This window comes from Gopherus evgoodei, chromosome 6 (assembly GCF_007399415.2).
Source record: "Gopherus evgoodei ecotype Sinaloan lineage chromosome 6, rGopEvg1_v1.p, whole genome shotgun sequence".
Lineage (NCBI taxonomy): Eukaryota > Metazoa > Chordata > Testudines > Testudinidae > Gopherus > Gopherus evgoodei.
In genome coordinates, this window is record NC_044327.1 from 97910533 (window position 1) to 98054711 (window position 144179).

Sequence of the window (144179 nt, forward strand, 5' to 3'; positions counted from 1 at the left end):
TCACGGCGAGCTGCTCCCCTCGGGCTCCGTTTGTACTTGGGACAGTACACGGCTGCGTGTGACGTGTTGTGCCCTAACCCCCCTAGTATGCCACAGGGCAATAGTGCCCCCACCCTCTACACTCCCCCGGGCTGCGCAGGCAGTGGACTGGGACCCACGGCGATGGATGGTCCCTACGTCCTGCCCTTGCCCCTCCAATCAGGGAGTGAGGCGGTGTCACGTGCTCACTCTGCAGTCCAATCAGAGGGCAGCACCGTGGGGCCCCTAATTCAAACTCTTCTTCGGCTCCGCCTTCTCCTGTGTATTGTCGGGTTTCCGTGGAGACAGCGGGGCCTACGGGGCCATGGAGCCGCGACTGGTGGGCCCCGGTCCCTACCGGGCAACCCGGCTAGTAAGTCCCCCGGCCGGGTCCCGCAGCGTCTGGTCGTGCCAAGGCATCGAGCTCGGCACAGCACCCCCCGTCCCCGGAGCTCCGCTCCGGCCTCGCGCCCCCCAGTCCTCCTGCCTCGGACCGGTCCCCAGAGCCCCTCCGAGCCCCCCAGCCTCGCGCCCCCCGTCCTCGTCCCCCCCCCCGAGCGGACCCCGGAGACTGGCCCTCCAGCCTCGCGCTCCCCGGTCTCGGTCCCGCTCCCCTTCCCCCGAGGGGCTCCCGGAGCCGCCCTTCCCCCACCCCCCAGCGGTCCGCAGTTGCGGAGACTTCCTGAGGGAGCTTCCCACCCCCAGTCCTTCGGTCTGGTCCCCGAAACCCTCTCTAATCCCCCTCCCCCGGCTGCCTCTTTCCCTCTCTAGTCTGTCTTCAGTCGCTCCGCTTCTGTCATATCTTGGCCACATCCCCACCAGTTCCAGGGCTGCTATTTGGAGTCTTCTTGGTCCCTTCCTCTACCTGGAGTCTTATTTCTGCCCCCTGCTATTCCAGCCCCCAGATGGCATCTCAGGGCTAGCTGGATCATAGCCCCTAGCTTCACCTCCTGGCACTGAGCCCCAAAATTCTGACACACACTTGTGCACTCACACCCTGCTTTGCTGCCTAGATCACAGCTCCTACCCATTCCTCTTCCACCGGGTCTGCTGGGCTGTGAGCTCTTACAGGAGAGAAAAGGAAGAGTGACACGAAGAAGGATGTTCAAGGTCTTATAAAAGCAGATGGGCAGGTGACATGTAGTGAGCTCTTCCTTATGCACAAACTTAGACACAGCCTTAGTTAAACTGGTCTATAGCAACACAACTGCAGTGTTGCAGCTATGCTGCTGTAGTGCTTCAGTGTGGACATTCACTACAGTGATCGGAGTCGCTTTAGTTAATCCACCTCCCTGAGAGGTAGTAGCTAGGTCAGTGGCGGAGTTCTTCCAACGTTGCGGAGTCTATGCTGGGGGTTAGGTCAGTTTAACTGTTACACAGGCGTGTGGGTTTTTCACACCCCTATGTGACATAGCTTGGTCAACCTAACTTTTTAGTGTAGACCTGGCCTTAGGGATAGTGTACACTACAGCAACTGGAGGAGCACAGAGTCTGTCACTGGAGTAGCTCACCTCACTCAGGACATAGTAGCTAGGGTGATAGAAGAATGTCTGTGTTGCGGGGTTTAGGCGGGCATAGCTGTGGTGCTCAGGACTTTTGATGACCCGAGTGTCATAGCTACGTCACTCAAAGTTTTAAGTGTAGACCAGGCCTAAAAAATGCGTGTGTGTGTGTGTGTTTTTTTTTGTTTGTTTTAAACTTATTTACTTAAACCGGTGCAAATTCCTCTGCTCCTATTTCAGTTTAAGGGCCGTTTATATTGATTTTAGTTTAAGCCAGACTGGAATAAGTCACTCTGAAACTGAGTGCGTTCATAGGCTTTTTTACATTAGTTTCACTACATGGGTTTTTAAACTAATTTCAAGTTAAGCTGGTGTAGCTTTCTCATGTAGTTGTACCCTAAGGTATAACTTTCAGAATGTATTAAATGAGGAGTTGATAGAGAATATTTGTTAAATAGAGCATAGAGTGAAGTATGTTCAGCAGATTGATTTATTTAACTTGCTTGGGGCATGGCATTGGAGACATAGCAGTGTAGGTATTTTTCATTCTGTCTAGTGGTTTTAGTTCTCAGGCTAACAACAAAACTTTGGCCATAGTTGTGACATGATTGATAACTCCAGTATCTGAATATTTTCAGTTTTATTTTGTATTCATTAAAACCAATGCCTGCAGAATGCTCTAACTGTATTGGTATTGATTTCACATACAACATCATTTCACTCTGAAAGATTATTTTTAGAGCTCCTGTAATTGTATCTTTCTCCCCCTCTCTTTTCCAGTGGAATGAGACCATTGAACTCTTTCGTGAAGGGATGCCATTACGGAGGCATCGTAGTCTTTTCAAAAACTATGAGTGTTGCTTCAAAGCCTCAGAGGCAGTAGACTGGTTACATGAACTGCTCAGATGTAACCAAAACTTTGGCCCAGAAGTGACACGTAATCAAACAATTCAGCTGCTTAAAAAATTTCTGAAAAATCATGTTATTGAAGATATCAAAGGAAGATGGGGCAAGGAAGACTTTGAGGACGACAGTCATTTATATAGGTAAATCGTTGTATGATGTATCCTGGGTGAATTTTTAGTTCTTGTGAAAGTAAGGGATTGATGACATTAGGGGTTTTGCAGATCCACTTTGTGCATCTGCAGATCTCTAAGTATGCTCACCAGTTATCTTTTATTACAGTTCTGCTCTTCAGTAGACCCAGAGATACTTTGTTGTTCTAATATTGGGAATGTTACTTGAAGCACACTTGTATCTGAAGTTTTATTTTTTGAGCAACATATATAAACAGTTTCTGATCATTCCCAAATAATCTGTAGTGTACAAACAAACCTGGTTTTTGCTTACTGTGACCAATATTTTTACTAAATAAATAAAAACATACACTAAAGTCCCCAACCGACTAACACTTGTGCATGTGATTAATTATACATGCTTGAGTACTTCCCCTGGTGGACTCCTGACTACACTTCTGGGAAGTTTTGGTCCTCATTTGCCATGGGCATCTGGGAAAATCAACACCAGAGATAACTCCATTGAGTTTATTCTGGGGCTCTTCCTCCTGTTTTCTTTCTACCTCTTGGCCTTCATCCCCCTAAATTCCTTGCTCTGCTCTGATGTTCAGGAGCTTCTGCAGAGGCCATTTTTCCCAGCATCTTAGGGAGAGAAGAGACAAGTGCTTTCTGAATCTGAATCCGAATCCTTCTTGCACTGTTAGATATCGCTTAGCATGTGAACAAGATTCCACCATCCCTGTTTATCCTGAACTGCTCTTTGTGTGGCCTCTTTATTAAGTCCCATAAGTTTTCCCTTTCTGAGCAGTGTTCAATGGAGGGATTCTTTAGTTGGTTCATTTATGTGTTCTTCCAGCTGCCCAATAGCATACCAGCCCTGATGGTAGTTCTGGCTTCAATCCTAAGCCATGTACCAAATATTTTTATTGTCTTTTTTTGGATAACTTTAGACATAGAGGGTTGATGAACTCTGATGATTTTCGGCATTTGTTACAAATTCATTCCATTTATTACCTTGTATTTTCCTAAGGCATTTGTTTTGAAGGCATTTAGATGTCTGTCTGTACCTTTCATGGGCTTCCAGCTTTCACATTCATGTGTTTTAAGATGGAAATAACATTGGAATTGAAGGTTTGTAGTTTGGGTGGATTTTCAATGACCAATTCTTGTTTAAATTAGAAAATGTAGCTGCAAGCTTGCTCATCATGATTTTATTTCCTTCTGGACACCCCCCCATTGACTTGGACTTTCCTGCCAAGGTGTGTGAATTAATTCACTTCTTGTATTGCTTTGCCTTCTGAAGTAATGCTTGTGTGGGAGTTTCTGGAGTTCTTATTACACTTTGTTTTTTCGTAACTGATTAGTAACTTTGTCGTCTTTGCTGTGCTGGACAGACTTGCAGTCCCTGCTTGTATGTTAGTAGAACTGTGGCTTAGAAGAGCTGCTACCGTCCCAACACTGGGGGCTTGTCTACATCAGAAAGTTGCAGCGCTGGTGAGGGAGTTACAGCGCTGCAACTTTGAAGGTGTACACATCTGCAGGGCATCACCAGCGCTGCAACTCCCTGTTTGCAGCGCTGGCCGTACTCCCGTTTTGTCTCGGGTGTAGAGGATCCAGCGCTGGTGATCCAGCGCTGGTAATCCAATGTAAACACTTACCAGCGCTTTTCTTGACCTCCGTGGAAGGAGGAAGCCTCTGGTAATCAAGCTGATCTCCTTTCCCGGTTTGCTCTCTCGTTCCCGGAACCCCGAGCAAGCAGGTAAGGAGAACCGCTTGCTCGGCGGTTCGGGGAACGAGAGAGCAAACCGGGAAAGGAGACCAGCTTTGCCGCGGTTTGCTCTCGTGTTCCCGGAGCCACCCTGCAAACCGCAGGGAAGGAGACCTGCTTGCTCGGGGCTCCGGGAACTAGAGAGCAAACCGGGAAAGGAGACCCGCTTCGCCGCGGTTTGCTCTCGCGTTCCCGGAGCCACCCTGCAAACCGCAGGGAAGGAGACCTGCTTGCTCGGGGTTCCGGGAACGAGAGAGCAAACCGCGCCGAAGCTGGTCTCCTTTCCCGGTTTGCTCTCTCGTTCCCCGAACCGCCGAGCAAGCGGTTCTCCTTACCTGCTTGCTCGGGGTTCCGGGAACGAGAGAGCAAACCGGGAAAGGAGACCAGCTTCGCCGCGGTTTGCTCTCTCGTTCCCGGAACCCCGAGCAAGCAGGTCTCCTTCCCTGCGGTTTGCAGGGTGGCTCCGGGAACTAGAGAGCAAACCGCGGCGAAGCGGGTCTCCTTTCCCGGTTTGCTCTCTAGTTCCCGGAGCCCCGAGCAAGCAGGTCTCCTTCCCTGCGGTTTGCTGGGTGGCTCCGGGAACGCGAGAGCAAACCGGGAAAGGAGACCAGCTTCGCCGCGGTTTGCTCTCCCGTTCCCCGAGCAAGCAGGTCTCCTTCCCTGCGGTTTGCAGGGGGTTCGGGAACGCGAGAGCAAACCGCGGCGAAGCTGGTCTCCTTTCCCGGTTTGCTCTCTCGTTCACGGAACCCCGAGCAAGCTGGTCTCCTTCCCTGCGGTTTGCAGGGGGGTTCGGGGAACGCGAGAGCAAACCGCGGCGAAGCTGGTCTCCTTTCCCGGTTTGCTCTCCCGTTCCCCGAACCCCCTCTTGAAGCCGCCCAACAGCGCTGCAGTGTGGCCACATCTAACACCACTTGCAGCGCTGGTTGCTGTAAGTGTGGCCACTCTGCAGCGCTGGCCCTATACAGCTGTACTAATACAGCTGTAACTACCAGCGCTGCAAAATTTTAGATGTAGACATGGCCTGGGTAAAACTCAAATAAGCCTGGAGGCTATTGTTGGGTTAAAAAGAAATGTAGGTTATTAAAAATCACCCTTTCATTGAGACCATTTTAGGAGGATGGGACACACTTTTTTTTTTTTTTTTTTTTTTTTTTAATTCCTGTCATTGAGGCTCACTTCCTTAGCTACTTGAATTAATAACCAGGGATTTATCTCTAGGAAATATCAAAGTGTCTATTTGTTGTGTGGAAGGGCTGAGATTACTCAGTGTGAACAGCTGTTCCTTGGTCCTGTTTTGAAATCATACCAAGAGATAAATAATATACCGATCCCATATTTTCATTGTTTACAAATAAAATATTTTATTGTGAAATTTGGATATAAGACTGCTTTATCTTGACCTTTAACCACATTTGAGGAGCTCCAGAGCAAACTGGAAGATCACAAAACATTTAATTTCTAAGACATATTTAATTTTGGTTGAAAAAGATGTTTATAGGAAAATAACACAGATGAAAAGATTGGAGAGGAATTTGGACAAATTGATCTAGATGTGCAGGTCTCTATATGGCAAAGGTGATATATATCTTCAATTAGTTTAGCTCAGAAATGAAATTTTTATAAATTACTGTGTAGAAGACATTTGACTCCAGTTAAGATGCATCATATTTTTGCTTCTAGGGATGTACTCTGTTTAAGGGATTGCAGGGAAAGGGGAACATACACCTCTACCCCATATAACACAAATTCGGATATAATGTGGCAAAGCAGTGCTCCAGGAGGGTGGGGCTGCCTACTGTGGCAGATCAAAGCAAGTTTGACATAACCTGGTTTCACCTATAGTGCGGTAAGATTTTTTGGGCTCCTGAAGACAGAGTTATATCAGTGTAGAGATGTACTTGCACATTTGGTGGTGGTGGTTGTGTCTAGGAATTAGGTTTGAGGAGGAAATTATTAAAGAGATTCATCTTATAGCAAAATGCCAGCTTCTGAGAGATCCCCTGATCAGTTTCCTCAATGTTCCAATAAGGTTCTACATTTTAAACAGAAATGACAAATTCATTTTTTTATTGTTTAGCAGCAAGACTTTGTATTGGAAAAATGTGACTTGTATGGAAGTAAAATAAGGACTGTTCTTGTAATGGAGAAATTGTCATGCCCAGTACATACACAGGAGAAGCATCCCCAAAAGTTAGAAATTCGGTCACCTTTTTTAGCGTACTCTGAGGAGGAGGACTTCTCAGCCACCAAGCCAGAATTGCTAGCTAGGTACTTTTGAATATTAACCTGATCCTGATTAACATATTACATCATACTTTACTTATTACTTAATGGTTTATTGTAACTTCACCTTAATAAAGTTTCAAAAAAGGAAGGGAAAATAAAGAGCAACATCATCAGCAAAATCTAGATCTTATAGTGTACTGCTGTTGAACAATATGATGATTGTCATGTATCCATTTATACTTTTTCTCATAATGAAGTTAATGGCAATACCCAACAGTAGATTTTATTCTTGCTTTTTTTTGTTGTACCAATACCCAGCAGGATTCCATCTAACTCTGGACCTCCAGAGCTTGATCACATCTCTGGAAGAAAAAGTTCTGGATGAAAACACTTTCCAGATTGTGCTCTTTCTTTCTTCCACCCACCACTCCCTCCCTCCCATGGTAATGCTATATTATCTGGTCAGCCTGAAGGACACCTACTTTCATGTCTCAATTTATCCCAGGCATTGGCAGTCCTTCCCTTTGACTTGGGAGAATCTTTATTTCAGTTTGTCTCCCTCTTCTTCCCACTTTTACTTTTCAGGCCCTGGTAGCATTGCAAGGGCATATATCTATACCCTTATTTTGACAATATTCTCATCCATGTCTTCTCTGAGTCCCAGGAGATTCACTCTCAGAACACTGTTCTTCAATATCTTTGTTTCTATGGCTTCCTGATGAATCTGCAAAGCTCTCTCCCCGACCCTGGTAGTACTGCACTGGGGAGGGGTGGTATATATTTAAATTTGGCAGAGCAGATTGGGAGCCCTGTTCCAGGTTCTTATTTCCTCTCTTGTCTTAGTAAAAGCTATTTTTCATTTGCCAGGCCATTTCATAACCTGCGTGGACATAGTCTCTAGGGCTTGCTGCGTGCTTTCACGTTGTTGGTTTGGTCAGGTCCTCTCCTTCACTGGTCCTTCTCAGACTGCCTGCCAAGCTCCACTCAATCTCGTTGTGTAATGCTGCTGCCTAGTAGTGCAGTTCATTTCAGGATCAAGGAAAAGCTGATAGAAAGATAGCAGGAGATGAAAAGGGATACTGGAGGGAGAGGAAGACAGACCAGTATCTCACATGTATCAGGCTGGAGTCCTTGCTAGTGCAGCGCTGATGGTCAAAAGTTGTCCCCACTTGGTGTCATGATGAAAATCCTTCTATTATGTGTGCAGTTGGGTGTTAGAAGTTCCTTTCTTTCCTCCCTCAAGTCTTCTTTTTTTTTTTTTTTAAGGGCCCCCAAAAGAGGCGGTTGGCAGACTTGTCCATCCTTTTCTTATTTTGTCCACCAATTAGACCTAATTTTTTAAGCACCAAGTTTGGTCTATTGATTTTCGAGTCCCCATCTCCTCTTGTTTACTAGTCATCTCTTAAGTCCTTGAGTAGTACCAGTAGATCCTCTCTGTGTTTTAATTAATTCTGTCTTTTTTGCCTCCTCCTTACATCTTTTCTTAAACAGTCTTATAAAACAGATCAGTGTGACAATTCATTAACCTTTACCTACTTTTCACCTGTTAGGCCCATAATTAAAGTAAGCCTGCTAGGTCCCAATTATTACATCATTATCAGTCAAGGGTCACCAAATGAGATTAATAGGCAGCAGAAATGTTCTGTCTAATTTTTTCCACCCATGTGCAGAATGAATTTTGTGATGTGCACCAATATGTGCAGATGTGCACCACCGCTAGAAACAAAAAACCTAGCTATAATATATATTTTAAACAGTTACCATAGGGATAATTACTCCAGCCAGGAGAGGGTAAGCATTTTAGAAGTCATTACTCAAAGAGTTAAATTGAAGTGTAAGAGAGAAATAAATTATGAAATGCATAAACCAGTCAAAAAATAAAATAACACTTTTAAAAGAATAAAATTACAGAGAATACTTTTTGGAATGCACATATATCAAGAAGTAACAACAACACAAGTATATGTTGGGTGGTGAGCATGAAAGACTGGGTGTGTGAGACAGATGTGTGTCTCCCATGGCCCTGAGGGGAGAGGTGCCTCTCCCAGCCCCAGCCCCAGTTGGAGGGAAGAGAAGCACTCTCTTCTGGCTCCTATCTCATAGAGCTGGAAGGAACCCTGAAAGGTTATTGAGTCCAGCCCCCTGCTTTCACTAGCAGGACCAAGTACTGATTTTTGCCCCAGATCCCTAAATGGCCCCGTCAGGGATTGAACTCGCAACCCTGGGTTTAGTAGGCCAATGCTCAAACCACGGAGCTATCCCTCCCTCCATTTGGAGGTTGGGGAGAGAGGCACCTCTTCTCACCCCCCAAGCCTTCCCAAACCCATATCACCTCACCCCACTGCCCCTACCCTCCACATTCTCCACGCTCACCTGTGTGTGTGCCTTCCCAGCTGGTGCACAGCTCTTGATGGCCTCGTGTGTGGCCACGAAGGCTTGCATCTTAGAGGGAACACAGCAGGTTTAAAACAAACATTAAAAAGTACTGAACTTCACACAATCAATCTGCAGAACTTGTTGTCAGGGGATGTTGTGAAGGCCAAAACTATAATTGGGATAAAAAAATTAGAAAAGTTCATGGAGGATAGGTCTATCAGTGGCTATTAGGCAAGATGGTCAGGGGGACAACCCTACGCTCTGAGTGTAACCAAGGCTCTGATGACCAGATGCTGTGACTGGATGATGGGGCATGGATCACGTGATAATTGCCTTGTTCTGTTCAATCAGCCTCTGAAGCCTTTGGCATTGGCCACTATTGGAAGACAAGACACTGGGCTAGATGGACCATTGCTCTGACCCAGTATGGCTATTCTTATGTACTGATGAACTTGGAATACTTTTCATTTTAAAGGGTGCAGTAAGATTGTGTCTCCTTCACAGCTTGTTTTTTCTTATTGCATGAAAACTCAGTTATACTGAGAAGTGTCATTTCTACATTGTATCTTATTATATACAAGATAATGGTTCAGGTTAACTAACACTGCATGTTTCAATATATAACTATATCGATTGATCCATGTGATAGTTAGAGCCCTGCGTGGATACAAAAATGTGGATCTGCATCTATCCACAAGAATCAACTTGTATCCAACCCATGATCCACAGTCTGTCTTCTATCTACATCCGCACAATACCTGCAGCAGCACACTATTTCAGTGCATTTATGGCTTAATAACTGTGCGTACTATTATTATTGTTGTATAAGATTGATGTCTAAAACAACAAACAGGCATCAGAACAAATAGCCTTTTACATTAAAAATAATAAAATATCTCAAGTCAATATTGCTTAAAATCACAAACAGAACTATAAAATAAAAGTCTTCTGCCTATTTAGATCGATTGATAAAGGCATCACCCTTAGCACTCAGTAAGCCCAGTTTCTTTGCACCAGCCACTATACTATCACAGGACTACAGTACTTAATTTTTGCCACGGCTTCCTGGGGCTGAGCCGTGGCACCTCTCAGCTTGGCACATCATTCTCCTAGAGGGGTTGTGAAGGGGCAGTGAGGAGCAATGACAGGTGCTCTGTGATTCCATGACAGTTTTCCCATGTGGGTGCAGGAGGGGGGTGCAAAGTTTAAGAGTGAAGGGAGCACAGGAGGGAGAGTGTAGGGGCGCAAGAGGGGGGTGAAGGTGATCTCTGGCTGCCCAAACACTGCTTTATTTGTGCTGTATCAGGTCAGTTGGAGAGGGAGGCAGCTGTTTCTTCAAAGTAAGTCAGTATGGCTTTCATCTCTGACCTGATATGACAATGAAGTCAGGAAAGGTTTTCTAAATGCTTGGCTGCTTAAACTGCAGCAATAGGAGCATATGTGATTTTACTGCCTACCTTGATCTATCACTTCCCATTTCTCTGTATATGGAGGGTGAGGGAATATGGGATCTGGAAGGTGGGAAAGCAGCCTCATAGTCTGAGATTTAGACAGTTGTTTCACTGCCTTTTGAGACCCTATATTTAGAACTCTGCATAGATATAAAATTTGTATTTGTGTCCGATCTGCAAAAATGGTCCACAGATATAAAGTGGATATCTGTGGATTTGCAGGGCTCTCGTTACAGTATCACTTTTAACATGTGACAGAAGTATATACAACTACTCTTGTAACAAACTAATCTCCACTCAACTCATTTCTTAAATTACATTTAATTTATCTTGTGACATTTTGTGACCTAAGCATTTGTCCCTGTTGAAAAGACTTTCTTTTGAGTGCTGAAAATTGTCCTTTCATATTCATGTCCTCTTTTCAAATATCTTAAAGCAGATTCTGTCTATAGTTGGACTTTTTAAAAACAAGATTACAAGTCTCATTGATAAATGCAATTCTGTTGATATAGTACACTTGGATTCTCCAAGGCATATGACTTGGTACATCATGACATTCTGATTAAAAAATCTTGCACTATATGGATTTAATAGTGGACACATTAGAAGGATTAAAAACTGCCTTGCTGACAAATCTCAGTGTCAATGAGGGGGCCATTTCTAGAAGGCTTTCTACTTGGTCCAACTTTAAACTTTTTTATCAGCTATCTAGATAATGGTATAAAATCTTTGCTGATAAAGTGTGCGCATGATACTGATTAGTGGGATTGTAAAGGAGGACAGATTACTATAGCAGAGTGATCTGAATCACCTGGCAAAATGGTCACAATCTAACAAAATGCATTTTTAGTACAGCTAAATGCAAGGTAATATATCTGGGAATCAAGAATGCAGGTTATACTTAAGGGGCACAAAATGCTGTATTAGAAAGTAGTGACTCATGGCTTGTCTTCACTACAGCACTAAATCGGTACTGCTGGATCGATGCAGTGGTATTGATTTAGTGGGTCTAGTGAAGACACTATAAATTGACAGGAGAGCGTCTCCTGCTGACATAGCGCAGCGTAGACACTGTGTTAAGTCAATGTAAGTTACATCGCTCAGGGGGATGGTTTTTTTGTTTTTTTTTTACACCTTTGAGTAATGTAACTTACGTCAACTTAAGCAATAGTGTAGACAAGGCCTCAGAGAAAAACTTGTAGAAAATTGCCTTAGCATGAGTTCCCAGTATTGTGTCATGGCAAAAAGAACTAATCTGATCTTTGCATGTATAGAGGGGAATATCAAGTAGAAGAAGGGAATTGATATTTTGTCTCTGTATGCAGCATTGGTAAGATTGCTGCTAGGATACTATGTCCTGTTCTGGTGACTGGGCTTCAAGAAGGATGTGGAAATGCTGGAGAGAGTTCAAAGGAGGGGCCACAAAAATGATTCTAGAGCTGGAAAACATATGATTTGAGGCTTAAGGAGTTCAGCTTATTGGGGGGGAGGGAGGAGCGGGAAATTTGAGAGGTTACCACATTGCTGTGTTTTAGGTATTTACACATGGAAAACATTTTGGTAGTGAGAGGTTTTAAATCTTGCTGACAGAGGCATAAGAAAAATTAATGTCTAGAAGCTGAACAAATTTAGTCTTGAAATAAGATGCAATTTCCTAACTATTAGGGCAATCAGACATTGGAAAACCTTACCAGTGGAAGTGGTATCATCAATTGGAGTCTTTTGGGTGGTTGTGGCGATATGTCTACACTGCAGTTAAACACTTGGGGCCTCGGGCTACAGAACTGTAAAATTGTGGTGTAGTTGTTAAGGCTGGAGCCCAAGCTCTGGGACCCTGCAAGGGTGGAGAGTCACAGAAGCTGAACTCTAGCTGTAGCCTAAAATTTTACACTGCAATTTTACAGCCCCATAGCCCAAGCCAGAGTCATCTGACATGAGCCAGCTGGGGGTGTTTAATTGTAGGCATACCCTTAGACAAGATTAGGAATCTTTTAAAAAGATAAACTCTAATGCATTTTCTAGGGGAAATTCCTCAGCCTGTGTGTGCAAGCAGTTGAGCCAGATAGTCGTGATGGTCTCCTCTGGCCTTGGAATCTGTAACTCCATGAATCCCCCAGTTCATCTCCTTCCTTCCTGAGCCGCCTCTTCATGGGGAGTACAGGAATGTTTGCATGCCCTCAGCATGCTCATAACCCTTGTAGCATTGCATTAAAGACCATGACTGTCAAGTTTTATGCTTCAGGGCTTCAACTGGCCACCTGCACTGGGCAGGAAGGAATTTTATTTCCTGCAATTGACCAGATATACTCAGAATTATTCATCAGATTTGAGGTTGGGGAGAAATTTTTCCCAGGTCAGATTGGCGGGGACCTTGGAATTTTTCGACCTTCCCCTGTAGCATGGGGCGTGGATCACCTGGCTGGGGTAGGGGTAGTCAATAGGTGGACTGAGGGCCAAATCCGGACTGCCAGATGTTTTTGAATTGACCCCAAAATCTTTTTATGTAGTACTTATTTTTCTGTGGACTCTGGACCTTGACTATACCTTGACCAAGAAATTTGGACCTTTAAAAAAAAAAATTAATTACCCTTGTGCGATGGTCATCTGGTCATATCTCAGCTAATCAATTCCATGCCATTGTGAAGGCCTCGGTGATTGTTGGCAACTTGGTTTGTCCTGTTTTCTGCTTGTAATACACAACAACTTAAGTCTTCCGAGGACTGAAATGCTTTGCTCTAACTAAAGTCTTTGGGCTCAGTATAGGGGTATTTGGGAGAAATGTGATGGCTTGTGATATGTGGTAGGTCAGCCTAGTTCACGGGTTCTCAAACTGGGGGTGTGGACCCCTCACAGGGTTGTGAGGTTATTACATGGGGGTTGCAAGATGTCAGCCTCCGCCTCAAACCCCATTTTGCTTCCAGCATTTATAATGGTGTTAAATATATGAAAAAGTGTTTTTAATTTGTATGGGGGCGGGTGTACTCAGGGGCTTGCTATGTGAAAGGGGTCTCTGGTACAAAAGTTGAGAACTACTGGCCTAGTTAAACTAATGATCCCTTCTAGCCTTAAACTCTCTGTGAAATATTGATGGCACTCTCTTGGCTCTAGTGAGTATTCAGTTCTTATCCTTAAGTGCCCAATATATTTTGTGTTTTCTACTTAATATTTGTAGAGAAAAAGTCAGCTAGGCAATTCTTAAGTGAAATCAAGAATTTTGCATGATTTCTTCTTGAATAGACATAATCTATCTTCAAATATGCTTGATATATTCTTTTGACTTGTTTAAGTCATTTATGTCTGTGGAGTTTGGATTTCAAGTACCCAACCATGCTCAATGTGCACTAAACCAACTTTAGCTTTCCATCTTTATTTTTCAGTATATTTAATATCCTGGGAGCTCCCTCTGGTGGACTTGTCTTAATACTGCTTTGCAACTATATATCTTCAGCTATAACGGTGTAGGTAGGGGTGAAAAAGTGATGGATGTAGCTATGTTCTTTTTTTAATTGAATCAACAAATACTACACAAATTTTGGGGGCAGTAATCACCTTTATAATTTTTATATAAACTGTTAAATCGATCCTTTTTATGGTGATTTTTTTAAATGATATAGTACATAAGACCATTATGGAAAGATGTAAAGGGTAATCTTCCATTTCTGTTTTATAGGAGTGGAGAAAATAAGTGAGTAAACTCTGACTAAAACTTCCAGGCACATGGTCAAATCCCCAAATTGCTCATGAAATTAAGCCATCAAAAATATGAATATATTAAGTACAGCCTAATGCAAGCGAATACTTACCTTTCTTGTAATGGCATATACCCTATGGTTTATACGTCAGTATGTCCTCACTGGTTGGCACAATCTGAGGCTTCAATGCTGTTGGGTATTATATTTCAGTGTGGTGTATAAAAGCATTGACACCTGTAGGTTTTGCAGTTTCTGGAGTCTGAGCAGTTGCATTTAAAGCTGGTTTTTTAAAAAGACCAGCACCTCAGATGTCTGGCTGGCATCTGGGAGGATTGTGACAGCCCTTACACTACTTGTGGCAGTGTGGGTGGCACTGTCCCAGTCACCACTTCAGCCATAAACAGCTCTCGGGTGTTGTCTCCCTCTTTCCCACCCCCTCCCCCACCCAGTACTCTCAGTTGAAGGCTTCACTAGCCCCAAAGGTCAGCCTTGGTTTGCTGTATCTAGGGTGCTTTCTATGAATATCGGTAACTAATCAGATTAACCATAACCATCTCAAAGCCTGCGGTGGTCCATCCATTGGCTCCACCACCCCATTGGCTCCACCACCCCAAAGGGTGACTTTGCCTAAAGCTGATGTCAATGCTATCAGGAGGAAGTGAACAAGCCCACTAGTACCTCTGAGGCCATGGCTACACTTACAGTTTTGCAGCGCTGGTAGTTACAGCTGTGTTCGTACAGCTGTGTAGGACCAGCGCTGCAGTGTGGCCACATTTGCAGCACTTGCAGCGCTGTTGGGAGTGGTGCATTGTGGGCAGCTATCCCACAGAGCACCTCGTCCCATTTTGGCGCTGTGGCTTGTGGGAAGGGGAAGGAAGTGTGCGGGTCTTTCCGCTTCCTGTTCCAACGCCCCATGGTGCTTTGCTACACATTCTGAGCATTTTGGCGGCATTGTGCGTCTGCAGCGCGACTTCTGAGATTTGTTACAAATGGAGCCTGAGCTGCTGAGGACCTTGCTGATGAATGTTGCCAGCACATCACGCATGGCAGTGGAGCTATTCCTTCAGCTGCAAAGTGACAGTGAGGAGTCAGACGATGATATTGAAACGCCTGACGCTCAAGACACTCAATTGCTTGTAGCAGTAACAGACGTGCTCAGCACCGTGGAACGGCGCCTTTGGGCTCGGGAAACCAGCACTGAGTGGTGGGATCACATCGTCCTGCAAACCTGGGATGACGAGCAGTGGCTGCAGAACTTTCGGATGAGAAAAGCCACTTTCATGGGACTGTGTGCTGAGCTCACCCCTACCCTGCGGCGCAGGGACACGAGATTGAGAGCTGCCCTGCCCGTGGAGAAGCGGGTGGCTATTGCAATCTGGAAGCTGGCAACTCCAGACAGCTACCGATCTGTGGCGAACCAGTTTGGAGTGGGAAAGTCCACCGTTGGAATGGTGCTGATGCAAGTTTGCACAGCCATTAATCGCACCCTGCTAAGAAGAACTATGACTCTGGGGAACGTGCAGGACATTGTGGATGGCTTTGCAGAAATGGGTTTCCCTAACTGTGGAGGGGCAATAGATGGGACGCATATTCCTATTCTGTCGCCACCCCACCTGGCATCAGAGTACGTTAATCGCAAGGGGTATTTCTCCGGGGTTCTGCAAGCGCTTGTGGATCACCGTGGGCATTTCACTGACATTTACTCAGGATGGCCTGGAAAGGTGCACAATGCACGCATCTTTCGGAACAGTGCCCTGTTCAGGAGGCTGATGGCCGGGACTTTTTTCCCAGACCGCAAGATCACAGTAGGGGACGTCGAAATGCCCACTGTGATCCTTGGAGACCCCGCTTACCCCTTAATGCCATGGCTCATGAAACCGTATACAGGGAAGCTTGACAGGAGCAAGAACCGGTTCAACTACAGGCTGAGCCGGTGCAGAATGACTGTGGAGTGTGCTTTTGGCCGTTTGAAAGCCTGCTGGAGGTTTCTTTATGGGAAGCTAGATTTGGGGGAAAGCAGCATCTCTGCTATTTATATCCGCGTGCTGTACCCTCCATAATATTTGTGAAGGGAAGGGTGAAAGATTCAGTGAGGAATGGACCTCCGAGGTTCGACGCCTAGAGGATGAATTTGCACAGCCAGAGAGCAGGGCTACTAGAGAGGTCCAGGAAAGGGCTTCAAGGATTAGGGATGCCTTAAGGGAGCAATTTGATGCTGAGAGCCAACAATAATGTTTGGTGCCTTTGCTGTGCTCCTTTCTACCTTGGGGTACAATATTTACCACTTCTTGCAATAATAAAACTTATTGTAAAAGCCATAAAATCCTTTATTCAAAGTACAGTACATAAAAGGCCAGGGGGGTTAGGGTGGTGGACTGTACATTCAGAGGTTTGAATATGTCCTGTTTGGATTACTGTTCAATGTCTGCTGCACTTCAGGATTACTATGCTGCAGGGTAATGGGGATGGAGTGCACAGGGTAAGAATTGTAGTTATCAGGGCTGGTAGGTGATCGTACAGGTGTTGGGGGCAGCTGGGGGTAATAAGAAACTGGCTGGTGGAGAAAGGTGTTTTGTGCAAATACTGGGGAACAAGAAAGAGAGCTTTGGGAGGGGTGGGGGTTACCATGGTACAGATCTGCCTGCATGGCTATGAGAGACTCGAAAGACTCAGTTTGGTGAGCCAGGAGGCTTATCATCTGCTTTGAGGTTTTTTTGGTAGCCAATTCCTTTCTCCTGCTTTCTGTTTGCCTCCACTCATACATTTTCTCTCTCCATTCCTGCGTCTTCCTACCTTCCCTGTTGTAGTGAATCATAACTGCTTTGATCAATTCTTCTTTTGATTTTCGCGGATTTTTTCTCAAGTTCTGCAAGCGACGTGAGGCTGGTGATCTGGCTGCATTAGTCAAGGTCACTAAAAAAAACATAGATAGAAACATGTAATACACAGAGGCTACATTGTTTATTATCGCACAGTGAAGGAGTTTTTAGACTTTCTGTAGCATCCTTCCCACATACCTAACATAACACAGACAGGCCAGGGAAGCGAAGGCATGGCGAGCAATGGGGTGAGTGTTTCTGCCCCGACTGCACCTTGGAGGGGGAATTGACTGATGGGTCACTGGGGTTTATCTGCACTGGGTACAGGAGGTAGCTGGTGTCCTGCACAGGGGACAGTAGTGAACAGGAAGGTGGCGAGCTGCTGGTGGGGGGGGAGGGCGGTCCGCGTAACTGCCGGCCTGCTGGTGAGGGGGGGGGGAAACGCATAGCTGTGCTGGCTGCCTGCTGGGAAGGGGGGGGAGAAGACAGGAGGGCACCGCGGGGCTGGCTACGTGCTGGGAAGGGGGGGGGGAGACCGGAGCGCACAGCTGTGCTGGCTGCCTGCTGGGAAGGGGGGGGGGAGACCGGAGCGCACCGCGGGGCTCGGGGGGGACCGCGAACCTGGTGCCCTGCACTCAAGTATCCCTAAATTCTCAACAGGGTTTCCTACTGCCAGATATATAACTGCTGCGTGTTACCTGGGAAGAGAGGGAGGGTCTTCTACAGCAATGTGGATTCTGCCCTGGCCCCTATGCAGCTTGCCTGTGTGCAGCCATGGTCCCCCCACCCCTCGCTGCACAGTGGATCGGACGAGTTAGCCTGACCGGGACAAGGACCACGGTGGCTCTCCCGATAAACTTGAGAAAGCAAATTGCGCACGCTCTGGCTGCAACTTTTCAAGAGATTACCGAGGCAGATTACAGAGACGTGATAGAGCAAATCAATGGGCTATTCCACGTTTAGGCATGCATGCAGGCAGCCATAACCCAAACCCTCCTCTCCCAAAACATAAAAATCTGCTTACCCCGAGCACACTCTGCAGCTTCTTCCTCACCAGCAACTTCCAGCTGCTGCGACTGGCTAGCCTCCTCCTGGCTTGAGAAGAGCTCCTGGCTGCATGCCTCCTGGGACTCCGGGGTGTCTCCCTCCACGCCAGTAGCCTCACTGTCGGCTTCCTCTACACCCTCCCCCACTTCTTCCTGCTCTGAACTCTCCATCGTGGTCCTCGGATTGGCAGTGGGGTCACACCCAAGTATGGCATCCAGCTCCTTGTAAAAACGGCAGGTGGTGGGGGCAGCTCCTGAGCGGCGATTTCCTTCACGGGCTTTGCAGTAAGCACTCCTCAGCTCTTTTATTTTGACCCTGCACTGCAACGCATCCCGTTCATGGCCCCTTCTCAGCAAGGACTGCGATATCTGCCCATAGGTATCATAATTTCTCCTTCTGGAGCGCAGCTGTGCTTGCACAGCTTCCTCACCCCAAACACTGATGAGGTCCTGCAGCTCGGAATTGTTCCATGCTGGGGCTCGTTTGGGGCGTGGAGGCATGGTCGCTGGTTGATTGAATGATTGATTGCACTCCACACCTGGCTGAGCAAACAGGAAGGGGATTTTTAAAATTCCTGGGGCATTTAAAGGTGGGGTCAGCTGAGCCCAGGGCAGTGGGTGTGCATGATTACCAGAGAGGCTTCTAAAGTATGCTGGGATACCTCCTTATACTACGGAGGTCAATAAAAGCGCTGGTGGGCATCCACACTTGCTGACGCGCTGGAATCCCTACACCTGAGGCTCGACCGGGTGTACAACCAGCGCTGCAACCAGGGAGTTGCAGCGCTGGCTGTGCTTTGCAAGTGTGGCCACATCCTAAGTTGCAGCGCTGTAACCCCCTCACCAGCGCAGCAACTCTCTAGTGTAGCCATGGCCTTTGTGTGAGAGAGGTATGATAGCCTACTTTACCCTTCTTCCAGTGGTGAAGAGTGTCACAAGCCAGCTCTACCATCTCCTCTCACTGTACAAAATGCTGGTGTCATTGTTTATTCATTGATAGAGCCAACTCCTGCCAATCTGTTTCATTTCCCCATAGCCAGTACTTCTGCCTGTTGATCACTCTTCCTGAATCTATGGCTTCAGCAGGGAGGACAGCAAGGACTGTAGAGAGCGCAGAAGTGGGCTTGCTGAAACAATGGAGATGAAATGGAAGTTGCTTGGAAGAAAGGAGGGAGAGAACTAGACAAAGAGACAGTAAGAAAAGCATCACAGACATGGTAATTTAAAACTCTAAAAATGATGCAGTCATTGAAATACCAAAATGTTACATTAGTAGTGAGGGTATTAACTATATTACTTATAAGACATACAGCTAGAGTTGTGAAATTTGTGTGAAGGAGGCTTTTGTTGTCTGTAGTGAGAGTTAGTGCCCTTCTTCGGATACTGCTAAACCAGGGGTCGGCAGCCTATGGCACATGTGCCAAAGGCAGCACACAAGCTGATTTTCAGTGGCACTCACACTGGTCACTGGTCCGGGGGACTCTGCATTTTAATTTAATTTTTAAATGAAGCTGCTTAAACATTTAAAAAACCTCATTTACTTTACACACAACAATAGTTTAGTTACATATTGTAGACTTAGAGAACTTCTAAAAAAGGTTAAAATGTATTACTGGGATGCAAAACCTTTAAATCTGAGTGAATAAATGAAGACTTGGCGCATGACTTCTGAAAGGTTGCCGACCCCTGTGCTAAACCATCCCTGCCAAGGCTTTGCCATGTCTCTGGATCATGAAGATTCTTTTGAAGAGGGATTCTGGTGATGATGGTTGTGATATTAAACCCCATGTTCTTTACAGAAGTATGGTTGTGATGTGAATATGGTATGACTAAGATACACTTTATGCAAGATGGCTTATGTAAGGTATCATTGGAAAGGTTATGATTTACTGAATGTGTTTATGCAATTTGTATGCACGTATCATTTTTGTATCTGAAGTTGGGAAAATTGACCATGTCTCTGTATTTCAAATGTGCTACATTGGATGAAGCCAAACAATGTTAGTGGCTTATTAAAGAGATGCTTTCCAGCAAGTGGGGAGAAGATATAAAAGAGGGACAACGACAACATGAAGGGTCCTTACTCTCCCTACAATAATACACCTGAAATACCTGAGGAAAAAAGACACAACGGTAAGAATTGATGGTCCCAGGCTAAGATCTTTAGCCTGTGTATGAAAACCTGGGAAAGCCAAGGCAACTTGTGCCTCAAGAATCTGCCAGCCTGTTTATCACTCAGGGTGAGAAATTGTTTCTTTCCTATCTAATGTGTTAAGCTCAGTCTGTGGCTTTTGTTTATTGACGAAGGTAATCTGCTTTATTCTTTTTGCTATCTCTTTAACCACTTAAAATTCACCTTTCGTAGTTAATAAACTTATTTCTTGTTTATAATAAAACCCAGTTACTTGGGAGGGCAAGAAGTCATGCACATCTCTCTTCACATTGAGGAAGAGGTTGGATTTTTATGAGCTTGTGCTATGCAGATTTTTCTATACAGTGCAAGATGGTATTATTTTGGGTTTATCTCCCGAAAGGGGTGTGCACATGAGTGCTGGGCGAGTCCTCTCACACAGAGCTGACTTCAGTCTGTGACTGCTGCTGTGTGTGTGTGTGTGTGTGTGTGTGTGTGTGTGTGTGGTGTGTGAGAGAGAGAATCCCTTTGAAAATCAATGAAAATGTTTGATCAGTTGGAGGAGAGGGTAGTGAATTTTGGGGAAAATTTCTCAGTCCTAGTTAAAATATCCCCCTCCTGTAGGGGGCAGGTCTAAGTTCCTTGTTAGTTGGCACTTCTGTGGGAGCTTCCCCTTGGTTGTAGGGACTGTGCATGGGCAGTCAGGCTTAATGGTTAGTCAAGTTCCAAGCCAAAGGTGAGAGACGGTCAGATGTCAAGCCAGGGGTCAAAGTGTTGGGTAGGATGTAGGAGCAGGGACCTGGAGTGAGGCAAGTACCAGGAATAGATGGGAGTCTGGGTTAAGGAGGACAAGAACCAGGAACAGCCAGAGAGGCAGGAAAGCAGGGATCAGGAATCATGTAAAGAGGCAGAGTCTATAGTAGCAGCCAGCCAGGGATTCCTTTAGTTGCTCGGACAACTTCCTTTGACTCATTCTGGTTTAAATAGAGCTTTCCAGCTAATTGGTGGTGCTGGATGTTTCTCCCAGTGAGGAACTTTGAGGGTGGGAACCTTTTGAGCTAGTGCTTCTTTGGCTCCCTTCTCTAGTTATTCAGGTGAGCTGCTGGGTGGTGCCTATGTGCTGGCCAGGGAATTCAGTCCCCACTTCCTAGGGACTCTTGAATTAGCCCTTCTGGGGGTTGTAGGCCCATATTAATTCCACCCCCTACCTCTGAGAGTACTCCCAATTCTGTCCTAAAATAATGGGATAAGCCAGTGTCAATACCAACTCCACTACCAGGATCATAAGAATGGCCATAGTGGGTCAGACCAAAGGTCCATCTAGCCCAGTATCTGATCTTCTGACAGTGGCCAATGTCAGGTGCCTCAGAGGGAATGAACAGAATAGGTAATCATCAAGTGATCCCCTGTCCCCCATTCCCAGCTTTTGGCAAACAGAGGCTAGGGACATCATTCTTGGCTAATAACCATCGATGGACCTATCCTCCATGAACTTATCTACTTCTTTTTTGAACCCTGTTATAGTCTTGTTATAGTCTTCACAACATCCTCTGGCAAGGAGTTCCACAGGTTGACTGTGTGCATTGTGTGAAGAAATATTTCCTTTTGTTTGTTTTTAAACCTGCTGCCTATTAATTTCACTTGGTGACCCCTAGTTCTTGTGCTATGAGGAGTAAATAAGACTTCCTTATTTACTTTCTCCACTCCAGTCATGATTTCATAGATCTCAATCATATCCCCCCTTAGTCATCTCTTTTCCAAGCTGAAAAGTCCCAGTCTTGTTCATCTTTTCTCATATGGCAGCTATTCGATACCCCTAATCACTTTTGTTGCTCTTTTCTTTTCTCAATTCCAATATATCTTTTTTGAGATGGGGAGGCCACATCTGCACTCAGTATTCAAGATGAGGGCGTACCATGGATGTATATTGAGGCAATATGATATTTTCTCTCTTATCTTTCTTAATGATTCTCAACATTCTGTTTGCTTTTTTGACTGCCACTGCACATTGAGTGGATGTTTTCAGGGAATTATCCACAATGACTCCAAGATCTCTCTTGGATGGTAACAGCTGATTTAGACCCCATCATTTTATATGTATAGTTGGGATTATGTTTTCCAATGTGCATTACTTCGCATTTATCAACACTGAACTTCAACTGCCTTTTTGTTGCCCACTCAACCAGTTTTGTGTAGTCCCCTACAGTTAATTGTGCATGTGCACTAGGATAGTCCTCAAAACCTTCACAAATACATTGTAAGAAAATATTCTCTCAAGGTTCGGGACCACACCTGGAATCCATCAGGCTCATCACCTCTGTCCCATTTACAATGATAGGGACAGTTAGTTTAGCTGGCGTTAGTTTATGGGCTTGGCTTTCCACCATGGGGGCATTCATGATACAGGTGTCATGGCTGCCCATGTGAAAAGCAGACTCCCACAGCTTGCCAGGTGGACTCTAGCCCATGGCCTAATGCTTGAGGTAGCCTCTCCCTGTGCAGTTCACCTGCTCCTACTGTGTGTTTTTCCTGGCAAGAGGACTTCAGGTTCATCTGAGTCTGGGCCTAGAGTGTCTGGATTTTCCAATGGGGACTAGCCTGGGGCCCTTAGAGGCTGATGCCTCAGGTCTGCAATCAGGCCTCTGATCCTTCCAGTTAGGTTCTCTTTCAACTCAAGAGCTGCCTTCTGTCTTATGTGGCCTGCATGTGACATCGATGAAGCTTCTGCCGTCAGATGGTACTCCATAAGTTAGACTGCATTGGCTATGGTGTCTGCTCAGTGTTTAAGTGCCTAATCCTGACCCCGGAGGCGGGAGTATATGGGTGAATTGTACCACCAAGATGCACTTAGCAATTTGGACTTCGGTCTAAGTCTCTGGGTTCAACGATTGCCAACAAAAGTCTCTCAATCTCTTGGCCACTGCTTGGAGCCTGGCTCCCTGCAGGTATTCTCACCAAACCCACAGTTACAAGGTCTCCACTGTGATATCAAGGTAGTCCAGTGTAGCTGCTTTCTCCTGGGTGTAGTCTTGTGCTGCTGCTGAGTTTAGCCCATGGTACATAACCTGTGCTGGCCTAGTCAGTAAGGTGCTAACAAGATGGCCCACTGCTCGGGTGGCCACTGGGCTGCCATTGCCTGTTTCTTGAATGTCCTCAGGAATATGTCCAAGTTATTGTGAGTCTCAATGGCACAGCCACACCTCCAGGGGCTGTCAGTCAGGCACTAGAAGCTACATCAGAGCCACTATCTGTTGGACCAACTGCTGCTGCCGTTGTGCCCCTAAGTCCTGGACTAGCTGTTGCTGATGGGCAGTCATCTGTTGCAGGGACTGCTTCTGCTGGACCCACTGTTGCTGGTTCTTGATCAATGTTCCAAATCCATGTCATGTCACATCTTTAGGCCTATTGTATTTGGCAGTCTCGGTCACTCAAGCCTCCCTCAGGAGTGAGAAGATAATGCCCCTGTTCTTCATCACATTGTCACCAGGTTCCTTCCCTAGAGTGCCCCCTGGACTAGGCTCCTGCACTCACCGAGGCCTCTGCTTTGCAGTGCTGGGCATTCCATTACACTAGTCTAGTCATAAGGGGCTCAGCCTCTGGCTGAGCCCTGGACAGTCTGCCGCTTCCAGGGTTGTCAATGAACACAAAAAAGAAACACAAATGAATAGTCCCACAATGTGAAGAAAGAGCACCTTACCAAACATGTTCCTGTTAAGCTGTGGTCCCATAGATTAATATAGGGAAAATAGTCCCCTCAAATAGCTGGATCAGCATCAAGCCCTCTCTTCCTCCAGGGAGGTGTTGCTGGGCAGTGGTCACCTGAAAAGCTCTTGCCTTCAGTCAACCCTTTCTCCAGGAGCTGGAGACTGGAGGTCTGCTCTCCTTTCTGGTTTGCCACCAACAATACATCTTTCCCTTTTAAGTCCCTCCAAATCTGACATTTCTTACAGAAACCCATATTAGCTCATTAACCCTGTGTTCCCAGAGTGGGATTTGTTATACCCCATCACAAAAAAGTGATCCAATAATTGTGAACTGTATTAGCTACAGCTTTCTTTCTCCTTACTCAGAAGGAGTTGGAATCTAGACTTTCTTCCTGAATGCTTCAAGTTTCTCCAGCTCTTCTACCCTCAGGAGAAAGTCCTCCTGTCATAAACAGATAGCTAAGGGTTAATGTTCTTTTACCTGTAAAGGGTTAACACAGGGAACCAAACACCTGACCAGAGGACCAATCAGGAAACAAGACTTTTTCAAATCTGGGTGGGAGGGAAGTTTTGGGTGTGAGTCCTTTGTTCTTGGTCTGTCCTTTTCTCATCTCTGAGAGTGATCTTTCTATCTCCTGGCTTTCTAATCTTCTGTTTCCAAGTTGTAAGTACAAGGATAGTAAGACAATAGGTTTATATTGTTTTCTTTTGTATTTACATGTGTCTAGTTGCTGGAATGTTTTAAATTGTATTCTTTTTGGAATAAGGCTGTTTATTCATTTTTCCTTTAAGCAATTGACCCTGTATATTGTCACCTTATTACAGAGACCATTTTATGTCCTTTTTCTTTAAAACCTGTTGGAGTTTTTCTTTAGTGGGGACTCCAGGGAATTGAGTCTGCAGCTCACCAGGGAATTGGTAGGAGGAAGAAGTCGGGGAAAATCTCTTTGTGTTAGATTTACTAAGCCTGACTTTGCATACCCTCTGGGTGAGGGGGGAGAGAGATTAGATCTCTTGGTACTTGTGTTTCCAGGACTGGAAGCAGGGAATCTCCTAGGGTCGTCCAGGGAGGGGAGCCTGGGAGGAAGTAACAAGGAAACAAGGGGAGGGGGTTATTTCCCTTTGTTGTAAGACTCAAGGCATCTGAGTCTGGGGGTCCCCCAGGGAAGGTTTTGGGGAGACGACAGTGAGCTAGGCACTGTATAATTCCTGGCTGGTGGCAGCAATTACCAGGTCCAAGCTGGTAACTAAGCTTGGAGGTTTTAATGCTAACACCCATATTTTGGACGCTAAGGTCCAGATCTGGGAAGAAATGTTATGACACCTCCACAGAGAACTAGTCTTACCTCCTAGGCTCTTCTCTCTTTTTACATGGGTTTCATGTTTTAAGATTTGATTTGATTTGATTTGATTTGATTTGATTTGATTTGATTTGATCATTATTGTAACAAACCTTTTTTAAATTCAGATTTCCGAATGTTATGTACAGCTCATTGTTTAGTTGCATGATTGTGACACAAGCGGTAAATCATACAGTTGACTTAATTTATTATTTTTCTTTAATCTTTATTTGTGTTTTGAAAGTAAAACACATCCAGACTGGATGAGCAGGCCCCTTTCCCAAGCTGCCATAAAACAAAGTGCATACAGTGTAGCAGGGATGGGCAAACTTTTTGGCCTGAGGGCCACATCTGGGATTGGAAATTGTATGGTGGGCCATGAAAGCTCATGAAATTGGGGGTTGGGGGTGCAGGCTCCAGGCAGCACTTACCTCAAACAGCTCCTGGAAGCAGCAGCAGGTCCCCTCCCCAGCTCCTATACGGAGGCGCAGCCAGGTGGCTCTGCACACTGCTCCATCTGTGGGCACAGCCCCTTCAGCTCCCATTGGCCATGGTTCCCGGTGAGTGGGAGCTGCAGAGCCCCTTGGCTGACCCTGTGGATAGAAGCCGGAGGGAGGACATGGTGCTGCTTCCTGGAGCCGCGTGGAGCCACAGCACATGCATAGCAGGGCAAGCCCTTGGCTGAAGTGGCTGGAGCAGGAGCCCTGGACCCTGCTCCCTGGCAGGAGCTCAAGGACTGGATTAAAACATCTGAAAGGCCGGATGTGGCCCCACATCATCTCCATATAGGTGCACGTAACAAAATTAATGAGGCGGGGGTGGGGCTGAGGGGTTCGGAGCGTGGGAGGGGGCTTAGGACTGGGACAGGGGGTTGAGGTGAAGGGGGTGAGGACTCTGGCTGGGGGTGCAGGCTCTGGGGTGGGGCCAAAGATGAGGGGCTCAGGGCTGAGGCAGAGAGTTGGAGTGCACAAGGGAGTGAGTGCTTTGGGTGGGGCTGCGGGCTCTAGGGTGGGGCTGGGGATGAGGGTTTGGGGTGCAGGCTGCCCTGGGGCCACAGCAGGGATAGAGGACTCACTCTCTCCCCAGTTCTCTCTCCCCGTAGCAGCACCTGGGTTGGAGGGGAGAGGTACCTCTCCCCACCGTGGCAGCTCCAAGGCTAGGGCCATGGGTTAGGCACCTCTCCGCCAGCTGTGGCTGGTCCAGGGCTGGGCTGGGTTGGGACGCCTCTTCCCTGTTCGCAGCAGGTTTGGGTTGGGGCACCTCTTCTTCTCAACCTGTGGCAGGTCTTGGCTGGGCTGGATTGGGGCCAGGTGTGGCAGATCTGTCCACAGTCCGGGCCGACGATGACGGTGTGCCGCTTCGGGCTTCCCGTCCCTCAATGGTGACTCAGAGGAGTGGGTGCAGCTGTGGTCTCCTTTCTGTCCCCTCCTCCCTCCCCGTCACTGCCAGGTAGCCGGTGGTGGCTGCCTGCCAGTGACAGAGGGTGGAGGCAGAAAGAGGAGACATTTGCCAGCCGGCTGAGAGGAGTGAATAAGTGTGGGGTAGGGGGAAGCAGGGAGAAGTCCTGGGCTGGTGGGCTTAGAGGAGCACAGGGGATGGGCCGGCGAGGAGCCAGTGCTGCGGCCGCAGGGCCACAGCACAAGTGAAGTGAAGGGCTGGGGCCGCAGCACCCCTGCTGAGCGTGGGCCTGGCGCCATTGTAAACTCGGTATCGTCCAGGCTGGGTTGGGGCACCTGTCCCCACTGTGGCAGGTCCAGGGCTGGAGGAGAGGCATCTCTCTCTGCTGCAGCTCTTGAATGTTTGCACTGTGCTTAATAGGCTGCTGTGCAGCTTAGAGGGAACTTAGGTGATCAGCAGCTGCCTCTGAGTACCTGGGTTACCCTAGCTCTGGTGTGAGCAGCCACTGCAAGGTCACACTCAAGTTACTGTGTTCTGACTGGGGCATCATTTATCTATGTGGATCATTGGGAACATAATCCATGGTTCTTTGTACTGCTGTATGATGAGCTGCTCTGATTGTTTCCCAGTGAATTGTGGGAAAACTTGTTTTTCCTTCTGGGAACACAGGGATTTGGGAAATCATTGGAGGACTGTCGGCATTCAAATGACTTGCCTTGTGTCCTTACTGCAAAGGGAGTGGGTTACCAGCTCATGTGAAATCCTTTTAGATAATAGCCCAGCGAGTCTCAAACTTTTTTACTGGTGACCCCTTCCACATAGCAAGCCTCTGAGTGTGACCCTCCCATCAGTTAAAAATACTTTTTTAATATATTTAACACCATTATAAATGCTGGAGGCAAAGCGAGGTTTGGGGTAAGAGGCTTGGGACCACCCATGTAAGAACCATGTGACCGCCTGAGGGGTCCTGAACCCCTGCTATAGCCCCAGATAGCCAGCTAGCTAGCTCATGGTGAAAGCACCACTAACCTAGAGAGAAAGTGTTTTGGTATGTGAATGAGAAGGATCTGAAGGATAACATCCAAGGAGGAGCCCAAATTATCTCTTCAGTGAAGATGTAATCTAAGAGGTCCAAATGAGTGACAACCCACCTAATTCAGTGAGAAAGCAGAATCCACTTAAACATTTCCTATCAAGATCAACGTCTCTAATGTGGAGAAGTAATCAGGCATACTAGATGTATATATGTGCACCCACATATTAAGTAGTATAGAAAGACACAGGTTGAAAATAGTAAATACACCTCTACCTTGATATAATGCTGTCCTCAGGAGCCAAAAAATCTTACCGTGTTATAGGTGAAACCATCTTATATCGAACTTGCTTTGATCCACCAGAGTCCGCAGCCCCGCCGCCCTGGAGCACTGCTTTACTGCGTTATATCGAATTTGTGTTATATTGGGTCGCGTTATATCAGGGTAGAGGTGTATAAGTGCACAATTTTTAGAAGCTTTTTTTTTTTTTTTTTTTTTGAAGTGTTATCTTTAATGTTATATAGGTTTCCTCCTTCTTCACCACTGAAACCATATCCAACAAGGCCTCCATATAGAAAAGAAGTAATTAAAATTCCAGACTGGAATGTTCCTGAAGCAGGCACTTCCCAGGAACACATCCCAGTGAAGCCTGTCATGATGGTAAGATTTCTTGTTTCCAGTTTCTAAAATATTGGATATCCTGAAAGGAAAATAAAGGGATAAAATAAACTAATCTCTTCTTTTTTGATGTATAGTGTTTGGCTGAAGAAAAATTAAAAGAAATAGATTTTTGCTATGTTGAGTTTTTGCTTAGAGGAAGCCATTGTTCTTTCATTTTTAATCATTGTTCATTGGTTGTTTTTGATTTTCTCTCTCAAATGGGTTGCTTTCTCATTTGATTATTTTTATGTTCACATTAAATTCTGTATTTGGTAAATTCTGTAAAGGATAAATTCATACATTTGAGAGTGTTCAGAGAAGAGCTACAAGAACGATTAAAGGAGCAGAAAACATGCCTTATAGTGATTGAGCTCTTTGAGTCTATCTTTTTAGCTAACAAAGAGGGGTGAGTCCATAAGCATCTACATTGGAAGCAAATAGTTAATAATGAGCTCTTCAGTCTAGCAGAGAAAGGTATAACACGATCCAATGGCTTTAAGTTGAAGCTAGACCAATTCAGACTGGAAATACGGCATACACTTTTAATGGTGAGAGTAATTAACCATTGTAACAATTCACCAGGGTTGTGGTGAATTCTCTATCACTGACCATTTTAAAATAAAGAGTGGATGTTTTTCCAAATGAGTTGCTAGGAATTATTTTCTGGAAATTCTATGTCCTGTGTTATACAGGACACAGTGGTCCCTTCTGGCTTTGGAATGTATGAATCTATATATTTGGCATTTAACTTACGTACCAATGTATTGTAAAACAACAACAAATTTGCTTCATACCAAGATAAAATGATTATTTTATTGGAATTGTATTGCATGATTGTTTCACTTGAATATTGCACATGGTCCCTACCAGTTGTTTTAACTCTCATAAATCTACAGTTTTTATGGCTTCCACATACTCACTCACAATAAATGAGTGTTTACTCCTTGGGGAATTCTGTGCCACTGTGAAATGCAGAATTTTGTATAATTCTTTGTTTTCCCCTAAGAATTTCTGGCCACCATTAGGGGCTGCTGGACTCTGCGGATCCCAGCTCGCAGTGAGTCGAGCAGCCAGACTGGCTGAGCTGGAGCCTGCACGCTCTTTGATCCTCATTCTCCCAAGAATGGGAGAGGGCCTGGGAGACCCAGCCAACTCTGGCAAAGGAAGAGGAAGGAAGGGCAAAGGAAAGGCAGCTCTGGCAAAGGAAAGACAGGGCTGTACCACACCATGTCCCCCGGCAGGACAGTAAAGAAGTTGGGGGGGAGGGGCGGGAGTAAAGGCTTTGGGGATCCTGGTGTCTGGGCCAGGGACTGTCCTGCAGCTGGGCTAGGGGGAGATGAGAGTGCAGATGTCTGGGCTCTGGGGGCCACACAGCTCCTTCCAGTACCCTCCAACTGGAACTGGGTTGTTGTAGAGGTTTCTTTAACTCTCTACTCTTGGGGAAAATCTTTGTTTCTGTTGTCAGTATTATTGACATACTTGTTGACAGGTTTCTTGAAATTACTGAAATAATTGAAACTGGAGTGATTATATTATATTGTTTTTGATAAATACAATATGCAGAATTTTCCAGAATTTTAAAATATTGTGCACAGAATTTTTAGGCGCAGAATTCCCCCACGAGTCAAATGTGCTGCAGTTATAGAGAGAGGTTGTGTTGGATTGTTTTGCTGTGTGAACTTGGAGGATCTCTTTGTTTTAATCCTTGCCTGATCCCAGCATTTCCCAAACTGCCTTCCCCACCCCACATCATAAACATGAAACCAGTTGTGCTCCTGCCTGCATCCCTGACATATGTTTAAAGGCCTGAGCATTTTAATTTATACATCTTCATATCACCAACCCTCCTCTGGGCTAAGCCTATGTGTTTTGTTAAAGCACACGCTCCCCATGCACTCTTTGGAAATAGCTGTAGATTTTGATAATATGAAAATGTCTTTCTTACGTGCTTTGATCAGTGAAATTGTTAACACTTGATATTTCAACTATTGATGATCATTTAGATGCCAACCCTTGAAATTAATGGCACAGTTCAGACCTCAGAGCTATTGTTTCAGGATTTTGTAAATGCAGTCAGAGATCTCTGCTATTTTTAACATGTTAGTTCAGCCAGAGTTAGCAGGTGTACATCTACTCAAGCTGGAAATTACTTCTCCCAGCTGCAGTGCAAACATAGCCAAAAAGCTAAGAGAGTTCAACCAATGCAGTGTGGCCGTGGCAATGCAGGCTAGCTGCCCAAGCAAAGCCTTTCTTGAGATCCTAGGTACGTACACTTCTACCCTGATATAACGCGGTCCTCGGGAGATAAAAAATCTCACTGTGTTATAGCTGAGACTGCATTATATTGAACTTGGTTTGGCCCCCCCTGTTCCTTTGTTCCCTGACCGCCCCCTCCAGGGACCCCCAACCCCCCTGTCCCCTGACTGCTCTGACCCCTATCCACACCCCCAGCCCCTTGACAGGCAGTCACCGGCAGTGGCAGCAAGTGGAGCAGCCCGGCCCCAGTCTGCTCCACCCTTCCAGCTCCCAGCTGCGGCGTTCCACTTCCTGCTGTTGGTGAGTGCGGAGAGGTTGGGGAAAGGATGCCCCTACCGCACTCACTTGTGGCTAGAAGCGGAGCGACGTGGCCCCAGCCCGCTCCGCTTTCCTTGCCCCGGCCCCAGCCGTGTTGCTGGGGGGCGGCTGGGGAAAGGTCCTGCTCTCACCTGTGGCGGGAAGCGGAGCGCCACGGCTGAGAGCTGGTAGAGTGGAGCTGGCTAGGGCGGGGGTGTTCCATTTCCCGCCACCGGTGAGTGCAGGGAGGTTGGGGAAAGGACGCCCCCCCCACACCTGTGGCAGGAAGCGAAGCGACACGGCCCCAGCCGGCTCCACTCTGCCAGCTTCCAGCCGTGGTGCTCTGCTTCCTGCCGCCGGTGAGTGTGGGGAGGTTGGGGAAAGGATGTCCCCTGTACTCACCTATGGCAGGAAGTGGAGTGCCACGGCTTGGAGTTGGCGGAGTGCAGTGGGCTGGGGCAGGGCTGCTCCGTTTCCGCCACTGCTGGTGGGTGCAGGGGGATCCGTTCTCCCAAGCCCCCTCCCCCATGCAGCACAGCTGGGACCGGGATGAGGGAAGCAGAGTGGGCTGCTCCCAGCCCCCTGCTAATCCTCTGGGCTATGCTGGAACTGTGGTGCCCCCAAAAGTGCCCTCCCACAGCTCCTGCCCCCCCAGGCTCTGGGGTGTATGTGCCCCTGACCATTCCTGAGACCATTTGCCCCTTATCGAACCCCTCAGCCCTGGCCTGGCCAGACACCCTTAACATGCAGCTCAGAGCAGCGTGTCAGAGCTTTACTGTGGTGTATGCGAACCTGCATCATATCAGGTTGCGTTATATCAGGGTAGCCATGTAATACTTAACTGTTAATGGATTTTACGAGTATTTGTTAATGTTCATAAAATGCTTGGAAGAGGAAGCATGCTACGCTGTGCAAATGCTGTACTATTTTATCATTGGAAAAATTGATAGGTAAAGGAATGTGCTCTTTCTTTTGTCATCTAGAATTCTGAAATTTGGTTCAAACGTCACAGTATAGCAATAGGAGAAGTACCAGCTTGCAGACTTGTGCACCGCCAAGAGTTAACACAGGCAAATATAGAAGAGATATGGAAATCCATGACGCTATCACAGTAAGTGTATTTGTGAGTCCTCCACCTTTAGGCTAATGTGTATACTGGGTAATAGGCTCACCTTCTCTGCTACTTCTCATAATGTCACCCATTCTTTACTGCTGTACTGCCATTAAGCCTATGCTTGCTAGACTAATTAGACTTGCTTATTATTTGACTATCAGCCTCTGATTTGTGAATAATCTCTTTTGTATTTAGCAGCTTTAACAATTCCTCTGACACTATATAGCTAATTTTCTGTATGGGTCTGTGTTGTGTAGTGTAGTGGAATCTTTTTCCTCCCTTCTCTTTCCACAATGGTAAAATTCAAACAGCTCTTCTGGGAGCATGAAATCCTAAAAATCTTTAAGTGCAGTATTTAGTTTGAGGACACAGGAAATGGAAGATCTGATCAGCTGGATGAAAACAATTCTACAAACTTCCTACATATAGAAAAAAGCTTGAAAATTTTAACAGAGTAATTAACCATTGGAACAGTTTATCACTGGCAATGTTATAATCAATATTGGATTTTTATTTTTAAAATGATATGCTCTAGTTCTAGTCCCCAAACTTTTTTTACCTTGTGCCCTCCCTTACACCTGTCTGCGCCCTCTGCCCCACAGGTGCTGAGGGTTGGGGGCCAGCTGGGGTTGGGGGCCAGGCCCTGGGTGCGGGGCCAGGAGCAAAGCTGAATGGCGCTCCCTCCTTGTCCTCCATGGGGCTGGCCTGGGCCCCAGCTATGGCCCCCAAACTTTCCTCAGCACCACTCCTAGGGGGCGTGCACCCCACAGTTTGGGAACCTCTGATCTAGTTCAAAAGGAATTATTCTGGAGATATTCTATATAGGAGTTCAGGCTAGATGATCACACTGGTCCCTTCTGACCTTGGAATCTATTAATCAATATTTTATTATTATTATAGGTAATCCAACATTAATATCCTGCACAATGTAGGGGGCTGTCTATTTTGTATGTGTATACTTTCCCTCTCCGATTAAAAAATACTGGCTGTTTGACAATGCAGGTAGAATCTAACTGATAATGTTTATCGTGTAAACTGTTAAAATGGCATGTTATTTTTATAAAATGAACTGGATCTACATCAATGAAATATGCAGAATGAAAATATTAATGATCAAATAATGTACTTGAAACTGCCCCAAGCTTCCACACCCCAAAGATGACAAAAACAAACAGAAAGGAATTGATCTGAACAAGTGAATGGTTCCCCATATCAGTTTGTTTTTTAATATATACAAAATTCAGATGATGTAAACTATTTATTTTAACAGTTTGCAAAAAGTTTTGGGCCTGAATTCTGTGGAGGAAGTATTGGATACAAAGCTTGTGAACCCAAAGCATATCGTCCACAATGTGTACAATGTCAATAAACAGGGCATCGTCATTCTGGAAGACAAAACAAGTGAGTGGGCTGGAGATTTTTATTTTTTTTAATCTTTCCTATGTTGATTATAGCTCTTCTAAGTGATTTTTTTTTCTTTTAAGGCTGTATTGTTGGCTGTCTTGGGGTCTTTTAAGACTTGTCTACACGAGAGGTTTTTTTGCTTTAACTACACCTGTACTGTTAAAGTAGAAATCCCCCCCTACTGTGGACACATTTATACTTGTAGAAAAGTGCTTATAATAGTATAGATTATTCCAATTCAGGAAGCGAAATAGACTATGTTGATATAAGGCACCTTTATATCAGTGTAACTGCATCCACACTAGGCTTATACCAGTATAAATATATTAGTTAAAAAGACAACCCTAACCAGCATCTTTATACTGGTATATCTTTCCTTGTTGACCAGGATTAAGTCAGCTTTTGAAGAGCCCTACCAGTGTGAATCAGTCTTTGTTTTTTGCCCTGATCTACCCACAGGCAGTTCAAGGTTTCAAGATGTAAGGGTACTTGAGAGTAAAAGCGGAAGATTTTCTCACTAACACATTTTCATTCATCAAGGTCAGGGCTCCCTTCACTATAGGTGTCAGAGGAGTTTATGCATTTTCCTACTGTCACATCAGTCCCCTACAGTACTTGGGCTTCCCTCTGAAGCACCTGGCAATTGGCCACTGTTGGAAGACAGGATACTGGGCTAGATGGACCTTTGGTCTGACCCAGTATGGCCGTTCTTATGTTCTTATAATGTCTCTGAAGCATCAAGATGGTATATTCTTAAATCTTCCACAATGTCCCTGTTTTCGACTGAAACCTCCAGCCAAACCTTATATTTTAAAATTACTGTTAAAAATATATATTTTGATGTACTGGGGGAAATGTCTTAATTGAAATTTAGATATGTTTGCCACTGATTCATAAACTACTTTATTGCTATGCTTCTCCATAAGATTGGAGTGGTATAACCTGGTATAAAATTTGGCCGATGGCATCTAAGATCGTGTGTGTCCCTGGGGTAACCCAGTCAACAGTATTTTCAGGTATTGGAGAACTGTAATCCCCAAGTCTTTCAGTAAATGTGGTTTAAACTTCTCTTGTATTATGCCAGACTGTTAATGTGTTAACTGTTTTAAATTCTCATCTCTTCTCCACAACCCCCCTTCTGAGCAGAAGAGCTACCTCATTGGGTACTGTCAGCAATGAAGTGTCTAGCAAATTGTAAGTATATCAACAAATTCTAATAAAAACAAAATTGAAGTAACTCCTATCTCACTTCACCAAATTCATTTTATTTAAAGAGTCAGTTATGTCCTCCGATTGATATCCTAGAAAGTAGAGATGAAAAGATATTTAGGGTCATCTGATAAATACTCATGCCAATGCAACATATGCAGCTGTTTTGCTTTTAACTATTTGGTTTTCATTTGACAAAATTTTTTTGTAGGCATGTGGCTAAATATATAGTATAAAATTTTGTTATAGCAGGTGTTTATGCATACTGAGATTCAGGAACCATGTTATTCATGGATGGCTCAGCCCTTGTAAACTAAAGCAGCAGTTGGAGTGAAAATAAATCGGGTTAAAAAAAAAAAACTGACCAAGATGGTGATAGTGATTGTTAAATGCTCAGGGAGAATAGGGAGGCTACAAAGACAGAAATCGCAATAATAATGGGGGATTTCCACTATCCCTATATTGGCTGAATATATATCACATCAGGATGGGATGCAGAGATAAAATTTCTAGACACTGTTAATGACTGCTTCTTGCAGCAGCTAGTCCTAGAACCCACAAGGGAGGAGGCAATTCTAGTTTTGGTCCTAATTGGAGCACAGCATCTGGTCCAAGAGGTGAATGCAGTAGAATTGCTCAGTAATAGTGACCATAATGCAATTAAATTCAACATACTTTTAAGGTGGAAAATACCAAAGAAATCCAGCACTCTAGCATTTAACTTCAAAAAGGGGTACTACACAAAAATGAGGAAGGTAGTTAATTGGAAATTAAAGAGAACAGTCCCAAAAGTGAAATGCCTGTAAACTGCATGGAAATTATTTAAAAACACCATAAAAGAGGCTAAAATAAAATGTATGCCCCAAATCAAAATAAATAAATAAATTCATAAACAATAAGAGGACCAAGAAGAAAAAAAGCGCCATGGCTAAACAATAGAGAAAAAGAGTGGTCAGAGACAAAAAGGCATTCTTTAAAAATTGGAAGTCAAATCCCACTAAGGAAAATAGCACAAACTCTGGCAAGTCAAGTGTAAAAGTATAATTAGGCAGGCCAAAAAGGAATTCGAAGAGCAACTAGCAAAAGACAGAAGAGTGAACAGCAAAAAATGTTTTAAGGACATCAGAAGCCGAAGCCTGCCAAACAGTTGGAGCAGCCACTGGACGATCAAGGAAGACAAGGCCATTGCAGAGAAGCTAAACGAATTCTTTGCATCAGTCTTCACTGCAAAGAATGTGAGGGGGATCCTTGCCTCACAGCCATTCTTTTTAGGTACCCTCTTATGCCGGCTGAACATCTGAGCTATATCCGTAAGATAGAAAAGCAGATAAGAAAGGATATGTGCTGTGAGATCCTCCCTTCCTCTGAGGCCTCTGCCCGTGAACATGGCTTGGAGGAGCCTTATGACCTGACCATAGAATAGGACCGAGATTGGAGAGAGCAGTTGTTGCAGGAGAGGAAAAAGGACTGAGAGGTGCATTTGTAAATGCACCAGGACACCATGGCTTTGTTCAGGTAACAAACTCAGATGTTGCAAAGCATTATTGACCTATGTGCCCAAAGATTCATGATTCAGTAGCCTTTCCAAAATCATGGTTGGTGCTCCCTACACACCCAACATAAAAGATGACAGCATGGTGTACATCCTTACTCCACACCAGCAGACAACAAGGAGAACCATAGCTATACACCAACTGTGAAAATGCCAGGATCAGCCACAATGCTTTATGCTGAAATAATTTTTATATATATGAACATAAATGTTCATTGTTTACTTGGTTTTTTTTCTTTTTTTTTACTGGGGGTTTTAAAGGTTGGTTCATCCTGTTAGCGTTGCTTAAAGGTTTGTACCTTTATATGTTTGCACTTTATTGTGTGCAGAAATCAGGCAACAAAATTAGTTTTTGTTTTTGGAAACTTACTGTATATTAGCTTATATCAAGCATTATAGATGCATTACAGAATTAGATAATGGGAGGCGATAACTGACCAGTATTTAAGCTTTGTTACAAGACAGGCTGTTTCATGAAAGTGTCACACAACTTTTCCTTGTCTGACAATTTTTTTTTTTTTTTAAGGCTTTCCTCAGATGTATAGCTGTTGACTCTTCTAATAGCCCTTGTGTCTGGCTATTTAAATTCAGCAGACAGCTGGTCCACCTTGCCCCTCCATCCTTGTGGTAGTTATCCCCCCTTCACTTCATAGCAGTATTCAACGTGCATCTATACTGCCGGTCATGTTTTCCTCACTGAGATCCAATCTAGTGAGTAAAAAATGCCACTGACTCTTCAGTCTACTAAAGGCACATTCAGTAGCCATTAGCTGAGCTGGTAGTTGACTCTTTCTCTGGTGTATCAAGGTATTCTTTGTATGGCTTCATGAGACAGGGGAGCAGGGAGTAGGCTGGGTCCCCCAGAATCACTGTTGGCATTTCAATATCACTAATGTGAATGTGCTTGCTAGGGAAGAATGTCTCTGCTTGCAGCTATTTGGAAAAGTTCTGTGTTCTTAGCTATGTGAGCATCATGTGCTTTCCCTGACAGCTCTCAGTGATATCAGTGAAGTGTCAATGGTCATCCACTTGTGTTTGTACAACCACAGAAAAGGATCCCTTTCTCTTGATCCGCTCGCTGGCAAGGTGGACCCATGCCAGTATAGAGCTGTGCTTGCCATCTTTTGCCCCATTGCAGTTCGGAACCCCATGGCTCAAATCTTATCTACCATTTCCTGCACATTTGTGAGAGTCAGTGTCCTGTGCAGCAGCATACACTTCATAGCCCTATACACTTGGATGACAACAGCCTCCAATGTGGATTTTCCACCTCCAAACTGATTGGCCAGTGACTGATAGCAGAGGTGTAGCAAGCGCCCTCCGTACCCTCCGACCAGAGGGGGCCCCGCAAGGAAGGGGGCCCCTAAAAGTGGCAAAAAAAATGTAAAATATAACTAGGTAAGTGACATTTATTGACACTATTGCTCAATCCATGTCGGTCTTACTGACAAAACCGTGAAGTCATTATGATACATCATAATGCTATTGGCTACATCAGTTAGTTGTCTGTCGGTCAGTTTCGAATTTTAGTTGGACCCATTCAAAGAATGTGTATTTGCGTTCATAATGGCGGTCAGCGGATAAATGTTATTAATTTAGTCATTTAGTTTTTTATCGTTTCCAACACAGAAGCGTGCTTTGTGATGTCTAAGAGAATGTATAAGAGCGGAGCTAGTAAACGAAAGGCAGCAAAAGTTCTTCTTCGAGTGCTGTCCCTGTGGGTGCTCCACTCTAGGTGACGGTGCGTCCCAGCGCCGTTGATCGGAGATTTTCGGTAGCAGTGCCTGGTTGGGGCGCACGCACCCAGATGGTATCTCCCATCTAGTTGGAATCTTCCTGAGTGCGTGCGCCCCACACTCTCCTCAGTTCCTTCTCAACCGTCCTCGGCTGAAGACGGGACTCGGGGCAGTGCTATCTTCTCTTCCCTGATATCTATAGGAAACTCTAACAAAGAACATAGAAATAATTATTAATTACTTCCCTTCCTTTAGTATAGTTACATAGGTTATTTTGTTTCAAAAAAAAAAACACAAAAAACCCTCAGGCTTGTCTCCCATTGAGACTCTCTTCTCTAACTCATAATACCAGGACCTTCAGGTTTCAAAAGATGTATCTCCTGTCAGGACTCTATGCCACGCTCAGATGGCCACTCTCATTGTGTGAAGTGCCTCGGGGACACCCACATCCCCACGAAGTGCCTCCATTGTGCGAGCCTCAAGTCAAGAGCTCGCCGTGATGGGGATCTGCACCTCAAGATCATCATGATGGAGAAATCCCTGCAGCCACTGTCGGAGACAGGAAAGGTAGAACCCGCTCCCACACACACCCCAGCCAGATCGGAACCGGTGGGGAGCGTTGCTTCACCCTCCCTGGAGCGGAGGCAAGAAGCTCAACAGTCTCACAGACGAGACTCTAACAAGGGTAGGGGGTCTCTGGCGAGATCCCTACCCCCTGTGCTGACAGCCCGAAAGGCAGCTGTTTCAGCCTCTCCTAATGCCTCAGGAACTGCTCTGACAGAGCTTAGAGGCAGGGACCAGACCTCCCGCGTGGGGAAGGCACCTACCGACTCGGTCCCCTCAGCGCTGCAAACGACTGCGGCACTGACTCCTCTTCGGCACCGAGGAAGGCTACGGCACCGGCACCACGTTCCTCCTTGGTATCTGCACCGGCCGCGGTGCCGGCAGCGTGTTCGGCTCCGACCCCCAGAACGGCCGCGGCACTGACAGCCTGGTCAGTTTCAGCGCTAAAAGCGGCCGCGGTGCTGCCGGCGCGCTCTGCTTCAACGACGAAAATAGCTGCGGTGCCGACACCGCGATCAGCCTCGGCACCGCGAAGAGGGTCGGCACCCAGCCATTCTTCTGACTGCGCACCAGCAGCAGACTCCCTGCAGGGCACGTCCAGGCTCAACACAGCAGGACACTCTGCCACTCTCTCCTACGAAAGAACTAGGGCAGAGAGCAAGCTTAGATCAGCCTAGAGAGCAGGAACAACAGCTTCTCACTCAAAGTGACCTTCTAGTGCCATCTGAGCCTCACTCTCCGCTCCTAGACACAGAAGACTCCTTTCTTGACCTGCCACTTTCTCCACCTGAACTGGCTTTCACCGACGGTGACCTTTAAGCTACAACAGCAAGCGGAGTTCTCCCCTCCTGCTTCTCCTCCACAGGCACCTTTACCACCTCAGGTCACGGCTCAAGCCCAGCAGCTTCAGTTTCCCTATGTTGCCCCCCCGTGGGTTCTCCTACTGCCTGGGTTCTCCTACTCTATGCCTTGGCCTCAGTGGTACCCATGGCAGAATCCTCTGACCAATCATCTTCCTTCCGTGCCTCAATCTCCTGATCCATCCACTTCCAGGGTGCCTGAGCCCCCTCCAGAGTCTGGGAGCTATGCATCATATCCTGACTTGCCTAACCCTAACTCTCCATTAGCCTCAGATGAAGCCATCCTCCCTCCACCTCCACAGTCTGTGGATGACTGCAAACAATTTCAAGAACTTTTTAGGAGAGTTGCAATCAGTCAGGACATCCACTTAGAAGAGGTTCAGGAGAAGCAGCACAAATTCCTCAAAATTCTTCAACCATCTGCGCCCTCGAAAATCGCGCTCTCTATAAATGAAGCACTCATGGAGCCAGCTGACACCCTCTGGCAAATCCCAGCTTCTCTAGTACCAACTTGTAAGAAGATCGAACGTAAATATTACGTTCCTGCAAAGGACGCAGACTTCCTATTTTCTCATCCACCACCGAACTCTCTTGTCATTGATGCAGTTACACAGCGAACTAAACAGTCACAATATCAACCGACCCCAAAAGACAAGGACCTTAGACGCCTTGATGTCCTGGGCCGCAAGGTTTATACATCCTCTACACTACAATTCAGGATTGCAAACTGTTCTGCTCTCCTCGCCAGCTATGATTTTGACAACTATAATAAGCTTCTCAAATTTGCCTCATACATCCCAGAGGACAGAAGAGCAGACTTCAAATCAATCCTGTCTGAGGGACAACTGATCTCCAGAGCGGCCCTACAAGCATCCCTAGACACAGCAGCCCGTACCACTGCAACTGCTGTGGTTATGCGCAGATTCTCATGGCTCTCTCCGTCAGGCATTCCTAAAGAACTCCAGACCAAAGTGGAGGACCGCCCCTTTGATAAGAACAAACTCTTTCCCAAAAAACTGACGAACTTCTCCACACCATGAAAGATTCAAGAGCGATACTGTGCACCCTGGGCATTCACCCATCACTTCCCAGGAGACAACTATACCAACCATACCAAAGACCACGCACACATCAGTACTATCGACCTCAATCCAGAGCATATGTCGCAACTAGGAATCGTACTAGACCTCCTAAACACAGACAAAATCAAAATCAAGCCACAACCTTCCGTCCACCAGGCAATAAACAACAGTTTTGAAGCTTTGGTTGAGGGTCTGCACTACCACCCCTTGATTCCACCGCTTACTTGTCCATTTGGCCACCGCCTCCAGTATTTCCAACATGCTTGGCAGCGGATTACACAGGACCGTTGGGTCCTCGAAATAGTTCGGACCGGTTACTCCATCCCGTTCATATCCTACTCTCCTACCCTTTCCCCTACCCCCGTCCCTCTTCAGGGACCCCTCTCACGAACAGTTACTTCGCACAGAAGTGGCACACCTTCTGCAACTAGGCGCAGTGGAACCTGTGCCGACGCAACACCAAGGGACAGGGTTCTACTCCCATTACTTTCTAACGCAGAAGAAAACCAGGGGATGGAGGCCTATACTAGACCTACGCCGACTGAACAGATTTGTGAGGACACAAAGATTCAAGATGGTCACATTGGGCAGAATAATTCCTGCATTGGATTAAGGGGACTGGTTCACAGCCCTCGACCTACAAGATGCTTACTTCCATATATCAATACATCCAGCTCACAGACGCTTCCTATGATTCACAATCGGTCACGATCACTTCCAATACAGGGTTCTCCCTTTCGGACTCTCCACAGCTCCAAGAGCTTTTTCCAAGACCCTACCCATGGTTGTGGCTCACCTCCGCAAACACGGGGTCACACTTTTCCCCTACCTGGACGATTGCCTCATAAGGGGCGACTCCTATGGAGAGACACTTCAAGCACGCTTCGCCACTTCCATTTTTCACAGCCTAGACCTCCAAATAAACATTCAAAAATCTACCCTGATACCTACGCAACAGATCGAATTCATTGGAGCTCATCTCGACTCAACCCGGAGCAGGGCCTCACTCCCATACAACAGATTCCTCGCTATCACGCAGCTCATATGTACGCTCTCTATTCGTCCCAGGACGCAAGCGAGAATCTGCTTACAACTCCTTGGTCACATGGCAGCTACCACCTTTGTGGTTCAACACGCCAAGCTACATATGCAATGCCTCCAGGGCTGGCTCAACTCCAGTTTCAAACCCAGCAGACATTCCTTAGGGATGCTGCTAACTCCTCCACCTCATGTTATAACTTCCCTACAATGGTGGACAAGTCCAGAAAAACTCTGCACAGGGGTTTCCTTCCAGCAACGATCCCCAATGCTCATGCTCACCACGGATGCTTCCCTGATTGGTTGGGGAGCGCATCTAGGGCAACACAGGGCACAAGGCCGGTGTTCTGCATCAGAGACACATCTACACATAAATCTCTTAGAGCTCAGAGCAGTAAGGAGAGCGTGCCTTCACTTTCTTCCCCTCATAAAGAACAAATACCTGCGAGTCTTAACAGACAACATAGCATGTATGTATTACATAAACAGACAAGGGGGAGCATGATCACATTCCCTCTGCATGGAATCTATTCAACTATGGAATTGGTGCATACGACATCGAATACAGATCATCGCTTCCTATCTACCAGGCTGTCACAACACAACTGCTGACGCACTCAGCAGACACTTCTCGATGGAACACGAATGGGAACTGCACCCCGCAGTACTCCAACAGCTCTTCTCCCACTGGGGCACGCCGTCCATAGATCTCTTTGCCACGACTCGAAATCGGAAATGTCCTCTGTTTCGCTCCAGAGCGGGGCTTGGGATTGCATCCTTAGGGGATGCATTCCTCATCCCATGGAACAACTATCTCCTGTACGCCTTCCCACCTATCCCTCTACTATACAGAGTTCTTCGGAAGATCGCGGACGACAAGGCTCAGGTCATCCTTATTGCCCCGGCCTGGCCAAGACAGACATGGTACCCCTACCTTCTCCGCATGTCTTCCCGTCACCCATGGGCTCTCCCCAACAGACCAGACCTCCTTTATCAGGACAACGGACAAGTCCTTCACCCCCAGCTCCAGAAGTTACACCTCACAGCCTGGTTCCTTCATGGTTCCAGACTCATGAACTAGCCTGTTCCAAGCAGGTCCAACATGTCCTCTTGCACGGTAGGAGAGACTCAACTTGTAAAACCTACCTTCAGAAGTGGAGACGTTTCGCTCTTTGGTGCTCGCATAACCATTTAGCACCCAATAATGTGACCCTCCCTAACATTCTAGAATATCTCCTGAAACGAAAACAAGACGAACTCTCGATCAGCTCCATCAAGGTGCACCTGGCGGCGCTTACCACCTTCCACGACCTATTGGATGGGTACTCACTCTTTACACACCCCACCATTAAACGCTTTCTTGCTGGTCTGCAAAATCTTTACCCTGAAATTCATCCAACAGTGGCTACATGGAATCTTCACCTCGTACTTCATGCCCTCATGAAACCTCTATTTGAGCCATTAGCTACCTCCTCTCACCTCCATATGTCCACGAAGGTGGCTTTCCTAGTTGCCATAACGTCAGCGAGGAGAGTTGGTGAAATGAGCGCCCTCATGGCCCACCCCCCACACACCATCTTCTCCAAAGATAAAGTAACTTTGAGACCACATCCTAAATTTCTTCCTAAGGTGGTGTCAACCTTCCACCTCAACCAACCTATATACTTACCTATTTCTATCCCAAACTTCACAAAACTTCACAGGAAGCAACCCTGCATACTCACGATGTGAGGAGAGCAATTGCCTTTTATTTAGAACGAACTAAACCATTTCGCAAGTCTCCACGACTCTTCGTTTCCATTGCCGAAAGGTCAAGGGGCACGGCTATCTCATAGACTCATAGACTCTAGGACTGGAAGAGACCTCGAGAGGTCATTGAGTCCAGTCCCCTGCCCTCATGGCAGGACCAAATATTGTCTAGACCATCTCTAATAGACATTTATCTAACCTACTCTTAAATATCTCCAGAGATGGAGATTCCACAACTTCCCTAGGCAATCTATTCCAGTGTTTAACTAGCCTGACAGTTAGGAACTTTTTCCTAATGTCCAACCTAAATCTCCCTTGCTGCAGTTTAAGCCCATTGCTTCTTGTTCTATCATTGGAGGCTAAGGTGAACCAGTTTTCTCCCTCCTCCTGATGACACCCTTTTAGATACCTGAAAACTGCTATCATGTCCCCTCTGTCTTCTCTTTTCCAAACTAAACAAACCCAATTCCTTCAGCCTTCGTTCATAGGTCATGTTCTCAAGACCTTTAATCATTCTTGTTGCTCTTCTCTGGACCCTCTCCAATTTCTCCACATCTTTCTTGAAATGCGGTGCCCAGAACTGGACACAATACTCCCAGCTGAGACCTGACCAGCGCAGAGTAAAGCGGAAGAATGACTTCTCGTGTCTCATTGTCTCTAAACAACGTCTATCCAAGTGGATCTCTGACTGCATCAGATCCTGCTACCGTGCGAAGAACCTTCAACCGCCCGATAACATTAGAACTCATTCCACTAGAGCCATGTCGGCATCCGTTGCCTTCTTACACAATGTTCCCATTACTGATATCTGCAAGGCGGCTACATGGTCATCTGAACACACGTTTGCAAAACATTATGCTCTCACGCAAGACACCACGGCAGATGCAATAGTAGGCCATACAGTACAATCTTCAGTACTCCCTGCCACATCTCCAAAGTCCCACCAACCTTAGTGGGTACTGCTACACATTCACCTAGAGTGGAGCACCCACAGGGACAGCACTCGAAGAAGAAGAGGAAGTTACTCACCTTGCAGTAACTGAGGTTCTTCGAGATGTGTGTCCCAGTGGGTGCTCCACTCCCTCCCTCCTCCCCTCTGCTTTGGAGTACTAGTTTGATGCTCCACGGTAGAGAAGGAACTGAAGACGGTGTGGGGCGCACACACTCAGGAAGATTCCAACTAGACCAGAGATACCATCTGGGTGCGTGCGCCCCAACCAGGCACTGCTACCGAAAATCTCCGATCAACGGCGCCAGGACGCACCATCACGTAGAGTGAAGCACCCACGGGGGAACACATCTTGAAGAACCTCAGTTACTGCAAGGTGAGTAACTTTCTCATGCCGAGAAGGAACTTAAGAAAATTCCAAAGTTGTCAACGTATTTTGCGCTGCAATCCAACATACAGGTACAGGCACATGAAACGGACAGCGCTAGCAGCGATGAATCGTATCCAGAAGTGCTTCAAGTGAGGTCGAAGGTGAAGCCAGTTGTTCTACCAAATAAACTGTGACAGATATTCGAGCTGCTGCCGGGAAAGAAGTATCTGAATCTGAACCACTGACTGATGATCCAGGAGATTGGCCGTCTATAATATCGGACAGGCAAGTGTGTGACATTGTTGCACGTGGCCCACCGCAGCAGAATGAAAGTTACGAATTTCCATTTAACGAGGAAAGACGGAGGTTCACAAGTACTCATTTCTATCGAACCATGGCAAATGGCGAGAAAATAAGACGTTCATGGTTAATGTACTCAGTTCAGAAAGATGCCATTTTTTGTTTTTGTTGTAAATTATTTGGCACTGGCGACATACCGCTACGTCATGGAACATCTGCTTGGAAAGCACTGTCAAAAAGATTTCAGCAGCATGAAACAGGCAAAGGTCATCAAGACTTTATGGTGAAATGGTTTGACCTTTGGTCAGGCATAGTAAACCGTACATCTATTGACCAACTCGAATTGCAGGCTTTTCTGAAAGAGAGAGATTTCTGGAGAAATGTTGTCAAATGCATGGTTGATGTCATTATTTTCTTGTCCGAAAGAAACTTGGCATTTTGAGGAAATAATGAAAAGCTCGGCGATCCTTCAAAAGGCAACTTTTTGGGACTGTTTGAATTGCTTGCAAAGTATGATACTGTCCTCAGCGAACTTTTACAGAGGATTAAGAAGGCAGAGAGACACGTTCAGTATCTCAGTCCGCAGATCCAAAATGAGCTGATTCAACTTGTTGCCAGTAACATTCAAGAGGCCAACATAGCGCAGCTTAAAAAAGCAAAATATTATTCAGTTATTTTGGACTGTACTCCCGACGTGTCACATGAAGAACAGATGTCTGTGGTGTTACGCTTTGTTGAATGCAACAGTGAAGATGGTGTCAATATTCGTGAAGCGTTTATTGGTTTTCTTAATGTTCATGATACAACTGGTGAGGGCCTATTGGAAGCGCTTCTTGAAAAGGCAAACAACTTAGGAATAGACATTGCTGACACGAGAAGCCAAGCTTATGATAACGGCGCAAATATGAGAGGAAAGAATAAAGGAGTTCAAGACCGCATGCTAGAAATAAATTGACCGTGCCTTGTATGTACCATGTGGAGCTCACACTTGGAATCTTGTGATCTCAGACACGGCAAAGTCATCGAAATATGCCGTTGACTTTTTTGGTCTGATTAACAGAATATACATTATCTTTTTCTTCACCTTCATGTTGGGATATACTTCAAGAACATATGCCAATATCTGTTAAAGGGTTATTGGACACTCATTGGGAGTCGAGAATTGATGCTGTGAAGCCATTGCGTTATCACCTTGAAGAATTGTGTAACGCTTTGTCATCTTTGTGAGAATATGCGCTCGAAAAGAAAGATGGCAATACAGCAACAGAAGCCGGTGCGCTTTTAGACCATGTTACTACGTGGCCTTTTGTTCTAACTGTGTACACATGGTACGATATACTATTTCACGTCAATAAAACCAGCAAATTAATTCAGTCACCAGATGTGTCAATTGATGTACTGCAGGCAGAAGTCGGTGCTACAATGAAGTTTTTGGAAGACTATCGAAATACAGGATATAACTCTGTGGTCACAAATGCACGTGAAATAGCAGAGCATATGGGTATTGAGCAAGTGTTTCCAGAAACTAGGGTGCGACGTAAGAAGAGAATGTTTGATTATGAATGTGCTGATGATTCGAGTCGTCTTTCTGCCGAAGAAAAATTCAAATCGCAGTTCTTGTTCACACTGATCAGGCCATATCTTCTGTTTCGTCGCAATTTGACCAACTCATGGAGTGGTATAAGTTGTTTGGATTTCTGTACAACGCTAACAGCCTGAAGCAGTGTCACAGAGAAAATGAACTGGAGAATCCCAGCAAAAATTTTGAAAGAAAAATGAGAGACATTGATGCCAACGAACTCATAATGGAATTGAATCGTTTTATTTACGTCATCGAGAAAGAGAGGACTTGTCACGGCAAACAATTTTTTAATGTACATATACAAGAACAGCCTTCAGGAGATATATCCAAATCTTTGCATTTGCATCAGAATTCTTCTGACCACACCAGTTACTGTTGCTGGTGCTGAAAGGAGCTTCAGCAGAATGAAACGGATCAAGAATATCCTGCGCTCAACCATGACAGATGAGAGGCTTTCTGCGCTTGCAATCGAAACAAGATTGCCAGATCTCTGGACTATGATGCATTGATTAACCAATTTGCGGAGAACAAGGCTCGAAAGAAGCACTTTGCGTAAATACAGAATACATGTACACTGTAGGCTTATGTATACATAATATGAACCCTGTATATTGTATAAAATAAATACCACATTCCAGTTTCTGCATTGTAAGGGGCCCCAGACATATGTTCGAGGGGGCCACGTTCTTTGTTGCTACGGCCCTGACTGATAGCAATCTGGCATTGCAAGCTTCCAGAACATGATCACCTTTTGCTTCTCCACTGTCAATGCAGCTCTCATTTTGGTGTCCCTGCGGTGGAGGTCTGGAGTGAGCTTAGCATGCAGATCCAGAAATGTGGACTTTGTTGCATCCCAGACCTGCCTTAGAATGTGGTTCCACTAATCAGTGCTTGTTTCTTGGGCTTAAAAGCAGTGATTCACTGTGCGGAGCTGCTCCATGAATGCCATCAGCAACCTGGCATTTTATTTGCTGTGTCCATCAGCATCCAGTTGTTGTGCTTGAACATCTCCATATTTTCCTCATTGCATACTCAGTTGTAGTAGTACTCATTTAAGTTCTGCAAATACAGGAGAATCATGTGTCCTGTATTAGCAAAGGTCATTATATCTGCACTGAGCTCTGCAGGATCCATGCTTCTTCCGGAGAGATGGCAGAAACCAAAAAGTGGTGTGTGGGAGTCGAGAAGTTTTTTTAAAAAAGGGTGTATAAATGATGGGATGGAGAAAGTGGCATAGATAGAAACTTAACCCCCAGCTGCCAGAAATTGCTGGTATCCCGCAAAATACTGTGAAAATGTCCTTCAAGACAGAGCTGGATGGCAGCACATGGGAGAGCATACTAGGATTTGCTGCATTTTACATCAGCGCAACCACTCGGGGTGAGTATTCACAAGCGCCAGTGCAAGCAGCCAAGTTGGTACTTGCACAAAGGTTGATGGCGTATGCTGATGTAACTTGTGTCAACTGAACTTTATAGTGAAGACATGGCCTTAGTTTGGTAAAGTTATAAGCAACAGAAAATGAGGGGATTATGATTAGGAGTGTACTAAATTGCAAAGAAATCACATTTTTCATGGGTTGGTCACCACATAAATAGCAAATTTTGCGAATATGTTAGTCCATGACCAACCCATGAAAAATGTGTGATTTCTTAGGAGCATTTCTCAAACTGGGGGTTGTAATTCAAAAGGGTTGCAAGCCTATCGTAAGGGAGTTGAGGTATTGCCACTCATACTACTGGGCTGCCTTCAGAGCTGGGCACCTGGCCAGCCACCGCTCTACGCTCTGCCTTCAGAGCTGGGATTTCACAGAGAAGACCAAATTTCATGGTCAGGGATGTGATATTCAAGACAACGAATTTGGTAGACCCTTAATTATAAGTGTTAGGCAAGCTGAGCTACAGGATGGCTTTATGGCTCTGTCTATAATATATACATGAGGTTTGATGACCATCTTTTTTTATTACTTTTTGAAAGCAGAATATCTTGTTTTGAAAGTGGTACTTTGTAATGAATACTATGTAGAATGCTGACAGTTTGTATGGATGACATATGTCCGAGGTTCAGATTTAGTGACAGCTGTGGTAATTACATAGTCATTGTAACCTATCAAGGATCATTTAAATGTCTGTCAATTCACTGTTTGAGAACTAAAGCTTAGAAAAGTCTTCTGCTTTGAATGTGTGTGTACTGATTGCTAAAGCGTTTCTAGCCATGGAGAGTAACAAAACATTGAATCTTAAAGCAGGGAATGTTATCTATCATAATGAAATATGTTTGCTATGTGTTTGAATATTACCCATCTAGATGTTTCAGTACCTTCATAAAAAAACTTTAAAAGCAGAATTGGTATTTTTACCTCTGATGTGGTTCCTTTTCCTAGCAAAGACTAAGAAGCCATTTTGAATCCCATATTTTTGCAGATGTCTGTCATAAGCAGTCCCTGTTTGTATTTTCAAGAAGCACTACTACAGCCAACTAAATTTAGTGAATAAAATATCAACTTTTTGTGTTCTGTTTCTTAAATCCAATAATTTTTCCCTCTCCATTTCAGTGAGTTGGCTGTAGTAGTACCTGAAAGTTCAAACAGAAACTGTATATGTCATCAGCAAAAGCCTGGGAGGGGAAACCACAGCCGAGGTACAAATATTAACTGTGCTTTAACTTTTGTGTGTGAAACTACTGAGTGTGTTTAGATAGGTAACAGCTGTTACTGAATTTATTTTGAAAATAAAAATCATATCAGTTGCAGTTAGATGATACTGATTAATGTCTTGCTCTTTACTTCAATTCCAGAATGATTTTAGTAAGCTATGTCTACACGAGCACTTTCAATGGTATAACACCCTGAGCAACATAAGTTACTCCGAAGAACACGCTGATCTGGACAGTGCTATGTCGACAGGAGAGCGTCTCCTGCCAACATAGCTACCGCTGCTTGTTGGAGGTGGTTTAGTTATGTCAACGGAAAGCTCTCTTCATGGCATAGAGCAGTTACATGAGAGATTTTACAGGGGCGCAGTTGCATTGGCCATAGTTAGTATTCCTATTAACACATAGTATTTGAAGATAAATGCTTATACTATCTGAAACCTAATTAAGTAACAACTTCAAACATTCATCTCTCATTGCATAGCATTCTAGTACTACTGCATTTCAAACAAGGAATGTAAAACTTGAGAGTAATATTTTGATTAAAAGAAATGGTTCTCAACCAGGGGTCTGAGGCCCCCTGGGGGGCCGTGAGCAGGTTTCAGGGGGTTCACCAAGCAGGGCTGATGTTAAACTCACTGGGGCCCAGTGCAGAAACCCAAAGTCCCACTGCATGGGGCTGAAGTCCGGGGCCCTGAGCCTTCCCACCTAAGACTGAAGTCGAAGCCTGAGCAACTTAGCTTCCTGGGGGCCTCAGGCAATTGACCGATTGCTACCCCCTAATGCTGGCAATGGCTTTTATATGCAGAAAACTAGTTGTGACACAGGTGGGCTGTGGAGTTTTTTATAGTGTGTTGGAAAAATCTTAAACGCCTGGTGTAGAGCAGTAAATAGCAAGGAGTGGACTCATTTTAAGGAGAGTAAGAACTGTGTGGATATTTTTATCGTGTATTATGTCTTTTCACTAGATTAGTTGCAACTACTACTTTGAATAATTAGTTTACATTTTTCCCTTTTGAAACTTTCCTTTTATTGGCTAGAAATGAAAATAGCTAACCCTGTTTGTGATTTCATTTCTTCTCTTAGGGCCCAGTTGTTCAGATTTGAAGCAACCTACATACATAGGATTTGAAAGAGATGTCTTCAAAACAATAGCAGACTACTATGGCCAGATGAAGGAACCTCTACTCACATTTCATCTTTTTGATGTTTTCGTCAGTGTGTTAGGTAAGTTGGCTTGTAATATAATAAATAGAAGAATTGTGAACAATTTTATGACTCTTCCCCCACATTGCCACAAATTATCTTAACTTTTATAAGGATTTAACAAGTCTCTCAATTTTTTTTACCTATTCCTTCTACTGTAACTATAAATAAATATTCTAATATGTAAATACATTTTGATAACCAAGACAACACAGTGCTATTGTTGCATACCTTAAGTTGTGTTATGAGGCTGATGGTCTTGGACCATGTTTTTAAAGGTATTGAGGTGTGGCTGAATGACTTAGATAGCTAAATCTTATTTTTAAAAGGGACTCAGCTCTTAAGTTCTATTATTGACTTTCTCTCTATGCACTCTGTATACATTTTATTCTTGTATGCTTTTACTAGCTAGCATTAAATTATCTGTTTAAAAAATCCTATTCAATTAAAATCTTTCCCTGTTCTTTCACATACTTTTTATTTGCATGTTACTTTCCATTGTATGTTGCATTTCACTTCACACAGCATTGACTGGGTTTTATTTCACAGCTGCAATAATCTTCACAAATAGAATACAAAAAAACCCTACTTCACCTATAGCAATGTTTATGTGAAAATGAAAAAAGTTTTGCACACTCTTTTTCAGTTAAAAGTGGCTTATGCACTTTTGAAAATAAGATTTAGGCAGTACTGAAAATTTTTACTCCAAGAGCATAAATACTAGTAGCTGGCCTTTGGTGAATCTGTTCTGTATGTAACATGGAGGAGGTTTCATTTCTGTCTTCTAAAGAGAAACCTGATCTGTAGTAAAATACAGTGATTATGTAGCATAAGAAAAATGCTGTCTTGTGGCAGAAATGTATAGTGTGGTTTTTAAAAATTGATTAAGAATATTGTTTTCTACAAATAATGGTACTGGAGCTAATCTTAAAGCTTGTTATTATTAAGGATATCTGAATAAATAGGCTTCAAACCTTATGCCTCCTGCAGAAAGCCCATGCCTGTGAGTGACCCGCACTCCAGCTAAATGCTAAAATGCTTGGGTGAGACTTGCACATGAGATCACTGTCAGATCTGCCACCAGTTCAAGCTGCATACGAAGGAGGACTGGGAGGCCAGTTTCAAGACCCTCCTGATGGAAGTGGTGCTCAGACCGGCTTCAGAGCTAAGCCGATTGGGGTTGGCACAGTACCTTGGTGTCTATACAGAGTGCTCCTCTTGCTGCATGGGACTCTTGGCACCATTCCCCATCGCCGGTGCTGAGAAAGAAACATAAAAAACAGTGGTGCAAGAGAGGGCATTCCCTGTATCTAAGAGAGGACAAGCACAGGGAGTGGCGTGCAACCTGGGTCTGGCCACTCTTCTGCCCCTGCTCTGCAGATTGCACCATCGACTCCGCCCTGTTGGCAGGCTCCGTTGAGTCTGCTGTGGGACCAGCTGTTGGCACTAGGGAACATCGTGGCACCAGCAGGAACGTGGTGCCATCCACCATGGAGGCATTCGTTGTGGTCAAGGATTTACTGGCACTTTCAGTACCAGCATTGCCGGCAGTGCAAGAGTTGGCACTAGTGGTGAGGGTGAACAGAAGGAAGCGTGCTGCCTTGAGCCCTCATTCAATACTGGAACCCTTGTTGGCAACCTGCTGCACGATTTTTTTAATGGCACGCTGCCGCCTGCTGGGATCCCGGCCCCACTCAGCCCCCCTGCCCATGGCTCTCTCCTGCGGGGGCAGGAAGCAGAAGCTTGGTTCTGTCGGCAGCCAAGCTTCCACTTCCCCCGCTCTTCCCCCAGTATGCTGCTTTCCTGCCCTCCTTCCTCTCCTTCCCTGCACTGATCGCCCTTGCGAGGGGATGGGGAGAAGTGGAGCTGCAGTGTGCTCGCTGTTCCAGAGAGGAGGCAAAGAAGAGGCAGGGATGGGGCCTTGGGGAAAGGGGAGGAATCGGGGCATATCCCCTCCAGCCCCCTGCCATGAGCTGCTCATGGCAGGGGGCTGGGAGCACTTTCACAAGCTGAGCACCCCAGCCCTCTGCCCTAACCCCTGCACCCCACACACACACCCTGACCCCTGCACCCCCATACACACACCTAGCCCTCTACCTTGACCCCTGCACCTCCCCACAACTCCAGCCCTGACTTCTGCGCCCCCCAAACATTTCACACTCCATGTCCTGATTCTTGCATCACCATCCCCACCACCACCACCCTGAGCATCAAACAGGAGCTCCTGCACACACACACCCACATTCCCACCTGCAGTCCTTGCACCAAATGGGCGCTGTCCCTGATAAGCGCTCCATACCCAAACCTCCTGCCCCAACCCTGATCCCCCTCCCTCATTCTAGCTCCTGGCCAGACCCTGCACCCAACCCCCAGACTGCTCCTTCATCCCAAACCCTGTGCTCCGTGCACTCCCACCCTCAGCTCAGTGCAGAGAGAGAGGAAGAGAATGGACTCGAACCAGGGAAAAGGTAGGTACCCTCTCTGTGTGGGCAGGGCCAGGACCCCAGATCAGCAGTGGGCTGAGCGCGGCTGGCAGCCAGGACACCCCGGCTGGCAGGAGCTGGAGGACAGAACCCTAGACTGCTGGTTTGGGGTCCCAGCTGCTCAGCCCACTGCCAGTCTGGGATTCTGGCCACAGGCCCCTTGCCAGCTGGGGTCCCAGCCGCAGGTCCCTCTCAGCCCGCTGCTGGCCTAGGTGAACGGAACGTCGGGCCGGCAGCGTAAGATCAGCATTTTAATTTAATTGTAAATGAAGCTGCTTAAACATTTTGAAAACCTTGTTTCCTTTACATACAGCAATAGTATAGTTATATATTATAGACTTAGAGGGAGACCTTCTAAAAAACATTAAAATGTATTACTGGCACACGAAACCTTAGGTTAAAGTGAATTAGTGAAGACTCGGCACACCACTTCTGAAAGGTTGCTGACCCCTGATCTAGAGAGAAACTGGCCGTGCTGATGTCGACATGGGCTTCCCTGCTTCAGCACCAATCCCTGGATACTCTGCACTGGCCCTTGGAGCTGATGCATACCGCACCTCCGTGGTTCCTGAAGATGATGACTCATCATCAGAGTCTGAGGTGGAGTTCTGCACCCAGCAGAGGGGCCATTACTAGTGCCTCACCAGACAGCCCTACGTGGTGGTGGATCACAATGTGGGGATTCCTACCAGACCAGTAGGCATTGGCCCGTGCAAATGCAATTGCCTTTTTGGAACCCTTGGGGTTTTCCACCGAAGCCTGGCCCTCCTTCTAGCTGTTCCTACTCTGTGATGTCAGAATGACTCCTCTGTCACACCGAGCAGTGCCCAACCCAGACTTCAGTACTGAGCCTGGTACTGATCCTCAGGAGCTGGAATTGCGGGTTTCAGTCTGTGCAGAAGGAAAGAAGGAGGGCCCACTGCCCTTGGGGTCTCTATTGTTGTTGTTCTGTAACAAGCAATGTACATGCTTTCAACTTGAAAAGATAACCTTTTTTTCCCTTTCAGTTGAACAGAAAATCAAGGAAAATTGCATTTGCAGAAATACATGGAAAAATCACAGTTTGCAGTTAGCCGTTACAACCACAGAGAGACAGGAGGTTCACTCATTGCAATTCCTGAAAAGTTGAACATTATCCAGAAATTATTCCTTTGTTTTTGTGGGATTTTTTTTTTATTAGGAAGAAAGATGTGGGTAAACTTGAAGATGTTGTGCAGGATAATTTTCAAACTACAGAGGAGCTAAGGTCCCAAGCTACAGTGATATTTATACATTGCTTAATTTACATTCTGCCTAATTCAGTGATTGTTTTCATAGGGATTCTTCTCTACCTAGTTGGTATTATTCAATCACCAGTGATAGAAGCATGCTGTGAGTTAACCCAGCGAGACACTTTTTGAGTTGTATGTGCACCAATGTAACAATGTGCCAAATAAGCATTTTTGTGCTTTAAAGATTTATCTTTGATGTGTTAACTTGGAATCATAATTAAAGGTGGGGGGAAGAGGGTAGCTTTGGTGTTGCATGAATACATTTGCCATTGAGCTTAGCAAAAACTATTTTCAGTAAAGTGAAATTGGGTGATCAGTACTGTAACTTATCTTGAATATTCTGGTGTCAATTTTGGGTGCTATGCTTGGACTAGAGCAATGTAATAGTAGATTTCTTTTGTTGTCTCTGTTTTATTAGCAAATAACTTTCACGTAATGCAGGGTGCAGAGTTTTCAAATGCAAATTTGAAGTGCATGTGTTCTCTTCTTTCTGAACCTTCCTTCTAAAAGAAATTCTTAAATAAGTTCAGGAGGACGATCAGAAAATCATCTTACCAGGCAATATATTTGTGGCTATTGAGTCGTCCCTTCAGTTCTTATAGCTCTCTTAATTAGGTGAATATGCAATTGTTTTTCATTTCCCTTCTTTGAACATTAGAAATATAATATAAAAAGGTCTGATTCACTGCAGAGTTAACTAGGTAAACATCACCAAGGTCTGAACATCTGGGTTATCCTAGTTTGCAAAGCCATACTTGAGTTATTGGATCCTTGTTGATACTGTGATTAAGCGTGTGTGAGGGGTAGGGGGAGAGTGGCTAAGACTTCTGGGAGCATGTCTCATGCTTCTTACTGCTGCAGTAAGATGATAAATCCACTCTAATTCTTTCTCAGTGAATTGTAGAAGATCTTGTCTATCCTTCTGGTCATATGAAGGGGGGAATTGTGGAAAGATATTGGGGGACTATCAGCAATCAAGTGATTTAGCCTGCATCTCCCTGCAAAGGTGGTGAGTTACTAGGGTGACCAGAGAGCAAATGTGAAAAATCAGGATGGGGATATTAAAAAAAAAAAAAGACCAAAAATTGGGACTGTCCCTATAAAATCGGGACATCTGGTCACCCTATGAGTTACCAGCTCATGTAAAAGTGGCACCCAAGCTCTAGCCCATAGCCCTATGCAGGCTATGGGATTGAAAGAATCAGTAAACCTGGGTGAGAGGCTTTTGCATGTGGAATAGTGTGGAATTAGGGTAACTCCCAAGTAAGAGTCCAGAATAACTCTGCAATGAACATGTAGACTATTGATTCTTTGTAAGTATCTGATTCTTTTTGTAAGTTATTAATTTGGTAGTACTACGTATACCTCTGGTGCAGCAATTTAAATTTCCAAATTGGCCCTGTGTGAAGAGCTCCTCTTAATTTGACCTCAACTGTTAGGTTAGAGCACCTTCTTTGCTTCTCTCTTTTTGTGCCACTTACACTTGGACTTTGTTTATGTTAGGTGCTTTACAAACGTACATGAGGCATGGTCTCTGCCCCAATGGTTTTTTCAGTTTAAGAATGTCTTTTAACTGCATCCCATATCTGCTAATGTTATCTTATTTGCCTTTAGTCTCAGACAACTAGCCCTCATTCATGTCCCTGTCTTATACAAGCACTGTATCACTTATTCCAGTGCACCAGAGTATAGGCCCTTTTTGTCATCTGCAGATAGATGCATAACAGGGAATATATAACCTGGAAAATTCCAGAATGGGTAGAGCTTGTCACTATATTACAGGATTCTAGATAGATTTCCCTAAACTGTTTAACAGACTCATTTCCAGGAAACATTTATGCCATTTCTGGGTTCTCTTTTATAGTATCCAAGAACTCTCTCTTTTAGGAAGAATATATTCCACTCATGATCAACTTAGTTTTCTCAGTTCAAATGGTATACCTACATGCTCTGGGTTATCAAGCTTGAGTTAAATTGTCAGAATCCAAGGATTGACTTCAGTAGGGGCAGGATTTCACCTGTAGTCTGTGTTCTCTTCTGCGAGTTCCCTAATTCTTGTTCCTAAACCTGTTAACTATCCCCATGTGGTAAAGTAGAGTGGCTTTCCTCCAGTACAGAAGGGGTTAACTCCCCCTGGTGGGAACAGCTAACCATGCCTCCTCCCCCTCCCCTTGCAGGAAGTGCAGGGACACAGGGCAGGGCAAGGCAGGAAGTATAAGAGCCGGGTCCTGAAGTTCAGTTGGGGCTGGACCAGGGAAGGAGGCAGATGTCCCTCCCAGAGAGCCAAGCCCTTGCCTGCTCCTGAAAATGGCAGCGGGGAGAAAAGGCAAACCACAGTCCCAGGAGATGGAATACACCAGGGGGAGACTGGAGGAAGTATCGAATGACTGTGAGACTGTGAACCAGGTCCCAGCAGCGACACAGCAGTGCCAGTAGTAGCTGTTAGGAAGTAGCTCAGGGAAGCAAGACTTTGGTCCAGTTGTGCTGCTGGGACATGAAGCAGCGACTGCATGTTTCTTTAATGACCCTGTGGTAGGATTGCTAGTCACTTCTAGGGACCTGGGTCTCCCTATCTCTGGCCCCATACGCAGGGCTGGTTATGTGCTAAACTTTAGGCCAGAAATGTTGGCTGTTTGCTCAGCCCTCACTTTAGGAGGCCTGGACAATAGACCCTTGTTGGTTGCTCCAGCAAGGAGGCCAGAACCCAAGACTGCTTAAGTTCTCAGCCCCACACTAGGAGCCCCACAAGGAGACTACCTCTTGATGTTCTGAACCCGCACCCAGCAGGTTGAACTGGGAATTGCACAGTTGTACAACCGCAAGCCAGGCCGGCGACTGCTTCACCCGGTAGGCATACCAATCTCCCACTGCTGCTGCCACAAGGGGTAACCTAACACAGAAGTGCAGAAAGCTTGCACCCTGATTTCAAAGGACATCATTTATTTTAGTCCCAAAATTAACTGTGGCACACAAGTGAGTTATTACCTCATTTTTATTATTTGAAAATTATTTGCATCAGAAATAAAGAATCATAAAATGGAAGTTGGAAGTTAGAAGGTTATTTATACTAAAAATAATCCACAGTATTTAAGGCTGCCTTTTTTGTGTGTGTATTAATAGCATTTGTGTTGCTATGCTTTGTGTCCATTATTTGGGCCTTGGCAGCTTGAGAAGCCAGCTTGTTCTCACCTTTAAGAATTTAGTCTGTGTGGTTGCACCAATATTTGTCACAGAATACCTGAAACTGAATCTAGTGATGCTGTCATACCTTCCTGTCTGGGATCTACCACCTCTGTGTTTTTGCTGTCTGAGTCTCAGCTTCTGACAGGCAAATATTGCCCCCTATAGTTGGAACTTGTGGGTATTGCAGGGCAGAAGGAAAGCTCTTGGGATGTGCCAGAGGCCAGGGCCTTTGTATGGACATCCTATGTTCACTTGGATGTGTAGGGTGAGGACCTTTGTGGGTCTCTAATCATTCCTTGTCAGGGAGAATGCCTAATTTCACATTACCCTGCTCTTGGCAGGGGTGTCTGATCTCCCATTTCTATATGGAAAGCAACTTTATGAGGAGTGCGGGGGAAGCTGCATGCTGTGGCAAGGTGAAATGATCCAGCCAAGGTTATTGAATTTCAAACACTCATGCATGGTATCTGTACCAATACATTAATCTTTCGTAATGAGAGAGTTCAACATACTTACTATTTTGTTTCTATCACCATTTCTTTGTTTTCATTCACTCTTACACTGCTGCTATCTAACCTTTTTGTAGCTGTTTGCTGAATTTGTCAAGCTGGGTTTATAGTATCTAACGAAAAAGTGTTGTCAATATATTACAAAAATATTTCAAGCTATACATAAGAATAGATTGTCTTCGGTAGACTCTTAATTGCTTTGTTATGTTGGCTCTTTAATCACGTTGCTATCAGATACAATTGCATGTAGATTCGCTTTCAGTCAAAAGTTTTTGTGTGGTATAATAAAGCAAGAAGTTATACAAAGGAATGTGGGTATAAGGAGATAAAGTAATATTTTATTTTATGAGGTAGCGTACGTTAAAGTAAACCTTTTTATGGATATTTCACTATCTTGTTGACAGCTTATTAAGGGTGAAAATTATTTCTTGTCACACATTATTCTGTTACAGCTATTGAGAAATGCATTGAAAGTTTGGTCAGAAAGCAGCCTGATTATTATACTAAGTGATATTTTTAGAATGAATATGAAATGCACATATATTTATCTTTCCAAAAGATTAGACTTTCTAATTTTGGTTTTTAGAACTCTAGAACTGTCTTTGAACAGGCTAGATGTCATGACCCTAGGTTTCCTCTGAGTGAGTCTCAGATACCTGCTGCCACCAGCTTTTCACTGGGAAATTTTACCTCAGGGTACCTCTCCCTCTGCTTGCTTGTAACAAGGACCATGTCCCCAGGAGTGGTGGCACCTCGATAGGTATAGTAGGTGTTCTTCATAGCTGCTGCAGAAATCCCCATTCACCGCAGCTCCATTCCAGACTGAATTAGCAAACTTGCAATTAAAACCTATGAATGAACTCTGGTACTGAACATCTCTCAGTGACAAGTGTCCTTTTCAAGCCTTGGAAAATATTATTTCATACCCCAGTTCAGGCTTCCTTTTCATAAGCAACAGAGTTTGACATTCTCCCAATCTGGTCTCACCGCTATAGTCTCAGCAGTCTGACCCTCTATCATCGCTGATGGACCAGTCTCTAGAGTTTGGAGGAGATCTTTTATTGGCAACTTCAGCAAGCCTGCACCAAACCACCTCCAGCTGGCCACTCTCCACACTTTTGCCTCAGTGGTCCCCCTCTGATTGCTGACTTTCAAATAAGCATTCCAGGGTGGCTTCTTGCAATCCAATGGGCCCTCACAGAGTCCTGAGGTTTCAAATCACTAACTCACTTCCACCCACACATTTCATCTCCCACGTAGCTCATACCTGACCATAATATAAACACAACATGTAACCTAATGTTCTCCATGCTAAGTGACAGTTTATTCAACATATCTAAAATAGTTGACGTGAGTCAGGGTTGGTCTACTCTGGGAACTTACATGATCCTAGCTATGGCTCTCGGGGATGTGAAAAATGCACACCCCAAGAGATGTAGTTATGCCAACCTCACGCCCAATGTAGGCAGCACTAGGTTGATAGAAGAAGTCTTCTGTTGACCTAGCTACTGCCTCATGGGAGGTGGATTATCAATTCCAATGGGAGAACCTCTCTTTTCTGCATAGGTAGTGGCTACACTGAAGCAGTGCAGCTGCAGCACTACAGCGGCATAACTGCAGCAGTTTATGTGTAGATATACCCTACGAATGGCTTTTCCCAAAATATTTCTTGCCAAGTTGTCTCAATAATGAATGTTTTATCCTTGCACTCCTGGTCTTTCAGGAGTTTTTTACTCTGGCTGGACTGACCTTAAATCAGTTTGTCTATAGTTTTAGAGGGTGTAATCCATGTTTCAGTGCTGACTCTTATAGCTGTTATCAATTGATTTGGGCATGCTGTTTTGGTTAGGTTTTCCAGATATTGCTCCAATCTTCACTTTTTCATTTGATGGCTGCTGTTGTTAAATTGCAAACATGCCTGAGGCTGATGGTTATGAAGAGGCAAAGTATTAGATATACTGTGACTACTCCGTTCATAGCCACAAATACCAAGAAGTAACTTTTCCCCTCTCTCACATAACCAGGCTGTGATAATGTTTACATTTTGTCATTTTCAAATTGACTGGAAGGAAGTTACGTGAATTCCTGAACTAGTTCACAAGGGGGAAATATATAAGTTCAAATTGTATTACTGCTCAACTTTGTGATGGAATTCTGCTAGGGGGTCAGAGGAGTAGGTAGGAAGATTTGGAAAATAGGTTTTAGATGTGTGAAATTTTTTAGGGAAAACTGTAACTAGGAAAGGTAATTAATTTAAATCTCTCAATTGTACAGATGTGGTCTTCTCATCTCAAAAAAGATGTACTGGCATTAGAAAAAGTTCAGAAAAGGGCAACTAAAATGATTAGGGGTTTGGAATGGGTCCCATATGAGGAGAGAGAAAGAGGCTAGGACTTTTCAGCTTGGAAAAGAGGAGACTAAGGGGGGATATGATAGAGGTATATAAAATCATGAGTAGTGTGGAGAAAGTGAATAAGGAAAAAATATTTACTTGTTCCCATAATATAAGAACTAGAGGCCACCAAATTAAATTAATGGGCAGGAGGTGTAAAACAAATAAAAGGAAGTTCTTCACACAGCGCAGAGTCAACCTGTGGAACTCCCTGCCTGAGGAGGTTGTGAAGGCTAGGACTAGAACAGGGTTTAAAAGAAAACTAGATAAATTCATGGAGGTCAAGTCCATTAATGGCTATTAGCCAGGATGGCTAAGGAGTGGTGTCCCTAGCCTCTATCTGTCAGAGAGTGGAGATGGATGGCAGGAGAGAGATCACTTGATCATTACCTGTTAGGTTCGCTCCCTCTGGGGCACCTGGCATTGGCCACTGTTGGTAGACAGGACACTGGGCTGGATGGACCTTTGGTCTGACCCAATATGGCCGTTCTTATTTAAACCAGGTCTGCTGCAGAAAAACAAAAAGGCCATGAAGCACTTCGGGTTCCTGTCTATTGCTGCCTCCAGAAAATCGGAAAAAGCTGCAACTGCTGATGAGATGATGGCAAGGATCAGCCTCAACAAAGATCTGCCATCTCTTTGTGACCACAGCTGGGACCAGAACACTGGTATGCATATTTCTAATATGAAAAACTTAGCAAGGCTTATGAAACCCTTGAAAGAGCAGAGATGAAGATTCTTGTTAATACATACAAAATATAGTACATTTTGGAGATGATAGCAAACAAAATTCAGTTCATTATTTCAACCCTGTAGATACTGATTGATGAGAGCACCATTTAGAAGTTGGAAGTTCTCCCTGTTTTCATAGAAATGGATAACCGTTGTGAATTGCAGCCTAAATACTTGGTCTCCCACAATATCAAATTTGTTTAAACTGAATAGGCTGCTGTACTTTGAGAACCTTTGATGTCTTCAGGGTGAAATGTTGACAAACATTTATGTGTAAAGATTCTAGTGATAGATAGATATAGATAGATATTTTTGTATTCAGACACTTGAGGAAAAACTCCATGGCTATGTTACTGCTGTTTGAAAGAACAATTAGGGGCCATTTAAAGATGATTATGGTTTTAATATGGAGAATCAGATACATAGAAGATGGTTTTGGCCATGAAGCTTTACTGCAGCAGAGTTCTTCAGGGAAGGGAAGGGATGGCTAGTTTCCCACTTCCCCAGATAGCAGGATTTCGGATGGGCTGCTCTAGAGGGAAGTAGTGTGTGGGGGAGGGATGGTGCCTCTAGTAATCTGCTTTCCTTCCTCCCCCTTCACAGAAATTGCATCTGGGGGGATGGTGTGTGATGGGAGATGTTTCAGACACTGCCTTTTTCAGACATAGCTTAAAGGTTAAAAGAGATTGTTGTATATACTGAGCTCAGAATTTGATTTCCTTAGTGCTCATCCATTGGAAAATGTCTGCCAGACTCTCAATATTTTTGTCACCACTCTGCTATAAAAATGTTGGTTTTTAAGTGCCATTTTGTTAGATTTTGACAAAGCCATAGTTTATACTCAGACCCTCTCTCCAGCCTTGTTTCCTGTGTTTTGTTGCTGCTAATACCAATGACAGTAGAACGCAAACAAGGAAGCTACAGTAGGCAGTGCAAGTCACGTTGCCATTTGTTCTATTAGACATAAATGGCAAAGATTCCATGTGACAGAGAACCAAGGGATAGGAAATGTGGCTTTCTTGCCTTTGAGTATATTGCAAATAAAAGCGCAAAAGAAATAATCAAGTCCCTTTCACTGTAAATGAAACCAGAGTGCATGCACCTATTTGTTTTTTAGCTATTAAGAATTTAATTAAACTATACATGATAACTTGATTAAAACCTCCTAAGTGCTATTATTTTTAGCAGTGTAATCTATCCTATGTGTGTACTCTATACAGTGTTTTAATGTAGCAGTTGGCAAGTTAGTCTGTTGCATGTGGCAGAGAAGCAGAACTCTATTTGTCGTCTGTGCTAACAATGGCAAGTAGTGACTGGAAAATAGACAAAGATGATTGCAATTAATTATTACAATTATTACAACTAATGTTGTAGCATGCACCTGTGTCTAACCAGCTGCGGTAGTTTGGGTCCAGAGCTGCATGAAAATGAGCTGGACAGCTTTCTGAAATCGAGTTAGAATTACAGAAACATTTTTCTTTGTTTTAATAAGGAAATCCAGATAACCTTGTGACTTTGCACTACATAATAATCCATGATTTATTATAATGACAGTACTAGTCTTATTTTCTCTCTGGTTTGATATCCCAATGAAATGGCTATCTTTTCAAGTCTTAACAATAACAGAGTTATTTCCAGTAGTTTAGGTCTGAAATAAAGGCTAGACTATGTAACTGCACCACTGGAATCTAACATGGTTAACAGTTTCACTTACACCACTATTTGAAGAAGTGTTGTGTATGGAAACATGCTGCTGCTGCTGTTGAAGTCTGCACTTCAACACTATTTACAGTTTTTCCTGCAAACGGGGAAAATGTATACAATGTTGTTTCCTGATTTTTATTCCAGATGTTTCAAGCGTTTTCTCATTGCATCCTCTGCTCTAGAGATGAAGTGGATTTGGATGAACTGCTTGCTGCTAAACTAGTAACGTTCCTGATGGACAATTGCCAAGAGATCTTGAATGTTCCCTCCTCCTTACAGACCCTCATAGAGGAGCATGTAGTACATCTCCGAAGAGTCCAGGTGGGGCTAATAGAAGTGTTTCTTCTGTCATCACATGTCTTATTTTTAGGAACAGAAGGGAGAAATTTCAAGTCTTATAGCTTTGCTGTCTCTCTGATATCTTAGGCATTGCATATAGCATGAATGAATTGCTGCTGTCAGCAACACGTTAAAGACATTGTATATTTATACAAACACTAAGTAGATATTGGGTAGTTAATGCAAAGCAATAGTGCAGGGGGAGACTATATACCCACTGCATGTCATGAAGTATTGCTTTTTGTGGCTGACTAATGAACATGGTTGGGGTGGGGATTTGTGACCTGACTTAAGATAAAATTTTCAAAAGCTCTTAACCTTATTTGAATTCCTAAATCCCAGTTGCATTAAAGAAAGTTTTTATCTAAAATTTAATTCAATGACAAAACACCAACCTGCACATGGGGAAGGCGGGGGGTTGTAGCAGTGGCTGAGCTGGTGATTCATGACTTCAAGAAGAATAAATGTTCTCCCTCATCTCCATGGAGATCCCAGTTCTAAAAGGATGAAAAGGAAAACATATATAGTACAAAATCGAAGAGAAATATGAACCCTAGTTTATAGATAAGCATGTAAGCTATTTTCAGTAGTACTAAGATGAACCTCTCGAGAAGGCACTCAGGCAAATTTAAATGAATCCTTAACTGCTTCTTCTGTCAGGGATTAAAATCCCTACCCACTTACCTGCAGATGAACTCTCAGAATGTATTCAGTCATACCTAGCCTACAATACTAATTGCTATCTTGACATGCATCTGAGGAAGTGGGTATTCACCCACGAAAGCTCATGCTCCAAAACGTCTGTTAGTCTATAAGGTGCACAGGATTCTTTGCTGCTTTTACAGATCCAGACTAACACGGCTACCCTCTGATAATTGCTATCTTGCTCACCTAGAGCCAGGAAGTATTTTTTCCAGTTTGGCTGGACAGAGGTCAACACAGATTCTCATCAGCAACTCCAGCAGATGATCTAAATTTGCTGGCTCACAAATTTTGAAGCTTAAGAGGAAACTTAATTATTTCCTTTTTCGCCTCCTGGGCTGGTTTTGCTACAGAATTATGGGCTTAAAATATCATATAAAAGGGAAACCTTGTGGAATTTCAAGGGATGTCTTCTCTTCTAACATGTCTGCCAGTTATATTATATTTAAAATATCTGGATGTTAGATGCCATAATCAGTGTCACCCTTGTAATCTTGTGCAGGAATTTATTTTTAATTCTTTTTTAGTCCCTTTCAGAGAGAAGGTGTTTGACTCTTTTTTTGTTAAATCTGTTAAGGGAAGTCACAATGGCTTGGCATCACTCACCTGTTTATGTTCAATAGTTCTTCATAATCCTAACTTCACTTTCCCATCAGTCCTGGTTATTGGTGTTTCCTGCAATTCAGGAAAAATTATTTTGCTATATAGAAAAATGAGATTCTTTGTCTCAAGACTTCTACCTTCCCTAATAATCATGCCCCTTGCACTAAAGGATTGCATTACCCATTCTGCCATGTTCCCAACCTCACCCTTTACCCCAGTCCTCCCCAAGTATGGATGATAGACAATATCCTCTTTGCCCTCTTCCAATTCTACATGTATAGACATGAGTCTAAATTATCCTTCATTAGCCTTTGCGAGAGAGAATTTAGTTCCCCTGATAACTCCCAGTGCAGCTTCTGAGAATATCTGTAGGAGCATGTTCAGTTAGGCAAACCTTTTGTGAGTCATTTGCCCCAAAACCATCAGGACAATTTATTCATACCGAAAGTACATAAAGGATCAGAAGGCTAGAACAATGGGGAGAAGCAAGGTCAAATCCTTACTGGGGCTGTTTTACAAACCATTAGCTGACACTGCGTTGCTCTGACTTAGCAGAACCACTCAACTGTTTGAGTTTGTTTGTGTTTTACCCAAGTCATTCACTGATTATTTGAAGTTAAAATAGGAGGAGTTTAATGTAGTCCACTCTGTGCTTTACTTATATTTTCTGACTGATTTTGTGACTAAATTTAAAATCATGACTTCCAGGTTCGAGTCCTTTTTTGTGACTGATTTAGCCAGAGATAGATTTATCTTGTAAAATCTTCACAGTAACACACCTGTGGAACTGCAGCCTTAAGTGTCGCACTTTCTTCTGCTCTGTCTTTCAAAGCTTTGGTGTCCCTGAAGAGCTATGAAGTTGGCTATTTTATAACACTGTAACATGCCAGCTGCTGTTAGATTAGTTTGGATTATGGTTTTGTTTACTGTGTTTCATAAATGAGTGGTTGAATGTTTTATTGTCAGTCTTGGACTACATGCAAATCTTCCTCCCTCCACCATACTAATACAGTTAAGTGTGTTTACTATGTCTATAGTGCCTTAGATTGTTTGATTAAGCAATTACTATGTCATCTTCTTTTTCGTTTGTATGCCTTAGGTAGGTAGCAACAACTACAAATTTATATCTAAGTTTGATAGCCAGCACATTGCCACAGCAGTAAGCTGTTGAACATCCTTCAGGCCCCTGGCAAAAGAATGGGAGACATCCATATGATTTGCTCTATCGTTTGCCTGTTGACTGCAGTTGCATACAGGTGTTTGCCTCATTTTCCATTTAAAGAGGGTTTGTCCACATCTCCCATAAGATGTCCTGATGCGATTCAATCTGCACCAGTCTTTCCGACATAAATCAAAACCTGACGGTTCCTCAACAGGATCAACGACAAGCTGTTTGTTTTGAGCTGTCAAAGTGCTCCATGTGACTCTCCATTGAGCCTCCGCATCAAAGTTGAGTGTAAGGATCTTAATACGGTTCCATAAAGGGTTGCAGAATTTTAATCTAGTCTTTGGTGGGTTTTGCAAGTCATGGTGCAGTGGGATCCTCATATTTGCATTGACATGATTAAGAAAGTGAGATGTCTGAGCAGCTCTTCTAATCTGTGGAGGCTGGATGTGCGATAGGATCAGGGGCCAGTCAACTGGAGTAGATTTGAGCATCCCCGACACTATGCACATAGCATTATTGAGTTGAGTGTCAAGGAGTTTAGTGTGAGTGCTATGAGACCACACTGGTGCACAATATTCAGCTGCAGACTATACCAAGGCAATTGTTGTGGTTCGTAAAGTCCCTGGACTGGAGCCCCAGGATGTTCCGGTCAGTTTTCTGACAAGCGCAAGACGGGACCTGACCTTATCTTGAGAAGTTGTCAAAAGGTCAAACTCTGGTCCAGTGTAATGCCAAGATACTTTGGATTAGCTTCATGGCTGACGCTCTCACCGCAGAACTGCACATCAAGTTTGGTATTATCCATTTTATTGTTCAGATGAAAAGCAGTTACCATGGTTTTTGGGGTTTTTTTTGTGCATTAGGCCTAAGTTTCCAGGGTTGGAAATAATCAGCCATTGTGCTACGATCTCGGGTTAGGGTGCAGCTGAACAGCTTGGTCACAAAACACAGGTCAGGGTTGTGATCCGATGTCCACCTCACAGACTAAAAAGATCCAGGTTGCTTTGGATCATAGAGCAGGTGGAGGTCTTCAAGGAAGGCCCATTCTGTGATCTGCTCCATGGCTGCGTCATTTAAGCAGTATCCCCAGTCATCTTGTTGGCTGTTAAAGTCACCTATATAAATGGTCAGATGAGGAAGGTAAGGTAAGATGGAATCAGGCCACATGATGTTAGGTGGCTTGTATATGTTTACTATAATGATGTCCCTGATTCTAACCATATTGGAGCTCTCTTCCATTGGTCAATAGTTCTTCTAAACTTCCACATCCTCTAATCCATTTCACACATACATTGCTAGTCCCCATGTTTTGGATGGTTGATGGCAGCGATTTTGGTGTAGCCATAGATTTTATATCTGGCAGCTTTATCTTCTTCTTTCCCGTGTGTTTCTTGGAGGGCCACAGTGTCAATGTGATGGTCTTTTGATGGTCCTTGAGAGGTAATCCACTTTTCCCCTGGATGTCCCGTCTACATTAAATTGGTATATTCGGAGGACTGGCCCAACTGTTCTTTATTGGTCCTGAAAAGGGTGATTTGGGGAAGTATAATCATTGCTACATTCACTGGGAGATTTAAAACAACATCCAGTGGCCAATTGGTGACATTGATGTGCTGGTGAATTTGCACAAAACACAGAGCACAAAAAACATCAGCACTTAACAGAAGCACCACGTGAAGGTTGTCGTCTTGCTCCCAACTATTCTGTAATAATGTTGAACTGAGTAACAAGGAAAAAGTGTAAGATTAAATTAATTAATTTGGAGTATATGCTTATCTAAATCTGCACAGCAAATTCTATTGTGGTGTTCTGCGACTGAGTTAAGATTGCAGGGTGTCCTACCTATGAAACTGTCCATGTTAAGATTCTGGGACATGTTTTGCATGGTTTCAAGGGGTTTTTTAGTGGTCATAATAGTACTCTGCCCCTCTCTGACATCTTTCAACCAAGGATCTCGGTCAACTTTTAATCTTTGCTTTACAGGGATTTTGAGAAATATAATCCACCCTTCCACACCAATAAAGTGGTGTTGAAAACAGTAGAGGACCAAACAAAGGGTTGTGGATTTCTCTGTGTGCGTGCGCGCGCGCGCACACACACACACACACACACTCTCTCTCTCTCTCTCTCTCTCTCTCTCTCTCTCTCTCTCTCTCTCTCTCTCTCTCTCTCTCTCTCTGCCCTTTTTGGCAGACTTTGCAATTTCTCCATGGAGGGTGGTCTTGTATCCGTGGGGCAGTATGGAGGGAGAGGGAGAAGCCACATAATAGCTGGTCACTCTCCTTTTGCCACCTAGCTGCTTCTTGGTGCCATCCTCACTTACCCAGATCCTATCACTGCACTCCCCCTGCCTCTCCTCCACAGTCTGTCTGTCTGTCTGTTTCCTAACACCTCTGTTGATTTACCTTCTTTCCACGGGTGCCAGGGTTCTCTCCTCCTCCTCCTCCTCCTCTGCTTAACTTATGATGAAGTGCTTTAGTGATTCTGTATTTCTACAAGCAATGGCATGGGTGAACTGAAGCATCAACTTGTTTCTTGATTTGATCAAGGTCACACTGTGGTCAGTGAACCATACAGGCCCTCCCTTTAATCAAGGCAATTTTTCCAAATTTATTCTTGAAATTAGTCCTTTCTTTCCCCCTCTTTCTCCTTCAGATAAATATGCAGACGCTGATACTGATACAACTCTTCCTGCTCCATCGTTTTGTTGCCAAATCATACAGATGAATGTGAATACCAAAGAGTAACTGGCTCTCAAGAACCACTGGCAGCTCTATTGGAAGAAATTACAATGAATAAAGAAATATCTGTCAAAGACAAGAAGAAGAAGCTGAAGCAGGTAAAGAAAATTCTCAAATCATTGCTTGTGTTTTTTTCAACCTTGTGCATGTGAAGGATTTTATAGATTTGCTTCTCATCTTTTACATCTGTATAAAGACCAGTTTCATAGTTGTTTAAATTTTTGAGGATTAAGTCACAGTGAACTAAAGGCACATTAAATTCTGACTGAGAACATCCTTATGTGGGGGAAGGAGGGGAGGAAAGGCTCTCAACCTACTTTTATGTATGCAAATTGACTTTGCACTTTGATTTTTCCTTTTACTTCTCAGAGTGTCCCTGGGTAGACATGGCTTTTAGATTAATGGAGTTAAAAGATGGAAATGTTTTTCTATGTAGTTTGATATTTTGAGGCATTTTCATAAAATAAAAGTCTGCATCAAATTATAAGCTTCCACTTCTCAAAGGAAAAGGAGGCTGGCATTAAGACTTAAACTGTAGACACTCTCTTGTAGATGGAATAATTGTAGTTTATTTTTACTTCAATTTCTCACAGTAGGGGCTTTGCAGTAAAACAAATCCTATTGGAAAAGACTACCAAATTTTAAATGCATAGTTCTAGACTGCATGGCACAGGAAAGCATATTTTTACTGACTTGTATAGTTGAGATTTGCTTTGTTTGTTTGTTTTGTAAGTAGTTGAATTAATAGTGTCAAGCTTTTGCTGTGAAGTTTTGTTTAAACTGTACTTCTTTTTTAGTTTCAGAAATCCTACCCTGAAGTGTATAAAGAACGATTTCCTACTCCTGAAAGTGAGGCAGTGCTGTTTCCGGAAAAAAATAAACAGAAACCACAACTGCTGATGTGGGCATTGAAAAAGCCTTTTCAACCATTTCAAAGAACCAGAAGTTTTCGAATGTAACATTTCCAGAGCCACTAGTGAACTGTATCTCAGTATATAATGATAGGGTAGATCTTATGCAAATGGAACCTAAACAGCATGTAACACTGGAAAAACTTTAACTACTGAGACAGTGGGAAAAGGTTGTAATGGCAAAACACTTTGAAGGGGATGTTATATTGAACCATTATCAGTATTTTTGTCACTGGCTATTTTTAATGATTTTATTTTTAAGTACAGGATGGGTAATCATTATGAATGATATGGAAAAAATTCTTTGCTTTTATACTTCTAGTTGTCATTTCAAGTCTTAGATGTATTTTTATGTGTATATTTCACTGTCTTGTTTGTCACTGGTCAACAGCATTTTTTCTGAAAAGGAGACTCTATTATCTTTGTTAATAGCTGGCATGCCGGAGGGATTAAAACATTGTACATACTTGAATGAACTTGGAACACTGGATCTTGTACTGAATTGCTGACCTCTGTCTCAGGTATTAGCCTTGATATATTTATAATGCTGATTTCAAGAGTGCCCTTTGTTTCCTCATTCATATGCTGCATTGGGGCCTGATCCAGCTCCTATTGAAGTTCCATTGACTTCATTGATGCGTTGCCAGACCTTTGAAAACTTACATCTTGCTAAATATTGCTGTACAAAATTAGTCACTAACAGGATGGAAGTTACACATTTTTATATGAAAATCAAATGCCTTATTTTCTGTGAAAAGGGAGGTATTTACGGCCAGGTCAAAAATTAAATAAGAACTATAGATTTTTATTTTTAATGAGGATGCATTTGTTCTCCATAATGAATTCTTCTGTTCTACTGTGTACATTTTGGTTGTACTTGAACTGCAGCACTTCTAACTTTTTCAGTTATTAAAACACAACTTTTTAAGGTAATTCTCTGGAGGCAGTGGGTTTCATCATAACCTTCATATCTGTAATGAGCCACAGTTCTGAAACATTTCAGAGTGAAAGAGTCTGAGTCTCCACAGTGGACTCTATTGCAAGTTTGAGGGTGGTTTAAAAACCTTGATCAATTTCCCACTTTGAAGTTACAAGGAATATAAAGTGGTTTGTTGTAATCTAGCCTTCACAACACTCTCGTTTGCTTTGCAAATGCACTAATTAATCAAATTCTTACCAGGATGTGCATTAAAAGGTTATTGGTTTAACACAGTCAAATTTTTTTTTCTGACTTTGTGTTTTTGCTTCAACAGTACATGATCCCACAAGCTCTCTTTCCTTTCTCCTTTGTCTCATGCATTAATCATTCTTGGACAGGAACTGAAACAACCACTCAGCTGACCTCCAAAGAGACAGGACGATTTTATCGTGAAAAGGCATGATTACACATGGAGGAGAAAGGCCAGGATAAGAGAAGAATGGAAGACATGTTATGATTGGCACAATCTATATGAGGGCTGAAGGCCCGATCAATCAAGGTTATTTAGAGTTGACTTTCCCTGTCCCAAGCAAAAATGTATCAGTTTTAGCTGTAGTTAATATCTCTTTTTTACTATTCAAGCATCTTGGAGTCATTTCTTCTCCTACCCCATAAATTTGGACAGATTAACATGTAACATTTTTAATTTGCCATAGTCTCTCTAAAGCTTACATGCACGTGATGAACTTGGAAGATACGACTATAGTCTTCTATAAAATTTCCATTGGTCTGTTCTTCCCTCTTCAGATACTGCGTAATCCACTAAGTATAAGGCCCAAGCCCAGGTGATTATTCCACTTATCGGGTTGAACAGAATACTTTTCAGGGATAGTAGACACACATTTTAAGTGTTTGTGGGTAACCTTGGCGGAGCAGAAATCACTCTGTATGTAATGTAGATACCTTATTCCCTTGGCAAGAGGGATAGCTCTGTGCCATTGTCCTATGAGTTTTCTTATAGAGCTGTGTATTGCTCCTGATTTTCCCCTTGGCATGAGCAGTCAGCCAATATTGTGGGCCTGTCACGTTGTTTCCATTAAAAAGAGAAAATGAGGCTACAGGCCAGGATAAGAGAAGAACGGAAGACATGTTGTGATTGGCATAGTTTTTTCAATTGAAAAGAATGTACATTAAGTCCTTTTTCCCTAAAGACAGTAAAAACAAACACCACTAAGCAGGTTCCTTGCTCGTAATTCCAAACCTGAATTTCCAACCAGTCCTGTGTCCCAAGGAACTCTGTCTCCTCTCCCTCTCAGGGCCACACTGCTCTCTCCTCTTACTGTCTGTGGATTTTCTTCTTCTGACATACACAGTTGCACCAATCAATGCCACAGCCCCTCGCACTTGAAATCAGTCCCCACAGAAACACCTCATCCACATAGCTTAAACTTCAGCTCATGCTTTGCCATGGTGGCTAGTACCGTGGCACGGTGGTTTGTTGTTTCATTTATCCCTGTACGAAAGAGCATATAATAGTTATTTCATTTATCCTGAATGCAGAGTGCTATTATTTGAGAGGTATGATGGACACAAAGAATATTCAAAGACAATTTCATCTACTTTGTAAATGTGTTATGCATCTTTATGGGCTAAGGGATTGTGTTATGGTTCCACAGGAAAGTTTTATAGGGTTTCCTGCAGGAACTAAAATCACTGGAGGCAATTAATGCAAATCTGTAAGCTGGTAGTAAGCCTGGAGAAGCCTCTCCCTTCGGTAAATTGCACATACACACACCATACTCCATTCCACCCTACCCCCTCATTTGAAAAGCATGTTGCAGCCACTTGCATGCGGGGATAGTTACAACAATGCCCTGCAAGAGCTGCTAATGTGGCCATGCCAATGTGTTGCAGCTGTCAGTGTGGACAGATTGCAGCTCTTTCCCTACTATGCTCTATAAGGCTGCATTAACTCAAAGCACTCTGTATCTGCAAGTGTAGCAATGCCCTAAATCCCTGGTCAGGGAGGAGTGGATTGTATGATTCCATCCCAAGGAGGGTGACCGCTCAAAATCTGAGATGTGAGGTACCCTCAAGGAAACCACAAATGAGTCAGAGGTTCAGTTACTGAGCCGCTTAGGACTTGTTTCAGAAACAATTTCCCAAGTAATTTTGCTTCTTAATCTCACAATAGTCTAAAGAACGAGACTTGGGCAAAGCACTGCTTCCCACCCCTTTCCCAGTTTTTACTGGCTTTTTTCTTTTTCCATCTTAAAGAAGGGAGTGTCAACAGCCTAACTGGCCATTTTTAAAAATGAAATTGTTGCTGAGATAGATTGGCAGTGGTCTTCATCTTCTAAAGATCAACTTTACCATAAAGTATAAACTCCTCCTTTTTATTACAGGTCTTTTTTCTATCTGTAACCCATGCTAACACACTCAGCTCATTCTCCCACCTAGTGAGTAGATCACAGAGATTTTTCTGCTACTGCCTCCAAGTTTATGGCACTGGTCTTTCAACTCAAGTATAGATTATGCTTTCAGACGGTTAGTTTAATCCTCACAGGCAACCCCTCCAGGGGTGTGAATGTACATGCATTTGCCAAATTAAAATATTTTGCACTGAACAGTTAAAGTGTTTTACGGTCCTTGCAATGTATGCCAGTATGTTACTATCTGTCAATTTGGATATGGGGATAGCAGGAGTGTGCAATTTCCACAATGCAAAGTGATGAGCTGAGATGAGAGTCTTAGGGAACCTGCTTTTGAATCTCATGCTCAAGAACTTGCCATTCACTTATTTCACATGAATTTTTAAAATGAACTTTTGCTTCTTTTTTGATTCTGATAAGAGAAGTGAGTTTCTATTCAAAATAAAGCTTTGTTGTGAAAATTAAATAACATAGACAAGGCCCCCCCTTAACCCTCTGTCATGGGAAAGGAGCAGGATTATGTGCTTGTATCACCCAAGGATGATGAAGTATTTTTCATTTCATTTGTAATCAAGAAGGATGTTAAATGTCTACTAGGGATAAACAAATGTTTTAAGAAGAGCAGGCTTGGATAACTTGCACCCAAGAGTCTTAAAGGAGCTGACTGTGGAGTCCTGTGCCTTGCTAATGTTAATTTTTAATACATTTTGGAATACTAAGGAAATTTCAGAAGACTAGTCGAGCACTAAAGTTATGCCAATATTCAAAATGGGTAAAGGAGGATGAGCCAGATCACTAACATCACTCCAGGGCAAAATAATTAAAAACCTGATATAGGAATGATTTAAAGGATAGGAATATAATGAATACCAGTCGAGATGGCTTTATGGAAAAGCTGATAAAGGTGTCTGTAGAGATGTAATCTACTGGGGCATTTGTAAAGCTTTTGACTTACTACTGCATGACACTGATTAAAAATTAGCTTAATACAATATCAATAAAGCACACACACAGTGATTAAGAAGTGGCCAACTCTCAAAAAGTAGTCATCAGTGGAAAAACACAGTAGGTGTTTCCAATGTTTACAGGGATCGGTACTAGCCTGGATCCTATTCAACATTTTCATCCATGATCAGGAAAGAAATATAATATCACTGCTGATACAATTTGCGAATGACACAAAGATTGGTGAAACTGTAAATGTTGAGGCTAGGGCAGGCATACAGAGCGATTGAGATTGCTAGTTAACCTGGCTCCATTCAAATACAATGCATTTTATACAGCCAGTACAAAGTTATTCACCTAGGAACAAGGAATACAGGCCATCACTACAGAATGTCGGGCTGTATTCTGGAAAGCTGTGAGGCTGAAAAGGATTTAGGGGTCATAGTGGGCCAGCAACTCAACATGAGTTGCCAGTGTGATGCTGTGGCAAAAAGGTCTAATACAATCACTGCATGTATAAACAGGAGTAGTGAGTAGGGGGAGGAAGGTGATTTTAACTCTGTATATGATATTGATGAGACTCATACTGGAATACTGCAGTAAATGGTGTCAACATTTTTAAAAGGATGTTGAAAAATTGGAGAGTGCAGGAAAGAGCCATAAAAATGGGTGAAATTTAATGGAGTGTGATATACAAGAAGTCAGACTAAAAAAAAAGGATTTAATGGTCCCTTCTGGCTTTAGACCGTGAATCTCTCACATCAGGAACATAACTCTATTCTAATTAAGTTTCACTTACAGGGGTTTAAGTCTAACATACATCATTCAAAGTTTGGCTTGCTCGCCTGTCCTGTAACAAAGCTCACAGAGCCTTTGGGACTGAGCAGGGAAATCCGCATGGGCCAGAAATACCTAGTTTATGTTCTACAGATTAAAACAATAACACCTTGGAAGTATAGGAAAAGACAGGCCATCAGCTACAGTTAACAAGGCACAGGCGCTTCCCTCCCTACTCTAATTGTGGAGTAATGGAAGCAGCTGTGCTCTTCCCAGGACTGTAGTCAGGCTAGTAGATAAGCCTTTTTGTTCTAATACAAGGAGTCTCTACTGAGAAGGCAAGGGAAGGACAGAGACACTGAACTATATTCTGCTGACTGGCTCCCAAATGCTAAGTATGTTTATTAATGTTTTCTTTGTTTTGCATTGGTTATGAACTTGATTGACACTTGGAAAGTGTGGCTTGGGGGCTAAGGATGTAGTTAGTGTTTATCTGGGGTAATGTATACTACTCTGAGTAAATTTTCTATCTAGATATCGGGTTCACTTAGACATCAAAAGTGATCTGATGACTTGTCTCTTGTACTAGTATGAGCCTTGGGTCTCCTATGCTTCCTTTCTCATTGCTATGTTTTTTTTCCTCTGTGATAAAGATACTTAGATCTAGCACATGACTCTAGAATTTTAGGATTAGTTTACAGTGAGAGAAGCTTCCTGTAATTCAGTTGCACTTCCTGACACTCTTAATTTTTGGCAGGGGACTGTCTAGCCCCTGAAAGCCCCTGTATTAGGAGGCTGGAAAGATGGATTAAAAAAGCAACACTGTGTGTGTGTGTGTATTCTCTGCCTGGTCTTTGCCTCCTGTTATCAAGATTTATTATGCAATTTTAATGTTTAAATATAATGCTCATGCTTAGAGCAAACATTATTAAAAACAGCTATCTTATGTTCTATCTTTACATTTAAATTGCGGAGGGAGGGTGAGTTGCTGGATAGTTCATTCTCTGATGAATATGTGTTTGTAGTGTGAGCTACAAAGGGATAGTAAACAGCCTTGGTGATGGATTCTATATTAAATATCTGGAATTTGAAAGGATCCTTACCCCCCCCCGGCAATACACAAGAGGGGTGGGTGGGTAGGTGTGTATGTTTTGCCTCTGTTTTAGGAGTTTGTGTTTTAATAATTCATGATTCAGGTAGAGGTCAAATCTTCCCAGTAGAGGTCAGCCTTGTGACATTATTCTATCTATATAACTGAAGGAAAAGAACAGAGACAGAGTTGTGTAGTTACTTATAGTGCACTCTGTACAGATCTTACTTTATAAAATGAAACTGAAATTCTACACTCTTTGCCATATCAGAACTGGTCTGATATTACTGCTTTACAGTTACAGTATCTTCAACCCCATCCCCCCACCCAGTAAACTCTCCTTACATGGCACAGAAATGCCTTGCTTGTTTAAACAAAAACAAACTGTATCCTCAATATCCTGCCTATCAGCATAATAAAAACATCCAGCTGCTGATTTGGTTGAACAGAACAGGGCTGTATTTCCATTGTTACAGAATTGGTTGTGAAGCTAAATTTAAAAACAAAATCAAGAGTGAATACTAAAAAATAAACTGTTTAAATAGGGTTTTTTTGTTCTTTGAAATACCATCTTCAAACATTTCTACTTTATCAAAACATAGAGCGGCAGTCCCATGTTTATAATGACACATTTAATTAACATATTTGTTTTATGTTCCTGGTTTGTGCCCTAGCATCACTCGTAAGTTCGATAACACTCAGTATTCCCAAAGTTTTAATTGTAGAGTCACTTTCAGAGACACAACATAATCATGACACTTTTATTAGACTTCCTGCAAAAACATGGGGTTTTGTTTGTGATGATGGTAGAATTCCTCCACTCCTGCACTTGGCCTGGTCGCGGGTTACCTTGGACCGCTGAATCCGGGACATAGTAGCTCGGGGCTATACCCTGCAGTTTAAGGATATCCCCGCTTCCCACCCCACTGCTTCTCCATCCCTCTTCAGGGACCCCCTCACGAGCGACTTCTGGTTCAGGAGGTCAACAAGCTCCCACAGTTGGGGGCTGTGGCTGCAATTCCATGGGACATGGAAGGCAGAGGATTCTACTCCTGTTACCACCTAATCCCAAGGTGGGGCCTCAGACTCATCCTAGACCTACCTGGCCTCAACAAGCCTCTCATATGATTTGAAGTTCTGCATGGTCTCCCTGGCTTCCATCATCCCTTCCCTGGATCCGGGACTTAAAGGATGCTTACTTCCATGTCTCCATATTCCCGGGATGCAGACAGTTCCTGCATTTCATAGTGGCTGGCGCCACTTCCAGTTCACAGTGCTAACCTTTGGCCTGTCCTCGTCCCCCAAAGTGTTCACAAAATGAGTGGCGCCAGTAACGGCCTACCTCAGACATCAGGGGATGAGGTGTCCAGATCTTTCTGTACCTCAACGACTGGCTCATCAGGGGCAGGTCTCTGGGTCAGGTGCAAAGAAGCCTTGATTTGGCATGCTCCACCTGTAATGACTTGGGCCTGTTAATAAACACAGAAAAGTCCACCTTAATGCCAGTCCAGCACGAACCAGGGCCTTCCTTCCAGAAGCATGCTGTCAGGCCATGGTGGATCTCATTGTCCACATGAAGAGACATCTGATCACCACGGCCCACACTTGCCTGCAGCTGATGAGCCACATGGCAGCGTGCACGTACATAGGCACACCTGGCTTCGTCTGCAATCTCTGCAAACATGGCTAGCAATGGTTTACATTCTCAGCAGGCACCACCTGGACCAAGTGGTCATGGTGCCAGACTGCATCCTCTCGTCCTTGAACTCATGGCTAGACCCCAAGTCAGTGCTGCAGGGGATTCCCTTTGTGTCTCCATCACTGTTGCTCATCCTGGTCTTGGATGTGTCGGATCAGGGCTGGGGAGCCCACCTAGGTGAGCTCAGCACCTAAGGTCACTGGATGAAGCATGACTTAGCTCTTCATAGCAACATCAGGGAGCTCAAGACAGTGTGCCTAGCCTGTCGGGCATTTTTGCCCAACCTAAAAGGAAAGGTGGTGCAGGACCTCACAGATAACACGGCTGCAAACGTATTACATCAACAGGGAGGGTGGTGCCAGGTCTTCGGTCCTGTGTCAGGAGGCGCTCAGCCGCTGGGACCTTTGCATGCAGAACGCCATCCACCTGGTGGCCACTCTCTTACCTGGAACCAGGAACGTCCTGGCAGATGGCCTCAGCAGGACCTTCTCGTCTCGCCACGAGTGGTTCCTCCATCCAGAGGTGATTAACCTGATTTTCTGGTGGTGGGGGACTCCTTGTTCTGTCTGGACACAAACAGGTCCACTTGGGAAGTGCCATGTGTTCTACTCCCTATACGATAGGGACAAGGGTTCCCTGTTGACTCCTTCCTGATCCCGTGGTCGGGAGCACTGATGTATGCCTTTCCATCAGTGCCGTTTATCCACAGAGTCCTGCTAAAGGTGAAGCAAGACAAAGCGTGGATCAGTCTTATTGCTCTGGTGTGCTGCAGAGTCTGTCGGTGGCTGACCCACTGCAGTTACCTCTTCGTCCGGACCTATTATTCCAGATCCATGGCAATCTGCTGCACCCGAACCTGGTGTCACTGCACCTGACTGCGTGGCTGCTCCATGACTGAGCACGGATGAGTGGGAGTGCTTCACAGTGGTCCTACTGGGCAGCAGAAAGCCTTCCACCAGGGCTACCTATGCGGCCAAGTGGAATTGCTTTGCATGTTGGACCTTGAACAAGCGTGTTCATCCTGAGGAGGCCTCGTTGCAGGACATCCTGGACTATTTACTGCATCTAAAGCTCCAGGGCTGTCACTGTTTTTAGTCAAGGTGCACCTAGCGGCCATCTCTGCGTTCCACCCTCTGCTTTAGGGCAAGTTGGTCTTCGCCCATCCCATGATGGTCCAGTTCCTGAAAGGTCTAGAGTGTCTTTACCCACACATCCAAGACCCAGTCTCCTGGTGCTGTCAGAGCTTGTGGGCAGGCACTCTCTTTGAGCCCCTAGCTTCCTGCTCCCTCCTGCTCCTTTCCTGAAGGTGTCCTTTTTGGCTGCTATAATGTCGGTAAGGTGAGTGTCTGAGATCAGGGCACTCACATTGGAGCCGCCCTATACGGTTTTCTACAAGGATATGTTCCAGCTGCACCCGCATCCAGCTTTTCTGCCCAATGTTGTTTCACATGGGCCAGGCCATTTCCTTACTAGTCCTTTCTCATGCATCAGAGGAGGAGTGCAGGTTGCATACACTGGCTTTCTACATCAATAGAGTGCGGCCATTTGTAAGTTAACACAGTTGTTTGTTTCTGCCACTGACAAGATGAAGGGCTGCCTGGTGTTAGCCCAGAAAATTTCAGCTTGGATCACAGCGTGCTTCCGCCACTGCTACAAACTGGCAAAAGTGCCCCTGCCAGACTCTGATGGCTCATTCCAGTAGGGCACAGGCATCTTCGCAGTCTTCCTAGCGCAGGTGCTAATCCAAGAGATCTGTCAGGACGCCATCTGGTCGTCCATCCATATGTTCACGTTGCGCTACCCAAGGACTCAGCAGGTGTGAGACAACGCTGGCTTTGGCAGAGCTGTACTATAAGCTGCATAATGGTGAACTCCGAGCCCAACTCCATTGATACTGCTTGCGAGTCACCTAAAATGGAATCGACATAAGCAAGCACTCGAAGAAAAAAAGGTTACCTGCCTTTCATAACTTGCTCTCTGAGATGTGTTGCTCATGTCCATTCCATTACCTGCCCTCCTGCCCTTCTGTCAGAGTTGTCAGGAAGAAGGAACTGAGAGGGCATGGGTTGGCAGTGCCTGATATACTGTGGTGTGAGTTATGAAAGGTAGGTAACTGTTTTTTCTCCCCAGATTAGGTAATTTATGCCCCCACCACCAACCTTGGTGGATGACTTTAAGCAGTTTCAAAAGCTGTTCAAGAGTTGCACAAAGTTAAGACATCCCGCTAGAGGAAGTAAAGACAAATCAGCACAAGCTGGTACAAATATCGCAACCTGCATCTATTCCACGATTGCCCTTCCCATCAACCAGGCCCTCTTGGATTCTATGGAGACAGTGTGGCAGACACCTGCTTCTATTCTGCCCACCTGCAAAAGAACAGATAGAAAATATTATGTGCCGGCCCAGGGAGAACACTATTTCTATTTGTGCACCTGCCTGCCAACTCTCTAGTTGTCAAGGCAGTAAATCATCATAACAAACATCACAATTCAGGGTTACACCCCATGACAAAGAACACAGAAGACTTGACTTGTTCGGACGCAAAGTATATTCCTCTGGCATCCTTCAGTTTCGAGTGGCCAATTATTCAGCACTACTGGCCAAATACGACTATGATAACTATGGGAAACTTGCCCAGTTCACATCTGAACTCCCAAAGGAAAAACAGACACAGTTCCAGGCCATTGTCAGTGAGGGCCAGCTCATATTCAAAACAACCTTCAGGCAGCATTGGACACAGCAGACATGACAGCCAGAATGACTGCCACAGCCATAGTAATGTGCCATGCCTCAAGGATACCAAAAGAACTCCAGACAAAAGTAGAGGACTTACCTTTTGACCGGGAACAACTCTTCTATCAGAAGACAGATGAGGTGCTTCATTCAGTGAAGGACTTTTGGGCCACACTCCACACTTTAGGGATTTACACCTGCCCCTGCAAGGAGAAGGAGATACCAACCAAATCAGAGACCTAGAGACTCCTCAAACATGCAACAACAGCGACAATATATAACCAATGCCAGCATCAACCATCACAACGCTGGCAAACACTTGAATCTCATGCGCCAACTTCTCAGTCAGCACCTCCAAAACCACAATTTTGAAAAGTTGGTCAAGGGTCTAAATGACCTTCCTCGCGAAACAGCGCTCACACCCAACCCCTCCCCAATTTTTGGCCATCTACTCTGGCCCTTTTACCACATCTAGGCCACATAACAATGGGTGTTGGAAGTTATCAAGTCGGGATACGCTATCCCCTTTACCTCCTGCCCACTTCCCCATCCCTCTTCAGGACCTTCTACTAGCACCTACTACAACAAGAAGTTGATCATCTTCTACAACTAGGTGCCATGGAACAAATACCGCTACAATTCAGAGGGAAGGGATTCTATTCCCATTACTTCCTGATGCAGAAGATCTGGGGATGAAGACCCATCCTGGATCTATGGAAGCTCAACAAGTTCATCAGATCCCAAAAGTTCAAGATGGTCAAATTCAGTACGATAATCCCAGCCTGCAACATGGGGCCTGTTTTTAAGCCTTCTATCTCAAATGCTTATTTCCATATCACCATTCATCCTGGTCACAGGAAATTTCGACGATTCATGGTAGGTCAAGAACACTTCCAATACAAAGTGCTACCATTTGGCCTATCCACAGTACCAAGAGTCTTCTCCAAAACTCTAGCGATGGTAGCAGCACATCTATGCAAACAGGGAATAATGATTTTCCCCTACCTGGACGATTGCCTTATCAAAGGCCCAACTCTACAAGACACAATTGATGCAGTCCAGTCCAGTATCACACTATTCCAGGACTGGGTCTACAAATAAACGAATTGAAATCAACCATAAACCCAGTCCAAAAACTAGACTTTATCGGGGCACACCTCGACTCCATAGAAGCCAGGCATCATTACTCCTTACCAGATTCAAAAACCTCACTAACCTCGTCTCAGAGGTACAAGTCAGTTGTCAAGTTTGGGCTTGCACTGTCCTACAATAACTAGGACACATGGCGGCCATGATGTTTGTGGTATGACATGCAAGACTACATATGGAATGCCTACCAGGTTGGTTAAGCACAGTATACATACCAAGTAAACACAATCTACAGAAATGGCTCACAGTTCCACCAAATGTCCTGAACTTATTATAATGGTGGATAAGACCACAAAATGTCTGTACGGGTATTCCTTTCCAACAGGAACCTCCGACAACATGATCGCCACAGATGCCTCACTGATGTCTGGGGTGCACACTTGTCAACACACAATACAGGGAAAATGGTCTCCGGGAGACACTCAACTGCAAATCAATTTGCTAGAGGTATGTGCAGTCTGCAAGGCCTGCAAACATTTCCCACCTCCTATACAGAACAAATCCATTCGAATTATGACTGACAATATCACCTGCATGTTCTACATCAAAAGGCACGGAGAAGCTCGCTCACATTCTCTAGGCACAGAAGCCATGAGACTTTGGAATTGGTGCATAAAACCCAACGTAAACATCTCAATGTGTTACCTGCCAGGCTGTCAGAATGCGACAGCAGACATGCTCAGCCAGTACTTCTCTCAGGATCACAAATGGGAGATGAACAGAGAGGTCCCGAGTTCAGTCTTCAAACGGTGGGGCATTTAATCATAAATGCATGATGTTCTGCTCAAGAGCAGGACTGAGACTACTGTCATATGGGGATGCCTTCCTCCTCAAATGAGAGGCACAACTCATGTATGTGTTTCCACCGACACCAGTGATATCATGTGTGATACACAAGATACGAGCAGATAGGGCCAATGTTATCCTTATAGTCCCAACATGGCCCAGACAGGCTGTCAAGGTTCCCTCCACTGACTCTGAACTCGGGGGGTACAGATGTGGGGACCTGAAAGACCCCCTAAGCTTATATTCTACGATTTTAGGTTAAAACTTCCCCAAGGCACAGATTTCTTTCCTTGTCCTCATCCTTCCTCCACCTCCAAGTGATTTACACAAAATATTCACGGAATGGTCACTTGGAATCCCTATTCCCCAAAATCCTTTCGCCCCATTTCCTGGGGAGGCTTGAGAATAATATATCAACCAATTTCCTTAGGAACGTGAACACAGACCAGACCCTTTGTCGTCAGGACACTGAAATCAATCTCCTTCTTAAAAGAAGCGCTTTATAACGAAGAAAAAGTAAAAGAATCACACCTGCAAAATTAGGATGGAAGGTAACTTTACAGGGTAATAAAAAGATTTTAAAACACACAGGATTCCCCTGGGCTCAGCTTCATAGTTACAAAAACGGGAATAAAACTACCTCTGTAGCATAGGAAAATTCACACAAGCCAAAACAAAAGATAACCTAATGCATTTTCTTGCCTACTTACATATCTGTGGTTTTAGATGGATTATTCCAGGTATATTTTTCAGGAGATGATGTACCTGCTTGGCTTCTCCCTCCATCTGCAGAGTGAACAACAAAGCAGAACAACAAACAAATACTTTCAAATCTGAATCTTCTTTCCCCATTGGTCCTTCTGGTCTGGTGCCAACTAGGTTATTTGAACTGTCTAACCCCTTACAGGTAAGGTAATTCAGTACAGTTGCCAAGGAGGGATTTTATGCTACTGCATCCATAAAGGTTGCTATCCTTCCCTCTATACTTACGACATGGCATGATATCCTTGCCTGCTACACATGGCAATATGTGCCCCACAAGCTCTCCCTTGCCGACCAGATTTGCTGTCTCAACACAATGATCACACTTTCCACCTGAACCTGGAGATACTCCATGTACAGGCGTGGCTCCTGAATGGTTCCACCATGTTGAAATAACCTACTAGGAACAAGTTAAACATGTTATTAAACAGCAGGAAACTGACTATGAGAAATACCTACCTTAAAAATGGAAGAGGTTCTCTGCCTAGTGTCAAGGAAGACACTTGACAAGTGATTCAGCAACATTACCATTAATCTTAGAATACCTATTGGAGTTGAAAAGCACTGACTTAACAATGAGCTTGTTCAGAGTCCATCTTGTGGACACTTCAGCATTTCATGAGAGATTGATGGAACTTCGACGTTCACACATCCAACTACAAAATGCTTCCTGACGGGTCTCATAAATGTTTACCCAGATGTGTGGATAACCTACATTAATATGGAACCTCAACCTGGTACTGAAATGCCTCACCAGACCACCTTTCGAACCATTAGCTATCCACTCATTACTCCATTTATCAATGAAAGTAGCCTTCCTGGTCACCTTTACCTCAGCCAGAAGGGTGAGCAAGATAGGGGTGCTCATGGCAGATCGTCCATACACAACATTCTTCAAGGACAAGGTCATGCTATGTCCACACCCTAAATTCTTACTGAAAGTAACCGCAACACTTCACATGAACCAATCGATTCACCTACCAGCATTCTACCTTAAGCTTCATGGTACTCCATCAGAAGCTACTCTACACATCCTAGACGTTAGAAGGGCACTAATGTTATACCTTGAAAGAACCAAACCTTTCAGGAAATCCCCTGGATTTTTCATCTCTACCAGGGCCAGCTCCAGGCACCAGCCCAGCAAGCAGGTGCTGGGGGCAGCCAAGGGGAAGGGGCGGCATGTCGGGCTCTTTGGCGGCAATTTGGCAGTGGGTCCCTCTTGGAGGGAAGGACCTGCAGCTGAATTGCTGCCGAAGAAGAAAGCGGTGCTGTGGAACTGCTGCTGACCATGGTTGCGGCTTTTTTTCCCACCGCTTGGGGCAGCAAAACCCTGGAGCCAGCCCTGATCTCTACTACTGAAAGCAGAGGCTATATTCATGGAGAGATTTTCCAAATGGATTCCACATGCATTCAAACGTGCTACCAAAAAGAACCACCAGAGCATAGAGCACATTCTACTAGGTCCATTTCAACCTCAGTAGTGTTCCTCAATATTAGAGATCTGTAAGGTGGCCACTTGGGCCTTCGTCTGCACATTTGCAAAGCAGTGTGCAGACACACAGAACCCCAGGGCTGATGCCATAGTAGGCCTCGCAGTACTTACCTCAATGTCTCAAACAAACCCAAGTCTCCCCAGCCCTCAGAGGGGCACTGCTCTAAAGTCACCTAAAGTGAAACACTCACAGGGACACTACTCGAAGAAGAAAAAGGTTACTACCCTTGTGCAATAACTGGAGTTCTTCGAGATGTGTCCTGTGGGTGCTCCACTACCTGCCCTCCTCCCCTTTACTTTGGAGTTTGCAGCGAGGACTCTGTGCTAGAAAGGTACTGGACGGCTCGGGTCGTGTGCGTGCTACACGGCACCAATGGCACCATGAGACGCCTACTGCACATGCATGACCTGTGTGGACACTGCTACGATAAGTCTCTGATTGGCGCTGGAACACTGCCACCTAAAGTGGAGCACCCACAGGTACACACATCTTGAAGAACTCCTGTTACTGCACAAGGTGAGTAACCTTTCCTTACTGACCTCTTTCCCACAAAGACAGGAGATGGAATATAAGGAGAAGAAAATTGATTATTGGCAGTGTGGAAAGATTGAGAGATGTGATCATTTTGGGCACTTCTAGTACTGTGTTTGGTCCTTGGATATCATGACAATAAGTATCTTAGAAATATGGAGTGAGATTCCTCCAGCCCCATATGCTGGGAAAAGAGGCTCTAAACTTTGTGGATCTTTCTGATGAAGAACCCGCCGGTCCAGAAACCGAGGACAACAGCTGCAGGCTCTTATCCAAGAACCCCTTCACAAACTCTAGCATAGTGGGGTGTGCTGGGACAGGGCTGGGGGGCAAAGCCATAGCACCTAATGATGTGAAAAATATAAGCAGTGCTCCTCCAAGGCAACCTAGGACAGGTTGCCCTTCACAACTAAATTATACTGAGGGCTGCCTTGGCCCTGGATCAAGTCACCTTAGCTGCCTCATTCTCCTTAGCTGTGAGTTCTGTGTGCAGTTTGCAAAGAGCAGCACACTATCTGGCCAATGAGGTCTTTTCCTCTTTATGATTATATGGAAGAATGTGTCATATGACTAATCTGCATTTAAGAAGCGACATGCTGGGGTTATGTTGCTAGATATTAAAAATGTCCACAAGTAGTCTCTGTTTCAATCATTTTCCTGAGAGGTGCAATCTTCTATAACAAGAACATTCCTGACTTTGCAAACCAACAGTCAACTAGGGGAATGCAGAGACATTCTCCAGTAATTAACGATGGAAAGATTTTTTTTTCTAAATTAAACCCAGACCCCACATCTTACCATATTATGCAAATTTAAAAGCATATTGGAAAGATTATGGAGGATCCCTTTTATAGTGAACTCATCTGTCCTCAAACAGTTTCTAACTGACTGTTGGGTGGGGAGGGGGGCAAGAATTGACTCCCAGACCTTTTTCAGTGCTATGGTACTTCAGATATCATTCACACAAGTAAAATCAGGACACTGTCTTTAAAATACAGCTCATAGAACATGCAATTTATTAAGGGGACAGTTCAGAACAATCTTAACCACATGCTTAAGTCTATACCTATGCAGGACAGCACTTAAGAATGGGTTTTGCCTCCTCTTAAGTGCTGGATGCATTTGAAATACGTCCAGTTTCAGCACCACTAACTCTTCATATGAGAAAATGTCCTTATGGATTATAAAGTCATGGTTTTTAAAATGTGTTTTTTCTTAAAGAAAAATTGCACTACATCTAGTTGTAAAGGGTAAAGTAATAGTACACTTACTGTCAAACAATGTTAAAAGATTTTGAAAATCAGTGCACCATCAAAGGTGTCACAGGCAGTAATGCCTATAGTTAAGGTTGTCCAAAACTTTCCATTGTAAGACTGTTGTCTGTTTGCAGTTTCTTAAAACTTTACCAAACTTTTGCTGACTAGGCTGAAATTTTCTATAGCTGAGTGTTTTTGCCCCAGACTGAAGTTACGGTTTGGTTTAGTTTGTTGGAGAATCACTCTAGTGCCCTCAGTGCTTCCCTGCTGGAGCTAAGGCAACCTGGTGAAAAGAAAGAAGCCTAATTGGAATGCAGAGGGGGGAGGAGCCAGCCCATGGGTGATACAGAGTGGGGGTGACTAGGTCAAAAAGCTGGGGGTTGGGTGGATGTAGAAACAAAAGGTGGGACTGGACCAAAGAGAGGCTTGTGTGACCAGACAGTAGATGCTGGTTTTGAGGAAACAGGATGTGACTTAGCTTTCCCTCTCTTCAGAACCTGGAGTAGAACCTATTTCCTTTGCTGTCAGCAAATAGCTGTGAAACCCACTGAAAAAAATGCCCATCTCCCTCTAGTGCAGTGGTTCTCAAAGCCAGTCCACTGCTTGTTCAGGAAAAGCCTCTGGTGGGCTGGGCCGGTTTGTTTACACTGCCATGGTTCACAGGTTCAGCCTATCACAGCTCCCGCTGGCCACGTTTGCCGCTCCAGGCCAATTGGGCTGTAGGAAGTGGTGCGGCCAAGGGATGTGCTGACTGCCCTTTCCACTTTGCCTTTTTAAAAATGTAGAAAATCAGGAGGCTGTCCTTGTCTGTTCCTACAATCCTCTGCCTCGTTCCCACACACTTCCCACTTGGCAGGTAGCCAGTGTGTGACACTGTTCACCCTGCGTGTCCCGTCTCATGTCTCTGGGGAGGTCAGGGCAGCCTGGCCTTCTGTTTCTTTTTGCTTTCCTTGAGGCAGGAGGGTGCTCTCCATGCACTTCTTACCCCTGGGCCCTCCAGAGCTCATCATTGGGCCCCTGCCATGCAAGACTAACCCGCCCCCTGACGTTCTACCTGATGGTGGCTGTGTGGTATCCAGTCAAGCCACCTTTGTACCACACCCAGAAATGTCTGTACTTTTTGTGCTTCACACCATCCACTTTCGCACCCTTGTGTCCCGCCCAAAGTGGCAGGACCTGCTGCCACCTGTGGAGGTGGAGGGAACCCTGGTAGACCAGTCTGTACTCCACTCTGATCCACAGCCTGCTGGGGATGTTAGTTGGTTGCTCCTATTGTGGAGCCATAAGCAAAGGCATGTGCCTGGTGCAGGTCATGAACTCTCCTGATGCTGTGCCTTCTTCAGTGAGAGGGATACTATGGCACACAGTCTACATAGGATGTGTCAGGTTGCAGCCCCTCTTCTGCTCCTCCAGACCCTCTTTACGAGGTTCTGGGCTGCACTTTTCTCCTGATCCTGACACACTCCATTGTTGTCACTACAAGTTTGTGGGACCTCCCTCATCAACCTGCTCCTGAACTGGCGCAGATGGCCATCCACCCATGGGCAAGATTGGGGGGCATCCCCCGAACTGTAGACATAGATAGTGGGGGGCACAATTTAAAATGTTCTGGGGAGCATATGACTGCCCCATGCATCACCTCTGATCTACAGATGTTTCAACTGGGTCACAACCCCTAGGGGTGTGTGTGTGTGTGTGTGTGTGTGTGTGTGGTGTGTGTGTGTGTGTGTGGTGTGAGCCAATGATGACAGGCAGCTCTGGGAGGGAGCGGCACCTCTCCCCCGACTCAGCGTCATTAAGTACACTGTAATTTAAGTACACTAACATCAGATATTTGAAATTAGACCTATGCCTATTAATGTTATTAGCTCCTGACCTCCCACTCCCACCAATATAGAAGTCAAACTATGCCTAGCATCCATCATTCCCAGAGAAGGAAGTTGGATGGGGTGCTCTGCAACTGTGGGGCCTATTTCCAATCCCTTGTGAAGTCATGCCTCTGAGCAGGGTTCCTCTGGGCGGCCTCCACTAACTCCCTAGGGTGCCTGTGAGGAGCAGTGAGCACTGTTGAGGTTCTCTGCTTGGTCTCCCCTCCCTGATTTTCCACTCTGTGACTCTCACTATCCCAATCCCTTTTTTTTCATTGTTGTCCCCAGTATTCAATTATTTCCATGGTCACTAGCCCCTCCTGCCTGGCTAAAGGGAGGGCCTTTAGCTACATAGGCAGGCTGGGCCCACCAGCTCCTGGTACCCCAATAGGCACATACTTTCCAGCTTCTGCAACAAATGAAGCAGACACAGCTGCAACACTCCTGACTCTCTCCTTGACCATCATCGATCTTGTGCTCTGAGGCAGAGGTCGTGTAGGAAAAAGTAGTATTGTCAGAGAATTATTTAAAGACTGTGTCATAATGCATATGCATAAGGGGGTCAAATTAAGCCCTCAGGAAAACCTTGTTTTGGGCATTTGCTAACTTTTGAGTGCTTGACTGTCCAACCATAACAGTGTTTTTAATATAAATTTTTAATATTATACAATAAATATGGTTTGTGTACAGCACCATGGCTTCGCCTGAACATGTTACACCCAAAATAAAATGCCATGAAGCTTTTAGACTAGAGCCTCAGTCCCTCAATCCTGACTGTAATATAGGCAGAGAAATCCTCCTGGCGCTAAATAAGGCAGGACCATGGGTTACATAACACAGAAAAGAATGACGATGTACCACGGGTTGGAGGACAAGTGTTACGGCAGCAACAGAATCACCAATCTACTAGAATTCTTTGAGGTAGTCACAAGCATGTGGACAAGGGGGATCAAGTGGATATAGTATACTTAGATTTTCAGAAAATCTTTGACAAGGTCCCTTACCAAAGGCTCTTAAGCAAAATAAGTTGTCATGGGATAAGTGGGAAGGTTCTCTCATGGATTGGTAACTGTTAAAAGATAGGAAGCAAAGGGTAGGAATAAATGGTCAGCTCTCAGAATGGAGAGAGTAATAACGGTGTCCCCAGGAGTCTGTACTGCGACCAGTCCTGGTTTAACATATTCATAAATGATCTGGAAAAAGGGGTAAATAGTGAGGTGGCAAAATTTGCAGATAATACAAAACTACTCAAGATAGTTAAATCTCAGGCAGACTGCGAAGAGCTACAAAAGGATTTCTCAAAAATGGGTGGACTGGGCAACAAAATAGCAGATGAAATTCAATGTTGGTAAATGCAAAAGTAATGCACATTGGAAAACATAATCCCAACTATACATATAAAATAATGGAGTCTAAATTAGCTGTTGCCACTCAAGAAGAAATCTTGGAGTCATTGTGGATAGTTCTCTGAAAACATCCACTCACTGTGCAGTGGAGGTCAAAAAAGCGAACAGAATGTTAGGAATCATAAGAAAGGGACAGATGGTAAGACAGAAAAATTATCATATTGCTTCTATATAAATCCATGGTACACCCAATTCTTGAATACTGAGTGCAGATGTGGCCGCTCCATCTCAAAAAAGATATATTGGAATTGGAAAAGGTTCAGAAAGGGTACAAAATGATTAGGGGTATGGCATGGCTTTCGTATGAGGAGAGATTAATAAGACTGGGACTTTTCAGCTTGGAAAAGAGACGACTAAGGGGGGATATGATTTGAGGTTTATAAAATGGTATGGAGAAAGTCAATAAGGAAGTGTTACTCACCACTGAAGTGGTGTAAACCCCAAGAAGGGGATGAGGCTGTTTGGAAGTGCAAGCGAAGAGCTGAATTTTAAAAGGCCCAGAGCTGTGGCTGAAGACCCTGGAGAGGGCAGATAGACAGTTTCTGTTAGCCTCCAGGGAATCAGAAAGTCCATCATTTTTGGTTGTGTGACCCAACTGGTGGGCTGCACCACTGAAGACCCACCAAGTGAGATTGACAACATATAGGGGGTGCCAGGAGTGTGAAAAGGACTGCAGAACTGCTTGCAGCAGCAGGAGGCACTCTGGGGTTGAGTGGCCTCATCACAAGACCCCACTGTTTTGTATGTAGAGTTGGGATTATGTTTTCTAATGTGCATTACTTTGCGCTTATCAACATTAAATTTCATCTGCCATTTTGTTGTCCAGTCACCTAGTTTTGTGAGATCCCTTTGTAATTCTTCCTAGTCATCTTCAGACTTAACTGTCTTGAGTAATTTTGTATCATCTGCAGACTTCACTGTTTATTTCCTTTCCACATAATCTGTGAATTGAAAAGCCCAAGCCCCAGTATAGATCTTTGAGTGACCTTGCTATTTACCTCTCCCTCCACTGAGAAAACTGATCATTTATTCCTACCTTTTGTTTCCTTTCCTTTAACCAGCTATTGATCTGTGTGAGGACCTTCCCTCTTATCCCATGACATCTTATTTTGCTTCAGAGTCTTTGCTGTGAGAGCTTGTCAAAGGCTTTCTGAAAGTCCCAAATACACTATGTTCACTAGATCACCTTTGTCCACATGTTTGTTGACCCCCCTCAAAGAATTTCAATATATCAAAGCATGAATTCCCTTCACAAAAGCTGTGATAACACTTCTCTAACATATTGTGTTCATCTATGTGTTTGATATTGCATTCTTGACTATCATTTCAGCCACTTTGCCTGGTACTGGAATGAGGCTCATCAGCCTATAATTGCCAGGATCACCACTGGAGCCTTTTAAAAAATATATTACATTAGCTATCCACCAGTCACTTGGCAACAGGCTGATTTAAGCGATTGGTTACATACCACAGTTAGTAGTTCTGCAATTTCATATCTGAAGTCCTTCAGAATTCGTGGTTGAATACCATCTAGTCCTGGTGACTTCTTATTGTTTAATTTATCAATTTGTTCCAAAACCTCCTCCACTGAAACCTCAGACTGGGACAATTCCCCATATCTGAACATGCTTTTAGGGCATCTGATCTGAGGATCTCTCTCTCTCTCTCTCTCACCCTTTGCACTGAAGACAAATGCAGAGAAGCTAAATTAATTTTTTGCAATGGCCCTGTCTTCCCTGAGTGCTCCTTTAGTATCTTAGCCTCGCTGATTATTTGGCAGGCTTCCTGCTTCTAACATATTCAAAAAAGTTTTTTCCTGTTTAACTAGCAAAAGATAAAAACTAATCTTAAATCTCTTTTGGCCTGTCTAATTATATTTTTACATTTGCTTGCCAGAGTTTGTTCTCTTCTATTTTTATCAGTAAAAATTGACTTCCAATTTTTAAAGAATGATTTTTTGCTTCTAACTGACTCTGTAACTCTGCTGTTTAGCCATGATGAAATTTTTCGTCCTCTTACTATTCTTTTTTATTTGGGGTGTATATATATGTTTCTCTTACGTTTTCATACAGCTTGCTGGCATATCACTCTTCTGACTTTTCCTTCTAATTTCCATTTAACTAGCTTGTACACTTTTTTTCATAGTTCCTCTTTTTGAAGTTAAATGCTACTGTAGTAGGTTTCTTTAGTATTTCCCCTCCATAAGGATGTTGGATTTATTTACATTACGGTCACTAGTACCGAGCAGTTCAGCTATATTCACCTCTTAGACTAGATCCTCTGCTGCACTTGGGATTAAATCAAGAATTCTCTCTCCTGTTGTGGGTTCCACGACTAGCTGCTCCAAGAAATATTCATTAATGGAGTCGAGAAACATTATCTCTGCATGCCGTCCTCAGGTGACCAGTCAATGTTGGGTTTTGTTTTTGTAGGCTATCTTATCTCCCTGAGCATTTCACAGTCACCATTGCTATTCTGATCAGGTAACTGGTAATATATTTCTACTCTGTTACTCTTATTATCCAAGCATGGAATTTCTGTCTATAGAGAGTCTGTGGTATTCTGATTCATTTAAGATTTTTAATATATTGTCTCTATAATGCCACTCTCCCACCACCATGGTCTATTCTGTCTTTCCTATATATTTTGTACCCTGCTATTACTGTGTTTCATTGATTATCACTGTTCCATCAAATTTCTGTGATGCCTATTATCATGTATGTCGATGAAGAAATTTTGAAAATAATTAAGGGAAAATAACTAACTTGCACTGGGCCTGTGGATCAATTTGGGAGGTTGTACTTTGGCAAGAACTACCAGTGCAAATATTAATAAAGGTGAACGCAATGAGAAATGCTTTAAATATTTGAGAAGCAAGCATCCAGGCAATCAAGGAAGCAGTAGGGCCTTTAAGCAGGGCTGAAAGTTTAGTGACGGATCAGTTTGATACCCTTAGGACTGAATGAATGCTTTGACGTATTACTCATGAGAGAAACTGGAGGTCAAATTCTCAAGACTGAGCTAAATTGCCCTGGGAAGACAGTGAAATGATAAAAAAGCTTTATCATCCTGACGCGGCAAGGGAATTAAATTAATGAGGAACTGACAAAGCATCAATCTCTTACAAATTCTAGCTCTAAATTATAATACTTGTATAGAACTTTCCAAGGATTATATTCAGCTAGGATCCATTGATGAAGAGTGGGAAAGGGGCCCAAAAATTTTTTGCCCAAAGCTCCTTGTGGAGGCTTGACCAATAGAGTCTGACTCCTTGGCAGGAAGAAGCATTTGTGGGGTGAGGGGCAAATCTTTACTTTGAGCTCCAGGGAACCAGTTCCCTTTATATAGGACAAACCCATTTGAATATAAGTCTCTTGGAAACCCCCCCCATTCTCGCCGCACCATAGTGACTCTGTGAGTTTTATTTCGTGTCTGGAAAGAATGGGATGAGTGAATAAATTTATTCAACAGCTGCACAGAATGTTGCATGAGCTGATGGTGACACTCTTCTTTATTCATGAATTTCTGTAGCTAGTAATTCTTTGTCTGCATCTGGCTCACAGACAGTTTTTGTATATTCACTGTTTGTAATTCACGTGGATTAGTTACATGAATCACTTGGTATTGGGGATAGGATCTGACTGAAGGCTTAAGATGCCAAGAAGGGTTTTTTATTATTGTATTCACTTGTAAAACTCACAACTTGCATTTCTGGTACATAAATTATTCCATCTTAAAATGTTGATACCGTCAGTTAGTAGATGGAATACAAAAGCTCAGTACATTAGCTTGTGTCTTTACTTTCACTGTTGGCTCATGTTGGGGTAATTCACTGGCATTCTGGGTACGTTTGGCAGAACACTGCCACCTCTGGACTAGAGACAGACAAATTCTGGACAGAGCCAGGTTTTCTTTCTCACTAAGATTCTGTCACTGCACTAAGAGGTCTGTAGATGGAGTGCTGCCCTGCCAGGAACCCCTCTTGTTGTCAAGAAGGCTCAATACAAGGATTCACCTGTATGATTTTCTTTAAGGAGCAGGGTATTAAAGTGGTCTGCAAAGAACACTTGGTTAGTAAACTGCACCAGTGGTCTGCCTATAGAGCCTGGACACTATAAATAGCTATAAGCACAAAATAATTCCTCTATTACACTAAATATAAAAATTATTGAGCATATTCAGCCCTAAAACCTATTCTCCTTTCGCCTCTGTTTGAGGGACTGGGGAGGAGTTATAAAAGTTACATAGTTCACATAGTTACAAAACACTGTTTTACTCATAATAGAGGGATCGAAACATTCTGTAAGCATGAAATGGACAAATAAAAATTAATGCCTGATTCTGCAAGATGATCTGTGAAATCCGTGGGCCTCGGTGTAGGCACAGAGGTTCACCCATACAGGTCAATGTGTAGGATTAGGGTATATCTCCCAGCCTGGACTGACAGACTCAGGTTCATGCTAATACTCTAGAAATAGCTGTATAGATGGCTCTTTGAAGTTGTGGCTTGGGATAGAGCTCAGGCTCTGAACCCTAGCGGGGGGGCTGTTGACCTGGGCTGGGAGGCTTGCTTCTGTGGGTTGTGTAGACATATTGTTGGACATTGTTGGTACAAAGTAATAGCTTGCGGTACATAATGGGGTAGTTTGCCCCTTAAGGATAGTATTCCACAATTCACCATCAGCAGAGAACCCCTGGAAAATGTGGACCATTTGCCATACCTTGGCAGCCACCTCTTCCAAACAGCCAGCATTGACACAGAAATTGAATACAAGATCCACTGTGCCAGCACATCTTTTGGAAGACTACTCAAATGAGTCTTCAATGGTAAGATCTTGGTATCTGTTTGTAGATCCTTGGTTTACAAGGCAGTTGTCATCTTTACTTTTCTCTATGGGTGTGAGACCTGGGTAACCTACAGACGTCATCTCAAGCGGCTGGAGTGGTTCCAGCAGCGCTGCTTCAGGATCAGCTGGGAAGACTGACGCACTAACATAAGCATTCTCTCTGCAGCCAACATCAGCAGTACAGAAGCATAGATCAAGAAATACTACCTCTGCTGGGCTGGCCACTGTGTATTTATGCCTGACACTTGACTCCAAAGCAAGTCTTCTTCTCTCAGTTAAGTTAGGGAAGAAGGGCTTGCGGAGGGCAGTGGAAGTGTTGCAAAGACATACTGAAAGTACATCTTAAAAAGGGAGGTGTCAACCCAACAAAAGTAGGAGGACTTGGTGCAGAACAGAACACAGTGGCATCATACCATACACCAAGCCACAGCTCACTTTGAGGAGAGCCAATATGCTCATGAGACAGAGAATCATAGAACTGGAAGGGACCTCGGGAGGTTATCTAGACTAGTCCCCTGCACTCAAGGCAGGATTAAGTATTATCTAGACCATCCCTGACAGGTGTTTGTCCAACCTGCTCTTAAAAATCCACAATGATGGAGATTCCACAACCTCCCAAGGCAACTTATTCCAATGCTTAACCATTCTGACAGTTAGGAAGTTTTTCTTAATGTCCAACCTAAACCGCCCTTGCTGGAATTTAAGCCCGTTGGTTCTTGTCCTATCCTCAGAGGTTAAGAACAACAATTTTTCTCCTTCTTCTTTGTAACAATCTTTTCTGTACTTGAAGTGACAGAGGAGGAAAGAAAGGGCACAACACTCTAGCCAACAGCTATGTCTCCTCCAAGTTTACATTTGTCACTTTATGGGAAAATCTACAGGGCATGAATTTGGCTCCTCAACCACTTAAACTCAGACATCATCCTCGTATCGAGGGATAGCTGAAGATTAATGAACTACAGAAATCAGGGCTTTGTGTGTGTTTGTTTGAAGTCTTTAGGTTTTGGGACCTACTGTCTTAATAGGTATAGGGGCGTAGTGTTATACAAAATACATCAGCCCAGATTCTAACTGCCACATTTTAGGAAAAATCTTCAAGCAGAATGCTCTGTAACACCTGGGGATCTAGATTGTGTAATGTAATTCTTTCCAACTCTGATATATGGCGGCTTTTCATTAATATCTTACTGTCATGGGGAAATAATTTTTAGTCACAACTTTCTGGTAGGAACCTTAGAGCTTTCAGCCCCAAAAGAATGTGTTAAATGACGCAGTTGTTCTGTGGTCTGAATGTTTCACTTGTATTGCATTCCCCTTGTTCACTGTACATGTGATGTATATCTTCCCAAGGGTCCAGCCTAGAACAGGGAGTTCGGCTTTTGGGAATAGGATAAAGTTTTTGGTTTTTCTACTAAAAATAAATTTACTGCAGAGTGTGAGCATAATGAGAACTTAGGGCATTTGCTTTTTTCTCAGCCTAAGGTTCTCTTTGGTAGATGACTATACTTATAATTTAGAGTAAGAATATTTTTAGCATTGGTCTGCAACAGTGCATTGTCTGTCTGATAGAAGTTGTATATGCTATTTACAGATTTTAGCAGTTTAATAGTGTGATTTAAAATATTGTGTGTTACCTGACACACTTAGCCAGGATACATAAAGCCTTCCCCCAGCCTGTGAAAACAAAGTAGCTTAGCTTTGTGATTACACAGAGAATTGGGTCCATTGTTGCTGAAGAGTTTACCCTCCTGTAGGAAGTTATGAGAGAGCTTCCTTTACATTAGGAACTATTTGGCATTGCCTCAAGAAAATCTTCTGAGGATGACTGTCTATCCAGTGGTCTCCTATCCCTGATCTCTCTCTTTTGGAAAGGGTTTGAGGCTGAGCAGCTGTGGTGAGATTGAGAGTCCTGAGTTCCTTTTCTTATTTACCTCCTGATTTGTCTGGATGTAGAGCAAAGACAACACTGATCTTGTAGGATGATCTAGTGAAAGACAAAGAGTGAGTGTCCAACTGCTATAGATCTGTCATTAGTCTCTAATACAGGGGTCTCAAAGTCCCGGCCCGTGGGCCATCTGTGGCCCGAGAACCTCCCTATTGCAGCCTGCTGAGGAGAGACACATGCAGCCGTGCTGCCAGCTCCATCTGCTGCAGGCGCTGCCCCCCGCAGCTCTCATGGGCTGGGGGAAAGGGACAGAGATACCATCATTAGTTGCTGGGCAGAGTCAGACATGGAAGCAGTGTCACCTTTTTTTTCCCACAATGAATATAAATAAGTCAAAATGCCGAATACAACTATCTGATGCACACCTTGCTGCAAGCCTGAAGGTTTCAACTGCTCAGTCACTGAGGCCAAACATCAACAAACTGACAGAACTGAAGCATTGCCAGGTATCTGGCAAACACTAAAAACTCTGGCAGGCAAAGAATTATATAAAGTTGTATGACAGTGTTGTGGTATCTTTCCCCAATCTGAACCTTAGAGTCCAAAAGTTGGGGTACCAGCATGAATTCCCCTAAGCTTAATTACCAGCTTATATCTGATACACTGCCACCACCCCAAAACAGTGTTTTGGGGCACTCTGATCCCCCCAAAAACCTTCCCTGGGGACCCCAAGATCCAAATCCCTTGAGTCTTACAACACAGGGGAATAAACCATTTCCCTCCCCTTCTCTTCCCCTCCAGGTGTTCCCTCCCTGGGCTCCTGGAGAGAGAGACAGATTCAAGCTCCGTGAATCTAAAACAAAGGGATTCCACCCTTTTCCCCTCCTTTCTCCTTCCCTGTTAAGTACAGACTCAATTCCCTTGAGCCTCAACAAGGGGAGAAAACCAGACAGGTCTTAAAAGCACAACTTTTAATAAAAAGAAAACTTGTACTTTTTTTTTTCTATCTCTGCAGTTTAGATGGTAAAAGTTACAAGGTTTGTCAGCTTATAGAAACTGGAGAAAAAGCCTCCTCCAACAGAAATACAATTTAAAATACTTTCAGCCAAATACACATTAGAACTCTACCAGCCAGATACACATTTGCAAATAAAGAAAACCAATCAAAAAGACTAAACCACCTTTCTACTTGCACTTACTACTTGAATAGAAAATTAGAGCCTGTAGTACGTCCAGTCCCTCTCAGATCCGAGAGAGAACAAAGACAAAGAACAAAGAACACACACAAAGGCTTCCCTCCACCGAGATTTGAAAGTATCTTGTTTCCTGATTGGTCCTCTGGTCAGGTGTCCGGTTCACTGTTTGTTAACCCTTTACAGGTAAGAGACATTAACTCTTAACTATCTGTTTATGACAGACAGTTTTATTATTTCTAAGAAATCTGAAATGTTTATATTGAATATTTTCTGAACACTATCTTCAGTGACATTATTGGCCCTGTGGGAGGATTTGAGGATTGGCACTGGCCCTAAGGTAAATTGAGTTTGAGACCCTGCTCTAATACCTTCTAACCATGAGGTTTTCACTTGTCTGTGGACCTGGTGGAAATGGCTGTAGTTACTTTTCAATGGCTCCTTTTTCTTCTGAGATCCCAGTGCATTGTATGGGTGACTGCTCATGTGTTATGAAGTGCGTCTGTCTCAGAGTTCTTCAAAGCTCCATAGTGACCCATCTTGCTCAGTGTTTGTGAGGCTTCAGAGGGATAATTCATTGTAATTTAGAGCTACCCCACTTCCAATGTGAATTAACAAATGCAGAATGAGACACCAGATTATTTGGAAAAAAGCTTGTGGGGATAAAGGCAGTTTATTCTGAACTCACTAAAGTTAATAAACAAAAACCTCCTCTATGTAGCTAAGCCCATAGACCAGGAGTAGGCAACCTATGGCATGGTTGCCGAAGGCGGCACACGAGCTGATTTTCAGTGGCACTCACACTGCCTGGGTTCTGGCCACTGGTCCAAAGAGCTCTGCATTTTATTTAATTTTAAATAACTTATTAAAAACCTTATTTACCATACATACAACAATTTAGTTATATATTACAGACTTATAGAAAGAGACCTTCTAAGAACGTTAATTACTGGCACACAACCTTAAATTAGAGTAAATGAAGACTTGGCACGCCACTTCTGAAAGTTGCTGACCCCGGCCACAGACTCTGTATGTGGACATCAAAATATTTAGTCAAATATTGAAAATGTATGGAAACCAGAGTGACTATAATAATGCAATGATCAGTATAAAGTTGTAAAGTTTCAGATAGCATTTTTGTAAACTGATCTGTAAAAATTTTAAATGATGCAGAAAAACAAATTGGAGGACTGCAGAATGGTGAGTACTAGTTTCTAATTCAGCAATATTGCAAACCTTAAGCATTTAGGAATCATGGGACAGGACCCCCAAATTCATGAAGATGGTATGGATTTAAAAAAAAAAACAAAACAAAAAACCCCACCTTCTTTACCTTACGGTTTGAGCTTTTAGGATGAACTTAGGTCACACTTTCAAGCTTCCCCCCCTACAACTGTGGAGGTAAACAAGGGCTAGAAGCCACTTATGAAAGCTGAGGTTTTCATGTGCGTGCTTCAAGAGCTAGGGCTATAAGAAAATGAAGAAACCACCAAATATCAGAAGACTGGCCATAAAGTAGTGGGAGTTGGTAATAGTGCCTGCATCTGTTGTAATGAATCTTACTGTGTTAACCTCTGCATCCAACATCCAGCAAGCACAGGCAAGGGTAATATTGCCTGATGCCTGTCTTAGGGGACAGCGAGAGGCTGCATGGGAGTGGGAATAGTAGGCCAAAGGTAGCAGCCTGGGAGCTGGCTTTGGAGGAAAGGCTGGGTAGCAGGGGCTTAAGAGCTGGAGGGACAGAGTGGTAAATGGGAGGACTTGAACAGTGGGGCCTGAGTACTGGAGATCCTGTTGTTGAAGCAAGAGGACATAGATTTGAGTGAAAGGGTCATTCAGGTACTGCTAACTTTACTATCTTAAGTTTAACTGTGTAAGGATAACTGTGCAAAGGGTATTCGCAGTGTTTATTTCTGACCGATATTTGTAAAAGTAGGGCTGTGAATTAATAGTTAACACACGAATAAACTAAAAAATTATCACACTTAATTGCACTGTTAAACAATAGAGCACCAACTGAAATGTAATTGAATATATTTGAAAATACAGAAAAATATCCAAAATATTTAATACAACACAGAATATAAAGGGTACAGTACTCTATTTTTATTACAAATATTTGCACTGTAAAATGAGTATTTTTCAATTCACCTCATACAATATCATAATGCAATCTCTTTATCATGAAAGCACAACTTAAAATCTACATTTGTATTTTGTTACATCATTGTACTCAAAAACATAACAATGTAAAACTTCAGAGCCTATAAGTCTACTCAGTCAGATTTCTTCAGCCAATTGCTAAGACAAACAAGTTTCTTTACATTTATGGGAGATAATGCTGTCTGCTTCTTACTTACAATGTCACCTGACAGTGAGAACAGATTTTCACATGGCACTTTTGTAGTGGCATTGCAAGGTATTTACATGCCAGATATGATAAACATTTGTATTTGCATACTTTCAGTATAAAGAAACATCTAATGTGTGTTCCCATAAATTTTCCAAGAGCTACCTCCATGTTGTAAGAAGGTGTTTTGTATTGCATAGGAAAATGAGATTGCCTCCTGAAAGTAGGTCAAAGTGCCCAAATAGAAGGAGATCCCAAATAGTGACATTTCAAAGGATCAATGCAGATGTAATATTTAGCAATCTATAACATAGGAATAAATTATCCAAGAAAAAGGTATCCTGGAGTGTGTAGTAGATTAAAGAAATTGGGAATCATTCCCACCTCTCTGAGCACTCTAATTACTACCCTGGAAAGGTGAGGGCTTCCTTTGTTTTGTTTGAGTTAGTGTTGGAGAAGGGAAACTGAATGAATAATAGTTCTGTTGACAATAAAGCCACTCTTCGATGATTTTTTTTTTTAAATAGTCCCTCATTGAGCCAAGGCGTGCATATTATGAAAACAAAAATGACGCAAGAGGTTATCTAGTGCCAGATTTATGCTTATTAAAAAGGGCTTAGAAAAGTAAAACAAATACATTTTAAAGGTCATCTGACTAAAATACATGCAGTATAATATCACCATTGTCAAGAAACTTAACAATTGTTTAAATGAAAAGAACAAATACCATTCTATTGCAACACATTAAAAAGGGTCCAGTATTTAGCTCATAAAATAGCCAGAAACACAGAAAATAAATGAACTATTAGACTTTTTTTTTCTATTTTAAAGGAGTATAGGGAATACCATCCCACATCTGACTGTTGGTGTATTTTGTCTGGTATTGTTTCAGTGTCCATGGACAGTAAAGGATGTTTTAGAGTGTGACATTATTGACAAACTGTGACCATATAGATGATTGTTGCAACCACTGTTATATATTTGTAGCAAATATTGTACAAAGGTTGTCGTGTAAGGTGTCTATGGAAAGGTTGTGATTTGTTGGTTATGATTATGCTATCTGTATGTGTGATGTTTGTAGCTGAAGTTATGAATATTGGCTATATACTTGTATATCAATGTGTTTTGATTCTAAGTATCCTTAGTGAAGCATTTGGTCAGCTTCTTGAGAAGGAGCTATTCTCAGTAAGTGCCCAGTCAAGAAACACTTAACTGACAATGGACTTTGGGAGATGCCAATCCACATCTGAGCTTTCCTGAGAACATTCAAACTAACATGTAAATAATGGCATCGGCCTGCAAGCTGAGTCATGCATGGACACATGACTTGCCCATGTGACTCCAAACTCCATCTTGCTGCTCTAATTTTCCACAGTAAGAACAAAGAGATGTCCTTCCACCTGGAAGAGACTATAAAAGGCAGCTGCCTCATCTCCATTTTGTCTTCAATCCTGCTTCTCACTGCTGGAGGAACCTTGTTACAAACTGAAACTATGAACAAAGGGCTGAATGATTCATCTCAGCTGTCGATGTACTTCAGAGACTTGATTTGAACCTGCAGTTTATTCTATCACTGCTACAAGCCTGAACCAAAAACTTTTACTGTATGTAATTGATCCAATTTAACCAATTTTAGAGCTCCTCTCTATATTTTTTTTATGAATAAACCTTTTAGATTTTAGATTCTAAAGGATTGGCAACAGCATGATTTGTGGATAAGATCTTATTTGTATATTGACTTGGATCTGAGGCTTAGTTAGTCCTTTGGGATCAGGAGAACTTCTCTTTTACTGGGGTGTTGGTTTTCATAACCATTCATCCCCATAACGAGTGGCACTGGTGGGAAACTGGAATACCTAAGGAAATTGCTTGAATGACTTATGGTTAGCCAGTGGGTAAAACCAGAGTCTTCTCTGTTTGGCTGGTTTAGTTTGCCTTGGTGTGCAAAGGAACTTCAGCCTTGGGCTGTAACTGCCTTGCTCTAAGCAATTTGTCCTGAATTGGTACTCTCAGAAGTGCCCCACCAAAGGCATGCCCAAGGTGAACCATTATACAATAATATACGTATAGGAAGGAACCTAAGGTAGCATACTGTTTAAAACATGAAAGCTGAAATCCTATTTACATTTCTCTTCTAGCTACAGAGTAGTATAACTGGATAATATTCCCAATATAAATATCTAATTCTTTGACATTGAGTTCTCCTTCTGTAAATACTTGGTAGCAGTGAGTTTCAAAGGTTAATTGTGCTGTAACTTTTAAAAATTTTCCTTTTTATCAACTTAAAATATTTTTAATTTCATTGGGTGTCCCATTAGTTTTGAGTTAGAGGAAAAAGCAAATAGAAGTCTCTATTAACCTTCTCTAGTCTCATTGTTTCTCTATATAACTGATATAATTAACAAAAGTTTTATTTAGAGAGAAGTAATCTGTCCTCAGGCAGATTGTAGCCCTTCTCTGGAAGTATTTTTCTGTTTTATCCTCCTTGAGATAGGGTGCTCAGATCTGAACAGGGTGCTCAGATCTGAACAAGAGAGTCCATCATCAATTTATATACTGGTGCTAATATTTTCATTCTTGTTCTCTTTTCTTAATGCAACCTAATACTCTAATATTTGACCACTCATTCACACTGGGGAAATGTATTCATTACATTGGAAAAAATGTGTGAACAGTGAGGTGGCAAAGTTTGCAGATGACACAAAATTACTCAAGGTAGTTAAGTCCAAAGCTGATTGTGAAGAGTTACAAAGACACTTCTCAAAACTGGATGACAGGGCAACAAGATGAAATTCAATGTTCAGAAATGCAGTGTAACACATGTTGGAAAACAGTCCCAATTATACATAGAAAATGATGTGGTCTAAGTTAGCTGTTACCACTCAGGAAAGAGACCTTGGAGTTATTGTGGGGAATTCTCTAAAAAGACATCTGCTCAGTGTGCAGTGTCAGTCAAAAAAGCTAAGAGGATGTTTGGAAGCATTAGGAAAGGGACAGATAAAAACAATATCAATGCCACTGTACAAATCCATGGTAAACTCATACCTTGATTACTGTGTACAGTTCTGGTTGCCCTATCTCAAAAAGAATATATTCAAAATGGAAAAGGTACAGAGAAGGGCAACCAAAATTATTGAGACTGGAACTCCCATATGAGGAGAGATGAGAGGCTGGGGCCTATTCAGCCTGGAAAAAAGATGACCAGTGGGGATATGAATGGTGTGGAGAAAGTCTAACCCTCTATGGTTTGACCCAGCATGGACATTCTGATGAATGAATGATTGAGTGATCAAAACATGTTGTAGGTGCAGCCAATCAGGAAACCAGAAACACCACCATGGTTAGGCTGGTTAGCAGAAATCATTTTGGCTGTTCTCTAGCGCGTCAGTGGTTTGAGGGAGGAGAGGGTTCTTTATCTCTCTCCCTTCTCAACACATGTGTATGAGCACAAACTACCCAGAATTTTAAGAAAAAATGAGCCTGTCTGTCCCCTGAAAACACCAGTGAATGCGACAAAACAAACAACCAGTAGGATTTAAGTGGTATTGAGGAGCTAGATGCCACGTGGCCTGGTGGGATCTTCCAGGAGTTCTGATGTCTTGGACAAGTATCTAAATTGTGAATATTTTGAATATCCCCAGTTGCAAAATTTGTATGAGATTTGGTCAAGGTGAGGTAAGGGGGTCACATTTAATTTTTCTGCCCCTTGCAGTCAGTGTTCGGACTAATAGAATTAGTGATTTTTTTTTTTTGCTCATTATTTTCTTTGTAGCCTGGGTTTCTCTGATGGTGCCATTGTGAAGCTGGTAAAACGTATGCAGTGAAACTGGAGGTTTTCAGAAACGAGATGGTGTGCAACTTTGGTTTCTAAATTGTTTCGATTTCTAAAGCTTGTATTCAATGGAACATAGAATTTGGCGAGTCAAACCTACTGTCATTTATGCTAGAGAGTTTAGCCTTGTTGTTTTTGCATCAATGCTGACGTGCTATAATTTGAAATCTTGTACTCCTGTACAGTAACAGAACTAAAATACTTCAAAATGTGTATACCTTAATGAAAAAGTATTGGTGTGTTGAGCAGAAAATACAAGGTGCAGATAAGTTTCTCAGAATTGGAGGTAACACTCTGAAATTTAATGTTCAACTTTTAATCAGAAACCTTTGTGAAGGCTTTCAAAATTTTTTTGTTGGGTTTCTTAGGGTATGTCTACACTACCCACTGGATTGGCAGATAGTGATCAATCTATTGGGGACTGATTTATCGCATGTAGTGTGGATGCAATAAATTGCCCCCGATCACTCTCCCATCGACTGCTGAACTCCAGCTCGGCAAGAGGCGGAAGCAAAGTTAACAAGGGAGTGGTGACCATCGATCCCCCACCACGAGGACATGAAGTAAGTGATTCTAAGTCGATCTAAGATACACAACTTCAGCTATGAGAAGAGCGTAGCTGAAGTTGACTTATCTTAGATCAACCCTCACCCCAGTGTAGACCAGGCCTTATTGCACATACAAGCTTCTGAAAATCTGAATTTATATTGTTAAAAAAATTGGGTTAAAAGGTACTGCTGTATAAACAGTGAGGTACGTTCTAGTGATCAAAGTGAATTGGCAGAAAAATTTGCTTTCTAGGGTTATACTTATATATTTTAGCTATCCAAGATTGTTAATATTTTAATATGGTATGGCTGAAGGGTTTGTAGCAACTTGTATGATTCAGTAGCTTTAAATGGTCTGCTAATTCATATCTTTGATGCATACAAATTATTGAAGTCTTCTGTAGGGGAGCATGTAAACTCTTGTTTTCTTTTGCCATTGTACTCTCTCAAATTCTTTTCTGTTAATCTTTTCATAGCTGAAGTTTTATTTAGATTGCTCTGTAGTTATATTCATATAGTGCCAGAGTGTGCACGCTGTCTTACAGACAAAGAAGAATGGTGTGCTCAAGGATTTAATAGTCTCTATTTGGGCATATAGAGTAAGGATGATGATTGACAGAGGTTAGGGAAAAGGCAGATCAGGATAACAATAAAATCATTAGTCTGCTTGGCTTGGTGTGCAGATATCTTGATGGAGCATTGCCCGAGACAACTCTCAAGTGTCTGAAGGCCCCCTTGTGTAGGCCTCAAGATCAAAAATAGCTGAAATGTTAGCTCAAATCACCAGATGGATTGCTCACATTGCTTACTTTAATATCTATATGGTTGCTGAAAAGCATTGTGGTACCTCATTGGACATTGAGTATTTAGTTTGGGTCTGAAGTTTTTATATTCAACAGTGTCCTGGCCAGTTTTATTATCAATAAAATATTAATTGATTCTGTCTTTCCCAGGATATAGTGGGAGGCCAACACACCACTTCAAGAGGATAAAAATTATTAGTTGGTGTTAAGTTAGATCAGGGATTGGCAACCTTTGGCATGTGGCCTGTCAGGAAAATCCGCTGGTGGGCTGGAATGGTTGGTTTACCTGCAGCCTCCGCAGGTTTGGCTGGTTTGCTGTTCCAGGCCAATGGGGGCTGTGGCAGGCAACGGCGAGCACATCCCTTGGCCCATGCTGCTTCCTGTAGCCCCTATTGGCCTGGAACGGCAAACTGCAGACAGCGGGAGCTGCGATTGGCTGAAACTGCGGAGGCTGCAGGTAAACAAACTGTCCTGGCCTGCCAGCAGCTTTCCATGACAGGCCGCATGCCAAAGGTTGCCAATCCCTGGTAGAGTAAGATAGTGAAGAAATCTCAATTGTCCTTTCTCCATTTGCAGCAGTATGAATGCTCCTAGTAAACATAGGCATGTGAAAACCCATAACATATGGCTTTAATTTAAGGGGACATAAATATTAAAAGTATAGTTTAAAAGTTACGTTCCAGTCCATTCTCAGTGATTAAACATATCAAATTACGTTTTATAGGTGGAAAGAGCAGAAGGTATATGGCAATAAAAACAAACGAAACAGCAGCAGCAAAAAAGCCCAAGAAACCTCCATTCCCTACATAAGCTTTTTGTTATGGCTCAGCCTGTATGACTATTCTCATATCCTTACAGCACCCAGTCCAGCAATTCAGAATGTTACTTGAAAGCTCTAGTAATAAAAGCATGTGTCGGATTAGCCTAAAATACCAGTCTCAGTGGTTGTCTACACTACCCAGCTTTTAGTGACATGGCTGTGTCTCTACAGCTGTGCCACTAGAAGGGGCACAGTGTAGCTGTTTGTCGGCTCTCCTGCTAACAAAAAACTTCCACCCCCAACTGGTGGGATTAGCTTTGTCGGTAGGAGTGCCCTTCTGCTGACAAAGTGCTGTTCACACTGGTGCTTGTCATCTGTAAAACTTGTCTTTCGGGGGTGTGTGGTTTTTTTAAATACATCTGAAAGACAGAAGTTTTGTCATTCAGTTGCCAATGTAGACATAGCCTTAGTGTTGGTAAGCAATGCCATTCTCCTGTCACAAAATATGTGCGTATATACTTTTTTTCCTCTTTAATCATTTGTCTGTGACTGCACGTAGCCTAATTTTATTAAAGACAAGCTTTCCCAGTATCTGAGACGTTCTTAAGGCCTGGTGTAATTCCTACCTTCCTATGTTACTTTCCTCTTCTATTCAGGGCTGCCTTTCATGGCATCAATAGGAGGCTGAAAGGTTTCTCTGGTTCTGAGGTAGTCAAACAATTGGAGCAACCATTTCCCCAAGCTTCTACTGGCCTGAATCAGGTTATGGAAAATGAGAAGAAACATTTTCAAATGTATTAGAGTTCAGTGTTTTCTTGTAACAAATCCACCCATTCAATATGCATCTATAGTCTTCAGTTTGCACACACAGTATATGGGAATGGAGATATTCCACAGCCCACTCCCCTTCCACTTGAACAAAGGGGACTTAAATTCTTGACCTAGAAGCAGCGAGTATGACTGCTACAGCTCAATCTCAGGCAGCATGTATTAAGTTGTGTACAGGAAACCTTCAATATCCTTAATTGGGTAATCTTTGACTAACACTGATGTTACAGTACCAGATATGGAGTTCTGTGTGGCTCTCCTGTACTGTGCCAAAATAGAAAAGCTGCTTATGACAGTGTACAGCCCCAAAATAGCTCATGTTAAACTTGGTTCTCTCTTTTCCCTCTCCCCCATCCAAACCCTTTCCCCTCCTCATTCCAACCCTGATTTATTGAACTGAAGGCCTCACACCAAATTTAGATTAATCAGAAAATGATCTTCATATTCACTCTTTCTAGAAATGATTTCTTCTTAAAATTCCAGCACTGGAATCTGATCTAGTTATTTCACAACTCATTCTGCCCCACAAAAGGTCATATTAGATGCTGCCTATTCTGCCAAACACCTCTCAACCTCATTTCATGCCTAAATGCATTAGGTGACTAGAACCAGAGTCAGGCAATGAACTGTCTTACTGTTTAACATTTGAATTTTTGTTAGGGGCTTAATTGCTTAGATGTCTGGAAGAAAAATCTCCCTCACTTGACATGTTGAATGCAAAGCTGAAGACCCATGTGCATGTTAATAAAACAAAAAATAGTCATTACTCCCTAAATATAAATGAGATTAATGAATTCTAAGTATGATCTAAGTGTGGCTCAGAGAAGACTAGAACACTTTCTGTTCATCACATTTTAGCAAGCTCTCTTTCTCTGAAAAATAAATAACTCATTGTTTTGGAACTATGATGATAACCTTAGACTGTATTGTACCAAATCAGTGGGTAGTTCTGCTGGAAAATGTATAGTACAATATGGGCTACTGTTAAAAAGAACACACAATTCTTCCAGCCTGCCAAAGTAAACAATCCCGAGTGCTGCACAACAGAAAATGGTTAATAACCCCATTTCAAGATCAGACTCAGCCAAAACATTAACAAATGATGTAACATCTAAAGAGGCTGTATACCAAATAACTAAACTAAACAAGGAAACAAAGTGTCATTCAAGGTGACCTTCTGCTGGAATTAATATAGTCCTTCTACATCTTAAGACCCAAGTGTTTGGCCCTTCCCCTCCCCCGAATCACAGGTCTCCTTTTGGCTGTACTGTGCAGTAACAAGAGCTTGTGCCATAATCTCAGTCACCCCTATAGTAAGGTTGTCTAATGCTTTCCATTATAAAGGATTCTGGTGACCTATTTTTCTTGCCGCTCTCATGCCTTTAGTTTGCAGCAGGCCTTTGATATTTAGCCGTGGAGCATCTGAGAGCCAGGGAAATCTCTTGTCTATCCCATAAAATTCCATTCAGATTTAGCTGAGAGACAAACCATTAAAAATTGCCATTTCCTTTCTCTTGTTTGTGTTCCTCAGGGAAACTCTAAACACACCCAAGTCAACATGTGAATGCTCTGAAGTGCAGCACCCACTGCACTAAGAACACCAGAGCAGCTGGAGGATGGAAAGGAAGAGCATGAGGAAGGATCTGGCATGTGGTCCTTGTCCTTTCCTGGGGACACCATATAGAGCAGGAACCAGGTGGGGGTGGGCTTTTCTCCCAGACCCAGTACCTGGTCTTGGGGCCCCATTCCCCCTTGGGAACTCCATGTAGCTGGTGGGAGGAGGGGAGAGAGAGAGACTGGCTAGATTTTCCCAGTCAGCCACCTGAACCAGCATATAGTCTATACTAGGGGTTGGTAACCTGCGGCACACATGCCAAAGGTGGCACGCAACCTGATTTTTAGTGGCACTCTGCTGCCAGCCAGGGTCACCGGCCTGCTGCCTGCCTAGATTAATGGAACCCCAGGCTGGCAGAGGGCTGAGTGGGGCCGGTGCCCGGGACCCCACCTGGCAGGGGCCAGTGGATAGAACCCCAGACCGGAAGGGGGCTGAGCCGCGCAGTCTGCTGCCCTCTGTAAATTTAAAATGTATTACTGGCAAGCGAAACCTTAAATTAATGAAGACTTGGCATACCACTTCCCAAAGGGTATAGACCAGGGGTCAGCAACTTTTGAGTCATTACATGGGTCTCAAGCCCCCTACCTCAGGGCAGGATGTGAGTGGAGAGATCTAGACTAGGTTTTCTCCATCAAACACCCTTCGAAGACAGCACCTGGGTCTTGTGGTCCATCTTCCCTCATGGATAGTAACCTTCAGCTGCCAGTGAATATTGCTCAACTGATCACAAACTGTGCTGCAGCACTGAAGATCCAGGGTACAGACCCTGATGCATGATGGGCAAGTAGGCTGCTACAGGCACATGTAATGGAATTTGGTTTAGCTTTTTTTCCCCTAGGTTTATTTTACTTAGCAAAACAGTAAAAAAACCACAAGTTTTTAAGTTGCAAATTCGAGTGCTCAAGTTAAGAAGTGCCAGATTTACAGTTGCCCATACAACCTTACTTCTGTCTTTGTGCACATGCATTCTGCTAGTCCTTAATTATCTGATCACGTACTTTTTTCCCCTACAGGAGTTATACCTTAGTCAGTATACCAGCTGGATGCACAAGAGGGCAGAATTAAGTTTGTCTGGGCAATTGGAACTCAGGCATTTCTGAACTTTCAAATGCTAACTTAAATGTGTTCTTTTTAGATAGGATTTTTTTCTCTTAATTTTGGTCTGCAGTTATTGGAACAATTTACCAAGGATCATGCTGGATTCTCAATCACTGGCAATTTTAAAATCAAGATTGGATGTTTTTCTAAAAGCTATGGTCTAGGAATTATTTTGGGGGAAGTTCTATGGCCTGTATCATACAGGAGGTCAGACTAGATGATCACAGTGGTCCCTTCTGGCCTTTGAATGTACATAAATGGCAAGGGTGATGTATTCAGGGAGAGAGAACAGTCTTGAGATAAAAGCACTATAGTGAGAAGTGGGATCATTGGATTCAATTTCCAGCTGACACTCCAGCACCAGATTTCCTCTGATCTTGAGCAAAGTCACTTAATTTTTCAGTTCCCCATGTGTAAAACAGAGAGAACAACGTACTTGTTGTTGTGTTTAGATGTTTCTTGAAATTATTAAAACTGGGAGCACTGGCTGTTGGGAGTTTGAAAGGACAGGAAACAGGAAGGAGGGGGAGGAGTTGGAGGCAGAGTGAGAGATACAGAGCGTGTAGCAGCAGCTTGGTAAAGAGGTTTCCACTTTATTTTTAAAGTCCTGTTGAAGTTTGTTAGTACCTTGCCTGGTTAATACAACATTTTGGCAATGAGGATGGATCTTCTGCCTCTGAACCCACCTGCACCCTTTCTGCAAAGCCCAGGTGAGCCTCCAATTGCTTTTACTGCCTGGATCCATATATTTGAGACTTATCTGCTTGCAGTCCATGCTACAGAGATTTTTGAAGTAAGAAAGCATGCTCTGCTAATCCACTGCCTTGGAGCAGAAGGACAGTGTGTATTTTACACTTTTTCCCCCTTGCAGATGAGAAAAATGAGACTGCACTCATAACATTAAATAGCTTTTTTGTGCCAAAAGTGAATGTAGTAGCTAATTGCTACAGATTTCACCAGCATGAGCAGACCACCAGGGGAGACTATAATGCAGTATATTGCTTCCCTGAGGAGTCTGACTGTAACTTGTGACTTTGGGAATATGGCAAATGAGATGATTAGAGACCAGATCATTGAGAAAACCATGCTTTGTGTAAGAGAACACTTACTTCCAGAACCACAACTTACATTAGAAAAAGCAGTAACCATTGCTACTCAGATTGAGTCAGCTGAAGCCAAAATAATGAGCAGGGATAAAGGAGGCACAGTCCAGACTGACTCTTTTGTAGAAAAGATCACTGTCACTGCAGACAAACAATTGCAGGAGGAAAACTAATGCAAAGCCACTGAATCAGCAAATTCAAAATACAGTAAAAGCATGTCCTCTATGGATCCCCACAATACCTTGCAAGCTACACAGGATGTCCAGCAAAAGTAGCTCAGGGCAATCATTGCAAAAAGATTGGGCATTTTGTTAAATTATGTCACAGTAGCCAGTTCAATCAACAGGTCCACTTTAAAAATAAAGTCCTTTTGAAGTTTGTTAGTACCTTGCCTGGTTGATACAACATTTGTCTATTTGGATTATAAGCTCTCTGGGGCAGGGACTTTCTCTTACTGTGTTTGCACAGTGCTTGGCAACAGATAAAGGTGATGTGTAGCTCTGTACACCAATGAAGCAGTAAAGTGTAAAGAAATAAGATGATATATCAACAAACAGAATCTGTTTGGGTCAAAATCACTTTGAGGAAGGATTGTAAGAGATCTGTGAAGGGTCCACACACCACAAGTGTGCCTCCTTGTTGCTATGTCTGGGGATTAGCTCTCTCCTATCTGGCACTCCCTTCCATTGGTTGCTGGAACTGTAGTCCCTTTTTTCCTCTCTCTCCATGACTCAGTGAGTTCCTTCTTTGTGACTCAGCCCTTCAGTGGGTTGCTATGTTTTCCCACCCCCCTTTCCCCACACTTCTAGATTAACAAAATCCCATTGGGCAAGCTTTCCAGATACTGCCTCAGATAGTCTTCCATGTTGCTGGGTCCTGTGCCACTTTCCAGGAGCTGGTAGGTGAACCCAGACCTACCTGCTACTATGTTTCACCCCAGGGACCCTATGACTAACAATCTAGGTCTGCTTAGTCTTAAGACTGTATTGTTTCCCTAGGTTCCCTTGTACTGAATCTCCCTATCTTCTTGTCTCTCTCAGCTTCTTGACAGACTCTCTAGTCCAGGACAGGAACCCAGGGCTTACTCTCCCCCTGGATCTTCTCCTTGTCTTTGTCCAACTCCCTTTAGGTCTAGGGAGTGATTTTTCCAGCTCTTTCTTCCTGGCTTTTATACTCCCATGCTAGCTCCTCACCCAGCTGGCTTTATCTGCATCTTGGCCATATAAATTCTTGGGTCCCCTCCAGGTGCACCATGTAAGGTTCATTGGCCCCTTCTGATCCACATTAATCTTCTCAAGGCTTGTGTGGGGTGGACATCCCATCGCAAGGTTCTGTTAGGATAGGGTTAGGGTTCTACTATAGACCCATAGGGTCAGACTCAGATATGGATAGAGATCTCTCTAATAATGTTGGAGAGAAATATTATTGGAAACTGTCATAATGGGAGAATTTAAATTCTCATCTGTATCTGAAAGTAACACTACTAATACTCCAGGGCAAGTTATTCCTGGATGTGATAGACGAGTTGAGTTTTCTTCAAATTGTCAGTGGACCAACAAGTAGTGAGGACATCCTAAAAGGACTAGTTGTCAGAAATAACTTTCTATCTAATAATTGTGCATTGATCCAGTTACATTAAATGAAAGGACAATCAGAATGAGGTAATCAGCTATGGCTTTTGATTTCAAAAGGGTGGAAATTAAAGGGAATTGGTTAAAGAGGTCAGCTGTACTGAAGGACTTAAGGAGTTAACAGTGGAGGAGGCTTGGAATTTGTTCAAATCAGGTTGTTGGGGTTTTTTTGTAGCTATCTGAAATTTGCATTCCAAGCAAGGAAAACAATTGTAGGGAAAGGCTCCAGCCCCAGCTAGATGAATAACCACTTAAAGTTTATTGCAGAAGAAAGCAAAGCAACCATAGGGAATGGACTAAGGGGTTGATCAACAAACAGCTACATAAGGTGTTAGAAAATGTAGAAATAACATTAGAACTGCTAAAAGTCAAGCTGAATTAGCTCTTGCCAAGAAAATTAAAATAGGGTTTTTAGTTATAAATAAAGAGAATAAGGAGGTTAGGCTGCTATGCAGTGTGGATGGGATGATGACTAAAGATATTCTGCGTATGGACCAAAAACTAAACGAATACTTTGCCTCATTTTTCACTAAGGATGAGGATATGGAACATGTGCATGAAGGCCATATGGCTCATGGAAATGAGTGTCTAGAAATGGAAATGATCACATCTGAGTGGAAAGAAAAATGTAGAGTTTAATGCATTAAATTGGGAAGACCAGATAATTTCCATCTCAGCATCCTGAGAGAACTGGCAGATGAGATTGCTAGTCCAATAGAGAAGACTTTTAATCAGCCTCTCTCTTTGGTGGGGGGGGGGGTATGTGGCAGGGCAAGGGTAAAACCCCTTGAATGTCCTGCTAAAATGCTGGCTAAGCCCTGCTTTTGGGCAGAGAAGCCAGGGGCAGAGGCTCAAAGCAGCCAGCAGGGTGCCCAGCTGTGGGCCCTAATGAGGGCTGGCTCACTGCAGTAGACTAAGCTAAGCAGGAACAGCTGGGCTGAAGGCTAGGAGGGCTATAAAACCCCTGAACAAAAACCTCAGTTAAGAGGGTAGCCTGGGAGATGACAGGTGTCTATGGCTCTCTGTCCTCAACACAGGAAGGGAGCCTCAAGGGCCAAGCGACCCTGGAATGTGTTAGAAAGGGGACTATTCAGTGGCACTGTAAAATAAGCACAAGGGTGAAATACTGGAAGAAGGTGTGAGAACTCTTATTTTACCAGCCTGGGCACAGGGAGAGAAGGAGGAAACTTGTGCAGACCCTGTGACATGGTAGTAAATATGACTGGAGAATAACTAGCATCATACCTAGATTTAAGAAAGGTGGAAAAGTGGTGATGCAGGGAATTAGACTTGTTAGTCTGCCCTCAGTAGTATGCAAGGCTTTAGAACAGATTGTGAAGGAAAGAATAAATTCATGGAGATAAATGATAGAGGGGATGTAATGCAGCATGTGTTTTAAAGGTAGATCATGCTAGACTAACCTGATTTTTTTCTTTGAGAAAATAACTTTTTTGGTGAAGGAAGTACAGTAGTTCTAATATGTGGTCTTCAATAAAACATTTGACTTGGTACCACATAGGAAACTATTAGTCAATTTAGAGATGATGGGAATCAGCATAGTAATTGTAAGGTGAGTAAAGAACAGGCTAAAGGGGAGAAGGCAACAGATTCTGCTAAAAGGTAAATGATCGGACTGGTAATTAGAAAAGTTCCTCTAGGATTGGTCTTGGGATCAATCTTATTCTAATTATTATAATAATAATGTTGGCACAAAAAGTAGGAGTGTGACATATCCATTGGAAGTGACAGAGGAGGGGAGAGAGGCATCACAACATGACATGGCTGTGAAAAAGGCAAATGTGATCCTAGGATAGCATCAGGCAAGACATTTCCAGTAGCAAGAGAAAAGTATTGATGTCATTGTACAATGACTCATTGTACAAGGCAGTGGTAAATCCTCATTTGGCATACTGTGTACAATACTGTCACGCATGTTCAAGACACACATGAATTTAAGCTGGAACAGGTGCAAAGAAGAGCTACTGGAATGATCAGAGGAATGGAAGGCCTGTCTTATGAGAGGAGACTGAAGGAGTTTGGCTTGGTTAGTCTAGCTAAAATAAGACTGAGAGGGGATATTGCTCTCTAAATATGTTGGGGTAAATACCAGGGAGGGTGAAGAGCTCCCAAGAACAAATGGATATAAACTGATTATAAACAAATCCAGGCTAGAAATTAGAAGAAGGTTTCTAACTCTCAGAGGGTTGAGGTTGTTGAATAGCCTCCCAATAGGAGTTGTGGGGGGCAAACAACTTAATAAGTTGCAAAAGATATCTGAACAAATTTATGAATGCAGTTGTTTGACGGGGTTGCTTGTGATATTTGGAGCAGGGCACATAGTCCTGGGGCTCACTTTCAGCTTCATCTTTTAAGAAGCTAAAACATGCTCCAGGATTTCACCCAGCCACCAGCTGAGGTCAGAAAGGAATTCCCTGTTCCTGTCCCCTGGGTATTTTTAAAAATTTCCTTCCTCTGAAGAATCCAGGATGGTCAAGGCTGGAGATAGGACGTTGGGTGGGGTGGACTGGGCCTCTGAGGTGGCACTAAGCATTCTCCCATTTTCTCTCTCTCTCTCTCTCAAGTGCTTGGTTGGACGGCTCTTGGTCACATGCTCAGGGTCTAACTGATGAGCATATGGGATTGGGAAGGAATTTTCCCCCAGCTCAGATTGGTTGTGACCTTGGGGATGTTTTTGCCTTCCTCTGCAGCATGAGGGCGTGGACAACTGCCAGGATTGTGACAGTGTATCTTACTTAATTTTCCTGATCTTGCAATGTGCCTCAGGCATTGGTGCATTTTGGTTCTTCCTATTCTCTGCCTGTGGCACACCAATAGTCTAGTCTCCTGAAGGGTGTAGTACTTGAGTCTAATTTCAGTTGTTGGTTTAGTATGTGTGTGTGTGTCGATGATCTGTGATCTAATGGAAGCCAGACTAGATGATCTAATGGTCCTTTCTGACATTAAACGTTGTGTCTCTAATATAATAGTGCCCTGATCTCGTTTGGGGTCTCTGTGCTTTACTGAAATACAAACAAACAATCAATAATAAAAGTAGGTCACTTTTTGAAGCAATATTTTACTTGAGTCCTTTCATGGACTAAGTAGATAATAGAAAATAAACTTGTTCTGTTTTTGAATAAAGTATTCAACTTAATGAAGGTTGGATTGTTTTAGAAGAAGGGTCAAGCATTTACAGGAACATAGGTGCAGACTGGGAGGGCAGGGTAGGTTATTAGCAGTAGCAATTAATATTTAGCTGATGCAGAGGAAGAGTAGAATAAATTAGTTGCATACACAATGTTGTATGTAGCTGGTTTAAGTTAATGATCACCAAAAAAAAAGTAGATAAAAGGTTTCATAGTGATGACTGTCCTAAATATAGGAGGGAGGACAACTTGACAGTGGGTAAAAATTTTCTAAAGTATTTAAATGTAGGCAGTTGAGTCTTTTGAAAGCTTTTTACCCTACATGCCTTTTCTTTCTGCATGCTTTCATAGTCATGCACCGTTTGACCTTATCTAGAGGTTGTCCATATTTACTGTAAGCTGCAGTTTCAATTTCTGCTAGCTATTGTTTTGGTAGGTTGCTTTTATCTTTTATATTGGTCAAGATTCTGTTTTGAACACTTTAGTTGTGTCATAGATCATACATATTTTCAATATTTCTGCTTTTGAAGGGAGTCTTTGAACAGCATACAAACTAACACATACAGAAAGATTGGAGTCATACACAAATTACTCATTAAGGTCCTGATTCTGCAGAGACTTATTCATGTGCTTATCAAGATTAAGCCCCTTGACTTTACTGCAACTACTTGCAGTGCGTAAAGCTAATAAGTCTGCAAAATCAGGCCCTAAACCTTGCAAATTTTTCAGTTCATGTTTGTCTGATAATGTAGCACTGACATACCCTGGTGGTCAGTGGGTGGGATCAAATGTGGGACTTTTGGAGCTAAATGCATGAGCTTCTAGTGCATGAGCTAAAAGCCACGTGGTTCTTAGCTAAGGCTGTAGAGCAGATTCATTAATCTTAAGTGATCTCAGTGCCACTAGATGGGATGGAACACCACACCCAAGAGGTCTGGGGGTTACAATAACTCCAAGGTATTGACTTGGAATCACAGGCATGGGTGGCAAGTTTGTAGAAATTTTGGTGGTGCCCAGGACCTGCCCCCCCAACTCTGCCCCCCAAACTCCACCCCCACCTGCCTAAGGCTCTGGGAGGGGTTGGGGGGGAGGTCTGGGGTGCAGGTCCTGGGCTGGGGATTAGGGTGCAGGCTTTGGGATGGTTTTGGGTGCTAGGTGCAGGCTCTGGGCTGGGGGTGGTGTGCAGGAGGGAGTGAGGGGTGCAGGCTTTGGGATGGAGTTTGGGTGCAGACTCTGGACTAGGGGTGGGGGTGCAGGAAGGGGTGGGGGTGCATGCTCTGTGAGGGAGTTTGGGGATAGGAGGGAGTGCAAGGGTGAGGGCTGTGGATGAGGGATTCATGATGCAAGATGGGGCTCAGGGCTGGGGCAGAGGATCAGGGTGTGGGGGGATGAGGGCTCTGGCTGAGGATTAGGGTGTGGGATGAGGGCTGTGGATGAGGGATTAGATGTGGGGTGGCTCAGGGCTAGGGCAGAAGATCAGGGTGCAGGGGGATGAGGGCTCTAGCTGGGGCTGAGGATTAGGGTGTGGAGGGATGAGGGGTTCATGCTGCAGGGGGGCTCAGAGCTGGAGAAGAGGATTAGGGTGTGGGGGGATGAGGGGTTTGGGGCATTGGAGAGGCTCGGGGCTAGGGCAGAAGCACAGGGTAAGTGCAGCCTGCCAAGCCATTAGTGAATAGCGGGCGCTAGGACCCTGGGGCAGCAGACAGCAGTTCTCCCGGGAGCACGAGCAGGCAGGGGTGAAGCACACGGTGCTTTTTGTCAGGCAGGGGCGCGGGGGGGGTGCCCCAGGGGCAGGGGTGGCAGGCGGGGGCTGGGACCTGTTCCAGGCAGGGATGCGGTGTGGGGGGGGGGGGAGACTCGTGGCAGGGCCCAATCCAGGCAGGACCGGGTGAGAGACCCAGCTCCAAGTATTGCTGGAGCCCGGGCACCTGACCCTGAATATTGCTGGAGCCCGGGCACCTCAAGCCCATATAACCTGCCACCTATGACCACAGGTATATCAGCCTTTAAAAGAAAATGGGGGAAAAAAGGCACCAAGCAATACATATTGCTCTTGTTAAACAAAAAGCTTTTCAGCCTGGTCTGGTCTGCTTCAGAAATACAGCCTATTATTTTGAATAAACAGGCATATTTCCCATTCCCACTTGAAAACATTGTTAGGTAGGGGGGTGAGGTGGAGGGGAAGAAAGTGGTCACTAATATGGCTAGAACTGGCATCCTTGCTTTGCAGAAGAGTGTGCTATCAATTGATCTAAAGAATGAAGTCTTCTACTTTAAGGAGGAACAGGTTTTCACATATGAAAATTGTGAAAATTTCCAGGCTAAAATTGTTGATGATCTTGGTACATCTTCCTGTGCAAGTTCTATGGCCGTTAGTGTGTTTAAAGAGCTTCATACAGAAGAGATTCTTTAAAACATTTCCCACAAATCATTATTCTCTTTCAAACTATTAAAAGAAAGATGTAAGTGAGGTGGTGGAATCGCAGGTATTGTTAGCATCACTGATAAGACTAGCTCACTCTAAGGGAGCACCATTCTGTGAAACCAAAAACTTGATCAAAAAATTCCAAGATGCAGCCTTGGGATAAGAATAATTAGTTACAGAAACACATTTTGGAGTGAAGTTATGGAGGTGAATAACTTGACAAAAATACATGCATAAGAATAGACCATTATTTGATTTGGGTAGCAATCACAAGAGAGTATTGTGGGTCCCATTCCCCTTGTTTTCTGTACAAGTCCTAATCACTCAACTCAGGCTTTCTTAATTGAGGATTTTATGCTTAGTGTTAACGGAGGATTGTGGTAAATTATGTGGCTATAAACTTAACCTTGTAGTCAGGTCAGGCTATGCCTGCTACTATAATGAGAGTAGGTGGTACTATCTGTGGCTCATCAAACCCACAGCCTTGTGGGTAGCCAGGAGAGCATAAGGCTAAGGGAGCAATGCCTTAAAGAAAAGCTCCACTGCCTTGTGGGTGAATTCGGGAGAATGTAAGGCTAGGAGAGTAAATGCAGACACAGGAAATCTGGAGTTGAGCCCCTAAGGCAGTCAGGTACCAACATTTTAGTATCTTTCCAGCAACTCCTGCAGCAGATCAGATACCAGATGTATTGGTTCTTTTTCTCCTTTGGATTTTACCTATGATGCCAGGGTCCTGATGCATGGGTAACTTAGCCTCCGTATCATCTGTCCAGGCTTGAGCCCAGGAGAAGTCCTCCAACTTCACCCTGAGTGACTACTTCACAGGGGTGCGTATCCATGGTGTCTCGAGACTAAAGGATGTCTACTAAAACTGCTACTACTACTGCCCTAAATTTAACCTTAATAAAATGGAAGTTCTTTTGTATGTCAGAGTTATGCAGGGAGGATGGACTGATCCCAATTTAAGATGTTCACAGACAAAGTCTACCCAGGTACCAAAGCATCCTCATTTGATCAAAGCTCACATATGTGCCCCATGCCTAGTTGGGCTGAAAAGGGGTTAATAGTCTTTACTGGCCTGAAAATTAAAGTGAACTGTCAAAGACTGCCACAGAGGAGCAGACATACAGGTGTTAGAAGTGGGAGTTGGCAGCGTACCTGCTAATTGGGGAACCATAAAAAGAAGCAGAGGCTTTCAGAGGTAAGTTGAGTGATGCTTTTTCTCTTCTTTTCTAATCTAGGAACCTGCTGAATCAAGCTCAGGACTGGCAATAGTGTAAAATTAAATTCTTGACTAACACAGGAGAACTATTTGTTCCAAGAGACTACAGCTATAGCAAAGACTGTTTTCTTGGGATCTCACTTGACCTAAGATGAAGGAACTTGCTTTGTGTTGTTTGTGTTTGTTTCCATTGGGACCTTTGGTCAACGGAAATAGCCATGGGTGGTGGTTTTTCCTTGGGTTAGGTGGAAGAAAGCCAACTGGTGATTGCTTTAGCTTCCTGCTGCCCTGGCCTGAGGAAAATGAAAATGGAACATATTTTCTCTCTTGGGATCAAGCTTGAGAGGATGGTGACCCCCAAACTCCTGGGGTTGGTGGTGATCCCATTACAGTTCCCTTTTTATTCAAGCAACTTAAAATTAACTTGGGCTGCTGGGTAAGAGTGCTAGTAGATATAATGGTTAAAATTGGCCTAACAAAACTGATTATAGTTCCACATTTACATTCTATCTGTAAATATACCCCAACCACTTACAAACTTGTCCCAAGTTCCCCTTAAGATACTATGGATGCATACCTTTTAAGTGAAGTCTTTTATCTTAACTTCAGGGCTTACTTCTGGGCCTTACAGGTTGAATAGTTGGTAGAATGAACTGTAGGGCATACATTGCAGCATGTTGCCACAGAAAAAGCAGTATGGTCGGGACAATCAGATAACTTACTACGTTAAAATGTATTAGATCCCCTTTCAGAGTGGTATTGCCCTCATTTATGTACAGCTGTAACTTCTGTTGAGTAGGCTTAAGAGACGGCATAAAATCCTGTCATGTAATTTACTTGTAGTTCAAGAAAGGAATGCATCATTGTAAAGTCCTACCATGCTTAAAACCTGTACCCTTTTCTTTACTGAAACACACAAATCTATTCTGAATAGCCACATCTTTCATTATGTGTAGAGCAAAGATTTACTCCTAAAACGAATGAGGCAGGCAAAAGGACAACAGCTATACATTCATTAGTGAAACTGTCATTAAATACGGGTGAAATGTTTGGAGCATTGATTTTTTCATTAGATCAAGCCATAATTTTAAAGATTTTATATTATATATAGGAACAGTAATATCATAGGAAGGAGAGTTCTGTACATTAAAAGTTGGTTATAACTCTATGGTAATCAGGGACTTGAGGGGGGCACAGATGTCTACAGATTATAGGTCTCTTATTTCCCCAAACGTTTATAATAATGAGTAGAAAGTATTTTCCAGGATTAGTAAGAAGTGTAGCCAACCATCCTCTTTTTACAACTCTATGCAGTATTGTCCCCAGACCCACAATTTTGGTCAAAATATCTGTGGAGAACAGAATATATTTGGGTTCTTATCCCTTTGAACGCCAAGCACCTTCTCTGTCAGCTGGCTTGACCAATAAAATTGCAATCCTAATATTCAAATATTGGATTCTGATGCATTTTCTAACTCAAGAAGAATGGATTCAGTTAAAGACTGTTTACTATTGGTACAGACTGTGGGATGCTGCAGTCTTTGAAGATGAATGGCTTGTAGTTTGGCTCTAGTTTAGAGAAAATGAAATACAATGTCAGTTACCATATGATATAAAGCATTATTTTCTAAGACTGAAATTGGACACCCGGAAATCTTGACTATCCAATGTAGATTATTACTTTGTACCTTTTTGGTGCATTATTGGTACTTTATTTGATAATGTGCATTGTCTTTTTGGCATCAGCATCTAATAAAAAGTTATATAAATTTAAAAAGATGCAGTGCAGAAACATATGCCAGACAATGGGAGTAGTGAAGCTGGAAGGCAGGGAACCTAAAAAGGGATTTTGTAAGTAAGTTTTTGTTTGCAAAGACTGACACCTCACATTTCTGTAAACCAAATCATGGTGTCCAGCAGGACAAGATAGTTCATATGCAGCTATAGACAGACCCAAAGCTGAAAAATATGTAACTAAACTGGTGTGTATGAGTGTCATGATTGCAAAAGGTGGAGGGGGATAAATAGCATATACCACATTGGAGAGATTTTTGCAGTGATTAAAATATAAGTGACAATAGAAGAAATGGCAGAAGGAAGAAAGAGTATTAAAAAACCCATCAATATTTTAAAGCACACCTCAAAAGTGTATGAAATTACATATGTTTATGAAACATTACCAGGATTGTATGCACAAATTGGGTGACTGCTCACTTTAAGAGCCATTTAGCCAGCCATTTCTTTTCATTCTAACTATACACAAAATGTAGCTAATAGTTAAAAATTTGAACACAATTATTTTCCATCAAAAAATGCTGATCTTTGTTAAAGTCAAAAAACATTAGGGTCAAAATTCTGTTTCAACTTTATTGGAAATTTGATTTTTTGTTAGTTAATTTAATTGATTTGATACAATTAAAAAATTCAAAATCAAAACAATGTTTCAGTTGATTCAAAATGAATTAATCATTTTGCAGGAAATCCTAAAATTCTCTTTTTTAAATTGGAATTAAAACAAAAAGTGAAAATAACATTTTCTGTTAAAGCAGAAATTCCAGTTCCCACACAGATAGTCTCTAACCTTTATCTGTCCTTAACTGTTCTGAGATGGGTTTTTTTTGCAGGAGGTGGATGGGGTTAGTTATCTGGGTGCCTAAAAATCATAACTCACTCCAGATCCTCCTTTTTTCCCTATGGAAAAGCATGGCCTTTTAAATCTTAAATCCTATATTTCTTTACATTAGGACTGTATGACTCCTGCTTGCTCTTCACTGCATTTTGATAATCTGAATGGCCACAAAAACTTGATCTAAATAGATTAGTGAAAGGTCAATCCACATTAAACAGGAACACTTTAAGTTACCAGTATGATAGCAATAAGCAATTATTAATTATTACTGGGAAGGATAGTTCTGTTTGCTCTTACAATGTTCTAATGGAAATGGATGTTGTGATGGGTTGGATCACAGAACCACCCCTTGGGAGCTGCCACCTGATGTGCCAAGACTACCTCTGCCTCTGTTTTCCCTGCCATCTCAAGACTTCAGCATCTTGTCTTGCTGAGCCAGACAGTCTCATCTGCTCCAGCACAGACCCAGGGTCTGAACCAAGTGCCCAAAAGCTGCAGACTTAACTGAAAACAGCTTACAGAAGTGTGCTTGTCTCTAACATTCAAATGCTCAACTCCCAATGGGGTATAAGCCCAAATAAATCTGTTTTACCCTGTATAAAGCTTATGCAGGGTAAGATCATAAATTGTTCACCTTCTATAACACTGATAGAGAGAGATGCACAGTTGTTTGCTCCCCCAGGTATTAATACATACTCTGGGTCAACTAATAAGTAAAAAGTGATTTTATTAAATACAGAAAGTAGGATTTAAGTGGTTCCAAGTGTAACAGACAGAAAAAAGTAAGTCACCGAGCAAAATAAAATAAAACGTACGAATCTATGTCAAATCAAACTGAATACAGATAATCTCACCCTCAGAGATGCTTCAGTAAGTTTTTTCCTCAGAGTGGACACCTTCCAGGCCTGGGCACAATTCTTTCCCCTAGTACAGCTCTTGTTCTAGCTCAGGTGGTAGCTAGGAGATTCTTCATGAAGGCTTCTTGTTATGTCCCACCCATTTATATATCTTTTGCATAAGGCGGGAATCCTTTGTCCATCTCTGGGTTCCCAGCCCCTCCCTCTCAATGAAAAGACACCAGGTTAAAGATGGATTCCAGTTCAGGTGACAGGATCACATATTATTGCAAGACTTGATTACCCACTTGCCAGCACACAGGTATACAGGAAGACTTACAGGTAAAACACATCCATCTGCAGTCAATTGTCCTGGTTAATGGGAGTCATCAAGATTCCAAACCACCATTAATGGCCCACACTTTGCATAATTACACTAGGCCCTCAAAGTTATTTCATATTTCTAGTTTCAGATACAAGTGGTACATTTATACAAATAGGTTGATCACACTCAGTAGATGATAAGGTTTGTAATGATACCTTACAAGAGACCTTTTGCATGAAGCATATTCCAGTTACATTATATTCAAACTCATTAGCAGAGGGGCAGCCGCGTTATTCTGGATCTGTAAAAGCAGCAAAGAGTCGGTGCCACAGGACTCTTTGCTGCTTTTACAAACTCATTAGCATATTTTAATAAAATCATATAGACTGCAACGTTACAGATGTTACGATTCTTACAGCCCAGGCATGCTTGAATATATCCTGTGTGATCTAAAAGTAGTAAGGGATCTGTCTCCAGGTATCTTGTTAGGTTGATACAAGTCACCTCTTCTTTGGTTTAAACAATGAAGCTGTGATTTTCTTTTTTTATTTTTCTCCCTCTCTGACAGAAAGCAATCCCAGATAAGCAGATTAATGTGTGGGATAGCTCATCTTTATTGTTCTGTTGCAGCACTTTCAGCTCTCCAGAGCCAGTTAGACTTGTTATGAGGAGCTAACTGATTGGCTGGTTGTTGAGCTCAGTTTCATAAATTGTATAGTCCAGAGTGTATGGGCATGATTGCTACAGTTGCAGTAATCCAGAGGCCTGTCAGTTCCTGAGTTTATGCATGTTTGTTCCTACATGTGTTATAATATTGGCTTGGAATTTCCTGTCTTAACTAGTTTGCTATTGCATCTTCAGGAGCCTGTGAGTAGTTTTCGACTTTTCAAGTTAATTACATACTATAAACAAGAATGCTTGTAATTAGGAAGTTTTGTATTAGCTGCTGATTAACATTTGAGATACTGTACTGTATGAATAGAATACAATTAACCTTGGGGCTATCAACCTGACAGGGTTAACACAGCATCATGCTATAAATTCCTGTCAGCTATATTTTGAATGAATTCTTTTCAGAAATGTGCCATGCTTTGACCCTCCGTATTCTGTGTTTTACTATAAGAATATGAGGATGCTGTATTTGTGGGTTATTCATGCTGACATTGCACCTAATTAGTGTCAAATCAAAAGCATATGTTATATTTTCATTAGAAAAACCTCTTCATGTGGGTTGGACATAATATGCTAGCTGTGGATGATGAATTATTAGGAGGAATGCACAGACATGCCAGCATACGGTTTTATTTTATTCTCTTTTTTAGAAAAAGAAAATTTAGTTGCTGTTCTCACATTTTTTAAAAATACTGTTAAGTTCAAGGAACTCAATTATTTTTAAAACCTGTTTTGCTTGAATAATCTAGGATTGTCATGTTTATAGCAAGCTAAATGCAAGCACGTTAGAGTTTATGTATTAAAAAGAAAACAAATCTACTCAACACTGAATTAAAAACCCAGTGGAAAATGCTGTTTGGGATTTGCAGTTTAATCAGATGAAGTTATCACAGTGACTCCCTGATTGGTTTCCTGAGATTGTTGAGTGTTACTTCTGTTGCAGCTGAGGTTTAAAACAATACAGCAGTAGATTGAGATCAGAAACTAGAAAACCACCAAATGGGTGTTCAGCTACTTTATAGCAAATTCAGAGTGATCACATTTATTGCTACAATCCATCAGTTCATGAAAGGAGTGCTTGCTTTTTGGAAACATCATTTTATAGTGTGTAATAAAGTTAGCATTTGTGGGTAAATTGCTTGTGTTAGTATGTGCATTACAGTATTTTTGTTAACCCATCTTAAGCCCTTGATGTTTCTTGTTAACTTTCTTTCTGTAGCTGTGCCTTCTCTGACAGATTAATGTAAGTAAGCAATAATTTTTCAATAGAATATTTTCTTCAGACAGCTGACTTGAACTGTACATTTGAAAGGTGTAAAGCTTTTTAGGCTGTGCTGAACATAGTTGTCTGAATACCTATGAAGTTTTGTCTTGATGTCAAAGTTCTGTTAATTATTTCTGTTAGGAAATAAGTTTCATGCTTAATGTTCTGTATCTTTTTTTTTAAAGTAGCCTTCACTTAGAACTACAGTTAAAATGTGTTGCTATATATGTCACAGGAAAAATTTGCTCTGCCAAAATTTTTATGGTTAAATCTCTTCCTTTTTAAAATGCATTTTTAGCTCCATTACATGCTCAGTGTAGAAGTAAGAGGTGAAATGTTTCTTTTATGCTAGTGGCCTTATATTTATTGGATATGTCTTATAAAACATAGAGAAAGTATGCCTGCATTTCCTCAAATGGCTAATTCATATACTGTACTACATTCTGGTATAAAGTATCCATACTGTTGCTGTAACACACTGTAAGTAAACATAAGGTTCAAGTGAGCAGTATAAAATGGAATTTAATGCTGCTGTGATATTGTGAAGTGTATTTCTGTTATACATGGGTCATCATATTACTGTTAGTAAACAAACTTAATATTACTAGATGTTTCATGATACCAGACATAAAAGGCTTTTATTTAGTCAAGGTAAACTTTGAATGAACCACCTGCAACCACTCCATCTTAAGTGGTCATTTATAATAAGCAGACTTACCAATAGGTGTTGTATTACAATTGTTCCATGTGTAAACTGTGTGTATAAATAATTAATTGGTCTGCGATTATTCACATTTAGTCCTTGCAGGGAAAATGTAGTATAATTGTTTACCTTACTGAAACATATTTATATAAGGAATCATATTTAGCTTTCCATTGGATGTGGATGAGAAGTCTGGAATCAATCAGTGTAGTTTCCATATATTGTGTGTGAGGTTTAGGAACAATTTTGGTTGATATTTCATCATCCAGACTACAGCCTGTTGCTGTTCAGTGCTTCTCACAAATTATGTATCACCAGTCATGCTTTTCTGTCATTTGTCATTGTTTTTTTGTTATCCAATCTGAATATTAATATTGAACTTGAAAGGCTAAAACTTGCTTGTGTTTAATCCATCTATGGAAAAACTGTCATATTTCTTAAATGTATCACTTGGGGAAGTACTGTAGCCCATAATCTCAAGGGGCGTAATGCGAAGAGGTCTTATTGTAATTGAATACATATATCCCTATAGGGCTTTCAGTTCCATATTGTTAAGAACTGAAAATTGATTGATTGAACATACTATTGGTGAGACTTAGTACATAACAGTATTACTCCACTAGTGCCTAGAGGCTGTAACGCACATCAGGGCCCCATTGTGCTGGACACTGTAAGAGATGGTCTCTGCCCTGAAGCAGTTACAATATAAACAAAGATAGACGAAGGGTGAGAGGGAAAACAGAATATCATAGGAAGTGACATGCAACCTTGGGCAAGTCACAGCAGGTCAGAAACTCAGTTACGAGTGGAATTTCTATCTTTTAGGTCATGCTACCTTCCCCCTGAGGAAACTTTTCTGACCAGTAATATGTTTCAATACTTAAGTGTAAGATACTGGAATAATCATTCAGAAAGCCTAGGCTGGACCTTGCAGAACTCTTTAAAAACAAAACCAGTATTTAAAATGCTGTGAGCAGTGTAGGTACTTAAACTAGCACCCTAGTTGTAATTTAATTTAAAAATAATGGGGTTGCTGGCAGGGGATTTTTTTTTTTTTTGTAAAGGAAAGGATCCAAGATTTTGGAGGCTTATCTTCACAATAGAGTTAACTGGAGTTATAACTTGTGTGATGCCCTTAACTCATGTCGTGTCTACCCACACACACCCTCAACTTGAGTTCCCTGGCCTGTGGAGGTTTAGGCCAAAGCTTGAGTTAGTTCATCTCATCAGAGAGTAACATGACCACTTTGAAATGTGGATGCAGGCTAGCTCAACTTGAGCTAAAATCCAAGAGAAGTAAGGCTGGAAGGACCTTGAGAGTCCATTTTGTCCATTTCCCCCCCCCCACCGCTCTGAAGCAGGGTTTAGTATACTTAGGCCGTCTCTGCAGGTGTTTTTCTAACTTGTTCTTAAAAACCTCCAAGGATGAGGATTCTACAGCCTCCCTAGGTAGCCTGTTCCAGTGCTTAACTATCCTTGATCATTAGAAAGCTTTTCCTAATATCCAGCCTAAATCTCCCTTGCTGCAAACTAAGCCAATTACTTCCTATCCTACACTCCGTTGATATGGAGAACAATTGATCACAGTTCTCTTTATAATCTTTTACATATCTGAAGACTTATTAGGTTCCCCCCTCTTCTCTTCTCAAGATTGAACATGCCCAGTTCTTTTAACCTTTCTTCATAGGTCAGGTTTTCTAAATCTTGTATCAATTTTGTTGCTCTCCTCGGAATTCTCTCCAATTTGTTCACCTTTTCTAACATGTAGCACCCAGAACTGGACACAGTACTTCAGCTGAGGCTGAGTAGAGCAGAACAATTGCTTCTTGTGTCTTGCATATGACTGTTACCACATCACAGGATTACATTTGCCTTTTTGCAACTTTGTTGACTGATATTCTGTTTGTGATCTGCTATCACCCCCAGATCCTTTTCAGCAGTACTGCTACCTAGCCAGTTATTACCCAGTCCTCTAATGCTAATACTAATTGCTAGTCCTCTAGTGCGTTCCCCAAATTCCCCCGATGTATCCAGAAAAGACAGACAAGCTCTCCCACAATTCACTTGGACAGAATTCGTCAAGTGGCTCAGCTTATTGAAGGGCAAAGAACAATGGGATGTGCCACAGATGAGCTAGTGCAGTGCCAGTGTGGACAGAGCAGCTCAAGTGTTACTTCAGAGTGTGGCTGTTTTGAGAGAGATAACTTGAGATAAATCTGTGTGAAGACCTACCCTGGACCTCATCTCTTTAACCCACTAAAGACCAATTTTTTGGGGGGGCAACAGCACCTAGGGGCCTATTAGGGATCAAGTCTCCTTTGCACTAGGCATCGTACAAACAGCCAGAGGCGTTGAAACAATTTTTATAGTGGGGGTGCTGATATACATTGAACCAAACTGTAAATAATGTGTATGTAATGGAAACCATTTCAATCCAGGGGGTTGAAAGTTCCAGCAGCTATGCAGCCAGCACAAAAACAGTTCTTGCCCCAGGAAGTTCACAATCCAAGAACTCATTTATCTGCAGGCCATTCCAAAAGTTTTACCTATTTTTCCCAGGCTGTTGGTAAGGTTTGGTAAGCAGTGCTGAGAGGACTGGGATGGCTTGCTGAAGTTTCAAATCTTATTAGTTAACTCGATATTTTATGCATTTGTTTGGTGGGGTACCACTGAGCCCCCGACCCACCAGCCTGGGCTCCCTCTCACACTGTGCTGCTGTGACAAGGTGCTAAACTTTCCAAGCTTGCTCTTTCAGTCAGCATACACACAGACAGGGACACACCTAGCTGCAGTAACGTGCAGACAGGCTTTTTGACCAGCCCCTTCATGGGAAGGCTATGCAACTCAGGCGCTTACCAGCTTCTCAGGCACACTCCTCTTCTGGAGGGCAAACCCAAAATTATACCATCTTGCACTGCACAGAGAACTGTACAGCGTAAACTCATAAAATTCGCCGTCCCTCAGTGTGGAGAGAGATGTGCAACAGACTTCTGCCCTATGTTGTGATTTCCACACACTGGTTTTAGACAAAACAAAAACAAATTTATTAAATAAGGAAGATGGATTTTAAGTGATTATAAGGGATAGCAAACAGATCAAAACAGCTTACCTAGCACATAAACAAAAATGCAATCTAAGCTTAATATGCTAAAGAGATTGGATATAAGTAGCAATTTCTCATTCTAATGGTTGATTTAGGCAGTTTGCAGAGATTCTAGAGGGCAAGCTGCACTTACCTGGGATTTTAAATTGCAGGCATTTCTTTCACAAGCTAGAAATCCCTCTAGCCTGGGTTCAGCTCTTCTCCCCCAGTCCAGTCCTCCTCTCTCAGGTGTTTTCAGGAGTCTCTCTGATTGTATTTTGCCCAGTGGGCATTCCCCAGGTGTAAACACATTTGTAATAGATGCATAGACAATATTCCTAACTTCAGATACCAAAATGATACATAACATATGTAAGCAAAGTCAGGATGAGCTCTACCCTGACATCTGGTAGTGAATTATGGGAAGTGTGGTAAGAATTTCAGGAAGTGTGAAATCTCAGATATTTGCATGGGCATGCCTAGCATAGCCGAAGGCAGCGTGGGATGGTTATTTTGACAGCTCTGGGATCCCCAATTTCTTTGTTATTGGGGCAGGATAAATAAAGTGTTGCTACCTGATTATGTGAATGAGGAACTACAAGACTGCTTTATGACAGAGATGTCTCAATATAAATTAAGTGACACTTGCTAGACAAGGGACATGGGTTCCAAAACCCAGTGAATTGAGAGAAGATGGGGACTGGTGTGTGTACCTGATGGTATGGGTCCCCTTTTGAGGGTCTGGAACACCAATTGCACAGCCTTCTCTCTCCACTGTAAAAGAGTAGAGCTAATTTTCATTCCATTAGGAATCCATCTAGAGACTGCTGAGCTGAATTCATGTTGGGCAAATGGTGCATCAGCACCAGGGCTCCCCTACTAAGAGCTGAAATCACTGAAAGAGCTGAGCTGAGATCACTGCATGCTGTGTTAAAGATAGGTCTTCAGGCTCCCCCACTAGTTAAGCCGCTGGCAGCGCGGAGCAGTTTGCAGCATGTTGGAGCAGCCCATGGAACAGTGAGCGGAGTGAAGTGGTTTGCAGGGATGGCTGGAGGAGTGGCACAGCTGGTGTGGTGGAGCTGGTTGCGGTGAAGGCTGCAGCGGAACTCCATGGAGAGGTGGAGCAATTGGCCTTGGCCCACGTAAGGTGCCCCTTAACACCTTGTGTGGACTCCCTCCCCCCCATTTCCACCCAGGCTACGGGGGTAAAACTCTGCAGATAAACTTTTGAATTCTGGGGTGGCACTGACCAGAGACTTTTGGGGTGTTGGACTTTGAGGTGATTGGGCTTAAGACCCTAAGAGGGAAAGGACATTGCCAAAAGTACTTGGAGGTGGGTTTTTGCTTATGGTTTGTGTTATAATCCTGTTTGTGGTGTTTCTCCAATGGGATGCTGCATTGTTTCCTTCCTTTATTAAAAGGATTTTGCTACACTCCGACTCTGTGCTTGCGAGAAGGGAAGTATTGCCTCCTAGAGGCGCCCAGGGGGGTGTGGTATGTAAGTGTCCTAGGTCACTGGGTGGGGGCTTGAGCCGGTTATGCATTGCTTTATTGAAACGGAACCCCCGGATACTGAACCCGGCCCTTGTTGCTGCCAACTCAGAGGGGCAGAAGGGTTACACATACAAATAGGATAATCATAACCTTTTCAATAATATCTTACATAAAATACATCATTGTTATGCCATAATCATATCTTATAACGTTACTATGAAGAATATGGGGCATAATGCCCCAGTTGGTCTTGATGGACAAGTTGTATAAATAGGTAAATCTTTTAAATACAGAATTGACTTGTGCATAGAGCTTTAGGCATTTACTTATATTTGAAAAAATGGACCCAAATTGCTCTCCTTGAGTGAAACTTTAGGGGCTGACACTATGCTAGTAATTACCAGTGTGAGCTGGACTGTCAGTTCTACCGAGAAAATTTATATCAAAACTATGCAACATGTTTTGGAGAATTTTAGTAAATATTTTTGATCACAGAAAGCTCTATTTTTATATGTTACAATACTCTAGAATATGGGCTACAGCTGTGTCCTACTTTTATCTGTTACAATCTTCTCATGGGCAGCTACAGTAAGATTTGTGCAGCCAGTAGAAATACCTCTGGTTTGTGTGGGAGGGGTGTGTGCGCATGCACGCGTGTGTAAGCGTATGCTGATGTTGCTGTTCACCCCACAAATGTAGAAGTCAGGAAATGAGATTTGTTTTGTCTTTTGTAAGTATACCCACCTCATTCACTGCACACAGCTTCCTTACATATGTATCTTTTGGAAGGTCCTTCATGCAAACAGCTGACGGAAAAGCACACACTATCTGCTTAGTAATGCATTTATTACATGTCTTTGCTTCTGCTAGCAATTCATTTCAGCTCTGGGAATTAAATATAGGGCATAGCAAGTAGAGGATTTGACAACATCTCCTGTTGTTGTTGCCATGGAATATTATTTGAATGTTGATAGTAAGGGACTGTAAAATAATATACAATCCCTGATGCATGAATAAACATCCTCTGGTACAGCATCATTTATCATTCTGTGTAAACATGCTCTGGTGGGACAGAAGTACCTACCAATATGACCAACCTATTACATCATCTTATATCTATGAAAGATTGCAATATATAAACATTATTTTCATAGCTGATAATGGGTACTCTAAAGTTTAAAAGGAAAAGTGGAATTTCACTAAGTCTTAAATGTGCTGTACTTTGTTTTTCTTCTTGCTTGTTATTTTTTCTCTATTTACACATCAAAATTATCCACCAACAATATAACGTATGTCCCAGGACTTGAGAACTGGATAAACAAGTCCAGGTCAGTCAGAAATCCTTTCTCTTACACTTTTTTTTTTTAAATGGGAGGAGTTTTGACTTAGCTATAAGCTTCTTAAATTAAAACCGCAATATTGACTTAAGGGAAAAATATGACAGACTGCGTACATACACACACATCTTGATACTGTAAGTCATTGACTCTTCACGTGACTGTCATTAAAGGGTCTTGCACAAGCTACTAAGTTTCATCTGTGAGTGCCATAAATGTTTGGAATCTGCAATAAATTGAGTATCTCTCTTCCTTCAGGTATAGTATTCATAGAATACATAAGTCAAAAAAAGACTGTGGAGGTGGAGAAGCTGAATTTGTCTCATCGCAGGATAATAGGGGTATCAGAATACAGATGCAAAAGTACTTTTCAAAATGCCTAAGATTCTTTTATTAAAAAAAAATGTGCATTGGAAAGCAAGTTGCCCCATAACTTGCTTCACAAAGGCAATTCTGTCCTGTAGGGCTGGGCCTGGCTCTCTGCCCCAGGCATTGGGCCCTGGTGCATGAGGTTGCAGTGCCACTCAGTTTTGGCCTGGTTTCTCCTCCAGCATGCTGCAGGTGGAGCAGCAGAGACTAGTTTGAGTGAGAGTGGTGTTGCAACCTGGCGCATGGGATCACAGCATCGCTCAATAGCTGTGCCAAACCTGAGTGGCACCTCAGCCCTGTTGGGGTTCTGTTTGTGTGTGCTGTGTGTTTAGGGGCCACCTGAAGGTAAGCTGGATATTTGGAGTGGGGAAGGAGGCAGTTCTATGGCCTTCTGTGGGAAGATATATAGATAGAACAAATCTTGGGACCTGGCAGGTGGCTGAATTGTATGGAGTGTAAACAGGGCTAGGAAAAGTGGAAACGTGGTTTTTCAAGTTGACAAGAACCAGAACTTCAGGGGTACAAGCCTACTGATTTGATTTTGCTGAATCATACAAACCATAGGCAATAGGATTTCTAAAGATTTGCATAAAATGGCGTAGATTCATAGGGTTAGAGAGGACCACAAGGGTCATCTAGTCTAATCCCTTGCCAAGATGCAGGATTTGTTGTGTCTAAAAACCAGCCAAGACAGATGGCTATCCAGCCTCCTTTTGAAAACCTGCAGTGAAGAAGCTTCCACAATCTCTCTAGGCAGCCTGTTCCATTGTCCTACTGTTCTTACACTTAGGATGTTTTTCCTGAGATTTAATCTAAATTTGCTATGATGTAGTTTGAACCCATTGCCTCTTGTCCTGCCCTTTGTGTCATGAGAGAACAATTTTTCTCCATCTTTTTTTATGACAACGTTTCAAGTATTTGAAGACCATTATCATATCCCCCCTTAGTCTCCTCTTTTCCAAATTAAACATACCCGGTTCCTTCAGCCTTTGCTCCTATGACTTGCATTCCATCCATCTGATCATATTTGTTGCTTGCCTCTGGATCCTTTCCAGTTTCTCTACATCCTTTCTATACATTGGTGACCAAAATTGGATACAGTACTCCAGCTGAGGCATAATCAGAGCCACATAGACTGGGGTATTATCACCTCTTGTGAGTTGTGTGCTTATGTCTCTGTTAGTGCAACCTAAAATTGCATTGGCTTTTTATTTAATTTTTTTTCAACAGCATCTCTGTCAAGGTCTGATTCCCACTTTGAACTTTAGCGTCCAGAAAGTGGGGACCTGCATGTACCCCGTCATGGTATATTTCCCCACTCTGAACCTTAGCGTCCAAAAGATGGGGTACCAGCATGAATTCCTCTAAGCTTAATTACCAGCCTAGAACCTGTAGCGCTGCCACCAACCAGGAATTCCAGTGTCTGGTACACTCTGGTCCCCCCAAAACCTTGCCTGGGGACCCTCAAGACCCAGACCCTCTGGATCTTAACACAAGGAAAGTAAACCCTTTCCCCCACTGTTGCCTTTCCCAGGCTTCCCCTCCTTGGAAGATTACTGTGATTCAAACTCCTTGAATCTTAAAACAGAGAGGAAAATTCACCTTTCCCCCTCCTGCTCTCTCCCCCTCCCAGATTCTCCCTGAGAGAGAGAGTAATCCTAACACAGAGAGAAAATTAACCTTTCTCTCCCCCTTCCCTCCTTTCTCCCCACCAATTCCCTGGTGGATCCAGACCCTGTCCCCTGGGGTCTCACCAAAATAAAAAAACAATCAGGTTCTTAAACAAGAAAAAGCTTTTAATAAAAGAAGGAAAAAACAGTAAAAATTTTCTATCTTTGTAAATTTAAGATGGAATATGTTACAGGGTCTTTCAGCTATAGACACTGGGAATACCCTCCCAGCCTAAGTACACAAGTATAAATTAAAATCCTTCCAGCCAAATACACATTTGCAAATAAAGAAAACAAGCATAAGCCTAACTTGCTTTATCTACCTAGTACTCACTATTCTGAACTTATAAGAGCCTGTATTGGAGAGATTGGAGAGAAACCTGGTTGCACGTCTGGTCCCTCTGAGCCCCCAGAGTGAACAACAACCAAAATCTAACAGCACACAAAAACTTCCCTCCTTCAAGATTTGAAGGTATCCTGTCCCCTGATTGGTCCTCTGGTCAGGTGACAGCCAGGCTCACTGATTTTGTTAAGCCTTTACATGCAAAAGAGATATAAAGTACTTCTGTTCCATTAACTCTTAACTATCCGTTTATGACAACCCCTCTAAACTTAATTCCTAGCTTAGATCTGACAAGGCTGCCACCAACCAAAATATAGTGTTTGGTACACTTTCTGTCCCCCAAAAACCTTCCCTGGGGAACCCAAGACCCAAATCCCTTGGGTCTTAAAACAAAGAGGAATAAACCATTCCCCCTCCTTCCCCCTCCCAGATTTTCCCCTCCCTGGGTTACCCTGAGAGAGAGTGTGATTCAAACTCCTTGGATCCTAAAACAGAGAGGAATTAACCTTTTCCCCCCTTCTCTCCCCCTCCCAGACTTTCCCTGAGACAGACACTGATCCAAATTCCTTGGATCCTAAAACAGAGAGGAATTAACCTTTTTCTCCCCCTTCTCTCCCCCCACCACTCCCTGGTGAGTTCAGACCCACTCCCCTTGGGTCTTACACAAGAATAAAAAAATCAATCAGGTTCTTAAAAAGAAAGAAAAAAGTAAAAATTATCTCTGTAAAATCAAGATGGAAAATGTTTACAGGGTCTCAGCTTTACATAGACCAGAGGGACTCCCTCCCCCCAGCCTAAGCATAAGTTACAGCAAACAGAGGTAAAATATCCTTCCAGCAAAATACACATTTGCAAATAAAGAAAACAAACATAAAGACTACTCCGCCTTCTATCTAGTTAGTACTTACTATTATGAACATGAGAGACTGTTTCAGAAAGATTGGAGAAAACTGGTTGCACGACTGGCTCCTCTTAATCCCAAGAGAGAACAAAGAACAAAAAAAAAAAAGCACAAAACAAAGACTTCCCTCCACCAAGATTTGAAAGTATCTTGTTCCCCGATTGGTCCTTTGGTCAGGTGTCAGCCAGGTTCACTGATCTTGTTAACCCTTTAGAGGTAAAAGAGACATTAACCCTTAACTATCTGTTTATGACAATCTCATTGCTGATTCCTGTTGAGGTTGTGATCCACCACAGCTCCCAAATCCTTCTCAGCGGTGCCGTTGCCAAGGCAGTTATTCCCCATTCTGTATTTGTGCATTTGGTTTTTCTTTTTTTTGCCTTTGTTGAATTTCATTTTGTTGTCTATAGCCCAGTTCTCCAATTTATCAAGATCCCTCTGAATTTTAGCTCTGCCAACACTTTGAAGGATAATCTCCCTTAGCTTTGTCATCCACAAATTTGATCAGTATGCTCTCTACTCCTACATCTAGTTCATTAATAAAGATGTTAAACAACACTGAACCCAGAAAAGATCCTTATGGAACCCTACTTGAAATCTCCCTCCAATGTGACATCATTCCATTAATAGTTACTCTCTGTGGTTGTTCAGCTAATTCCGTATCCACTTAATGGTAGTTCTGCCGAGCCTGCATTTTTCCAGCTTACTTATCAGAATGCCATGTTGGACTATGTCAAAAGCCTTGCTGAAGTCCAGGTATATTACATCCACTGCATTCCCCCTATCCATCAAACCAGTTACCCAGTCAAAGAAGGAAATCAAGGTGGTTTGACACAATTTGTTCTTGGTAAATCCATGCTGGCTGTTAGTGATTAACTCTTCATCCTCCCGGAATTCACAGATTGAATGTTTTATACACTGATCTAATATCTTTCCAGGCATCAAAGACAAGAGACTGATCTATAGCTTCCTGGATCCTCCTTTTCCCCCCTTTTTAAAGATGGGCACTATGTTAGCCTTTCTCCAGTCTTCCAGGACCTCTTCCATCATCCATGAGTTTGCACATATTAGTGCCAGTGGCTCCAAGATTTCTTCAGCTAATTCCTTCAGTACCCTCAGGTGAATAGCATTAGGTCCCGCTGACTGGAATTGATTCAAATTGGTCAGAAGATCTCTGACATGTTCTGAATGTATTCTGTCATTTGAGTTGGAAAGAGCTTTTAGGTAAATTTTCTATTTCAGCTCTTTGTATTACAGTATGAGGGAGTGCTCTTAAATTATTCCTAATTGATGATGGCTGATTCCACACTCCCCTGTGGTGGTTTTTTCTTTGGACTAGACTGCTGTTCTGTTTACCCCAAACAGTTCTGCAACAGTTTAAGCTTTTTGGACGGGTCATTGCTTAAAAAAAAACAATATTCAACAGTAAATAGAGTGATATCTGAGAGCAGTTATTTTCCTTCAATAGCATAGGGGTGTGCTGCTGTAATAACTATTGACAAATGTTGACTTTTTGATGGTGACAATCGCTATGATTTGTTTGGTTCTCGCTAACTGATAGTAGTTTCTCTTTAGTAGTTTCTTTCCTGAATATGATCACTTTGGTTAATCCTTCCTCCATATATATTTTTCACATCTTGCTCATTTTGTCTGTCCTTTCTGAAAGTGTGGGCCAAAACTTAGTACAGTACTCCAAATGGGCACAGCACAGTACTGTGCAGAGTACAATAAATAATAATGGTATCTGTTGTCTTGCATGTGATACTTCTATTGATATCCCCCAAAATAGTATCTTACCGTGGGAGTGTAAGAAACATTTTGGAGATACATGTAAAATTGTTTTGAATAAGGCTTCTTTGTTCTCTTGATAGGAAAATCTGCCTTTTTAATAGCCATAACAGTTAGCTGCCTCTTGAGTGCCCCCTCGTGGCTCTGCAGTGCCCTGCCTCAATTTCTCTTGGGATCTTCAAAGACTCACGAAATAGTCGTAAGTCCAGTAAAAACAGTCCTTTTTGGAGTCTGTTTTATTAACATGTGGTTCAGACTAAACACACAGAAGTATCTGCCACACCTACCCCAGTCTTAAGCTAGGCACAGTTCCTGCTCTCTGAGATACTGATTGTTTCTGCTCTCTGAGCAGCTGGAGGGGATGCAAGACCTGGCCTACCTTTTCTGCCTTCTTCCCAAAAGGAGAACAAAACTTCCAGGTAGGGCTTTCTAGCCAGCCATTACTTCCGGGGCTTCCCAAGTGGAGTCTCCTTTATTCAGGGACTATTGCAGGAGACTTTCTCTTCCTTGGGTTTTCTCTCTGTAGTCCCAGGCTTCTGCTCTTTGACTATCCACAAGCCTCTGTTTTTCTGTCTGCCCCATCCCCCCTCAGTTGAATCATATGATAGTCTGTCAGGGGACTTAATTCATTCTCTGCACCTGGGGAGGCAAACCTGCTGTCACAGGTGGGCCAAGATCTATTTCCCTTTAAAAGGATCAGCCACCCAAATGACAATATCCAAAACAGAAGAGAAGGCATAGCTTTGTCAACCTATTTTATGTCTTTTATAATACAGGGATGTGCCAAGGAGGGAGCTGATCTTAAACCCATGTGAGATCTGGGCACTAATTTGAAATTTAGCCTGTCTATAAAGCTAAAATTGTTCTCATGTAGCAATGTCCTCACTAATTTCCTGCCAGCCAGTATGCATTTTTCCTCTGTTGGTTAGTGCATCAAGTTTTATAGAGAAGAATCTATTTCTTAAATACATACATATCCCTGTTTTCCATGCCTCCTCCTACTGAGCATCCCAACATACAATTACTGCAGTGAAAAGTATCCAGAGCATATGTGCTGGCCATCACACAGACGAGCTTCACAATACAAATCATGTGCTTTAAACCTCTTATTAAAATTTAAAGTAAAGCTTAGATGTTTAATCCTTTTCACCTTTTCACAGTCTAAATACTGTACACAGCATGAAAACCCAACTCACACTGAGGTCTGAACATCTGTGGCTCATCCATTTTAACAGATGGCTAGATCTGTGACGTTCCAGACAGTCACAGCACAATGTGGTGTTTGGCACAAGCATATGTTGTGCATCTACCTATCCTTGACCATTTAAAGATGGCCCCTGCTCCAGCTTTTTGGTGTATGAAATTCCTCATTGTGTGCTGTCCCGGGGGCTTGAGGCATAGAGGCTCTTTTATGTGCCACTGTTCTCTCCATATGGAGAATAATTATGGCGGGAAGGGGAAGTAGCAAATTACTGCTTCAGTTGTTTATAAATGGCATATAAAATGATATAACAATGTATAGAAAATAGCTTGTGTATTTAATACTAAACAAGACGATTAGTTGGGAGTTGAAAACAGGTATCAATATTCTGTATATTTTAACTAGAATGAATAGGTACATGATACTTACCAACATGAACCCTGCATTTATTTTGAGATGTTTTACATAAATCCAGCAAATTGTTTTAAAAAAAAATCTGTTCCTTTCCATCTGTTCACTAAGTTCATTTTGGATTAAGATGACCCCCCATGATAGCAAAACAGAGCATGAGAACATTAAATCCAGACATAAGTAACTTCCTAAAGTCCTATCATAGAACATAACGGTAAGATCCTTCTTGGGCACATTCAAAATCATGGGCCCTGTGGGAGTGCTGTGGGAATACTGATGTATAGTATAACACACTGGAGAACCAGCATAGTTCCAAAATACCAAAAAAGATACAACTTAGATGAACAAGAAAGCCATTCTTAGAAGAATTTTTCCATACAGGGGAAGTACTTGAAATAAGGCATTTAAAAACAGAACAAAAAAGTCCTAGGAAATAGATGCATCAATGCAATGGATTTAAAGAGCCTTTTCATCTCCAAGTTAGCATGCTTTAAAATCTGATTTAGGTCAATAGTGAACAAATGTTATTATATCAAAGCAACTGGAAGAATTGTTGGTCTTGGTCTATTTCCTAATAGGCAGTTACCTGGAGCTGTTGTCATAGAAGATTGCCCATATCCTCAAAGTCCCATCATAATTATTGTGAAATACACTCTGGCTGGAACTCTGAGAAGCCACTAATTAATAGACACAAAAATTACTTCCTCACTTTGAAATGTCATGCAGGAACTTGAAGTGGTGTTCTGTGGCTAGAGGGTTTCATTCTCCAGAGCTCTTGTTCAGAAAGAAGCTAGAAACTCTTGCTTAGCTCCTGCAGTCCTAGTAGGGACCATGCTTGGTTGCTCTGTGGGGATGATGCATGTGCATGTAGATGCTGAGAGGGAACGGCATGTGCTCAATGTATATGGAATCTTCAGAGAAGTTAACTGCCAAACTCTAACAAGTTGCGAGTAAGCATGTCCCTGACACCAGGGTAACCCTCCCTGCCAAATAAGTCCCTGCTGCAAAGCATGCAGACATTAGAACTCCTCAACCAAATAGTTGTACGGCTTATTTTTAGTATGAACAAACTTGATTCTCAGGAATGGATGAACTGTGTTAGCTGAAATGTCCCAAAACAATTTGGCATGAGGCAAACCCCTGGCATGGGAAATTTTAGCCCAAATAGTTAGTCTGGCAAAGTTATAAGCAATGGAAAACTGGATCTTCTGGCAGAAAGTGTTGCTAAACCTTGGCTAATCAGCATAGCTAGTAATGGTGCATAAATTTCTAGTTGACCATGTCCAAGTCAGATTTTATCTCATTTACAACTTTATAAGATTGTGGTTATTGAAAATGAATACATTTATTTTCAGCACTGATTTTAAGTGACCTTAAAAAACCTAACTAAACAAAACACCACTCTTCTCAGTGGTGACAATGGATTTTGCTATTCAGTTTTCACTTTTTAATTAATAAAGCTGGGATTGACATATGGCACATATTGTGTAGCCTGATTATTATGGAAACCAGGTTTAATATTAGTTGATATGTGCTCTGGTCCTTTTTCATTACACTTCCAGTAGAGATCTGGTAAATAGTCAGATAATCCCAACTAAACATGAGAATTTGCATCTCTGAATTAGGATGTAATTTTGCTGCTGCTTTCTGAAATGTTATATGGACATAAAAAAAGAAAACGATTCAAAATGAAACATTGTTTTCATAGGAAACAGATTATTGTGGGGAAATGGCAAATTGACACAAGTGAGGATTGACTAATTTGAAGAACACAGAAGGAAAATTCAAACTTCACTTCCAAAATTAAATATTTTGTGGCCTCATGATTTTTCATCAGCAGTTGGACTTCGTACAGTTGTCATTAGCAATGGGTTCAAAAGTGTTGCTGAATTGATAATGATGAGAATGGAAAATATGTATTATAAAGTTTTACACTGCCACTCAATACTGCATTGTCTGAGGGCCTTCCATGTAAAACAGATAGCAATAGCAAGACTTGTAGTGGACTTCATTATCAAAGGGGTAGCTGTGTTAGTCTGCATCCACACACAAAAAAAGAGGAGTCTGATGGTACCTTAAAGACTAACAGATTTATTTGGGCATGAGCTTTTGTGGGTAAAAAACCCACTTCTTCAGATGCATGGAGTGAAAATTACAAATACAGGCATTATTATACTGACATATGTAGAGAAAGGAGTTACCCTGCAAGTGGAGAACCAGTGTTGACAAGGCCAATTCAGTCAGGATGGATGTGGTCCACTCCCAATAATTGATGAGGTGGTGTCAATACCAAGAGAGGGGAAACTTGCTTTTGTAGTGAGCCAGCCACTCCCAGTCCCTGTTCAAGCCCAAATTAGTGGTGTTAAGTTTGCAAATGAATTGTAGCTCTGCAGTTTCTCTTTGAAGTCTGTTTTTGAAGTTTTTTTTGTTGAAGGATGACTACTTTTAAATCTGTTATTGAATGTCCAGGGAGATTGAAGTGTTCTCTTCTCTTACTGGCTTTTGTATGTTACCATTCTTGATTTCTGATTTGTGTCCATTTATTCTTTTATGTAGAGACTGTCCAGTTTAGCCAATGTACATGACAGAGGGGCATTGCTGGCTCATGATGGCATATATCACATTAGTAGATGTGCAGGTGAATGAACTCCTGATGGTGTGGCTGATGTGGTTGGGTCCTCTGCTGGTGTTGCTAGAGTAGATATGGGGACAGAGTAGGCAATGGGGTTTGTTACAGGGATTGGTTCCTGGGTTAGTGTTTCTGTGGTGTGGTGTGTAGTTGCTGATGAGTATTTGCTTCAGATTGGGGGGCTGTCTGTAAGCAAAGACTTGCCTGCCTCCCAAGGCCTGTGAGAGTGAGGGGTCATTTTACAGGATAGGTTGTAGATTGTTGATGATATGCTGGAGATGTTTTAGCTGGGGGCTGTACATGATGGCCAGTGATGTACTGTTGTTTTCCTTTTTGGGCCTGTCCTTTTAGTAGGTGACTTCTGGGTATCTGTCTCGCTCTGTCAATCTGTTTCCTCACTTCCCCAGGTGGGTATTGTAGTTTTAAATATGCTTGATAAAGATCTTGTAGGTGTTTGCCTCTGTCTGAGGGATTGAAGCAAATGTGGTTGTATCTTAGGGCTTGATTGTAGACAATGGATTGTGTGATGTGTCCTGGATGGAAACTGGAGGCATGTTGGTAAATATAGCAAAGAATCCTGTGGCACCTTATAGACTAACAGACGTAGGTAAATATAGTGATCAGTAGGTTACTGGTATAGGCAGGGGTGAAAGTAAGTTGGTACGGACCGGTAAAATGTACTGGTAAAAAAAATAAAATAAAAAAAATGGCCAGCAGTACTGGCCCATACCCAGTTCCATAGCCATTCCCGGAAGGGCCCTTGATGGGGGTGGGGGTGCAAAAGGGGCAGCGACATTAAAGCACTGCCATGGCAATGCTTTAAAATCAGCTGGGTATCGTCCGGTACTTGCGGCCACTTTTTACCGGTATGCCATACCGGTTTACTTTATCAAGGGACTGGGAGTGGCTGGCTCACTACAAAAGCAAGTTTCCCTCTCTTGGTATTGACACCTCCTCATCAGTTATTGGGAGTGGACCACATCCACCCTGACTGAATTGGCCTTGTCAACACTGGTTCTCCACTTGTAAGGTAACTCCCTTCTCTTCATGTGTCAGTATAATAATGCCTGTATTTGTAATTTTCACTCCATGCATCTGAAGAAGTGGGTTTTTTTACCCATGAAAGCTTATGCCCAAATAAATCTGTTAGTCTTTAAGGTGCCACCAGACTCCTCGTTGTTTTAGGGGACTTCACTGAGTCTCTCTGGTATTTTTTCTGTTTCCAGATTTAAAATTTTGCTTGGGGTAGTAATTCTGGTTTTTAATGTTTTTAATTTACCTTTACAATATACCCATTAAGGTTGATTTGTAATTTTGTTTTTTTTCCCTTTTGGGTAGGAGGGGTGTTAAATGTTGAGTGTCTCATACTTATGGTGGAAAGTTTTTTTCCAAGATGATTATCTCATCTAGGCCATTTCTCAAGCCAGTGCAGGATTCCTCCTTACCCCATTTTCAGAAGTGATTCGTTCAGTACAGTGTCTGAATTAAAGCACTTATGTGTTGTATTTATTTGTAAGGAAGTAGTTAAAATGTGTTAAGATAAACAAGAAAATCAATTAGCATCTTAATTTGCTGTTATTTTCCTGGAGGATCCTCTGCCTCCATCAAAGAGAGAGGACCCTGTAAAATTGATTTATGTTTGAGGGAAACAATTAGGCCTATATCTTACAATAGTTTACACATGTGAGGAACACATTGGGACTACTTGCAGATATAAAGTTCCTTGTGTATGTAAATTTTTGTAGTATTAGGGCTTCAGTTTGTGGCAAGAGGTAATTTTATTGCTATATGACAGACAAAATTAAAATTAAGCAGTCACTGACAATTTGAAAAAGAATATGATGTACTGATGATTTGAGAAAAGTTAATTTAAAAGACCAAATGATAAGCCTCCATTTGAAATTTCATGAGAATGTTACTCTTGTGTGTGTTGGGTCAGGACAATTTGTGGGTCATGGGGAATACTTCTGGTTCCTGCCAAGTAAAATGTTTTGTGAGCAGATAAATGAGCTTTTCTTTAAATGGTTTTTAAAACAATATTTTCAAGCTTTGCTAGGGAAACTCAAATGAAAAGTGGGTCTTCACCTCTTTAACCTTGGATTAATGACAGCATTTTAAAAGGATTTATACAGGCTTTTCAGAGCATTGGAAGTTTAATTTCAGGTTTTGAGAATTAGGATCTCAAATCAATATAATTTTTTTAAAGGTATTAAGAGCAAAATGTTATGTAAAGGATGCAGTCTGTTGCATCTGTATATACTTGAGTTATTTTTGTAAAAATATCTGCTAAGAAAGAGCCTGAGATTATATGACGTTACTTCCCATTTACTGCTGTTAAATATCAGACTTTGTATTAATGTTAGAGACTAATTATATAGATCTCTTGGTCAGATTAAGCTAGATTTACAGAAATGACCCCCTAGAGCAACCTCTTCCTTCAAAATGTAAATCAGAAATTAATCTTCCTAGTAAAAGCACAACTATGGTGCCGTATAAATTGTCAGACTGGCAACAAAATGATCTGTTGCCAAACCTTCTTTATTATTTTTAAAATACCCTGGATGGTTCCTGCAAAGTCCCTGAATATTTCAGTCTCTGTTTTGGTATGTTCTATTGTGTGAGATGATGTTTTCCAATTCAAATTATTGTTCATTGTAACCTTCATCGTTTGCATAGCACAGACTTCCCTTGGTGGAAACATATTTATTTTTAATTGATTTTTCCCTTAGAAAACATGGGTTCCATTTATGGGGGTGGTGGGTGGGGGAGGGAGAAGATAAATGACTCTTTCAACATGAACACTGCAAGTTTGCACACAATTTTTAAAATGAGCCTTTCAAAAACTTGAATGCGTCTGGGTTCACCCATCCATTACAAGCACCATGTTCTGGGATGAATATTATGTCTATAAAATAAACAAAGCAACATATAACAAAAAATAAAAAGGAGTCTTGAAGGTGGCCAGCAAAAGACTAGAGCAAACAAGAAAAAAAAGCTGTTTTTAATATGTACCTGAGTTTATCCCCAAACAATTTTTGTTTATAAAATATACATATGCCTTTAGCACAGAAGGTCAGCGAAGCTTATTTCTATTAAGCCAAGTGCCTGCTGAGAGACTGAGCTACTATTTGTTGACTGAAGGACATGATTCCTTCAGTTTTCTATATCTTGGGTATGTATTTGAATAGTTCAAGCACACATCATTATCTTAAGAAAAAACATATTGGCAAATACTTATTCTTCCTCCACCATGGGTAAACAACTTATATCCTGATTTGTGCCCTAGTTGAATTGTTCTTCCTTTATTAGATGTTTGTTCGTGACACAGTTGTGGCATTTCTAACTTTAACTGACCCTTTTTACTCTTTGGATAAATTTGCACAAAACAGAGAGCTGATTTTGAAAGAAAGAAAGAACTTGTTGGGAAATTACTTTTAGGATGGTAGCAAATATATAGTTTTTTAGTATTTAATACGTATTACATTAGTATAGTAAAATAAATAGTCTTAAGGAAGTGCTATAGAGCAAGGCAGAAAACCAGAACAGCAACTTTTGTGACAAGGCAGCATACACTGGCTTTCCAGGCCTACTCTGTCTTATGCCAACATCTCAGTTCTCAGAAATAGCAATTTCCTCCTGGAATCCCATAGACGAATGCACAGACAGTCTCTACAGAAGGCTAGGAATTCTAATCCCACTTGGCCTGGTTTATCCACCAACCATATGTTGCCAGACTCCTTGCACAAATTCTGTTTCATTTATACAAGACACCCACTTCACTCCCTTTTGAGGTGCCTCAAAGGATTTCTCTAGTGTTGAGTACAGTGTGATCAAAATATCTGTAAGATTCTTCTTAGATCTTGTTGTCTGTGAGCCAGTTCTATGGCTAAATTAACTGCAGATACCAGAATATTCCGGTGCCAGATGAAAGCTGAGGAGATCCATGGTAGTTTAACCTTTTTTTCAAAAGGTTCAGATTTGTCTCAGCTCAGATTACTTTTCATTATTTTTGGTACTGATTTGCCCACCATGTCATCGCTCACTTCTGGGTCTGTCCTCAAAATTTGCCATCATACTCTAAAAATAAGATTGTGAGTGGCGTGAGGTGAAAGAAATGGGAAGGCAGACCTGTTTTTTGTGGAAAAGAGACTTTCTGCAGAGTGAATACAGTAGCTGTTTAGTAGAGGGGAAGTTAATGACTCATGCTGATTGCAACTCTACAGTGCTGAGTCAATCACTGATTTTCTTTCTTCCTCCCTCCTTACCAACCCCTGCTACTCTTGAGAGATTCTCCTTCTCAGGTCTGTGTTGAAGGTCTCCATTATTCCCAGAGACAGGCAGAAGATTAAATAAAGGCTATTGCAAGGGGTAGGACTCTCCATGTGTAGAATAGAAAAGGGAACAATGCATTATTGTACTGATGAATCTAAGAGATGTACTCTCAAAGGTTACTGTGAGGGCAGCACTTTGAAGTATGAAACTGTCTCTGCAGGTATTTATTTAATTGCAAAAGCATCCTAATACTCTTGAAATGAAACAACTATTTTGCTGAAC

The 144179-nt window shown here is 42.9% G+C and overlaps 1 protein-coding gene across 1 annotated transcript; it reads left to right on the top strand.

Moving 5' to 3' along the window:
- The first annotated feature begins 314 nt into the window (after positions 1–314).
- Positions 315–70014, top strand: DEPDC1B (DEP domain containing 1B). Its single transcript, XM_030567912.1, is given in 13 exon segments — positions 315–391; positions 2301–2566; positions 28046–28181; positions 31718–31845; positions 33119–33249; positions 34399–34446; positions 49982–50122; positions 60443–60485; positions 60487–60533; positions 60536–60580; positions 61098–61133; positions 62530–62696; positions 68726–70014. Coding segments are annotated over 13 exon segments (1398 nt in total). The 5' UTR covers positions 315–343; the 3' UTR covers positions 68888–70014.
- The last annotated feature ends 74165 nt before the right edge of the window (positions 70015–144179 follow it).